Genomic DNA, 144,179 nt, shown 5'->3' with positions numbered 1-144,179 from the left:
AACATCAGGAAGGAGTAAGCATAGCTAGATACAGTCTTGGTTATGAAAGAAAGAATGTAAAAATCTTCAGGTAATGAGAAATGGTTGATTTGAGGAGAGATTTCTCATCAAAGGAGTCCAAGAAATGGCTGGATTGTAAAGTTCATCAAGAAATTTTAGTGAAGCTTAGACCCAAATAAAGCCATTAGAATGCCACCAGTTTTGCTTGCTTGAATTATGGGATGCTATTCAAGTTGGGTTTATGGAACCAAACTTGCTGGAGTTTGGTTCATTAAATATTTTTGTGATACTGCAGAATCTTGTGGTAAAGCTTTAACAGGGTTATTTATATGAAAATTTATAACTGAAGCAGATGGAAAAAAAAAAAAAAAAGAAAAAAGGAAACCACAACAGTTTTGGTAGGCAAGGGTTTACCTATTTCTATACATATTTGCCAAGAACTAATAACTGGTATCAGAGTCAGTCACAAACACATCTGGGGCAGTAACCAGTTTGGCCCCAGAACTTAAGAAGATACAAACATGGATTCCTTACATTTTAAAACATTTTAACTACTTTGAGTATAAATGTTCAACCTGCCCTAGAAACTGTTGCCAACAAATAATAAAACTTTTATTTAACACTCATCCAACACAACTGGGCAACGAACAGCCGCTGTGCCCGCACTCTGATTCTGCGGCAAAGTGCTGCCACGTATGTGCAAATTCTTTTAATGACGTCTGAAAGGCACGTTTTCCTACTTTGAGATGATAAATACAAACATGCATTTACTGCGTTAGGCGGTTATTGAATACTGTTCTGCAACAGCATCACTGGCGGTCAGAGTTAAAGCTCTTTGAGAGGCTTAAGTGGGCGCTTCCATATGTTAGCAGCTTTTGATATTCTTTTTAAGCTTACCCTCATTTTATAAGGCTTTGCTTTAAGATGATTGAAGATTTCCTTAAGTTGCTTGCTATTAATTTTGCAAGAAACACTCTCAGATTTCCCTCCATCCTAGTGTGGTTTGTAAGTTTACAGTCTGCCTTATTATAAAATTAATTGTAGGTATACTTGCTTTGGAATTTTTTACCGCAAACTTAATACTAGCCCAAATTTCACACTGTGTCAATTTATTGTAACACTTGATCTTCCTACGTGCCTATTTGTATGTCTCTACAATGCTGTTTTGCCTTGCTTTGCAGACATTTTTTTTCCATTAAAAACACTGGCATTTCAAAACTGTACTTGATATTTTATATATATTTATGTAATACTGTACTCTATCATTAAATCAGGAGAGACAAGTGGTAACTGAATTATATTCATTGACAAGATTAATTTCAGAAAGACAAATATCTGTGCAATAACAGGAGATTAGAGCGAGTAAACTAGTTATACACTGAAAAAATTCCAATCCAGGTGATTCATTGCTGCTAATTTCAGCGCTACAACAAGTGCATCTATTTCAGTTACTGTCGGAGAGCCCTCACAAATGCACGCATAAACCCAAGAGGGAGAAATGCAAAACCCATCAAAGTTTGGAACGCAGAGATACACATTATCGACTATGAGATTGCCAGGTACCACAAGGTCAATGCTGGAGATTGGGGAACTCAGGTTTTGAAACACAGGGTTGTTGTTTTCCTAATTTCTTTGGACACCTCGGTGTTATTTAGTAGCTCTGTGTTGGGCAGGAGCAGCCTCTGCAGTAACCTCCAGACAAGATGACATCAGTGCAACACTGCAAGGACTAGAAGACCGTGTGAGCTCTATTTGTGTTTCTGTCAGCATTTAATTGAATTGTCTGTGAGGAATTGCTGGGCCTGGAGCAATTACTATCAAGAGCAGAACTATTAGTTTAAATCTTCCATAACCTCTTTCTTCTATAGAAAACACTTTTTGTAGGTCTGTTACAACTTCCCTTGCTTCCTAGAGTTAATCATGCACCTCAGCACATGCAAGATCGGGTCCTAGGTTGTGGTTGAATAAGCAAAACTTTAATTTTACCTCTCAATATTTACCAGGGTGTTATTTAAATTCCAGAGCCTCTGGTTTTCAGTTTCTAGAGTTAAGTTGATAAAACATCCATGTTTGACAACGCTTCGTGGAAAATGGAGTTTGGTGGCTGTTCATGCCAGAACAAAAGGTCACAAACATAATTTTTCAATGAATTGACTACAGACTTACAGACTCGTTAGAAAGAGACCTGTAGTCTTCTACTTAGCCTCGGTTATGGCCTGGCTGGGGGAAGGGGGAAGCGGGGCTTCTGACTTCACACTGCTAAGTGGCTCTGAAGTGCAATGTTTAACACCTGCTTTTCTCTACATTTGCATATTCAAGGTGCAAACTACTGGCAGCACCAGACCCTAGAAGTGCCTTGAGTTTAAAAAAAAAAAAAAAGGAAAAAAGTAAAAGGGGTGGGGTGGGGTTGGGGGAAGCTTATGTACTCTGTCTTGCAGGTGTGCACTGTTACTAATTTTAGTGTTTGCACATATGAAGGATGTAATAGTATTTAGCCCTCCAAGAAAAAGTGCCTTCCTTTAGCATGATCTTTGAGGTGTATTGCTGAAAATGGCGATGGAATAAAATTGTAGTCCAAGAGTAGGAAGGAATAAATAAGGTATTCAAAGAAAATGGTGACAAAAGAAGTCAAACATCAATCAAGCTTTAAATGCTGATAAAAGAATTTTAACGTACCATCAAAGAAAAACAATTGTGTTATTAAAGAAAAGAGCATCAAAGAAAGAAATGAGATATTAATCCAGAGGAAGAAAGAAACCACCATAGCAAGGTGGGAAAGCCTAGAACAAAAGGTAAGGGATGAGAAGTGTTTCTGTCTTGTTCAAATAGGAGTGTGCATGTAGCATTTGGGAATAACAATATTTTGCTTTGAAATTAGCATTAAAATGAAATCTTAATCACAATAGAAGGAAAATGAAAGCACATGGGGAAGAAGGGGGGGAAGGAGCCTAATCCACACAAAGGAAAACATCAATGACAAATGAAGAGGAAAAACACCGGGAAGAGAGGCTGGGCAGGGTACTAATGAAGGCAGAGCACAATGGGGTGGGTGAGTGTAGAGGAACTGTAGAGATATGTGTATCATATGCTAGAAACATCTATCCCATGGAAAACCAGAAGGCAGAGCAGGAGTTTGGAGGGTAGTGGGTGACCTGGCAAAGGTGCAGAGGAAAATGTGGGTCCCCAGAAACTCAGCAGGGCAGGAGACGGAGCGTTTGGTGCTATGGGAGGTGGTTTGCTGCTGAAAATGTAAAGTAACTTCTACCACCTGTCTGAGATGGCTTCCTTGGGTGGATTTAAATGGCTATTTTAACATGAGGTTAAATGGACTAGTGTCTGTAAAGCGATATGCTTATTTATATCTATATTGTTTATCTGTATTATTTAATATAAATATTTATATTGGTAAAAATAGTTATCTGGTACTTTCAAACTTGCTTATATTGAAGACCTTATCCTTCAATCATTTAATGCCTCCTGAAAACAAAACAACCTTGTTTTGGTGCTTAGGAAGGGTTTCATTCTCGTTTATCTGACACTGAACAGCTACCTACCCCAGTCCCCTGCCACAGACAAGGGTCTGGGCTTGCTTGGAGGTTATGTCCTGGAGGTAGAAGGACTCAGGCTTTTCCTAGGAATTTCCTCCTACTGCAAACAACCTGCTAGCTGAAGCACCTCAGCAGATGTCCGTGAGGATTGTTTTGCCTGGGATGGCTAAATTAAGATAGTTTTGTATAAAACCCAAACGCCTAAAGCACACAGCGGGGGGGGGGGGGGGGGGGGGGGGGCGCGGGGCAGAAATGAGCGGTACCATTTTATAATGTATTCTGGGATCCAGAATGAAAGCTACAGTGGATTTATTTTTTTTCCCCACAGAAACTTAATACCTATACATTTGAATGAACTTTAAACTCTTGGAAGTGCATGTCATGGAATGAACTCAGAGAATACTGGTGCAGGGGATCTTTACACCAGGTACTGTTGCTGATATGTTACAGATTTACTGCTGATGAAAGTCTGCTGTAAGAACCTGAGTAAGAAGCTGCTTTAACGAAGTAAAGCAAGGTGGGGCAGCAGTGCCGTGGGGTGGTTTAGGTGGGATGGGACTGCTGGAGGTCATCCTGCCCAAAGACGGAGCAAATGAGATGAGGGCCTCATCCAGCTGAGGTTAAAGTGTCTCTGAGGATGGAGGTTCCACAGGCTCCCAGGCACCCCCTCCAGCCCTAAAGCACCACTGAAATTTCCCTTGTTGCAACCTGGACCTGTTACCTCCCATCCTAGAAACCTGACCCTTCGAGAAGACCGGCTCTGCCTTCTCTCTGTGCACCTGTTAGGGAGCTGAAAGCAGTAGGATATGATTTTGCCATTTCTTCTTAGAACTGAGTAAACCCACTTCTCGCAGCCTGTCTTTGTACATCATGCTCTTCCCACTTCTCCAAAACAATGCTAATACTAATAAAACTTATTAATGCTAGAATGCAAGTAGGTACTAAACCAAGAAAACAATCAGAAAATTTTTGTTTGTGTTTGGTTTTTTGTTGGTTTGTTGTTTGGTTTGGGGTGTGAGGGTTGTTTTGGTTTTGGTTTGGTTTTGTTTGTTTTTTTAATGTGGCAAGTTTAGACCATGTAGTAAATGCTGCCAGATAGTACAAGAAGAGTGAAAAGGTAGGATTCTACAAGCAACTTGCGTATACCTAAAATATTCTGTTGCTTTATATAGGCTAAAAATGTACAAATGTAGCTTTGTTCTCTGTGGCGTAAACCAACTTTTAATTCCCTTGGTTAAGAAATAAGCTCTCCTTAAATCCATCATTTGTCAACATACCATTTACTCGTACGTTGCGCTGAAGTGTCAGACAGGATAGTGGAATGCCTGATTTTACGATGCCTTTGTAAAAAGGATATGAGAAAGCAGCCTTAGCCAGTCCTGTTTGCTTTGGCTTTCAATACTGCAATGTGTTGTAAGTCTTGTAGCAAAAGACCTGCTTCGTTCTCTGCTTTTGAACACACCCCTCTACCTCTCTGCAAACACATATTCCCAGTCTTGTCCTCATTTCCAGTATAAACTTTTATATAGTTTGCATTTTTCCTCTGTTGATTCAGTAAGCAAAAGCTAGTCCCTACAGGAAAAAAAAAAAAGAAAAAAATCAATCTCAAATCTTTGCAGCTAAGCCCCCTCTGAGAGTAAAAGGAATTTATGGGGGGCTGTAGGGAAGTGGTCACCGACATTACAGCTGTAGGAGTGTTTTGTAGAGTTGGCTTGGCAGCATGTTGCCATGCTGTGCAGAGCCAGGGGGGCTGACCTGCCGCCTTCCCCTGGCTCCCTGGTGCCAGCTGAGCATCCTCTGCTGCGCGGCATGGAACAGTGCACGGGGAAGCCACGGTCCTGCAGCACCCACGGCTTCATACGCACATTCATGTAAAATTTCATTTGCTTTCTTCTTCCTCTTGTCAGTCTGCTGGTTTAGTTTACATGTTCACATGGCTTCTCAGAATATCCTTTAACTGCTCAGCAAAAGAAGCCTAATAAAGCTCTGAACATAAATACAACCGAGTTTTGTAAAATGCAGTAGCCTTTGTAAGCTTGGGTGAAAAAGTTCTGGTTAAGAAAAACACCATTCCTTGTGTTAGTTGTGTTGGCCACTGACTGCAGCAAGAGCCTGGGCTCTCCAGACCTTCACTGTTTGCTCTGGCTCCGACTCTCCCCAGTTTGTGTCACCCCAGTGGGGGTGGGGGGTGCGTTCAGTTACCTGACCAGGCTTATGTGCTGCTGTTGTCCTCTCTTCCACGTGTGCATCTCTCTCTGAAGGATAGTGCTGTCGGGACACGCCATGGATTATGAAGCATGCAAAGCAGAACGAGGGTCTGGGGAATCCTCAGAGCTGATGGGGTGATGGTCACCTGGGCAGGCTGCTGCTTGAGACACGGGTGGAGGTGGTAAGGGAAGGAGCAAGCTGGGACGGCAAGTCGGGAAAAATGAAGGCAGGGAGCAGAGACTGAGCTTCAGCGGAGTGACGAGGGCTGGTGCCGCTTGCCCGTGCCCAGCCAGCCTGCCTTCGTGCCACTGGGCTTCACTGGGCAGCTGGGGCTCTTCCACCTCGCCTGCTCTGCCACCACCAGCACCGCTGGGGCTCCTGGGTGAGTTACAGAGGCTCCAGGCTTTCTTCCCACCTTGGTTCTGGCAGAGCTGGTGCATTTACACTCCTGTTTTGTCTGCGTAAAAGGAAAAAGAGAGGGATTTCATATCTCAATTTTTTCAAACTATTGTGTGTCTCAAGTCAGTCTGCCTCTATTTTTCTTTCTTCTTTCAGTACTAAGATTAAGTAGGGACAAACTTGTCTTGCAAGCTGAAAAATGGATGTCATTATAAAAGGAAAAAGATTGTAAATGTCACAGCTTGCTTTCCTTAGGACTGTACTGGAGGGAGGCTACTTTGTCTGGCAGGAGAATGGTTGGCGCGGAAGGATGGTGGCCTGGGTCAGCCTTTGATTTTTCTGGCTGTGAAGGGATGTGGCACAATTCAGGTCTGACTGTTGTTACCTTCTTTTCATCTCCAACTCCCACCCAAAGGGACCCTAGGTAAAGGAAAGGTTAGTTCAGCCTTCCTGCCCTCCAAGTGCTGAGACCCTTTTACCAGGCTGAGGGCATCCATGTGAATAGATTTTTATTTATTTATTTTTTCCCTCTTGTGACTAGACTGCGACCAGCAGCTCTCATAAACCACCAAAGAGCAGTGATATTTTTTTTTCCTTTTCCCTTGTTTTCTTTCTTTGATCGCCAATGGCATGGATCAGAGTTTGAACTAGCAGGAGTCCCTCTTCCCCTCCTTCCAGACTGTGCAAAAACCTTTATTGTTTTTAAACCTGTGTGACTGCTTATAGGGGGAGAGTATTAGGTGAGCAACAAGTGAGGTGTGGTGTCAGACGAGGAGGAAAGCTGCATCGGAGAGCGTGGAGCTAGTCCCTTAGCCTGGCCGGAGTGACAGGCTGATGAGAGGCGGTTGAGGAGTGCCTGTGTTTGCCACAGATCTGCAGGCACGCTCCTCCGTCCCCCTGATTCCTGCAGGGAACGGCCTGACAGCACGCTCTCTTTCTGGGAGATGGCTATTCCCACTTCAAGGGCCGCAATGAGTATTTTGTATTTTTATATCATGCAGCTTTTGGAACTAGGATGCGAATAATCTACCTGCAGTGCGCGGGAGTGGTATTTATGTGTTGTCACCACAAATGTAGGAGAGGTCACCAGCAAAAGGTGTGTGGGATGTGGGAGCTGTGCAAGAACCAGCCCGTTCCCCGATACTTTCAGGATCGATGTTACAGCTCTCCGCTCCTGCAGAGAGAAGGCAGGATGCAAACAACTGAACAATTAAATCCCTGTAGGTTAAGGGAGTTTCCAGTGACTGTCTCCAACCTCTTCAGGCTAGTTTCAAGGGTGATGCTTGAATTAGGCTCATGTGACCTGAGGAGTCATCTGGTATAAAGCCAGGAAAAGGATTTAATTACTGAGAACAGATAATCTTTGTTCTAATGCCTTTAATGCTATCACTTTCCTTGCAGCTGCTTTACACATAATAACAGCTTAGCTTTCATTACAGATATATATATTTTTAAAAAGGCAGTATCCTCCTGTCACCACATAAGCAGCACTGGTTTCACTCATTTAAAGTCATCGTTTCTCTGTGGCTACAGGGTATCACATCCTATGTCATTCCATATAATAGTCTTCTAGGAACAGATATTTTTCACCTTTATTATTGAGATTACTTCAGTCAGCAAGTGCCCCTGGAACAGAACTGCAAATGATGCATGCAGAAAGTTAGCAACAAGCTGTACTTCTCCCGTTGATATGCTATACTGACCCTTAGGAACAAGGCTTAATACATACCATAACCTTAGGTGTCTTTGCGCGAGTGTGGAGCATCTGAGGAGGAAAGCAGGCAACAGCGTTTCCTTCAGAGAGCTGAAATCATCGAGTGACTCATCCACGTGCAGTGTTAATTGTGGTTTACACCAGGTACTGAGTGCTTTGTCATACTGGTGATGGACAACAGGATGTTTTTCCATTTGGATACTGGGTTTGTTTCATTTCCACTGATACCAGCCAGTGATTGCGTTGCAGCGTCGGCTTTGCTTAAAGCGGGTTTCTGAAGGCCAAACCTCTTCTGAAAATGTGTCAGGAGTTACGATTTATGACGGCATTTCTACACCTGAAAATGTCCAAGGATAGGCACGGCCAAACCATGGGTTCGGTGGTTAACCTTCTGTTGGCTGGTGCGGTGTGGAGGGTAAGCGGTATCGGCGCTAAGGGTGCAGCCAGGCTGTGTCCCACACGACAGGACCCGCTGGCTGCAGTGGGGTGTCACCCTGTGCTCGCGGGTGGCCGAGGGGCTGAGGCTGGTGGCAGAGCCCCCTCGGCTGCGCCACCGGCAGCGCCCTCCGGCCGGGATGCTGCACCCCCGCGCGGGGCTGTCCGTGTCACCCGGCACGGCCAGACAGGGACCTGTCACTGGCCTGTTGCAAAAGCTGAATTTGCTTTGGGAAAAGGCAGCTGCAGCCTCTGCGTGCCAGAAGTGGGGAATCGGAGGCAGAGCGGCGGTACCTGCCGGCGAGGAGGGAGGGCAGGGCTGCCGGGGGCCCGCGGGCCTCCTGACGGTCCCTTTCAGCCGGAACTTCTCAGGTTTTCTTATAACTGGTACCCGCTGCTGTCAGGCTTGGGCATAGTCAACCGCTGGAGTAGAAACAAGGGTGGTTTGTTTTGGGTTTTTTTCCCAATGAAATAATTTACTTTGAATTCTTTAACCTAATGGCATAAACGGTTGCTCCCTTGTCATTCAGAAAGTTCCTTGCCACAGACCTGCTGTGGGACAGCACCGCTGAAGGGCTTGTGCAAGAGGTCCCCAGAAGGTCCCCCAGAAGGTCCCCTGCTGCTCCCATGTCCCTGCACAGGCAGCACAGAGCAAGCCCCACGGGGAACTTGTACCATGAGCTCTCCCAGGATGTAGAGGAGAAAAGTGATCCCCAACTGGTATACCAGAGGAGGAGGAGGTTAATTTTATTTGAAATTCCCTCGGCTAAGAGTTTGATCTCAACAGATAAGTGAGTTGAACCGCCAGAGCAGATGGGTTGATGTTCTACATCCCATGACACAAGGGGTATAATATTTTTCAAGCAACAAAATGAAACAACAGCCCTTTCCCCTGTTTTTGAGTCACTTTTTGCCTCAATGGGGCATACTGCAATGCTTTGGGGGATGCTTACAGACCTCTGGCGCCTTGGGTATTACAACCCATGGGCATCGGCAATGCTATGAATAAAAGATTAATTTAGGACAGGCGCTTGAACTTAGCTTTTCGTCTGTGTCCCAGAAGGAGCACAGCATAGACCAGCACAGCACAGACATGCAGAGGCACACATTTATCTCCTGAATTCCTAACCTAGTAGATCAATAACAAAAGGATTTAGCCTCTTAGCCTCTGGATATGGATGATCAGTATACTGTTCTACTTCTTTTTGTCCGTCTCCCCGCTCCCCCTTGAGATCATATCTTCTTTTTTTTAAAAAAAGACATTTGCCTTTTGACAAGGTGTTCTGCATTCTTCCTGATAACAGCTCCAGGCAAATGTGTCTGTCACACAGAATGAATGGCAATTTTTTTGGCCAGAGGGGGGATCTTATGTGAAATATGATACCAAGATGGTGGCAAAGTGTCAACTCCTCCGTTACTCATTCCATACAAATCTGTTAGTTTGGAACAGGTGTCTTGCGTTTCAGCAGGTTAATCAAGTGAGAAATGGGTATGCCGGCGAGCCTTTACTGTTGTGGGAATTCCATTGGTTAAGCAAGTAATTAAATTATCCACACACAAACTGCCTCACAATGACAATACATTTATGACAGGACACTTTGTTCATCTTGATGAACCAGCCCCCCAACTCTTTTGCGGACTGTGGGCGCACATAGGTTTGGCGTGAGTAATTGTATTGTTTAGAAACTATACTACAGTATCACTGTGTGCAAGAATTATGCAATAACACAGAAAAATGCTTGATGTCCAACTTTTATGTTGCGGAGCAGTGAGGAGGGTGAGTTTAGAGCTGAATCTGGGAGGAATCAACACACTTTCCAAAAGGTGCATGGGGCTGAGGGGTTCAAATGTTCAGAAAGTGGCAATTCGGGTAACAGTGGTTACAACTAAACTGTGTATTTAAACTTTAACAGTGGGATGCAAAATTGTAGCTTCTAAAATCACTAATATTTATACATTTTTTCTAAATATTGACAAAACCCATATCCTCAAGCAGTTATTTGAACATTTAGCTCTTTATGAAAGCATAGTTTGATAGGATCTCAGAATTAAAACTGGCATTCCCTCTAGGTATTTCCAGTCACCCCCCTCTCTTAAAATTACATTTTCCTCTGTGAGAAAGATTCTAGGATGACCCCCCGTCATCCTGGAATTTCAGCAATCTTCCATTAACAAAAGCCTAAAACTTTCCAGAGCAGCTGATCATTGAGTCATCCTAGCTCTGTGCTCTGATAAGAGTCTCAAGCTATTCTTTCATTTCTCTCCCCATTTATCTGACGGCCTCTGTAGATACAAACAACAGAATAAAATAATAATAATAAAAAAAACCAACAACAACAAAACAAACAAAAAAAGTTACATAATGCTGAAAGTTTTCTGGGAGGGACAAGTCACTTCTGGGCAAAGCCTAACCATGGAAAATTCCAGATAGCACAAATTGTTTTCTTTTCCTTTGGAAAATACCAGTGTTTGAAAAGGGGTGTGATAAAGGATACACCAGCTGAAGGCAGGGCAAGCCTTGCTTCGGACACTGGTGCCCCGCAGCCGCCGCAGCAGCAGGGATCCGTGCTGGGCTGAGCTCTCCCAGCGCTCAGGAGAATAACACCAGTGCCCTTAATTTCATGCGGTGACACACTGGAGAGTTGGCTGGGATCTTTTTCCACCTCGGAAGGATTCCCTGGGGCACCAAGGCTGGTGGTGAGATGTGGGACCCCATCACTCAGCCTCCTGCCCTGGCTGCTGGGCTGGCTCGGGGCACCCTGGCCACCCCCAGGAGTGAATTTTAAGCGGGGATCATGCCATGGAAGTTTTCTCCTCATACAGTTCTTTGCCAGGTGCCTCCCATCCAGCAGAAGTGTGGGGAAGCAGGGGAGCCCCAGCTTTTGTTTAACAGCTTGCTTATAAATGCTGGTGCAATGCTTTTATTTCCTGAAGCATATGTTTTCTGCCTGCAGAAGTACAGCAGATGCTGTTTTCCTGTGTGGCTTCAAAGCTTTGCTTTGTGCCAGGAGGGAATGCCGTGCCCCTGCTGAAATCCCCTCTTTTCCCTTACGGGGAGGGGCCGGGAAGCAGCCCCCAGCCCGGGGCGTGGGCAGGGGGAGGTCTGGGTGGGGGAGCTCTCCCTGCCTGGGAAGGGAGGAGGGGGATGGATGCTCCCCAAGCCCATCCTGACCAACGCTTTCATTTTATTCTCACCTGATAACCAAAGAGCAGTGTGTCCTTAGCTTCCTTTGCACCCCAGTCTTTATTCGTGGGTTACTCACGGCGCTTAAGGAATCAGCTCCCCGTCGCTGCTGGCAGAGTGGAGGTGGCAACGGGCACTGGGGCTCAGGTTGTTTCCAGTGGTGCTGCGGTGGCGCGGGTTTTCCAAAGGCACTCAGCTTTATCCTTGGGCAAGGAGTGCAAGGCCATTTCCTTTGTCTCCTGGGAGTTCAGCATGTTTAATGTTTTATATGTCAAGGGTTAGCCTGGACGCTAAACACACCTGGTTATTTTAATGAGATGCTAGATAGGGACCTGATCTTCAGAAGGGTGTAAAATGCGGGTGGGGGGGTGTGGTGGGGGGTGTGTGGAGATGGGACAGACATGACTAATAGAAAAGAAAATACAGTGAAACAGTAGCATGTGGTACATTGAGTATTGAATTTTGCCTGCTGAATGCGTTTGGAGTGCTGTGTTACCAGAGGAACAAATTGGAGGGGGTTCAGAAGGAAGCAGCAAATATTGGGAGTAGAAGGAAAGAACTCAGACAAAATACTAGAATGATTTTAAAATCCAGTGTACCACTGGGTAATGACTAAGGAGCAGCAGTGTTTTAACATAATATTTGAAGTGTGCAAACATCCAGGAATGAAAGAAGCGTTGTTTGATGCACCCAAGCACCATCAAGAGGCATGGGGATGCAAAACTGAAGTGGGGATACATTTAAGCCAAAAGTCAAAGGTTAGAGCTTTTGGGTGCCAGGACACCTGAAGTGTCTTGCAAAGGAACTACTCAAACTCCCTGTTGCTTGTGACTTCTGAAAGTTTGAACAAAATAACTGGCACGTGTCCTGCAGAAACCAACACTGCTCCTGCAGAGAGTGAATGACTTAAACCTTCCTGCATAGTGTGGTATGCTTGACCTTAATTAGCCTTTAACATAACAGAAATTTCTACAGATGAGCTCTTTAAGTGAAAGGTTGCCGTACAAGTTAATTTCTTGACTTTCGGGGTTGGGCTGGAGTCTGGAAAAAAAAAGATCTCTTGGGTAGAAAATTGTTCTACTCTTATGTTAGCCACTGAGCAGCTGTGTGACTGTAGGCACGTAGCCTTTACCTTTCCATCAGGCATTTCCCCAAGAAAGCCAGATACAGCTCGGGCAGGAGCCCTGGTGAGCTCGGGTTTGGGTGGTGAGGGAACCAGAGCCACGTCACATGCACCCAGGCTGTTGGGCGATCCAGCACCGAGGCAGAGGGTTTATTTTGCAGGCACACAGAGACACTGTAGCTCCTTCCCTGTGGCTGAATTAGCCGGTGTGAGGAGCAGTGGCTACGCGTACACTGAGCGGGCGAGAAGCCACGCCGCGGGAACAGGGGAGTCCCGCCGGCTCCTCTCCAATCCAGCCGTGAGCCGACTCAGGTTGCTGTGAAGGTTATCGCTGTTTGCCGCTTACTGCAAGGGACCGGTTAAAGACTGTTCTAGGCTCTTTTGTCCTTATATTTTCTTTCTTCACCATAAGATGAGAGCGGGAGAAACAGATCAGTGAAGAGACACGCTACGAGCGGGAGGGATTGCATTTCTTGTTCTGGCAGTGGAGTTGGTGCATTAACTCCCAATATTTTTATGAAGTGAGGAACCCAGTAGTAGCAGAGTTGTATCGATAAGCCAGGGTTTATTCTATGCTATTATCTTCAGGAGCATCAGTACTCATGAAGTAAGGTGCTTAAATTCTATCAGAGCTTTATTAAATTCCACGTTTAGTTCTAACCTCTCAAATTATTGTCTAGTCTCAAATTTCTCATATTTTGGGACATCAGAGAAGACAGAATACACCACAGATAAGTAGCTCTTTTCTGCTGCTTCTGAGTCCCAGGTTATGCAAGAGTTTGTTCTGCAAGCCTCAGGCTTTGAGCAGCAGAAATAATGAAGTCTCAGCCCAGCTTCCTAAGATTTAGTGTTGGTAGATGGAGTTTTGCCTCCTCCTGATGTGTGCTGTGTGCTCTAGAGACAAGCAGCAGTCAAATGTTCTTTCCGTTAACTTCACAATCTGTAAATGTAACACACAGTTGTTTTGACTAATTTGTAGCATCTATAAGGCCTCTAGATTATGGCAGTGATTTAAGAACATGCCACAGAATTTCAGAGAAGAAAAAAAATCAACATGCCTTCAAGTGGCTTTATTGATCTCCTCTCCTTTCCTCTTTCTCTCCTTATAGAGCTTTCCTATATATTAGGTGTTATGGAATAAATTCTTTGTCTTCTTTGTAACCCAATAATAGGGGAAATTTCCTTTGTCCTTTTTCTAAAGGACTTTTCTAAAGGTCTTGTTAAAGGATTCATGACTCCTTTGATTAAACTAAACAGCAGGGTAACTTGAGTCACTCAGCTGTTACTTCACCTGTAGGCATAATTACCATTAGTAATATAAAAAAAAGAAAAAGTAATACTCTGGAAAGTTCTAAGTGCCTGGATTTCTTCTGCATACCATATGTGTTTATTAATTTCCTAATAAGAATTTAAGAAAGCAGGGAATAATAAAAGGAAATGGCCATTAATACCCCCTATCCATGCGATGTTTCTCTTTCTATTACAGCTCTGTCAGGAGCTCAGCTGCAGCCCTGTTGCTTATGGCTCACATGTTCTTCTTGGGCTTGAGGTGGCTCACAAAATTCAGGTGCTCACTGGAAATTTCAAGACCCTTTTGTCATCTTGGTTTTACTTATGCCCGTCCTTTGCCCTCCATCTCTGCATGAACCCTTTCCTCAGGTTATTCTGGGTAGTTAATCAGTTAATTTAGACTTTTCTGGATCAGGCTATTGCTGAAACTTGCTGAATTTGCAAAGCTTACTTCAATTTGAAGGAAGTTGTACGCTGATGCCCTTTGCAAGGCAAAAAGGGGTGGGGGGGAGGAGGAGAAATTTCTCAGATTCTCTCTTTATCTTTGGAGAGCTTGCTTTGTGCTTGTTCTCTCCAGTGCTTTCACTAAGATATCCCTTTAGGGATACCTAATTCTTCAGGATGAAGTACAACAGAAAGCAAATGTGGGTGTGCAGCATGAGAAGTTTGTAAGATGTTTTAAAGATGACCCATTCTGTACTCACCAGGAACATGAAGCATGTCCCAGGTATTTTCATACCTTCTACATTGCAAAGAAATATCTCATTAAACTTCTTAGCTGTCTGCTTGGTGACTAAGTACCAAGTGACTCTCCTGTCCTGCTCTTGGCAATGAGCCCCTGAGCCTGGTTTAAGGTGCAGTACAGCGGTCTAAAAAAGGACCCACACTGTGCCCAGTTTTGACGATAAAGTTTCATAATTCAGGGCTATCAATCTAACAATTTACATGAGCAGTAAACAAACACCCACACACCTCAAATCATCTCTCGATAGATGCCGAAAACAGACTGCCGTATCACATCATATATCTTCAGCCTGTCGAGGGTCCTGGCTAATCAGTCCTTGAGTCATAGTATAATGTTGGGTGCTAATAAATCTGCCAACTCGGATTTATCTGGGTTTGCGTTAGTCAAAAGTGTTTTAAATAGCATGTTTCTATTTATTGCCAATTAATAGCCTCACCAGCTTGGATGAAGTGCTGGTCTAACCTGGCCACCTGAATAAATCAGATGAACTGTTTGACTAAAGCATCAGGCTTTAGTAATGTGTGGTGTACCAGTATGCATTACAGTTCCTTGAGAACACCTATAAACATCACTGTGATTTCTGGTTTTTGAAAGCAAGGAAAGATTTGCAGAGGTTTTCTTTGTTTCGGTAATTTCAGTATAATGGCAGCAATGCTGTCAAAGGTAATATATTTCCATTGCAAAACTTCCTTTACTCAGCAAGATAGAAAAAAAAAAAAAGTTTAAATCCCAGATTTTTCAGTGGCACTACAAAAAAGTCTCCCCAACCTTACACAACCACCACCTGTCAAGTTGTACAGGACACGTGAACGCTCTGTGGGGCCAGGAACAGTGTCCAAACTGTTTTGATAATCGCTTTAACCAGCAGGTTACGCTCCCCGCTGCCCAGGGGTGCCAGGCTGCCTGTGCCTCACCGCCTGCCTCTCTGGGCTGCTCGCAGCTGCCTGCCTCTCTGGGATGCTCACAACGCAGCGCTGGAGTGTGGGGAAAGGGGCAGGCACAGAAGTCACCAGCCATCTGTCAGGGCTTTCTTGTGTTATCTGATCATGAACAGGTTTGTCTGCAATTTTGAGTAAAGAGTAAGCATTATTAAATAGATGTCTGGCTTAAAGGAATGCTTTGTTATTGCAAATTAAACGCCTAGTTGACATCCCTGGCGACTGGAGTCTTCTCCCTCCCCGTGGGAGAAGGGAATCACAGGCAGTCACAGGCAGCACGCACATCCCTGTCACACCTCTCCTTGGGTGTCCCCACCTGGGAAACCATGCTGGGAGCAAAAAAATGTCTTCAGCCTTTGGACCTAGTAAGGAGCTGCCCTAGCAGCTCACAGTTAAGTAGTATATGGTCAAATATTCATGAAACTTTTCTTTTTTTTTTTTTTTTTTTTCTTTTTCTTATTTTCTTTTTTCCCGCTTCTTCATCTTTTCTTTTTCTTTTTCCTCTTCTTCTTATCTTTTCCTTTTTCCTCCTCCTCTTCTTCTTCTTCTTCTCCTCCCCCCTCTCTCCCCCTTTTGTTTTTCCCTCAGTAAGCAGAAAGGATCAGAACAGTCTGTAGTGGGTGAAATGCACCCAGCACTTCTATCTAACTTCACGTTATGAAGAAAGAGGTTTTTATGAAGGAAGCTGGACACACACACGGGAGGTTAGGGCTGGCGTTAAGAAAGCCCTTTTCTGTAATGCCATGGGAAGAAAAGTGCTGACCTTCAGGGGAGAGGAGCTAGCAGCAGGGGAGGGGAATTATGGATTTGTGAATGACTGCGCAAAATGGAAATACGGGGGTGCAACCTCTCCTTTAAGACTTGCCATTTAGTGGGAGACCTACTCAAAAATTTCCTTTCCTGGTCAGCCTATATTTGTTTAATCTTGATTGCTGGATACTTAAAATCTTCTGGGGGAGCACCGTGCACTGAGGCATCATTGCAGTTTTCTTGGGGGGTGGGGGGTGTGTGGGGGAAGAGCATTGGTATAACCTTGGGTGCAGCTGCAGAGAGCAGCAGCCTGAAGACAGTTGCTCAGGATTTGTATTTTCCACACCAGGAGTATAGAAAGAAGCCATGCAATTGTGGAGGGGCGTGGAAATTCTTAGGAAATGAAGTTAATCTATTTTTCTGGACAAGGAACAACAGCTATATGCAAACAGTTTAGGCTTGCCTAGTCAAAATCTGCTGAGCAGAAAGCAGGAGCTCACGTTGAAATAGTTTTACCTCTGCCTGCCCTTTAATCCTGAGCTGCCATATTTTCCATTAAACTTTCTTCACACTGCTAATGCCATTTCTGCAGTGCCACTTCCAGTTTATGAAAGCCTCCTGTTCTTCCCAAAGTCCCTGCCATTACATGAAGTGGCCCTGGCGTTTAAAGGTCGTGATTTGTTTGGTTTTGTAGCGGTAAATGTTGCATTGTACTTACACTGAAATTTCTGTCAAAGACAATGTAAAGCGTTCATTCACCCCGAACAAACTGCGCTGGAACTAATGCTATTGCAGTAGGTCAGTTTGAATTAGAAGTGACAGGATACTTAGCGTTACAGGAAAAAAAATGCATCTGAGTGTCCCGTTAATCCAGCAGCTGGGGAAAGCTTAGTGAAAATCCTCCGAAGGGCCCTGCCTCGTTTAAGACCAAAGTCAGTTACATGGTCTGGATGAAATGAATGGAAAAACAAGAAAAAGGCAATACAGACTTAGAACATCAGTCCCTCTCAGGCTGAGATTTCACTATGCTTTTTTACTGATTTCATTGAAGTATCACCCAGGTGACATCAGGACTCCATCATGCTAGGGGCTTTCTCACTATATAGTCTCTGAGCTGAAGAACTGTTTGCATTGCTTGCAAATAAATGCAGGTTTCTAACAGGACAGCAGTTAAAGTCTGGTGAAAACAGATTCTCTGCAGAAAAAATATCTTTTCCAAGCTCCTAAAAAATCCTCTTGCTTTTTTTCTTAAAAAAAAACAAGAAAAACTGGAAAAAAGCTTGACCAACTTTCAGCGTAACTGCGTAATCTGCTTAACTGCCTTGCCTGGGACTGATTCTTAGCTAACTTGCAGAAGTACAAAATGGAATAATTTGCTTCACATGAGAAATGCAAACAAGTGGTTTGAAACAAAATCAGTGTTAAACACTAAGTTTCTTGTGGCTTGGATATGATAGAAGAGCAAAACTTCTGAGGCTTCTTTCTCTTTAGGTATTCTCTAAGCAGAAAAAAGCATTCAACGGATGATTTCCCTGAAGCTGTATTGTTTAATTTTAACGTAATATTTAACAGCTGCAAATCTGTGGGTCTGGGACAAAACACCTGTAATTAAAAGCCACTTTTTACTACCGTGCGTCATTTCAGGAAATATTGTCACTGTTGTGAAAACACACAGAAAACATTTCGCTATTGTATGCGTAGCACTGGAATCTAAACCTGAACTGAAAGACCTGCATTGTTTCCTCTGTCTTTATTTACTTGTCTGTAAAATAGGCCAGAAGCCGTCGCTTGCCATGATCATGCTCTATCAGCTCAATAGCAAAACATTTGAAATGGGTTACTCAAAAGTATTGCATGCATGTCCTCGGAATCACTGGGTGTTGAAGTACTATACTTGAAGCACTCATTCCCCTGGAAACCCTTTTTCTTGCTTTCAAATGGGAATATTGTATTCTCCCTAAAGAAATGGATGTAAATGGAGAAATGTATAGAGCTGAAATTACTTTCTTCTTCCCTGCTGATGCATTAAATCCTGACAGTAAAAGCCTGTATTACATGAGCATGAAGAAAGTAGGTACTGTATGAAAGCCCCTAATAGATTCAACTTTAAGGAGAAAAGGAAATACACGTGGTAAGATTTCTTCCAGGGCTATGGATGTTGCTTAAGTGGCGTTGTTCCAGGGACAGCCCTGGAAGGCATTTGTGCTTCAGAAAGTTGCAGGGACAAAGGGATAAATGAACCTTTGCCACGGGCTGTGGCAGGGTAGATGTGTGAAGGGAGATCCTGCAGAGCTGCTGACATGCTGTGTGTGGCTTACCTGGAGTAATTTATGCCTGTGTCCTCAAGCGTGCATTGCTTTTCAATTCTCCTTTTCTGCCAGGTTGACAGTCATTAGTTGCTGACTTAATTCCTCTCCTTGTTTAGCTGTAGAGTGCAGCCTACAGAGGAAAGGGGAGAATCGCTGCCCAACCTATGAGCCACCTTTCCTACTTCACTGTACTCTGCACAGGGGGAAAAAAGGGTGAATCCAGCTGGGCAGCATAACTAGGCATGTCAGAGGTGTGTGGTTACTACCATCCCTCTGTGGGAATGCGGTCCAGCGGCGTTCCTGTGGAGCGGTGGGGTAGGCGCGTTACACTGTATCCAAACAAAGCCTGGGCTCCTATTTCAAAAACACCTTTAAAAAGTCAGTCCGTGTTCTGCTGTCGTTTGTACCTCAGGCCAAGACCGTTGTTTCAAAATCCACAACAGCGCTGGACCAAACTGTTCCTGCATGGGTAATATATACACTGACAGGTATACATATATATATGTATTTAGCCCGCTGCTGAACAGGTAGCACATCAGCAGAAACCGTTCAGTCTGTCAGCCTGCAGCCTACATCAGCCTGCTCACAGGGCTCCAGTGCTTGGTGCTGCTGAGGGCAATTGATGTGTCAGTGGGTGCATGTTCACCAAAATTAAAGGGAGACCATCTATCAAGAGTACGGCCAGGTAGAGAAAAAACAGCTGTGTGAACAGTGGGGGCTTGTTTTTCTTTAAATTCGTGCCTCAAGAATGATGTCCTGTGTAGGTTGGGTGGTATTTAATCACTGAGCTCCACAACCACCTTTCCCTCAGCAGAGGCTCCAGTAAGATCTTCATTATCCAACTCCTTTTCTTACTGTATTGTAGGGGGGTGAGAATCTGAGCTTTATTCTCCTGTGAAATGTGTTAGAATTCAAGTCTCAAAGATTACAGGGCAGGTGGAGAGGGAAGAAGCAAAAGGGATAGATGCACACAGGGGTGCGAGTGTGCAGTCACACGGCTCCGGCTGCCCTGCGGTACCTGGCCAAAATAGATCCAGCTACAAACTCTTCTTTGTTGCCCCACAGTTTCTGTTTGGAAAGGTCCTCAGCAGGAGTGTGTACCAAGTCATATTTTAATTTTCCAAATCAGCAATAAGGTGCGGCAACAGATCAGCGGAAGGTTCCTGGATATGTTTTGCCAGAGGAATAGTCTTCCGTGACCTCAGTGTGCAGCGTCACAGTTATGGGTGTCGGGAAATGCTTCTAGTTGCGTACTGTGTCACTTGGTGTGAGTGAGGAACAGTGAGCGCTTTGCCAGATCCCTCTGTAAAGATGCCTTGGTTCCCTGCCCTCAACTGCTCCCATGTGCACCATTCAACAGCAACCCTTGCTGACTGTCAGATTTAAAAAAAAAAAAAAAAAAAGTATTTTCCCTGCTGCAACACCAGAGCTTCCTGTATCAAACTGAGGAAGTAACTAAATGATTTCAGCATAGGAAGCAATGAAAAAACTATTACTGTTGCTATTATTGTATTCCATTCCAATCCCATTAAAATGCCCATGACAAAAAACCCTCTGGCAATTAATTATGCAGGATTTTGTCAAAAGTAAACATAACTAGTGGGGGGACCTGCCCTCCCCAGTATGACTTTTTTTGGTTTCCTCCCCATCTTTACTATTTTTCGGTTGGAGTACAGTCCAAGAAGGACACGGACCTGTTGGAGGGAGTTCAGAGGAGGCCACAAAGATGCTCAGGGGGCTGGAGCCCCTCTGCTGTGGGGACAGGCTGGGAGAGTTGGGGTTGCTCAGCCTGGAGAGGAGAAGGCTTCGGGGGGACCTCATAGCAGCCTGCCAGTACTTACGTGGGGCTTTTAAGGAAGATGTGGACAGAGTTTTTAAACTAAAAGACAGTAGATTCGTACTAGATAGAAGGAAGAAGTGTTTTTATAATGAGGGTGATGAGTCATGGGACAGACTTCCCGGAGCAGCTGTGGGTGCCCCATCCCTGGCAGTGCCCAAGGCCAGGCTGGACGGGGCTGGGAGCAGCCGGGGCTGGGGGAAGGGGTCCCTGCCCGTGGCAGGGGGTTGGGGCTGGGTGACCTTTAATGTCCTTCCAACCCAAACCATTCTGTGATTCGACCTTAAGTGTTACTTGTCGTAGCAGTAGTGAAAAGGAGAGATGAGAAAGGAAAGGAAAAAAAGAAAAAAAGAAAGGAAAAAGTGTATTTTGAAGTGGACATGTCCCCTTAAGTAATTTGTTTTAAAAAATCTGGAACTTACTGGTTGGTGGGGGGTAGCGGGAGGAAATAAGTTATCTTAAAAGACATTAAAAATTGCACAAGCAACTTCCAGCTTGGCAAGATTTTTGTCATTGTGGAAAAGACTTAAGGATCAAAGTAATTATCTTCGCTATTGCATTTTAGTTCTGTGTAGAAAGCTTTTACGTTGGATATATCCATTTTCTTTGTGTGTAATTACGCTCCTCAGTAGCTCTATCTACAACCAAACCACAGTTTATTTTGAGTGATTTCAGTGTGTACTGAAAAGGAAGAAGTTGTCCTTTTGTGCTTTTATTAAGACTATAGAGATAAGATGTGCCTTATTAGTAGGGTCTGCTAGGCTGAAATAAGTTTAGTCCTCTGTGGTTTTATTTCTTTATTTGTTGAATTCTATTTTTCTGTGTTATCTCTCCTCCTTAATTCTGATAGTCCTGTCTCGCATTGCAGGGGAGACTTGTAGTCCGAGCCGCTGAGTTGGCTGCTGCCTGAACAGTGAATGCTTCTGGTTCGAAAAAGAATGCAAAGCATGTCCAGGCTTTATTGTTCTTTTATTTTTTTAATTTTTGCGGGTGTTAGATTTCTTTATTTTTGGTTCCCCAATGCAATAGTGTAATATTGACACCCTTACCTAAGCATTTATAACTAGGGTTTGATGAAAAGTCATTCATATGAAGAGATAATCTGTGTGGAGGTGGAATGGGCTCTTATCTGAGGCTCTCTATTGCTAGAAAGTCCTGAGTTCACTTTTCCAGGCACACACCACGGGAGCTGTGATTTCATATGGCTGTGGAGATATCAGCATTAGCACCCTGCATTTAGTAAATAAAACTTGGTGGGTGGGATTTGGCCTCGCTTCGCTCCGTCAGTTCAACTGGAGCACAGGGGATTTTGAGGGAAGCAAAGCTTAGCCCAGCAGAAAATGCTTTTGAAAATCTCTGTTTAGCAAGAGTGCTCTGGGAGGGAAATTCTTGATATGAGTTGTATACATTTTTGTGAGAGGCAATCCTAAACATTAGCAGGGTTTGAGCCATATGGAGTAAACTGCTTACCATGTTTATGAGTTATCCATTCCTCTATAATTTTTTTAGTGAATGATCACGCATTTTATCTGACTTTTGTCGTGTTTTCCTGCTTCGCAGAGATGGCTTTACCCCCTGGCAGAAGGGTGTAGGACCAGTTGCTTTAGTGTAAGTGAGGCTATGTTTACGCTAAAAAGCTTGCTGCTACAAATTTTATCAGCGTGCAACAGCTGACTTTGACATGTGCTCCAAAAAAACCCAAATTTTGCGGCTTGAGCTCATCCTTCATGCAGTCCCCTGGCTCATTCCCCAAACTGCCCTCTGGCATTGTATCTCGCAGGACATACTTTTTTTTGTGGTCCACCGAAAAGCACAGAGGAGAGCTGAGGAGGCCATGGGTGGGTGAGGATGGCTTTCCACCATTTCTTTTATTTACCACCTAAAATCCCCAGCAGGCAGCAGCTGCCTCTCCCATGCATGGTCATGGTTCCTGCTCATATCTGATGTCTGCTCGTAGCTAAGCTACACAATTAACCTGGGTCTGGTGTAATTTAAATGACAGCTGCTACGGAGCTAACAGGATCTTTCAGGAAGAGGAAGCAGGCGGTGCAGGTGAGCACCTGCGGGCGGTAGGGGTAATGGAGCCTGGGAGACCTAGCAGCACCCAGGGGGATGGCTGGTGGGAGAGGTTTCCCACTACCCTGTGATATTTTTGCAGTCTCAAAGCCTGGTTTCTTGCTTTTTCTTCCTCTTGTTTTTCAACCGTGAGGTGCCTGTTGTACTGCATGGGCTGTGGTCCAGCCTGGCAGCTGTCTCCGAGAGATGCGTGATGGTGCGGTGACGAGGCAGTGTTGGTGCTCGCTGTGGCCAGCCCTGGAGCAGAACGCCAGGCTTGGTGCGGCCGGTGTCTCTGCTTGCTGTCCAAAGCAGACACCGGAGCCGGCCCCCCTGATGTGAGCGCCGGGGTCCCCTGTCTTCTGCCACCCTGAAGCCAGGGAACACTTGGCATACTGTTGGCAGGCTGAGTTGCCCACGGCTCTCTGAGGCAAGCAGGTTTCCTACTATTGCTTCTTGCTATGTATTGCAGAGAATTTGGTGTGGCAAAGATGATGTGGTGACTAGAAGAAGGAAACAAATGGAAAAAAGCTGTTGGTTTTTAACACAGAGTCACGAAGCTGAAGCTGAGGGAGATACCACTTTATCACCATGTCTTAACATGTGCTTAATTGTTGCTTATTTTTGGTACTTTTCTTGTGTAAATAGATCAAATATTTATAATGTTGTTGATCTTGTCAAAAGGAAGGAAAAAGGTGGTACAAAACATTTACTGGTTCTCATGCATTAATGCTGAACTTTATCACACATTTTCAGTGTGCGCAAAAAGTCTAAAAAAAGAAATAAGCTTAACCCGTTCAGAGCAAGAAAGAGAATCTGTGGATGTGAGAGTTGCCTGTTATCTGTTCTTACACCGCTGGAGAAGTGCAAGCTGCCTGGTGAACCTGGTTTGCTTACATCTAGTCGTGATTATGTTTTCTACCATGCAATGGAGCAGCTAAGGACTGATGGGCATCTCCTGGCAAACGCTGTTGAGACCAGCTAAAAAAGTGATGATGTTAAGAGTGATCAAGAAATGCTGTGCAAGGAGAGAAGACTCTTGTTGCTCACTAGCAATGCAGAATAGACAACAGAAATTCTTCCTGAAATAAGCTGAACTAGTGTTCCCTTTGCCACCTTCTGCCACAGCTTGGTCTGTCTGGAGGTGGAAAATTGGTCTTGAGCTTACAGTTCTGTGTTTTTCAGTGCATGAATACTGAGGACTTTAAAAAACAAAACAAAACAAAAAAACAAGACCTCAGGCTAAAGTCACTAGCAAGTTTTTCAGGGAACACACTTTTATGTCCTTGTGTCACTTATTTTGTGCTTGGGAACCTGGATCACTATTTTACTGATTTATGAAATGTATTCCTGGTGTATTTCTGCTGTTTTGCAGCAGTTGAAACCCCACCAGATGGCTCACACTGTTTCTTGCCACATAGCTAGGACAGTTTTTTTGAAATCAACCAGCTTCTCTCCCTGCTATTTATTTTTTCGACTCTACAAAGGACTGCCATTTTTAAAGAGGATGTGAGAGAGGACGGGCTTATGTGCTGCATGTGGAGACAAGATGTTTTAAGGGTAGGATTTTATCTAAGCGACATCCTATGTCCTCATGGCAGTGCCAACCCCCCCGCCCTCCCCTTCCTATTCCCCAGGGGCTCTTCCATCCCGTTGACACATCCGTAGTGCTACTGAGTGTGCGGAGGAAGGCTCCACCAGAGAGGAGCGACTGCTCCCAAACCGGGGCTGTTTTTGGTGATCTCCAAGGAAGCTGTGTGGATTGTGGTTGTGCTTCGCCAGGGCAGGCTCCCTGGGCTGAGTTCTGGCCACCTTTCTCTCCCTCGTGGCTGCTGGTGTCTGTCCTCTTTGCAACAGCAGAACTGCTGTTCTTGCTGCTTTGGCTGCCCTTAGAGCAGGGCTGAAATGGTCCCCTGCCCCTGCAGGCTGGGGTGACCTTGCACTTGTCCAACAGCACAGAGCTGAAGCGATGCTCTCATCTTCTGTGGACCATTATGTGTCGGGTGATGGCAACGGGCTGCTGCAGCAAAGGCATCTCCATGGGGAAATACGGGTAGATGTCTGCAGTCTGAGTCATGGGACTTTGTGGCTTCGTCGCCATCATGGATACAGATGTTGTAGGTGACTGTTTCTTGAGGGCTGCCGGGACACAGCGCAGCATCTATGCAGGTGATCTTGATGACCATGTGTCTTCTGAGACCTTGTGCTATTCGAGGTAGGAGATGTAATCAGGCTTAAAAGAGAAACAGATTTGCCAGTTTCCTGAAATTTGCCTGGAGGGACCCATACGCCAGTTGTTAAAACCCTGCAGTGTGAATCTGGGCTACAAAAGCAGTTGTCACTATGCTAAGTATGGCCAAGAAGAAAGAGCAATTGCAAGAGCAGCATAATAGCACGTTCTGAAAAAAATGTGAGATGCATTCAGCATAGCTGTTTTTTATTTTATAACAAGAAGACACCATGGGTTGCAGTACCACGCACTTTTAAAATTGTTTTTAAAGTGTAGATATGGTTGTTTTGTCAAGATTCCCTCATACTTCTAGGGTTGCCTGATATGTCTGTGTACCAAAAAGATAAAAATCTGGTTTTACCTGTCCCCACAGAGTTAGCTGCAGGTATGTAAAATAGGTGGTGTTTGCAATGTGACAGCTGATCCTTATTTTTCTTGCCTTCTATAAACATGAAAAATAAGGCTCCACTGGTTTATCAGCGCTAAACATAAATAAATTCCTGATTTTGATATATCTAGAAATCTTTCTTGTGTCAGCCATTTTTCATGAGAAAAACAAATGTGCAGTCCAGGTGTAGTTCTCAAAAAATCAGAATTTATAGTCTGATATATCTAATGTTAACTTGTACAAGTGGGTACTTCCATCTGCAGTAAAAAACTCTGTTTAATGCTTTAGTCAGCTCTTATTTTGAATCTGAAAAATATCTGAAAATAAGAACACAACCTAAATTATGTAAAATTTAACTTTTCAAAGCGCCTAATTTAGGATTTGTATTAAGTTCCTGGATAAAAGGACCCTTCCCATTTACTTTAATAGTGTCTGGAGAAGGACTACATGATGTATGGCTCTTAGGGGATCATTTCCTGTATCAGAGGAATAGTAATAACAAATTCAGCTTAGAGATGTATTCAGATGCTACAGAAGGTCACCAAAAATGTGGTTATTCTTTTTGAAAAGATTTAGACTTGGATGGATGCTGTGGGCTTCCGTTCCGAGAGGCATGCAGAAACATTCTACTTGAGGATCCTCTTTAGTCAATGAATGTTAAAAAGAGAATTCTATATTTAGAAAATGTTACTTACTTTACAAGTGTGAACATTCCACCTTGGGTCCGCTGATGTCCTAAATGGTGGCTGACTTATAAAATGCCATGTTAAGCAACCAAACACCACCTTAACAACTCTGTAATTGTATAGCTGATCGCAATTAATGTACTAATCACTGTTAGGAGATCTAACAGTTCCTCTCCAGGATGTTATCCTGGTTGTTAACACAACCAATACCACAGGTAGCTGTTACAGCTGATAGTAATGAAAGGACATGTAACAATTGTGGAGCGCCGCATGACTTCAGGTTCAGGACAAACGTTTGCCTTTTGAGCTGAAGTGTTGGTTCTTTCAAACTTTGTTTTGTTTCTTACATTAGCTTATTTTCAAAAAGCTTAGCCGTCCCCTATTGTGCCTCCTTCTCCCCTACACCCCCCCATCCTCCAAAGGTGAAGGGTACAGAGGAAAATTAAACCCTGATATGTTAGGGAGGTTTTTTACCCCTTCTCGTTTTCCAGCACAGCTTCTGACCAAGTCATTATTCATGCTTCTCTGGATTGAAACATCTGAATTTCATGGGTGGGTGGGGAGTTTGTCAGACCTTGGACTTGTCCACAACAGCAGAGTGGAGCCTGGCAGATGTGTTTTAACTGAACTCGTGATGAGAGACCCTCACTCTCCGTATCGGCAGGAGCTGGTAACACCCCGTTCCAGCTCCAGCCCCAGCCAGGGAAGGTCTACACAGACAAACAGGAGATGTGCCTGTCCTAGGGAAGCTCGCAGACTTGTCTGGAAAGCTTGGATTGAAGGCAATGGCAGCATTTTATACCTGGATATAGCCAAAAATATGTTAACACCTTTGTACAATTTCCCCCCGCATTTAAGAATGACCGAGAAAGACAACATTTTGTTTGCATGCAGATATTAAAACAAAATCATTATTTTTCTGGTGTTGGACTGGCACATTGGAGTCACTGCTTCCTTCGGTGAGATGTTATCTGATATTGCCATGTGAACAGAAGCATAAAATCCTTTCATGAGATTAAACAGCACATATCTGTAGGTAGCGTTATGTTTATTAGATTCTGCTCAGTTAATACATTTTCTTCTCTCTTTCCTGTTGCTTACTGTGGAGTGGAAAATGTGCTGATTCAACACCCATTCACGTAATGGTTGTTATATTCCCTGATATTATAATTGGCCAAATAATTAAGTTATGCTTGCTACAGAATTACAACAGGGCAAAAATCACCTTAAAATTTAACATTAAGGATGCAGGAAAATAGCTGTGAAATGATGTTCCTTTTTCAGTGACACGTACCTACCTTCTGCAACACCGAGTCCTCCAGAAACGTGTGGTGCTTTGGGGACTCAGCAGCAAGCCGAGGGGAGGGGACAGCCTGGCGATGCCAGGGACTGGGGCAGTGCAGTGGCTCCCCGCAGTGATGCTGGTGGCCAGGGAACACACCACCAGTGAGGCAGAGGCTTCGGAGAAAACTTGCTAAATAACAGGTTCAGTACCTGGACAAAGGGTGGTGGAGAAACAGCAGAAGAGAGGGACTCTGACCTCCTCCTGCCCATGGTTTTCCAGCAGGTCTCAGCTCCTGCCTGCTACTCAGAGAGACTCCTCTAAGTAGGGAGGTCTTCATGAGTTGCCAAGTGTCAAGGACATGGTTAGAGCTCAGTAAATAATAAATGGTCCTTGTAATATTGAGATCATTTGTGGAAGTCTGTGCCTCTGAATGTTTTGTTACACCAGGGATGGAAATGGATTAGCACGAGGATTTAGAGGACCTGTAATGTTTTCTTTTTCTGCAGCCCATGTGAAATCAATGCAGTGATCCCAAGAGAAGTTTGAATTCCCAAAGCTTCAAATATTCAAATATATAAGATATTATTCAAATATATAAGATTTCAGTTTCAAATATTAGGATGCTACTATCCAAAATGTCTCTGAAAATTGTTCTGTAAAAAGAGAGCTAGCAAACTGCCTGATGCCCTTGATACAGGCGTTGTCACAAGATGTCCTGTAGCTCCTTTTAGGACTCTTAGTGCTAATGGCTGAAGGACGTGAAAATTCTGCTTAACCGTGTCATGCTGGTAACAGAGTTCTGGGTAAAGTTTGATTCTGTATCAGATGAATTGCATTGGAGGCTTCTCATGTTTCCTGAATTAGGTTCTTTGTCCTCATTAAATCAGCATCCTGGTTTTTCTCAGGAACACCAGAGATAAAACATGATACTATTTGGAGGTATCAAGAGAGAAAAGGATGGTCTAGGGCATTTATCTGGTGCAAATTTGTGCAGCTAACAGATTTGTGGCTCCCTCTATGTCAGCTTAGCTTCCTGTTTTCCAACAGTTTAAACAGGGGAGGGTGAGCTGGGGGAACACTTTGTTACTTAAACAGGGAACGAAGAGAAGGAAAAGACCCCAGACAGCAGCGTCAGACTTTGGATCAAGCCCAAAAAGTGAAAAAAACCAATAATGATCAAAGACTGGGCAAAATGAGCGCCCTGTTCTGCAGCACGGTGGGTGAGGGACATTGCTTTTTGCTTATCTACACTGCTGACTGGGTGGAAAAGCCCTGGATGGTGTGACATTCAACTCTGTGACTGCATCTGCCGAATACTTTAGGTTAGGCGTGCTACCTAATAATTCACGGTCTTGTATTGCTGTGTTCCCTGAAAATAATTCAAGCCTTGTTGTATTGGGTGTAACAGCTGTAATAATAGAGTCCCTTCAAACAGCTCAATTGAAGATGATGACCGTGATTAAGTGAATGCAATAGAAGAGATGAAGCGACTTACCAAAGACAGTAACATCAGCTAGAGACACCAGGTCTCCTGGCTCTCAGCTGCCAGCACTACTTACCAGGCATCGCGCAGTACATGTCAGTCACGCAGGCAGGCGTAATGGATGGTATAAATTAAGCGCCTGTAAGAAACAAATTTTCATGCTGAATTTGCATAGTGTTGAGGACAAACAATTGACAACAAAATGGAGCATCACAACCCCAGTCTCAGAGACTTTAAAGTTAGAAGAATCAGCTAGATGACTGAGCCTCAGGTGCTGAGCCCAGACTTTCCTCTGTTCACACAGGTAACTCAACACTGAGTTTTAAGTGAGTTTTAACTCATGTTCCATTTTAAACTTTCACCCAGTCACCCCAAAGTTGAGTTTTCCATTTAGATCAAAGCAGAATCTGTGTGATTTCCTAGAAAGACCTCCAGATTTCACCCTCTCCCTTGTGATGCGGGCTTTTCTTAAGAAACGTGACTCATCTGCAAGCGGAGAGCTTCCACGGGGATGGCAAAATGCAGACCCTAGCTAAGTTGCAAGTTAATACCTTGTTCTCTTTGTGCCTTGCAGGAAAATCCTGAGTGTACCGTTATCAGTGTCCTTCTGCCCAAAGGCAACAGATAAGGCTTGTCTATTTCTGGGATTGCTCACCGTCTGAGCAGCAGAGCTATTCCGAGTATTTTGCAGTTGGTCAGGCTGAGTTGCAGGAACCTGGTAGGGAAAGGGAAGTCAGATTTGGAGGAAGATAACCCCAATGCAACAAGCCCTCAGGTAACCTGATGAAACAGTTAAAGAGTCTTGCATCAAGAGTGGTGTTTGAGTGGGGAGACAGCCATGCCAGGTATGGGTCAACCCTTGTATCTGGCTGGTATTGAATCTTCAGGCTCTGGGGATGAAATCCTGACCTCAGTAAAGACAGAGACACTTTTGCCCGACAGTGAAAAATGCCCAAGGCTGCATACTAATTAGTTCAGGCATCGGCCCCCACTGTCCGCATCTTCCTGCAAGACCCATAGCTGAAGACTTTCTGACGCTGTGCTGATGCTGTCACTAAGCGCGCAGAGCCTCCGTGGCCAGCTTACACTGAGAAGTGGCCGAGGTAGTGCCAGGTTAGTAGGAAGAGACAGGGGGCTAGGAAAAGCGCTCCTAGAGAAACCCACCCTGGCTTTCCCCACTCCTCTGCTCGGCGGGGACTCTCGCTCTCCAGAGCAGTACGCCACCAGGCTCCAGCAAAATCCCTCTTGCTTTGCCCCTTTGCCTGAAAAGCCCTGAAAAGTTTCTCTTAGGAACACAACTCATTTATTACCTTTCAAGATTTTTTATTATTCTTCAGTTAAACACAAGTAATAAGTAATCTCTCTACACCAAAGGGAAAAAAGGCACTCCAGCTGCCTGAAAATACTAAGCAAGGAGTAAAAAGAACTGAAAGTGTTTTCTTAAATTGCATTGGTGGCAATGGATCCTTGTGCATACTGTCATGGGTAACATAATGCAAATTGCCAAAGCTGACAAAGCTGCTGTAGAGCCAGAAGCTTTGTGCTTTCAATCCTCAAGTGAAATGGAGATTGATCTGAGCTCCCAGCTTAGTAGTTAAACAGATTTTGCCGATCTATATTTCTTATCAAATCAGAAGAAAAAATGACACATTCCTTTATAATAATGTACAAATGTAAATATATACAAATTTGAAATATAACCAGATTAATTACTCTAAATGGATACATAATACCAAGTAAATACATAAGGAAACAAAATCATTAATTGATTGGACTTCTTATTACAATGAAACTGTTTGCAAGGATTAACAGCTCCTTTCTGAAATACTGAACTCTGACATGATGTTTACATTTCCATCTATTTTTAATGATCATGTAGTTTACTGTTTGAATAAAACAGCACCATTATGTTTTAGCTGTATTAAATACTGCAAACATTGAACACTAAATACAGAATAAATTATCATTTAAAGATAGGTAATATTGGCAAGTGCCTCCAATATGCCACATCACTTTAGTTTTAATATGCCAGGACTTCGCTAGAATGAAATGCCTCTTTTTACAAACTATAAAGTAAAAACGGTGCATAGAAATGTTGGAAAGAAGCATAGGTTGGACACAAATGTCTTCATTTTGTTTCAAAAAGAGGAAGAACATTTATATTTTCTAATACAAATAGAAACATTTGCATGGCTTGGTGTTGTTGCAGGGTATTTTCCACTTGGACTTGAAAAAAAAAATATTATTTAGATCTGCTGTCAGACCAAGCAAGGGAACTATGCAATAATAAATGCAGCATAGACTGGCTGTACTTTGAGAGCTAGGATGGGCTCTGTCGTTTTACTGAAGCATCAGGAGTAAACCACTGGAAAGGTACTGAAAAGCCAGTTTCTTTAACAGCAGCCTGTACGCAGAAATACTCTTCTGGTGTAATAGTGTAAAGGTAGATAGTCCCTTTAATTTTAGAATAACCCAACGCAGCCTAGAAACAATTTTCAGTACGCAACCAAGAGACCTGCATGTTTACAGTAGTCCAGGGACAGACCTTGGTGAAAAACTGTCTAGTTGGCGCTCCTCTGGTGATGGAAGATGTTCTCCCCATGTCTCCTGGCCTTTGTGGTTCCACCCTTCGATTGCTGGTTAGAGGGAACGCTTTGAGGAATGAGTAAGGAAGCCTGGGACTCTGTTCAGTCTCTTCTGAAACTGCCAAGCAGACCTTGACACCAAATATGTCTTTCAAAGAAATGACGTTTAACCAAAAGCTTGATCTGTAATGGGATACTATCTAAATCCTATAATGGAAGTAATTTACCAGATTGGTTTGGAGGCATATTAAGGCAATATAGAAACCATGGTCTGCATCGCTGATAATGTTATCCATGCACTTGCTAGTCCATTAGCAGAGTGATTCATCTGAGAGCTGCAAAAGGGCCAGGCCACTCTCCCAAACATACAAACATCTAGACAAAATAGATCGCAGAAGCAACTAAGCAGCTGTTCCCTTCCCTGCCGTACCTGCTGCAGGTGTACGATGGAACAAATGGCCATTAGAGTTCCTGCTCTTAACAAGAGTGCATGTGCCTCTTTGAAAAATGTCTTTTGAGATGGATGTGTTTTCCTAGCAGATATTACATGTAGCTGTGGTCCCCGAGCTTGCTGTTCAATTAAGGACAGATCTCCTACAGAACATGCAGCTGCAAACTACTGAACTTAACCTGGCACTAGCCAGCGCTAGGGTGGCATGCTCGGGTAGCTTCAGCAGGCAGAGTGGGTTATTTGAGGGAATGTGTTCTCCATCTCACATAGTCACCGAGATCATTTCTCGCTGTCTCTTCCTTGTCCTCCCCACCCAGAGCCAGACCGCAGCTGCAGACATGCCAGCTGCCTTGACAGGGGCTGGGGAACGCTGCAAGCAGGGGGGTGCAATGGACCCCCCAGCCTAGAAGGAGTAAGCAGAGATGGGGCGCAGGGCTGGGGGCTGCGTCACCGCTTTCCCTGCTGGCCCGGCACGCGGGCTGTAAGGTCAGGGTGCAGTTCAGCCGGGTTTCGGGGTTCGGAGCCAGGCAGACGCTGGCTTCCTTCGGTGCCTTGATTACAACCACTTGTGTCACTGCAGCACGAGTTTGTGGGTAATGCAATAAACAGGTTCAGTCTGTTCAAAGGGAGGACTTCTTAAAGCTACAGTCAGAAATAAGAACAGTTCATCAGCCTGAGTATATCATAAAATTCCACTTCAAATACATATAAATAGCAATGCTCCAATAATCCCTGAAGTGCCTGTAATTTATTGAGTCCTCCTGAGTATCACCGTCACTATGGTCAGGTAGAGATAAGTGGATTAGTTCTGGATATGAGCATCTGAACTTACACTTCACTGCTCAAATTCATACCTACTGAATTTGAGTCTATCATCATGTTGTAGGGTTCAGCTATCTAAATTTGCTATGGTTTAGCCTGTCCAAGACATTTTAGGTGAAAAAACAACTCGGGGTGGTGGTGGGGGGTGGTGTACAGATGTTCTTTATGTTTGATAGAGAGGGAGAACCTCCTCTAATCTCCTGGCAATATCATCGCTGCTCATACCTATTTGTTTCCAACTACCAAGAAACGCTGCCTCATTTGGCATGGCCAGGGTGCTGACTCTCACGTTAATTGGTTTTGTTCTGCCTGTCTCTATCTATCTGCATGCCCCCAGTAACTCTGACATTGGTTCCAACAGCGTAGGCAGTTTTACTTTCTGCTTTTCACGGAACAAAACAGGTGACAAGCTGCCTTCATCGGCGTTGCTCTGCAGCAGTGTTAAGTGCAGATGCGCGTTTGACTCTGTTCTGCATTGCTTGACATTTTGTTTTCCACCAACCACTTGGGTGGCTGATAATGAGACTTTTCGTGTTTAATCTTTCCTTTTACTGCTAAAATTTAATATCTACTAAATTCAGGCCTATTGTCAGCTGTTACCACATTGGGGATATGATATCTAGAGAAAATAGATATTCTCAGTCTCAGGTTTTGTGTCAGCATCTCCTTCTAATGCTTTCTGTTAGCCGCAAGAGCTAGGTAAGAGCTTCCATCAAAACAAATAAATCTCTGCCTGGTTTGATCCAGAAGAGTTACTTTGCCACCAGGTAGACCATTTTCGCTTATTTTGGTTTATAACTTTATCTTATTTCTTCTCTTTCTGAATACCAGGCACAGATTTGGCTCTTGCTCTTCACTACAGTGTCTGCAGATTCACGTTCTGCTTCCCATGGAGCCTGCCTTTGATTTAGCATGTTCTTCCTTGCTTTCTCCTTGCCTGTAGTGTGAGATCCTCAGTAACATCAGGGTGTTGCTCACTGGCCTCTGGCTGGGTTAGGTTGCCTTTCTCAACAGCAAAACGCTGAAAGTCGGTTCCAGATACTAAGGTGAAGCTTTGTGTGTTTTGAGTCATACGGTCGTTTAGGCCAGGCCAGCTACAAAGGCAGCCAGTGAGCAGATCTGAGGGGAATGAAATCTGTCGGCTCCCTGGCCCGGCTCTTTGTGTGGAGGTATGAGGTCTGACTACAGTGTGGAGCAGCCCCATGGCAGCTCTCGGAGCCAGCAACGTCAAGGGCAAGATGTCCCCTTGACATGAGCTTTCCACAAGGCAGGTGCCCGCTGGCCACCAAGCCCATATCAGCACCTGGCAGGCACATGGTAGGAGATACCTTGGGCAGAGTCCTCACCAAGCCACCCTCCTCCAGCAGCACCTTGGAGCTCGGCAGGGTGACACAGCAGGCTGGCTGGGGCACATCTGCCCAACGCACCATGAGCACCAGCGAGGTCGCTAGTCACACCAGCAACCTTGCGCTCAGCCCAAGGGTGGTTTTGAGCTCTTCGTTCTCTCCACTTTCTCCTGGCACTTGGTTATTTTCAACCATACCTTGTTCACTTTCATGCGAAGTGCTTCACGTTTCTGCATTATGGTTTCACCGTCAGCCACTTCTGAGTTAATTGGAAATGGTTAAAAACACTCAAGTGCTTCAGATCCTGCTATTGTCAGAAATTAAGGCACTTCCCGGCAGTCTTCCTTTAGGCTGGTCTCCTAAGTCAGCAGGAACCCTCCACTTGTAAATTTCCAGGCTGTTTCAGCTCTGGATAAGTTTTTAAAGGTTGTGTACTGTTTGAAATTGCTTGGAGCAGCAGCTACAGCCTGTCGCATACGTTCCTGAGGAGCCTATAGTTTAGGCAGTTCAGAAGGCTGGCTAGCAGAGCACTGCCTGGTGGTAAGCCAGCCCGCAAGGAGGAGGTTTCTTGAATCTGCAATATTAGTGCCAGTTACTGCTTACCATCTGAGAACAGGCTGAATCCTTTACATCCTCCCATAGTGTCTGCCCTGAAACCCCTACTTCGGTGTCAGATAAATGTTGGGAGCATCCCACATGGTGGGAGCCCTTATGCAATTCTCCAGCTGGTTCTGCTGGGCTTCAGAGGGATTTCCCCCCAATTTAAGCTTCTCATTGAGAGATATGCGCTCATTCAGGGGTTGCAAGCTGTTGTTCCTCAAGTCGGTAAAAGAGGTTTCTGTCCTGAAAAAATGCCTTTGGGTATAAGGCTTCCCAAAGAGATCTAAAGGGAACTTTCACTGCACTTCTACAGAGGCTGAAAATATGGGTTCCACCATGTGCCTGGTGTTGGCTTCTGGAAGGAAAGCTCCATGGTCTTTGTTTCTCACGTGCAAAGATTCCCCCCATCAGCTCTACTGCCAGCGGCTGTGTGTGACCAGCTAACGCAGTCCAAGGCTTCTTCTCATTAGCAAAGCTAATTATGAGCCCAAGGAGGGACATGCCATGGGAAGCAGGGCAGCTGGGGACAAGACAAAGGGTTGGTGGGGCAGGAGAATTGGCAAGCAGCAGGGCTGTGTCCATCTGGTGGTCTCCAGCACCTGGTGCTTCCCTGGTGACAGCCGGGCCTTCTGTTTTAGTTTTCTTAGCTGAGGCATGCTCCATGCGTGGCCCAGGGAGGCAGAGAGAGCCAAAGGGGCAGTATCTTGAAGATACCGTGTCTTCTCTGTAGTCAGGAAGAAGGGAGGTGGTGGAAGGAGGATGGTTTATATGTCTATTCTGGATTTTCCTGGCAGAGGTCACCTCGGAGAGGCAACCACATTGAAAGAGTATTAGAAGAGCAAAATGTCCTTCAGCCATCACGTATGTCCCTCAGTGTGCTTCCACCTGCCCCCATGACATGGGCTTTGCACCTGCCAGAGATCTTGTCTGTCTGAGTAGATGAGGGAGAAGCTGCTTGCCTCTGTCGGGGCGTCCCAGGCACCTGCGGGGCTGCGGGGGGTGAGGCACACACTCGTTCACCTCTATACAGATGGGCACATTCGTTCAGTTCGTGTCAGCACACAGGTCTGTTCTCTTTGAAAGGCAACGACAGTCTTGATAGGTTTCCATTTCTGAGCCTTCTCCAATACCAGGATTTCTACGCAGAAGGTCAAAAAAAATTAATGGAGATTAATGCTGTGTATTTTGCCGTCAAAACAAATAGAGTTACTTTATATTTCTGGGAAATAGATATTCTGATTTATTTTAGCTGTCTGGGCAATGACTTACTGGCTGTTCACAAATGAATGGTTCTCGGCTTGAGGTACTAGTGGGAATATCTCATTACAGTCACAAGTCGGGGAGGGAGTTTACATGCTTAAACGTACTGACATTAACCAGCCCCAGTCCGTATCGGTATTAGAGAAGCACCGCTGGCAGCTGCCTGTGGAGATCCTCTGCTACCAGCAGCCTCCCAGCCACGGTGCCCAGTGCAGCCCTGCAACACTGGGCTGGGAGCTGCTTCTCCCCAGGGCGCTGCCTGGCACGAGCTGCGCAGCCACACGCAGCCCGCAGCTGACATGTGAGAACTCGTTAAACTTATGCTGTGAGATTACTTTTTTTCCCCCCTCCTTCCTCTTAAGAAAAACAAGTTTTGCTACTTTTTTTTTTTTTTTTTTTTTTTTTTTCCTACCGGGTAGTAATGGCAAGATGTCATTTTTATTCAAATGAGTGACAGGTGTAATTGTAGCTGTGGGCCATGGCTTTCTGGGCAGCACTGGTTACCAGAAATAATGCGGCATCATATGTAAGGTTTATGTTTAGCTGCTGACACCTACACCTGTGAAATGTGAACACTATGAGCATGGTGGCATTAGCGCATGGCAGAGTTTTCAGAGTACAGGTATTTCTAAATGTTGCGTGAACCCACTCTAATTTTTAGTTGCTGAGGCACAAATATTTCTCCCCTGTAGATTTCTAATAGATTTCTATATGCGTTGGCTTCTGGAAGCCAAAAGATTGTTCTTGTGCTTAAATAGGAGGGGTTAGATAAACATGAGCTTTCCAAGGCTGAGCTTATTTGCATTTCCAAACTATATTTCAAGTACGGTAACCAACCTAGAGGAATTTTTTATTGTTAGACAGCCAGATGAATGGCCGTGGTGGTGATGACCAGCTACCACCCTGTGGAGAGCTGCTGCACACGTGTGCGTTGGTACGGGTGTTACAGCTTGACCTCCCTTGTGAAATGCAGTTACTTCTTTGAACTTCAGCATTGGAGAGCTTTTGTATCGTTGCTGAATGGGTATGAGCACCGAAGTGGTAAATTCAGCTGTATGCTCTGACCGCAGCTTACTGCAGTTTACAGTACCTATAAAATTCAGTCATTTACTTTTTTGTGTCCTGTAACTTTCGGGATAACTTTGGTAATCAGACTTCTTTTGAAAAAAATGTATGATCTTAGTGGCAGGCAGTATTTCCTCCCCTCTTTTGGAAAACTTCAGTACAGTTGAATGGTTGCTCTTTACCATTTTTCAGAAGAGCAAACAGCCCAGCTACCTGGTTAGGAAGGGCTGTAGGGAATTTTGGCGAAGGGTCAAGCTGAGGAAGATTCTGTATGGTCTAAGGCTATAAATCTCTGCTAACATCAATGCCAGGAACTGTTTCAGGATCAAGCTTCTGATATTGGGGTCTTTCATTTACCGACTAGGAGGCGGCTGTAAAGTGTAGCCTGAGCTCTTCAGAGAGTCTCCATCAGGACCACATGAGCTGCAGGGCAGTGCCGTGTTGAGAGCCTCTGCCGAGTGCAGCACAGCCGCAGCAGCCCAGCACCTTCACAGACCACGCATTTCTGAAAACAGAACACAGGATGTGTGCCTGGGGCTGTGCACGCCTGGTGCCTTCCTGGCAGCCTGGCCACAAAGCATCAGCTCAGCGTGGCCCTGTGCTGGTGCACCCCCAACCCTACTGTCCCCCAGCCTTTACTTTCCAGGGAGTCTCACCTGCATGCCCTTCTTTCTCAGATTTCCCCACTCCTTTCTACGCCAGCCCTCCCTCCCTCCCTCCGCCTGTTCCCCTGAGCCCTCCTCTTCGGCACTGACAGGTCTCCTTGGAGCCCCAAGCTTGCAGCTCGTGCAAGATGCTGTCAACATTCCCACAGAGGTGACTGGTGTCACCACTGCCCCAGCCCTGCTGTGACCTCCTACTCCCGCATGGCTGGAAGCGCAGGGATGGGGAAGTGCCTGGAAGAAGGATGAAATCCAGTGACTGCTGCTCCCTCCCCACCTCCAGGCACGGTTCAGTAACTGAGTGACCTTACAGCAGCAGATCCAGGCTAGGAGGTGGAGCCTGCAAATGGAAAACCCATCTTGACTTAATGTTTTCCAGGACTGACCAGGTGCTGTTCCCTTCTAGCACAGGGGTATGTGAAGTCCTGACCCGGATGAGGTAGAAACCAGCAAAACCATGAAGCATGTCTATCGTCCCCCTGAAACTGAAGTCTTGTGGGAGGGTGGGTGTTGTTTGTTTTTTTTTTTTCTTATTATGTTCCCACAAAAAAAACCAAGCAAAGTGTTTCATAGTTCAGTTTGCAAATGTGACTTCTAATGTGACTCTAAGGCTCAAGTTGTGATTTCTTTGCACTGAAGAGCAACTATTCACTGCAGACAGCTAGATATAATGAAATGTTGATGAAAATAGGCAAAGAGTTTGGAATCTGTCCCACCCCTTGCACGATCAGGCAAACCAGACTTGAGAAATGCAAAACTTAAGGCCAAATTTGTAACTTGCTGTTATTTCCAGCAACAACAGCAGCATTCAGAATAATCTCAAATGCCTTCAGAGGGTCAGTCCAGATAAGCAACCAAAAGTTAATTTGCTATAATCTGAAAAGTTTATCTAAACTTCTTGTGTCTGCATAATTGAGTTTGAAATCTTGCAAGAACAGGCTTGTTCCATATATCATACACCGTATCTTCTGCATGTCTGCAGTTTCCCAAATGTTAATCTCCAATGACCCAGAATAAGTCAACAACATTTGCAGTCATACATAACACTGGCTCTGTTCAAATGTGGCATTCCTGCTATCTTTATAAATGGCATCACCACAGCATAAGTATGGAATGAAGATTTGAGACGCAATAACCTTTTATGCTTCTTGGCTTAAACAATATCTTCTGATGTCCTGCACAGCACATAATACCAGGTTTCAGGTGACTAGTTTTAATCAACTGATCGATGTGATAATCAAAGTTTGGGCTTGAGTCAAATACCAAAGCATCAAATGTTCTATTAGGCTTCCAACTCCCAATTCATATTAACCTTGCCTGTTGTTTTGTAAAGTTTATTTTCTCAAGTTCCCTTTGGAAACACATCATAGTGTTTTGTCTCAGAGCACTTAGCACCAATTCATCTCTTCTAACTCACACGTCAATAAAATTAATCATACCCGCATCTTACAGTGGTACAGCTCTTTTCATGCTAGCGGGTCTCTATCAATGCACGAGTGCTAAACCAAGGGGCTGGGCAGACTTTCTTCTCTGTGCCTCCCATGGGCATCATCCTGGATCTCCCAGTGCAGGTTTGGGGAGTTAGAGACTGAGAGATTTCTCAAAGGGGCAGAGGAGCCTGCCAGTGCCCTGCCCCGAGGCAGCATCCTGTTGCCTGTGCTTCCAAGAGAGCTCCTGGAGGGTGTTTGCCTGCTGATGGGTGCCTGATGGAAGGGGAGCTCCAGAGGCTGGTCAGCAGAGCGGAGAGTTGATTATTTCAGGGGAGGAGAGGGAGGAACCTGGGCTTCAGCCTGCAGAGCCGCTGCCTTGCCTGGCTCGGGCAGGGATGCCCGCTAACGAGCCGTTCTGTAACACCCAGAGCCTGCAGGGCTTCCAGTGCTTCCACCTGCAAGGTGGGAGAGGCATTCTGAGTGCAAGCTGTGTGTGTCTTTGGCTTCTGTGAGACACTCTAGTTTTAAAACCCCTTTTGGCAGCTTCAACAACTTCCTCCTGAACAGTTTATTAGGTGCTGAGAGATGATGGCATTTGTGGAGCTGGTTTTAAAATGTTGACACACAGCAGTATAGGCACCTCTGCTTGTTATTGCCATCCAGCCCTCAACATGGAAAATGTCAGTAGCATCTGCTTGATGGACTTATCTGTCTGTTTGTGTGCCTAAATTAACAACTATCGGATTTAAATGGAATTTAAGTGGTGTGCAAGTAAAACACAGCAAGACCACCAGTATGTGCAGGTATCCTTTTTAGTCTCAGAGGGAATTGCAGCGCTTCTGAGATCAGGGAAAGAGCAACTTGCTGTGCACACCCCACCCACAGCAAGCCCTTAGGGCAGGAGCAGTGTGTCATGCTGTATTCAGGCAACTTCTGGCAGGTACGATGTATTTACTCTGTGCTGGGGTGCCCTTTAGCTACCAGCCCTGGGGGAGGAGTGCCTGACAGCTGTGGCTTGGTGAGGCCCCTTTCTGTCTCCAGGCGTGACTGCCTGCCGCCGGTAGATGACAACATCTTCCCCTTTTTCAAAGCCACTGGCCGTGGCTGCAGTCCTGTATTGCCAGCCTTTCCACCCCACAGTCCATCTCACCAGCCTTTCCACCCTGCAGTCCGTCCTGCATCCTTCTCTCCATCAGCCACAGCCCAGGGCTGCCATCCTCCCCCCGGACCAGCAGCCAGGGTCCGCACTTGTGCTTCAGCTGCCTGCTCAACTTCACTGCCTTGGGAAGTAGTGCAGGAGGAGGATGCTACAAATTTATTCCCACCCTCTTTATGGTAAGAGCTACGAAGAGAAGAAAGACATAGGAAATCACTTTTCTGTGACATGAGAAAGCTCTTTTCTGCTGTTTAGTGCAGGATGTAAACTCAAACAGAAAGGGCATCAGCTGCTACTGATACCCAACAAACCTCCTGATATCGAGTTCCCTCTTAAACGAAACCGACTAAGAGGAACTGACAGCTCTGCTAGCAGCGTGAGGCTGTCTCAGAGGTGTGGGGGGTAGTAGGGGCCCTGAAGTTTGTTACAACAGTAAAAATCACAGAAATTCCTGCCCCACAGGCTGTCCTTTACTCCCCCCGCATGTCCCAGCTTCTGCATCTGCTGAGGCCCAGCTGCTGGTGGTTTTACTGGTGTGTGTGTCTGTTTGACACAGCTCACAGGCAGTGCTGTGCCCGGGGTGCATTGCTGTGGCTCCCACGGATCATCCCCCCAGCAGAGACCCGTGAGGCAGCATGTCCTTGCAGCACCGAGTGATGTGACTTCAGCTTACCCTTTAAATTTTATTTTGAGTGAGAGGCTTTTCCAGGAAGAAAGGAGTTAGATAAATAACCTGAAAATAAAAAGTAAAATATTTTTGCTTGTTTCAACCAAGTACAAGCAGTATTTTTCTCCTCTTGACATTAACTTTTTAATAAAATCACTGAAAAAGCTGAAGTTTGCAGTGACTTTTCAGTTTGCCCAGGGAATGACTAAATAAAATATTCCCTGCACTGGATCTATGAGCTGCTGACTGGCCTGGAAGTTATTTTGCTGTGTAAGAGGGTGAATTTCTTCACAAGAGGCTGTTTTGTAAATCCCTTTAGCACCCAGCTAAGTTGCTCTAGTTCAGCGTGAAGGGTTGGATCGGGGTTTGCCAGCTGAAGCAAGTTAGGAAAGCCTGCATATTTTTTCAAGGATGTGTAAAGGAAGTAGAGGATTACTCCATTGCTTAAGAGCTTCGTTGATGTTACAATACTGAGTGCCTTTTTTTTTCCTCTTTAAGGATGTATAATGCATGGAAAGCCACAAACGAAATACAGTGATAAGAAGGCAGTTTTACAAGGTGGGCTCTCTTACTCCGTCTGCTGAAAAGAGAGCTGAGCAATACTATATACAATATTATAATGGGTATTCCTGTGTTATTTTAAAGAGCTTTAAGGGATGAAAGCAGATCTGCTAGAGAAAGGTATTAGAATTGCCAAATAGGACACACATGCCTTGACTTTGCAGAGAAGCATTTGCCTTTCTGTTTTTGTTAAAGGCATGAAATATTCGACGTGTCTGCCGGCCATAGCATTAGATTTAAGACGCTAATTATCAGCTCTTGATCACACCATCTAGTGCATAGTTCCCAGTTCGCGTAAAGCAAAGGTGAGCTTGCCAGGCAATCGGCACTAGTCCAAGGGCTTAAAAACCTTTCCAGGGGGCTGCATCAGAGGGGGGAGAAGAAGAGTATGTTTTATACAGCGGTTTTCACCCTGGGGACACCATGGTGGCAACCACACTACCCAGGAAAGTAAAGCCTCCAGCTGTTTTTTCAGATAGAGAAAGGACTGCACCATGGCACCGTGCTTGCCATTTTCTGTACTGACTGAAATGTGGCTCAGTGGTGGCATGAAGGGGACAAGGGACCCTTGTGAGACCTTCCCCCCCATCCTGAAGCCAACCGGTGCCCCATGAAAACAGCCAGCAGCGAGAGCTGTGCTTGGCGCGGGGGGAGCCAGTGGCTTCGGCAGCTGCCCAGGGTGGCGGCGGTGCTGAGCACGGGGGCTGTCCGCAGCAGCAGCTCTGCTTTTCAACCTGTCCCCGGCCAAACGCTGCCTCTGCAGTGCTGCTGCATCATGGTTATTGCCCTTGTCCTGTGGGAGCTGCTGCCTGCCTTGCAGGGCCCGCTGTGCTGCTCGGCAGCTGGGGTCAAGGGGGCCACTGCTACCGGATGGCTTCTGCACCCTTGTGCTCGCTCACATGGAGCTATGAACATTCATTTTTCCCAAGGCTGGGTTTGTTTGGTGTTCCCCCCCTTCTTTAATCGTAAATACAAGTTATTTAGATACATTGCTCAGGCACTGTCCCATGATAGATGTAAAATTACTGTAAAGATGGCAAGGGAAAAAAAGGGAGTAGAATAAAGGAGGCAGAATACCAGAAAAAATGGAGCTTAAAATTGCCTGGGAGGTCCTTTAGTTAACGTGTTTGATGCTTTCTGTTACCTCATGGTTAAGAACTGGAAGTTTTGATGGAGTACCTTATAAATTAGATAACAGGTTCATGTGTGACGGAGAGAAATTTAGATCTAAAAATAAGTGACAGACTGAGTAGCTAGGAACTGTTGAGGTATGGGCTGAAAGGACCTCTGGAATGTGATATATAATTGTCTTCTTTCTCCTACATGTTCCAGTCTTTTTCCCATAGACGCCTGCATGTTTAAATGATAAATTGTAAATTATGCTTCATTCCATAGCTCAGCCTTATTTTTTTTTTCTCATTCAGCAGAAGCAGTAAAAATATTGATAAAAAATGCTGGTTAGCTTGCTGCTATAAAAAGGATCTGCAGGTTCCTTGATTTCGGGAACGGGACCATTTTCTGGTTCTATTTACAACAAAATGAAAAATTCTTTTTTGTGATGTTCAAATTATAGTTTGGAACAGTCTTTCATCATGTTTCCTTTTTCCTCTTTTGCCTTTGAGATCTGACCTCTTTATGAAATATCAAGTAAAGGGATCTCAGTGTAGCTGCATCGTGCGAGGTACTCCCATCACCTTACGAAAAAGGATCGAACTAGGACTGACTAAAGATGCTTTAACTTATAAAATAGAAATGTGTAGGGAAAAAATAAACGTGATACTTAGAGATTAAAAAAAATAATAATTCACTTCCACCATTACTTCTTTCTGCACGGTATTCTAGCTGTTGTTTCATCTGCTGATTACAGCAGTTAGGAATTTTAAAGTAAATACAGAGATTTTAAGGACAAACCTGTCAATCTCAAAGAGCTGGAAGCCTGGAACCTGACTCCAAGAATACTGGTATTTGCTTTAAAATGCAGAAATTTATGGCCAGGCTTTTTACACCAACATCCTCACTGTGCCATAAGAAAAATCTTTTATGGAGGAAATATTTCCAGAAAAATGGTATACAGAGTCTGTGACATTTCAGACGGTAACTGCCCCTTGAGGTAAATTGGATTGATCAGATCAGTGAGGTAACCACAACTTTCTAAATACCATATTTTTATCAAGGTCCAGTTACAGCTCTGATTCACTCTTGTTCCCGAGGAAAGTTTTGCTTAAGTCCGTTTTCATCATCTGACAACAAATCAAAGTACATGACTGACATTTCCAGAACAGAAGTGGAATGAACCAGTTCCAGGTACTGATGGAAGAGGCAGATTAAACAGAAATGGACAAATCATTAGTAATGCAGAGAAGCCTGAGACTCCCAGGGTATACAAACATGTTTACCTCATGGCATTAGCATCCTGACCTGGGGGGGGAAAAAATATCTTTCCCTGGGACTTAGGATTGCATAAGTATGAAAATTATTTGGACCTTTGAGGGGCATGCACTGGTGTAGGTAGGAATAACAGAAGTGACATCTGTGGTGCTACCTGAACAGAAAATTGGCATGAGAACTGTGGTGTAGCATCCTGGGGGTATGTCCGTACCGCTACATAAAGTTGTGTTGGGAGGGCGAGCCTGTGCTCTCACTGTCCCCGCTAGTTTGCGAGCCAGCTCAGCCCCTGGCTCCCCTTCCAACTATTCCAAATATTTGTTTCGAAGACAAACCTGCCACAGAAAGGGCAACTCTCTGGCCCTGGGGGCCAAGATCGGTTCTTGGCTGGCTTTTATTTTGTTGTATCAACATGACCCGATTGACCAGTGCGCTCAGTTATGTGCCCTTATTTATCCCTGGCTGAATAAGCGCTGGAATTCCTACTTGGCTTTAGGCACGGGGTTCAGTCCTCTGGCAGCATTTTGCATGCAAGGTAAAAATGTGTTCAAGTAACCTGGAGTCTATATGTTAAATGTATGTTTGAGGTGCTACTGAGGTTGTGATTGTCTTTCAGTGAAGGCTGAAGCTGGGAGTCTTAGGCACACTTAAAGCAAAGCAGCTGTTACTTTGCTAAATGGGGCTCATTGTTTACACTTGCCTCTGAAGTATTTAATGTTGACTGGTGAAAATGATACGGCAATATATGGACCCCGGGTTTGCTTTGGGAGAAAATTCCTTGGCTGCTAAGGAAACTGTCCTGCTGCCTGGCAGTTAAGGAGCAGTGTTTGGGGCTGGGGGCTACCTGCGCCCAGGGGATGGTTGTCAGGGGATGCGCCGATCTCCGGCTGTGCCGTGGCATTCCCTCAGCTGCTTCCCGGCTACCTTTTGGGACACCTGGGAGCGAATCCTCATGAAAGCCACGTATAAGACAGAGGATACCCGGGACCGGCAGCTCCTCTTACATTAAGGAACAAGAGGCTGTGGAAGAGAGAGAAAACTCACAAAGTCAAAAAGAATATTCAGGTTCTGCTCAGCTTGCCTCATTAAAAATATTTCGTCTGGTTTCCAATTAAAGTTGTGTTTAGAATCACTGTGTTAGATTGTTTTTTTAAGCTTAAAAATAGTCCTGTATGTGTGCAGTTATTTACACTATTCTATACATTTTTCTTAAGTCCTGAAGAGACTGCAAGCCCACTATATGGTGAATGTCTTTGAGACTTTAAAGAGGGTGTCCATTTTTCAAAAATGCTGAAACATAGCAAAATATGATGTGTGCATAAATCATAAGTAACATGTTTTTGAGCAGTGGAATAATGTAACTGGTGAAGGGTCAGAATAAATTATTCTCCCTTTTCCCTGTAAGCAGGTTATTTTTTTACATTTTGGAGGGTTGTGCTTAGCTTTTTTTTTTTTTTTTTTTTTTTTTTTTTTTTTGTCCAAATGCCAAATATGCCAAATATATTAACAACTGACAAATAATTTGGTAACATTATAAATTATTATTTTGCTACCCTTGCATTCACACATATGAAATACTGATATCCTTGGAGAAGACAGAAGTCCTCTAAAATGTTGGAGAAAATTTTCGTTGATACATGTATTTTTAAAAGTATGTTGGTTTATATTTCAGGTGGAACAAAGTATGTTGGTTTATATTTCAGGTGGAACATTATTAAAAATCTACCCCTATCGCAGAAGCAATGGCAAAAGTTGGAATGTTTTGGATTCGAGGAAATTGTACTAAATTCACTGTTTGACCAATTGGGTGGATCAAAGATTAAAGACTTGCAACAATAGCTGTCAGTATAGCTGTGCTGCCATGCAGCAGCAGACATTAAGCATTAATGGAGCTTATAAAATAAAAATTAGAGGTGCCAAGATGTTAAAAATATAAATTAAGATGTTATTTTAAGATACTTTCTGCATTCTGTTAATGTCCAAAATAATGAATTAGCAGCCAGTTTAATGACAAGGACATATAGTGGTTTGTAATAAAAACTCCGCTAGAATGTGCTCAGCTGGGCCACCGATACTTAATAAGGCTCCTGGTGCTCAAGTGTTATTGCAGCGTTTCTGGAAGACAGCGAGTGAAACACATCCCGGGCAGAGCTGGCAGGGGCAGGGGCTTTAGCACACCCAAACAACGTTATTATTTTGGCCCTTACCAGAGTCTTTTCTGAGGAATGACTGCTTCCCGGAGGACAGTCGGGCTGATACAGGCTCCTTTCCATAGCAGCATGGGGACCACCCAGAGCAGAGACTGCACCAGCGCCCCAAATCCCTTCTCGTGGGGGTCCCCAGACCTGCACTGCAGCAGCGAGGAGCAATCACGGCACCCGAGCTACAGGGTGCCTGGCCAGCAAGGTGAAGGGTGCCAGGCCAGCACGCATCCCAGCAACAGGGTGGGGGGCAGTGGGGGCTCCAGCAGCAGGCAGCTGCCTGCATAACCACCTGAGGTCCTAGACAGACAGGTTGGCAGACCCCCCTGGCCACCCCAGCCCCCGCTCTGGGGTGCAATGCTAGCCACAGAGACAGAACGTGACTGCACTGGTAACAGCTCGCAGTCAACAAAAAAAAAAGTCTAGAAATTGCCTATCTCACTTCTACAGCAGCCTCATGGCAGAAGCTACGTCCTGGGTTGTTGGTTCTGGTTGGGGTGGGGGGTTGTGCTGGTTTCACTCCCTGGCACGAGTGCAGCCAGTGCGCTGGGTGCCGTGGCTGCTGCACTGCTGGTGCACTGGGTGCCGTGGCTGCTGCACTGCCGGTGCGCTGGGTGCCGTGGCTGCTGCACTGCCGGTGCACTGGGTGCCGTGGCTGCTGCACTGCTGGTGCACTGGGTGCCGTGGCTGCTGCACTGCCGGTGCACTGGGTGCCGTGGCTGCTGCACTGCCGGTGCACTGGGTGCCATGGCTGCTGCGCTGCCGGTGCGCTGGGTGCCGTGGCTGCTGCACTGCCGGTGCACTGGGTGCCGTGGCTGCTGCACTGCCGGTGCACTGGGTGCCATGGCTGCTGCGCTGCCGGTGCGCTGGGTGCCGTGGCTGCTGCACAGCTGGCATAGACAGGTGGAGAAGCCAGGCTGCAGATTTTAATCTCGCTTCCAAGAGGCCTATGCAAGAAAGAGTGTGGAAATACCCAAGGCAGTAAGCTTGCAATGAAACACCAGGCAGGATGACTCCTTGGCCAAATTTTGAAGGTATCATAGAGGAAAATGGTGTCAAAAAGCTACTGTTGCACTGTGTCCTGACGTATGCCATGCTGCATGCACTTAGATCATTCAGTAAAAAGAAATCATTTACATCAATACTCTCAACAGTTACCTGCTGATTTTCTCTTTTTAAAATAATTTGAGGGACATATTTGAAGCCTTGAGCCTCTGTAGCCAGCTAACAAAACAAAACATAAACAGAGATTTAGCTTTCCATCAATAAAAGGAGATAATTAAAGGATTCAGTGAAACCTGAATCGCCTTTCGTGCTGATAGGACAGTAACCTTGAAACTCAAGTGCACAATAAGATCTGTTCTGCATGAAGCTCTGCAGCACGGGAAAGGGGAGGACAGAGCGAGCCCCGGCGTGGGGGTGACTGCCTCCATGCAGCTGAGTGCTGTAAAAACTCGTCAGGTGCCTCCGACAGGCAAACGTTTACAGTTTTATAACCTCAATATTTGCAAGATTTAAGGCATTTCCTGTCTTAAGTATTGGGAAGTACAAGTAAATATTGCCTGTTCTGAGGTTAACTGCTCTACTTAGTTGAGGTAAAACTAGCAGGCTCTTCATGGGCAGAATAGATACGCAGGCAAACCGCAAAAATCCCAAAGCTGCTGTCACATTTTTAATTCATTAGGAGGAAGTCAGACCTATTCCCAGAGCTACTTTTAATATTGGGCCTTTTTTGGACCAAAGGGGGTTTTGCTCAGAGGTAGAAAACCTGCGCCTGGCAATGAGGTTCTGGGTGAATGTTCCGACAGTCAGAACAAAACTTGTTCAACTAAACCTTCCCTTTGCAGTTAAGGGGGAAGCTGGGGTTCTTCTGTCCTTCCCCCCCCCCGCCGCCCCTTTCTTATTTGTCTTGTTTTGTTTTGTTTTGTTTCAAAAACCAGGCTGAACATCCCCATCCTACTTCTAATGCAGATTTCGTAGCTATCTGTGAATCTGTGTTTTCCAGCTCCGGCTGGCAGCCCAGACAGCCTGCTGGAAAGCAGAGAGGGTGTGAAAATGGGTGGGCTTAGAGCAGTGTCTGGAGTACATCTCTGCAATTGCTCCATTGAAGCCAGCAGAACTTTATTGATTTAAGGCTAGATTTGGCTCGTGATTGAATTTTGTGTGTCTTTAGAGCCAACATGTGCATGGCATATGAAGCAAAACAGAGTACAGTTACTGCTTTTCCTCTCAATCTATTTCTTGTTCTCCCAGCATCAAGAGGTAACACAAAGCACGAACAGAAGTGCCCGCACACCCATGCACACTTGCACACACAAAACCTTTTCTTACGAGATATTCATTGTAGTTTTGTAGACTCAGGAGGTGTAGACTCAGATAAAGCTTCAGAGAAGCATCCTAAGGTTTAGATGTTTATCTTAAGCAGGCTTGAACTCGGAATTCCCTGTGGCTCTGGGAAAGCTCTCCCCCCAGGGAAGGCTGTTTAGGGGGCAGCATCCATGCGGGGAGCTGACTCCCAGCTCAGAGCTGTGGCTGTGCAGCATCCTTTACTTCGGGGCAGAAAGCTTGCCATATGGCTGCTTTGTTTCCAGTAGCTATAATGCAATTGAATCAATTGCCCTCACATGATATGGGTGTACTAAATGAACATACATCATTTATTTCTGGGTTTTGAGGCTTGTAAGGAGTGGAGGGCAAGGCTCCTGAGGATAAATCAGTCTAGTTTGTCTTCAAGAAAAATGGGTTGAAATCTGACCTGTGGTGTAGGCACAAATCAATTCAGTGCTTCTGACAGTCCCACGTGGATACTTCCCTCATTTGGAAATTATCCTCTGATGAAGGTTGCTGTCAGTCTTTACACAGCTAGGCTACTAAAAGCAGATATCTTCTGAAGTGAAAGTAATTGGTAAATAACATCCAAAATTCAAATACAGCTAACCGAAGATATGGAAATGGAGAGCAGTAATTTTCACGATACTGTGAGAACGTAAATCATGAGGTGGGAGAAGGGGGAAGAGGAGGGGACCCTGCCAAAGGCTGGCTTCACAAGATGCAGAGACCTCCAGCAGCGGAGAATTGCCATAGGGCGGTGGGATTTGCTTGTCTCCACCTTCCCCCTTGCAGCAGGAGCTGGGCAAGGTCACTGTCTACACCTGCTGTGCCCTGGTTTTCCCAGTCGTCTGCTGCTTCAGCTCAGCACCTCTCACGTAGGTAACTGGGGTTTGGGGGTTTTTCTCTGCTCCACACCAACCTTGTACCAAGAGCTGGGGCTAAAATCATTGCTCCTGATCAGTCTGGCTGGCATCGGTGCTGCTGGCTGCTTTGTGTCTGCTTCAAGCTATGCAAATCTTTCCCAGCAAAACCAAAGTGGACTTAGCTTCGCTGCTTTGTCTTTCGTTATAGAGCCAAAATTTAGACCTACGAAAAAACAAGGCCAAATCCCAAGAAAAGATGGGACAGCTTTTGGAGGGTGAAGAAATGAACTGTCTAAAAGTGTCTTATCTAAGCTAACCACCTGGGCCTCTGGCATTAGGCAGCAGGGGATGAGTTCCTTCCTGCAGGTGCGTTTTTATTGGAGGGGACATGTCTTCTGGCGGTGCCCATCTCTTTCATTTACAATCAATCCTGGATAACTGGCTTCACAGAGCGCCAACTAACCAGCTGGGTTAGTTGCCTATGTCCTGTGGTTGCTGATAAAGAAGTTATTCTTTGAAGTCAAAGCCTGGCTTCGTGGGATTTTTGTTCTAAATTGAAGTAAGAATTCTGGACTTGGACTTCGATATCTCCCCTTCTCCTTCACGAGTATTTTGGGGACTCCAAATTTGGAGTGCACCGTTTTAGAGCTGGACACTGTTTATCAGCAGTTCGTCACCTTGTCAGAGAGTTTGGAAAGTGTTTTTCAGACCTTTCAGCTATTTTTGTGTCTGTGCGAGATTGTTTCCTGCAGTCTGTCTCCTGGAGCAGAAATTGAAAATCTGGCCCTTTGGAGCTATTACTGAGTCCATCCTTTCTTTTAATTTATTGAGGTGCTTGCTTGCCCGTATGATATCTTGTAAAAACCCATTTTATTTTTCTCAGCTCTTTTATGCACCTCTGTGTTTAAACACACTTCTTTCATTTCTCGCCTTCAGACCTTTGGGTTTTGTCGCTCCGCAGCAGCATGGGCAAATATCAGTGTGGCACAGGAGTCCTTACAGGGAGAAAGTTGAAGGTCATTGCGGAGAGGAGACAGCATTTCTGGAGAGAAAATGCAAGCATGTGGGCATCCTCTGGCTTTGAGCACAGGTGATACTGTAAAGCTACAGCAAAGACAGAAGCGGGGGAAGGCAGAGCCAGCCCCTCTGCAAATTGGTGGAGGCTGTTCAGGACCCCAGGCCAAGCTGATACTGGCAGCTCAGCCCCTTCGTTGTGCCTTCTTGCTGTTTCTATGCCTACGTACCATTCCTGACTCCTAGTTCTCTGGTTTAGGCTCCACTAAATTGATTTGGTTTTTCTTTTTCTGCTCCTGGAAACTTAATTATTTGCCGCCTAATACGCTCTTAGTGCAATCCCAGTACAGACACGCTGGGTCAGAGTGGAATTACACAGATGCATGACATAAAACCAATATCGAAAAATTTCCATTCTAACTAGTTTTGGACAGGAAAATGTGGATTTAAGGAAATGGAAAAGAAGTCCAGTGCCAACTCATGGCAGTAAATAGTGCATTATTACTAAAAATTGCACCCCACAACATTTTGTGATTTGGTACAGAGAGATGTCATTTTGCTGGAACAAAAGGCAGCATTTTGCTTTGAGATGCCCTCTCCTTCCCTCTGCTGTGCTGGTTTGTGACCAGAGTAGCCCAGGCACCAAACCCATCCCCGTTCTCACATCAAGTGTTGTTGCTCAGTCACTTATTTGAAGCTGCACTCTAGTTTGTCTTCTCTCATTTGTTCCCTACCTGTCGGTAAGGCATAGAACAGCTGCTTTCCCATGATCAGGCAAATAACATTTCTCCAAAATCAGGAGTACGTGTCTTCAAAAGCCTTTTCTGGTCCGGGATCCACGATGTGTAACGGGGGTTGACTGCTGACTCACAATGTGGAGTTTGCTCAGAAGGGTAAAATAAAAAGATGGATTAGTTGCTTTTTTGGGGGATCTGAGTGTTAATTGACTCCCTAATAAAATCATCTAGTTAAACTCTCTGCTCGGTGGTATAGCACTGCAGTGAAGGAATTTTTGAAGGCACCCTGCTAAGTTGATTATGCTTCTAGATAATTAATTGAAATGAGGAAAATAACACATTAAAAAAAAAAAAAAAAAAAGAGGAAATCACAGATTTTCAGCTGTTCTTCATGCATAAAGTGACAAAGATTAATTCACCTGATAGGAAAGTAACCTACCGAACAAAGTGTTTCTTTGTCTCAAGCAACAGGTTTGGCAGCTTCTTCCTTTGGAAAGCCTCACATGTCTAAAGCTGCAAAGAGGAATTTTAAAACCCTGAAAATACCTTGAACACATATGGCATGGGTTTATGTACAATTTTGTGGGTTTATATACATTTTAGATGGCTTTATAGATGTTTTAAAATCTTTGGAAGGTTAGCTTTAAAAAAACCAAAAATGGTTCCCATTCTCTGCTGTTCATTTCTTGTTACTCACATTTGGCTCTTGCCTTCTGTACAGCAGTCCTTGACATGTATCATCCCAGGATGATTTACCTTTCTGTGTTATTGTTTTCTAAGTGTTTGTATTTATCCCATGGGTAATCCCGTGCTGGAAACTCTTGCCTATACTTGGTTATATGCTAATATTGATTTTGTTTCTTTTTCTTCTGGTCTTGGTTACAAATTACGCCTTTACTTTTGCTTGGAATATTTTAGGGTGATTGATTACTGAATTAATTGAGTGCACCCACAAGCTAAGGCTTGATTTAATCCCCTTAGTGACAGAGACTTCTGAGCACACACGCTCAAGTTCCAGCACCCTCTGGAAAGAAGGGTGGTCGATGTTTTTCCTGGGTGTTGGAGCTGTGCCCTGGGTACCCCCCTTGGGCTCAGGTACCCGTTCTCCCAGAGGCATCGAGTGAAACCCCAGTTTCTGCCGTGTTAGTGGGTTTCTGTGGCTGTTGGAGGAGTGAGCTGTTTGTCTGCAGCCCCTTGAAGGCGCGAGATCTATAATTTGCTGGCTCTTCAGAGACTATGACTCTGTGCGGGGCTTTGTTTTCTTTGTAAAGAAGAGGGGAGGGAGGCAGGTTTGATAAGAGGCGCTCACGTGTATGTAAAACAGTGGCTTGGGATCAGTAGGAAAAAATGTGGATCCTATTATAGCTAAATTATAGCTCTGAAGTCCCTTCCCCGAAGACAACGGAGCTTGCTTTTGTGCAGATGAACTCACTGTGAGCCTGACATTGCAAACAGTGCGCTTGGAAGTGTTTTGTCTGCTTCCAACCTTCGCTGTGCGGTGGGTAACAAATAGATTAAGCGTGTGCTGCAGCAGATGTGATTACATATGTGGTGATACACAAATGTCTCTGAACCTGAGTTTTCAGGTAGCCTGAGCTGCGATGGCCGGGATTATCTGGTGCGTCCATTTCCGCAGCTTCTGCCCTGTCAGGCAAGGTGTGGAAAGGGGAAGACCAAAACAGCACAGCTTGCTGGGACTTGTTGCTGATACCCCTTTCATTCTTGAGGTTCAAAAAACTCTTAGAAACCTCATGTCGTGTGCATTCCCCTTCAAGCTTTTTGGTCGTTGTAACCACACAGTACTGAACCTTCAGTTATGAGTACCATAATTACCTCCATCTCCTCCTGCTGCTGCAAATGAGCAGAGAGGAAAAGTTCATTAATCAATTATCTGAATTTTTGGAAAGAACCAGAGCAATGATAGTCTCCTGTTTCCTGGAGACATGAAATATGCCTCCTTCCTTCGGAAGCGGATGCAGCCCCAGCTGAAACAGGGAGCCGGGGGGGTGGGGGGGGTGGGGGGGGGGGGGTGGGGTGTTGGAAAGGAGGGGGAGAGTGGCGGGTGCACACACTTGACCTGGCAGCTTGCAAAATGCTGGCGCAGCGAGAGGTCTGGATCTACCCCTACCTGAAAAAATAGTTATCTCGCAAAATATCTGGTCTGTGGATATATGGATGAGAGGGAAGGAGGTTAGGAAATAAAACATCTCTGAAGAGCTTTTGTCTTGTTTCACATGATGACCTGCCTTCAGGACTGGTTATAAAACCTGCTTTACCTGTCAAACCCTCTTGAGCTTTGTGGCTTGGGAAGTTAAGCCTGTATTACTGGTTCTGTGTGCACTTCACACAACTGTTTCCCAGACTTTCCTCTCCTCCCAGCTACTCCCTCCATCCTTTTGTCTCAGTGTCCTGCTCCCACCTTTCCTTTGATGGCCACCCTTGTGTTCCAGCCTGGTGAACACAGCCACCACCTTCCTGTAATGTCCTAGCTGGCTCTTGGGACCCCCACAGCATCCCAAGGATGTGGGAAGAAGTTAGCAAAATTACAGCTGAAAATGCAAGCAAGCAATGTCATTGAAGCTAACAAGAACAAGGATATTTATTTAGCTCCCTTTAAGAAGCACTTACTAATGCACTTCAGTGGGATTTCTACGTGTGGAGTAACTTTTAAGGCCACAGTGCAGCACACACTGTTACTAGAGGCAGTGACAAGTATATTTATCAATGGTAGCAGCAAGAAACCAAATTAAAATACAGTCATTACTACTTAGTCTCAGTTTTAATGCAGCAAACCATTAAGCACGTGCTTAAGCCCCATAGGGCTTCAGCCAGTGCTAAGAATAGGCACATTTAAGTGATTTGTTGAGTTGATGGCTATAACAGGTACCTGATGGCTCTGCAGATACCACACTCTGGTATTTTGTCTCTCATTATGTTTCTGTACAGTCCAAATCCCTTTTATATTACAATAAAAAAAAAGTGATTAGGCTACACAGAAAGTTAGAAAGAAGCTGCAGGAAAATTCTCTTTTTTCATCAAATCACTTTTTTATTGTTATTGAAATAGGAAGAAATACAGTGCACTATAACCTGGCAAAATGTGTGCCTGGACTCTTTACATGGACTAGGGAACAAACTTCAACTCTGTCTTATTTTCATAAGTTTTTAATCCCCCTCCTTTAATTTCTCTTATGTTCATAGAACAATATGAGAGAATGAAAGTAATTTAAGTGATATAAATATGCACAGCCATTAACTGGAAGACTTTGTAGGAATGGGGGTAAAATATCAGCCTTATACTTCAAAGTGTACAGTAGTCAATTCAGATAGGGTTTGGGTTATATTTTTTTTTTTTAAATTCCTGAAATCTTTTATTCTCTCTGTATCAAAGAGTTCACTACATCTTCACTACTTAATTATCTGCACTATAAAAAGAAATCCCCTTAAACAGTTAAGAAAATATTTAAACAGTGCATTTTGTTTTTTTTTTTTTTTTAATGTGTGTGAAAAAAGTGAAACATGATGTACGATGTATAAGCTAATCTTCTACTGATGTACACATGGAGGTCCAAATAAGAGTAAGAGAGATGTGCTTTCTTGGCAACTTTTGCATTCAGTGTTTAGGCCATCACTTTATGGATGGTTTGGGAATGCAGACAGATTTAGCTACAGGAATTTATTTGCAGAGTCACAGCCTTAACCCAATGGTGGCTACATTTCTTTACTTTTACAGAAAAAGATAGGCTTGTTAGACCTAAACATGGAGACCACCTTCTAGTGCTGGAAGTTGTAAACAGAAGCGTTTGAAGTTGGCAAGGGTGGGATCCTTACCCAAAGCCTGTGGTGAGACAAAGGAGCTCTTTGAGTTCAGATACTCCTGGAGGAAGAGGAGCTGTTTGCATTGAGTCTGAACTGAATGGGAGTGGAACAGGAAAGTGGAACTTGATTTTTTTCATGTGAAATCTCTTGTCAGTAATGTCTTGCCTTAGGGAGAATGTGATAGAAATGTATTTTTGGAGGTATCTTAGTCCTGGTTTTTAAGGTATTTAACATCTTTAACTTAGACTTGCTAAGGGTCTGAGATGATTGAAATGTGGGACTTCTGAGAAGCTTCCCAAGCTACACTTGGATTGTTCAGGCAGCTTTACTTGTCCCCTTCAGAAGTGAGTGACCTTTCCTTATTGTGGATCTCCTCATCATCAGGGGAGTGTTCTGCTGCTCACCTGCTGTGTAACCAGTTCTGTATTACCTGACACCCCCTCTCCTTAGCACACACCTCTTCTACGTAAAATGGCACAGTGCAGGAGTGGGTTCAGGGGGCTGCACACCGGCTCTGTTTGCTCCTTCCAGATTTTCAGTACATAGGTTTGATAGAGGATCCCACATGGGCTTGGAGTCGCCATGGTCAGGGATTTAAAAGTGCTTGCTGTGCAAGTCACAGGACCTCAGCAGAACAGGCACTTACAGGGAAAAAAAAATAGTTTGGAAGTATATTGAAACTTTGTGAAATTTCATCTAGGAAGGTGGACAGTGAGAGAGCACAGGGGTTTTAACATAAACCAGGGGGTTCTAAAGATCCAGAATATCCTCTGAATAAAACCTGCCTGTACTTTTGTGATTTGACTTCTGTGCTTTCCTAGTTCTGCATAAATCAGGCATAGGGTTACCTGGGGAAGAGAAGAGGAAGTGGTAAAAAGGCTTGAACAGTGAGAGCTTCAGGCACCTTATTTACCCCTTGTCTCCTGCTACAGCACCTGTGCATGTATGGGGAGAGGCTTCTTGCTGCTGCTGCTCGATCCCAGGTGTGGGCAGACACAAGCAGTGCAGTGGCACAGCAGCCCAGCAAGGTCTTGGTCCCCCTCTTGCAGCCCCGCATCCCCCGCCGTGGTCTGTGATGTGAGCAGAGCAGAGGCTAGTGAAGGAAAGGGCTTTCCCTATTGCCATCCAAGCCAAGCTGCACCCACTCCTGGGAACAACCAGTGCCCAAACAGCATTAAAGTTCAATAATACATTATGGAGCCATACAAGAGTTTCTGCTGAAACACCCTCCCCTGAAGCACCGCACAAGCTATTCGTGTTCTTGAAGACCTGGCACTCGCCAGGCATTGCTGGGATGTCTGGTGATTCCCTGGCACAGAGTGCATGTGTTACCCTGTGTGGGGTAGCACAGCCCCCTTCTTTGCCCTATAGACTAACCCCTGGGGTGAGGGGGCAGCTTTACTGACACCACCAGTTCTTGCCCTGGGTTTTCATTTTGGGATCTGGAATACTCCAGGCAGATTTAAATCACAGGAGGCCTGACACATCTTTTGCTACCCAGAAGGATGAGGTGCAGCCTGGTGAGTCCTCCTGGATGATGTGCTCCCCCTCCCTGCCTCCAGCAGCGTGTGCTGCGTGGTGTGACCCCATGCTAATACCCTCTCCGGAGGGGTGGCAGGAGAGGCAGGGTGATGCCAGGCAAAGCTGGTGCAGAGGGAAGCCACAGCTGGAGGAGTGCTTTGGCATGGCGCTGGCAGTGAGCGTCTTGCTGGCCTGGAGACACAGGAGAGCGGAAAGGGCAGGGGACTGGTGGGGAGGGAGCAGAGAGGTATGTGTCGTGTGGCAAGGAAGAGACTTGACAGATCTGTGCTGGCATTTTGTGTTTATGAGTCATATTGTGACTGATGAGCTCCACAATAAAATCCCTATTGGCTGCAGAAATGACCCTTTTTTGTTAAGAGGAGAAAGTACAAACAGAAGAGGGAGGGAGAAATCATATTTCTTAGCTCTTCGTCTGAGCGGTGTCTTTGGTACACACATGAATGCAACAGCTCTCCATCACTCAGCGCCGTGCTGGCTCGCTGTGCCGCAGAGTGAAGGTGACCAGCGTGGGAAGCACCACTCGGCATCCAGAGCCTCGGGGGTTCTCTCCTGGCCATTTTGTGTGTACAGCCAGAGAGGAGAGGGGAGGTGGGGTTAGGGGTGAGCTTAGTCACATTTCCAGCAAGCTGCAAGGACCTCAGCTGGTCTCTACCACTTGTATCATGATGGGCTTTAAACTGGGGAATTACTTTGGGATCCTGCATCTCATGACCAGCAGCAACAGTTCCCTGCTCACAAGGGCATTTGTGAGAGAAATTGAATTTGTGTGTGTGCAATCAAGTGTCAGAGGGGGAGGTGTTGCTGCCATGCTGGAGGAGCCATCCTAATCTATCATCATACGGTGCCATCCTAACCAGCTGATAGACACCCAAACGCAGGGGTGGTTTTGAGGATGAGGTAGCTGGGATTTGGGAGAGCATCCCAAAGTGACGGTGCAAGCACAGTGGTCCCTGTTCCTCTGAGCAGTTTATCTGTTTCCAAGTCACCACCCCAGAGGCAATAACCCCTTCCCCTGACTCCAGGGCACAGCCAAGTTACACCAGTGCCTCTGGTCTGCCGTCGGAAGGGAAAGAGTTGTGTCAACACAGAAAATGCTATTTCCTGACAGGTTGTTAGAGACAAAGGAGACACAGGCAGGAACGAGAGTAAAAATAGAAGTTCTCGAGTAAAAAATGGGAGAAAAGAGATAAGATTGATTGTTTAAGTCACAAAAGACAGAAAAATGAAGGGAAAAGAAAAAAGACTATTAAATCGAATATGCCTGCCCTTTAGAATAGCATTGATAAAGGCTGGGCATGTGCAGTGTAAAGGTTGAGACATATCTAGCCGAGGGTCGCATCTGATGAAATGATAAATTATGGTTAGAGAATAAAATAGACCATTTGAATGATGTGGCCATCATTTCTAGAGTGTTGGGTATCAGGAGGCTGGAGGGAACACATATCACTAGATGCATGAAGCAGGTGGCTGAAGACCACAGAGCTATGAAAAAAACGAAAAACAAAACCACAAAAAAAGCACACCTGTTTATTGCTTTGCTTGCTTCCCTATCCGCTCCTGCCTTCTGTAGGGAAATCAAATGAAAAACTTAGTAACGTAGCATACATTCTGTGTTCCCCATTACAACTGACAATATGAGAAACAGTACCTTAATGATGTCTTAGATTTTTAATGAAGATGCTTGTTAGGCTTCACAGTACAAATGCAAAAACGATTTAGAGATGTTTGTTCTCCAAACACAGCCAGATCAGGCCAGGGCAGAGAAGGGTGAGCATGATTGAAAGACACAAAACCAGTGAGAAAATCCTGGTTAGTGACTGAACTAATCAAGAAAAAGATGGTTATGTTGAATGAGTGGACTCCTCTTTATAGATATATTAATATTGCAAATGGTGGCAGCCAGCGTGGTGGCCCAGCCTCTTGGTGGGTGCTTCTCTTTTCTATCAGCTGCAGAATCAAATATAGTCATAAGGAAACAGACACGTGCACTCTCATCTCCAGAGTGCATTGCACCCGGCTAACTGGAGCCCACAAAAGATAGCTAGACGGTTCCCTCATTCTGTTGCAGTTCCTTAATTCTCCTGGCTATTTTGCCTGCCGCTGTTCAACTTCCTGCTCTCAACATGCCTGCTCTCTGAATCATATAGAACTTTTTTTTGGATTGCATTTTTTTACTGAAATGTTTTTTCTGAGTCCCACTCTGTGCAATTGCCTCTTTACCCTTACCCTATCAAATAAGGAGAGAAATGCAAACCCCAGAGTATAATTTACAAAGACATACCGTTGAATCCTTCATCAGACTCTTCTGCTTGAAGCCTATAATTGTATTCTGTGGAAAGCCAAACTGAATTTGCTCACTCCAGAGAGCATTGTGTTGTAAAAAATTGAATCAGATTCCTGCACTTGATAATGGGACTAGCTTTCTTTACCTGATGTAGAAGTGACTTGTATTATGTAATATATGTAGTTACTATAAAATTATGTATTTGTAATATGGGATATCATAGCCTTCAAAGAGACACTTTCATTGCAGCTTTTCCAGGGTCTCTCAAGTGTTTTGGAGAAGGTGGTCAGCACAAAAGTCTTTTACCCGGCGTCCCAGCATCACTGAAGGAAACAGACTGCAATTAAATGGAAATACATGTCCCCCCCCTTGTAATCTCTGAGAGCATTGGGGTGGTGTTGAGGACTTGGCACCTTGCTTGTTTTTACAGCCTCGTAAGGGAAAGCCTGGTGCATGTGAAAAGCACACAACCTACCTAGTGAGTTAGACTTGCCTCTTACATCCAGGTACACAAATGATCGCCTATGTGGCAACATTTGTGAGCATGTCAGCCTCTGTGAAATGGTACTGGTGGTTGCTCACCTTCATGCATCTCTGAGAAGGATGGGAAAATCCTCTGTCCTCTCTGAGTTTGGCATTATTGATAAAAGCAGTGACTCTGCTCTCCTGCCTAAGGGGTTCCTCCCTAAGGCCCTCTGCAGTAGATGACGTGATTCACGTCTCGGTGTCCAACCAGCACTTCACCGAAGGTGCTATAGCTCAACATTCCACAGGGACACCCTTCTGCAGTGAAGGATTTAGGGTTTGCTACCATTCGTACCTGTTTGGGTTCCAAGAAGCAGAAGTGTCTACATGTGCAAACCCATGCTAGTGTGCATGTTTGTGCATGTGTGTGTGTGAGAGAGCTGGTGATGCACGCACCTTCCTTGGAGTACTCTAGGGATTTTCTACACGATGTTCTGAAGTGGCTGTGAACTTTCACATTTCAGAGCTGGGATTTGCATGGTGAGCAGTGGGATTTACCTATTAGTGCTCTGGGTGTTCCTTTTTCATCACATGGCAGACTCTTAGTTTTATTTTCTTCCTGCTGACTTCCGAATAGCAGGGCTTATAGCCAGAAATTCCTGAAAGCTGACTTGGGTCTTCCTGAACTAGCCCAAAAAATCTAATGTATTGGCTGAGTTCACAACTAAGTTATACTCTCCTGCTGCCTTTGGGGCCTAGGAGCTGCCTTCCCAGCACAGGATATTTCTCCTAGCAGTCTTCTTACTTGGTTGTAGGTCTGACTGATTTGGTGTGATGGGGATTTGTTGCAGGAAAAAACATAGCATCCTGGGTTTTATGAAGTTGGGCCAATTTCACTGAAAATACCTCCCAAAGGAAATTACTCGCTTCTTCCTGTCTGCTGTGAGTCGTTCACCTCCAGGAACACATTGTTCCCAATTTTGGAAATGTCTGCGTCTTTCAAGTGACTTCACACTATTGGAAGTAGCAACTCCTCTTACCTCACTCTGCTTCTAGGACTTACCCTGTGAAGTTCCTGGCGGCTCCCTGCCCTTGTGTCGTTGCCGCCCCATCGCAGGGGAGTTCTCAGCCTCTGTCTCATCCTGCTTTGCATTAGCATGTGTTCCCAGTGTGAACCGGGTTTATGGCTCAGGGAAATAGTGCAAGTCCTTTAGAGAAAAGAGGAACCTACTCAAGTCATGCTGCCAAAGCTCACAGACTTTTTTTCTATATGAAGAGAAAATAAAATGTAACCCAAACCACCCTGCAGAAACCACAAGCCAGTCACAGAACTGCAGAATGGATGGGGTCAGAAGGGACCTCTGGAGACCACCCAGTCCAACCCCTGCTAGAGCAGGGTCTCCCAGAGCAGGTTGCACGGGATCACATCCAGGTGGGTTGAATGTCTCCAGAGAAGGAGACCCCACAGCCTCCCTGGGCAGCCTGTCCCAGGGCTCCGTCACCCTCAAGGTAAAGAAGTTCTTCCTCATATTCAGAAGGAACCCCCTGTGCTGCAGTGTGTGCCCATCGCCCCGTGTCCTGTCCCTGGGCACCGCAGACAGGAGCCCGGCCCCGTCCTCTTGGCACCCACCCTTAAGGTGTCTGTAGACACTGGTAAGGTCCCCTCTCAGCCTTCTCCTCTCCAGGCCGAGCAGCCCCAGCTCCCTCAGCCTGTCCCCGTCAGGGAGACGCTCCAGCCCCTCGTCATCTTCACAGCCTCTGCTGGACCCTCCCCAGTAGTTCCCTGTCTCCCCTGAACTGGGGAGCCCAGCACTGGGCCCAGCACCCCAGACGTGCCCTCCCCAGGGCAGAGCAGAGGGGCAGGGTCCCCTCCCTTGCCCTGCCGGCCACGCTCCTCCTCGTGCCCCCCAGGGTCCCACGGGCCCCTCGGCCCCCAGGACACACTGCTGGCCCGCGGGCAGCTGGCACCCCCCGGCACCCCTTGGGCCACCGGCCGCTCCCCCCAGCCTGTGCCACCAGCCCCCGTGCTGGGGGCCCCGTCCCCTCCCCCAGGCCAGCGGTGGATCGGCCGAGCAGGAGGGACCCAGCAGTGCCCCTGGGAACCCCGCGAGCTCCAGCCCCCAGCCAGGCCCTGCGCCGCTGGTGGCAGCCCCTGAGCTCTGCCTGCAGCCAGGCCCCAGCCCCCCGCGCTGTCCCCTCGCCTCGCCCAGCCCCCGCGCTCACCGTCAGCATGGGACGCTCTGCAGGAACCTCCTGGGCTGTGTGTGCCTGGCGGTGCTGGCTTTCCAGCAGACATCAGGGGGGTTGAAGTCTGCCCCAAGAACCAGGGCCCGTGATGATGAGGCTACTTCCAGCTCTGTAGAAGGTCTCATTGACTTGCTCTTCCATCAGGTGGCCTGTAGCAAACACCCACAACAGAGTCCCCCATGTTGGCCTGCCCCTTAATCCTCACCCACAACCTCAACTCTCAGAACTGCATGAGAAAGAGAACTACCATTTCAGAGAATGGAGTAACACCCTGACTAATGTTTGCAGCTTCGTTCAGCAGGGGAGGGAAGTGTTACTTGTAGTTCAATCAGAAGTGATAATTGGGAAATATACGTTACACTTTCAGCCCTTTCGTGATGGAAAGCTTGGGACTGAATTACATCTCCTGATGATACTAGCAAGGCACCAAGGAGCTCCCTTTATATAAACATGCTCTGAGGTTAGCCTGCTTTGGTTATTTCATCCTTGAACTTTTTTACTGCTTTCAATACTGGAGATACCTTTTCCTTCTCAAATCTCTGTCCTCCTTCAGCCTTTTCCCAGCATATGCCCATCATCTCCACTCTGCCTCATCTCCTGTGGCAGTCCTCACCTCTTGCTTCCCGTTGGTATTGCAACAGCCCTTCTCTCACATCCACTTCGTGTTATCCCCGCATCAGTACATCTCAGATCTCTATGGCAATGCATTTCAAATTACCTTCCCGTCTCTGCCTGCTTCCCTAGTGTCTGCCTTTCCAGATACCATTGCCACTCACTTAAATTCATTGTGGCAAAAACCATGTTCCTTATTCATATTCCCCTTTCCATGCTCCCCAGATTCATTACCTTGATTTTCCCCTCTTTAACTCTGCACCTTCAGGCCACTGCTAAATCCTGATCCTCATTCCTTTACAACAAAAAATTGGGTTTTAACTCCCCAGTTCCCAAACCCACTGTATCACCTGGTGTTGCTTAGGGGGAAGTTTTTGTTTAAGCAATGTTTCTTGCTAGAAATGTAGAATAGAAGTGTTTGGGTTTGGCTTTTGTGGGATCCCAGAATGAATCTTTAGTCTACTAGTTAGGGGAAAATATTAATAAAATAAAATAAATTTCTTCACTTGAATACAAAGTAAATTTAATCCAGTATTAGGCAGGGAACCCCACCATGTAATTTTAGACTAATGATTTATAACATAGGATGTTATAATAGGTATGGCCCCATTCCTGATATTAGCTGCGCCACAGATGGATGCACCGTAAGAAAGAATGGGGAAGTTGCCATTTCTCATTCAGACTAGCTGGGCTTCAGCTGTGCCCTGAGGCCCTGGTTCTTACTCCAGCAGATGTGTAGGTCACTGCCAAATAGCTCTGGGTTTGGTTGCTAGTTGCATTGTGCCATATGTCAGCTGCTGTGCCTGCGCAAAAGCTGATGCAAGCTTTTGCTCTTTCTTAATGCCTCTGAGGTAGCTCTCCCCTTCTGTGAACTGCATTTGGTTACAGTTTCACTGTTGAGCTTTGCAAAACTGAGCTGTAAAGAAAAAAAAAAAAAAAAAAAGAGGAAGAAGAAGGTGGTAGCTGAGTCAAATGGGAAGTAGTGAACAGCAAGCAAAATGGCACTGCCTCCTGGCATGTGCTCATGCAGATGAAGGTCTTTGAGGCTGCTGTAGGAAGAGGAGTGAAATTAAGGTCTAGGGACTGTTAAGGGCTGGCAGCACAGCATGCCTGTGGATGGCCACTGAGCCCCTGAGGGAGATGTGCCTCTGAGCAAACACCTCCGCTCCCTACTTTTTAGTTCTATTGTCTGGTTTGGGGATGGGGATGGAGGCAGAATATGAGACAGGGTTTGCTGGTGAACGGGTGAAGAGTGGGAACGGTGATGTACTTGGCTCTGAAAGGGACTTGGGCATTGCTGGGGCTGGGCGGTGTGAGGAAGGGGGGAAAGCGGCAGCACAGAGTTACTGCTTGGGAAGGGCTGGCTTACGGAAGGCAAGCCTCACTGCTGCCGATGCCTTAGCTGTGCATTGCTGCAGACTTTGGGAGACACAAGAACAAAATCTGTTCTAATGCTCTGCCTGTCGTCTTCACAAGCCATTTGCATTTCCCTTCGGAGGACCTTTTGGGTCTATTTTCCTACACTGCCAAAATCAGGTTTTATTCCTGTCGTGACATTTCTTTTGAATTCTTCAAATCCCAGTGAGAAGCTTAGCAGCAGCTGGGAGATCACAATGGTCCTACAGCCCACTGATGCACAAGCAGCGAGCCATGTGGCTGTGTGCCCTGCAGCCCGAAGGAGCCACCTCCTCTTCCCACTTACGCAGTTCTGGATGGATATCCCACCTTCACACACCGCACCAGCTCTCTCTCTCACAGCGACAACTGTTCAGCATACTGTTTTTTTCTTGCAGCCCAAAATATGTCCTCCACCTCCTGCAGATGTCCTCTTGAGTGGAGCTACAAGTCCTCATCCATTAATGCAGATTTATTAACTGTATTCATCTACAGTTTTCAAAAGCCTGATGGTAAACTCACTTTCCCTCCCTCCTGCCCACACAGCTAGGTGCTCCTAGAAAGGGAAAAATTTAGATTGGCAACTGCTTACTGAGATGCTTCCTGTTATTTTGCTTATCTTCCTGTAAGCATGTTCAGAGCAAATGTTTAGTACGCTGTAGATAATGTAGTTACCGATAATGGATCCTTGCTGCTAGGGGACGTGCAGTGATTTACCTTCATCAAATTAAATCAGAACAGGTGTTGCCAGCTCACTTCTGAATCAGAAGGTGAGCAGGTGCCACTAAGTTGCATCTGGCAGTGGGAGCAAACAAATCTATGCCAGAGAATTGTTGAATGAGATGATTTTTAATTTGGTGCACAACCTAAGCAATTAGAAGCAGCTTTCCAAAGGCTCTTCTGCACACCCCTCTTGTACCTATTTAAGAAACAGTGACAGAGGTACTGTCCCGGTTTTGGCTGGGATGGAGTTAATTGTCTTCTTAGTAGCCGAAAGCAAGAGACTGTTACGGCAGAGTGATGTTGCAGCTGTGGCTGGGCAGCGCCCACCCCAAGTCAGGGACCCTTGGGCTGCCCAGGCTCTGCTGGGAGCGGGGGCACACGGAGCCGGGAGGGAGCAGAGCCAGCACAGCTGCCCCGCACCAGCCGAAGGGCTGGTCCATACCAGGGCACCTCGTGCCCAGTATATAACCTGGGGGGAGCTGGGCGGGGGCTGCCGATGGCTGCTGGGGGGCTGGCTGGGCATCGGTCAGCGGGGGGTGAGCCCTTGTGTTGTGCATAATTTTTCCCCCCTTGAGTTTTATTTCTCTCTGTCCCACTTCTCTTCATTACAATTATTATTGTTGTTATTACTGTTTACTTTATTTCAATTATTAAACTGTTCTTATGTCAACCCACGGGTTTTACCTTTTCCTGATTCTCCTCCGCATCCCGCCAGGTGAGCGAGCGGCTGCGTGTGATTCAGCTGCTGGCTGGGTGAAACCATCGCAGGGACGCTGTGAGGAATCGGCATTTGGGTTACAGAGCGTTGTGAATATTGCCTCTGACACGGCAGCATGCCCTTTGTCTGTGACAGGGAGCCGTGCATGCAGGCATGCTCCACAGTGAGTTTCTCCTTTGGGGAAGGCTGGGAAGGGGAGGCCGCCAGGGCAGGGGAGGGGGACATTTATGATGTGCCACAGCAATTCCCCAGCCCGGCGGCCGTGGGGCCGCTTCTGTGTTGCAAACCTCCTCCCACCTGAAGGAATCCGCACTGCAGAAATGGAGGGGGGTTCTTACGAACACCCCGATACTGCATCGTGGTTTATGTGTGGGGCCCTGCTGGTTTGGGGGCTAGATGTGAAATGAGAGCCATGTTTCTTCCCCAGAGGAATACCTCCGGCCACCCCTCTGGTAACAATCCGAGTGTTTGTATCTGACCCTCCACGTTTGGCTAAAAGCAATGTTTTGAAAAGCACAGATTAAGTCCTCTCCATACTGCATGTAAAAACATTTTTGACTAAGTCATTTTCAACCAAACAGTGCTCAGCCAGGGCAGTAAATCACACAAACAATGTTAATCACTTTTCGGTCATGTTTAATGGCCTTAAATTGCCTTAGAAATTGCTTCACCTAATTTTATTTCACTGAGGCTCTACGAGGGGTCCAGCTGCAAATAACCGCTCTTGGAATCAAGGCTGAATTACTGCAAATACCTTGGTAAAGGTAAGAAGGCAGATCCTCAGATCATATAAATTGGTGCAGCCCTGCTGATGTCTGTGATGTTATGGTGATTGATACCAGCAGGGCCATAATACACTAAAGTAAATGGTCTGCAGTTTTAAATGCCTGCTGCTAATGGGTCCCATGGTAAATCAGCGGCTGACTTGTTAGTTTCTCTTTAAAATGGACTCAGAAGGTACCTTAATGGCAAACACCCACCCCCCCTCACCCCCCGCTTAGCAGAGGGGTGGCCAACACAGGTAGCATCGTAGCCGATATAGTCCATGTTTGCATTTAGACGTAGGGCCTGATTTGCCACCGTAGCAGGTGTGTGTGCTGGTACACGATGGGTCTGAGAGAAAGCCTGACCCCTAGACCAGCCCAGCTGCAGCTCTGGTTGACCCGAGGTGAGAATACGACTTTCTGTGATTGGGATCTTTACCTGTCCATCCCTGAGGTACTGAGAATTAAAGCCTGCAAGTAACTTCATTTCTACCTTTCAGCCATCTCAGAGTGAGCCTACAAACAGGCGGCCTTGATACCCTTCCAGTGCAACTGGAGCGAGGGAAAGAGCTACTGAACCTGGATAGCAAGGAGCTTCCTCACCCTGTCAGGGTTTTCAGGAATTCCAGTATTTTTCCTGTGTCCCACCAGGGAGGAAAGGTCCTTTTAAAACTTGGATGAAAAACTCCAAAATAAAATCAAGATGGGGCCAAACTAAATATTTTACTTTAATAATGTTCTAAGAGTATATTTTGCTTGTGACCTTTCTAAGCGCTTGCCTCTTTTTAGTACAAAAGGAGCGTGGGGTTTTTGCTTGTTTCCTTCGATTAGACAATAAAACTTTTCACTTTAAAAAAATGTCAAAACAGCAGTTCTTAATCATTCAAAGGTTCTTTTGATTTTTTTTTTTTAAGCTGAGAGATTTGTTGAAAACAAACCTTTGCCATCAATCAATTCCAGTTTTGACAGATGACTGCTTTTTTTTTTTCCTTGTGGGTGGAGGGAGAAGAAAAGTTTAGTCCGAAAATTCCTGACCACTTTGAGCAATTTTTACATTCTTTTTGAAAACCTGCTGCCTTACATAGGTCTCAGCCCAGTTAAATAACACAGCACTGGGCAATGGAGGTGCAGGAAGTGGTTTGTTGTATTTTTTTTTTGAAGCTCATTTTTAAATTAATACTTTAATCATTTTCTTTTTTTTATCAGTGACCAACATGATTTATAAAGCCTCTAAGTGATTTATATTCTGTTTGCATGATTTAGTGTCCTGAGTGAATGCAGTTTGGCTGAAAATGGCTTAATGAAAAATGGTTTCTTTATAGCATAGATGGAGCTTAATCCATGTTTTCAAAAATCATTCTGATTAAAGCCTTATAAGGATCAGACCAAGGCACTGTCTGTTGCCAAGGTATCTGCTAGAGATGTGGTTCCCAGGGACAAACCTAAAGGCTTTACGTCATGAAAGAAGAGAGTTACTTTCTGAAATACGGTGGTGATGAGACAACTTTATGGATTTTCAGCTCAGAAAGCAACACAGCAAGGCTTTAAAGGAAAAGCAGGGAAATAAAACCAACCTGATTAAAAAATTAAGAAAAAAACCCAGAGAAAACCAGCTCAGCTGATAGGTTATGCCAAGTAAGATCACTGCCTTTATATTAGTTGTACAAAATCTATATATACGGCCCCGAGGAGAGGATGCCCAAAGGTCATGCACAGAGAAAGGTGTCCTGCCCACAGCTTCTGGGCAGCTGTCCTCGCATCGCTCCTCAAAAGGTTCAAATACTCTTGGGTAAGGTTTTAAAGAAATGAGCTGCACAGAAGATGACTTTGTCGGGGTGGTGATTAGAGATCACATTTTGTTTAAAAGTGCCTCATCTTCATTTAAGTGTTTGTTTACAACACTTCTCTGCTCAATGCCACAAATATTGAAGGGTTCCTTGCAGGCATTTGGGTTCCAGGAAGTGGAATGAAGTTAGAGGATCTATTGTTTTTCCTTCGGCTGGAGGCTGTTCTACAGCGCAGGCTTTGCAGGCCCACAATATACCCTACACTCAACAAAGTTTTACTTTTTTTTTGTGGTGATAGAGGCCACAGTTTGAGGAAAACCAAGCAATTACAGTTCTTCAGTTGTGTCCACTGACAGCACGTTTGTTACAGGGGCTTCAGCACAACGCGGCACCTGATGCTGGCACAGTTTTGTGATCGTCACCCATGAGCAGTGTTCCCTACCTGATGGTTTTGCTTTTTGCACACCAACTTGATAACGCAAGTAGGTTTTTGGTTTTGGTTTTGTGGTGGTGGGTTATTATTATTCTTGTTTTCAGGTCAGACACCCACACATGAGTGTTATAAGCTTGCACCTGATTTTGATATGGCCAATAAAAACTGCAACTCCACTGATCTCAGGTAAACCACTTATCTGCATATAGCATGACGTGAAAGTAGCAGAAATCTGCTCTTAAGGGATGCTGCAGAACAGGCTGTGTCAGGAAGCAAAGCTTCTGGAACCTGGCTCTCCGGAGCACAGGAGCAATATTCCCTGCTCGCAGGGGCTGTCCTGCTGTGCAGCTTTGGCAGAGGCTTTGCAAGCACAGTGGCTCTTCTAACATCACAGCCAAAATATTCTCTTTTTACTGGGCTTTCCTGGAGAGAAATGCAAGACCCTTCTCTCTTCCCACACCAGTGGTGAGCCTCTGGGTCCACTGGGTACATTAACATGGGCATGTTAATCTGTGCATGCCTTTAGCACTGGTCTGGCCTGTACACGTGCATAAGCCAAAAAAGCCCCATGTTTCCAGATGTTTAGCAAACACTTGTGGGTGTCCAGAAACCACAGAAAAATGGCCTAAGACCCCTGGCTGCTTTAGCTCAGAATTTTCAGCTGGATAAAGATGTGCCTGGGGAAATGTGGGAGGATGGCACTTTGTACTACCTCACCCTTACACCCTCCATGCCCCCCCTCAGACTTGCCAGAGTTACACCACTTGTAACCAGGGTGTAACCATGTGCCCAAAGACACCCAAATAGCAAAACATAGGTGAACCTGCCCAAACCCTACTCGTCCCTCTGCAGACAAAACATGATGCTTTTGAGGTACCTGTTGGGCATCAGCTGCACTCTAACCCATTTACCTCAAATTCCGACTTCAGCTTCAGGTGTTGGAGGGCATTCTTCCCTCCTCCACACACAGGTTTCAGCTTCTGCAGCGGTTCGAAGAAGGAGCTGCACCATGGCTGCAGAGGGGTAAACATCTGCCCATCGAACCTGCTGCTTTTCCAGCCAGCACCTTTCTCACCCAGCTGTAAATCAGAGTGGTTCTGTCGAAGAAGAGTAATGTGCAGCAGGTAACAGGAACAGACCAAGACTTCATGATTATTATTTTTTTCGCAGCTTTATACCTTACTTTGTCACTTGCATCCCTGCAAAGTGATTCAGAGTGGAGCTCGCAGAAACAGTGTTAAGTATGTGCATTTAATGTGGTGGTGGTGCGCATGATTACTCCGGGTGCAAGCAGTAAAGAGAGGCTGGGGCCTGATTTACAGTGTTTTCTATTGTTTTTACACTGCCTTATCCTTCAGCAGCTGTGCTTGGGTGACTCTTGGTGACTCATGAAGGGAAACTCGAAGTCAGGCGGCAGAATTACATGGGTAGGTTTGATATCTGAGGGGTGTTGTGTGGTCAGGGGATGAGGAGAACAGGCAGGCACGCGGGTGAACTTTCCACAGGTAACCAGAATAAGCAACAAATAGGAGGGGTTAAGTGCCACAGAGGGCATTGTCTCCTAAATGGCTAGTGAAAAAATGACTAAACAATAAGAAAAAAAATTAAAGGGGTTTTATCTTGGCATGCAATTCAAACAAATCCCTTAAGTTGCATGTTTGCTGATCTCTAAGCGTATGTTTAGATGCTCCACTTAGTAAGGATGAACATACTTGTCTCAGTGCTGAGGAGAGGCTTAGATGATGAAGCAAATGGTGAGGTTATTTTCCCTGAGGCAGAAGAACTTTGATTCACTTTTCACCTTCTTTTTCAACAGCCTGTTTATTTTCATTGAGCACTGGCTTGAATTCTTGTGTTTTGGCAATAACAGGCTGTACCGCCCCTCGTTCCTCGGGTTGTTCTCCCCCACCACTGCCACCTCTGAAGTGAAGTCTGTTTTTTGTACTTGCTGTCTTTGGGAGTGGAGGAGTTGCTGACAGAGGTAGCTGCTGATGGTTACTGAATGTGTCTGCTTGGTTGAAAGTAAAGAAGCATACAACAAATGTTAAAGGGGACAAAATGGATTATTTGTTATTCCTGGGGGGATTCTGCACGTAAAGCTATGCCCCAGAAACCTATCTGGAATGTTAAATGAAAGCCAAAGGCCCCCCACAAGTGTTTTACCAGAGAAAAGCTCCTCACAGTGAGGGCCTTTGAAAATTAGAACGGAAAAATAATATTCTACAAAAGAAAAATTCTCCTAAGAAAACAGAAAGCAAGGAAATGAAAAGCACAATGGGGACTGGCCACAGTACTTACGTTGTGAAGGATCTATCAAGCAAAATGCTGTTAATACAAAACCCTGACATTTTTCACTGTACAAATACACATGCACACACGTTATTTGGAGTGGCCTTAGGTTTGCCTCAAGATCATCAACTGAGTCTTTAAATTCAGGCAGGGGTGCTCGCACTGCCGTGCACCATCCTAATGGCCTTCCAGAAAACTGCTGCCTGTGTAGGTGCGTAGGTGCTTTCTATCTCCCTTTCATTCTCCCCCAAAACTGTAAGGAAATCTAAGAAAACATTAGGGAGAAGAACGTGTACCAGTCAAGATTCGGCAAAATTATATTATGGTGTTTATTTTCATCTGCTTTTGAGGTTACCCTGTCTGTCTCCTCCTCCTCCCAGCTGATCCACATGATCCTACGCAGCAGAGCACTGTGTTTAGCAAAGAGTCTTCTTGCTGTGTTGATTTAAACACCAGCAAGGTTCTGCCCCATTAAATTCAGTGAGGATTCATCAGTAAGATACAAAGGACATGGCTATTTCCTTGACGGCCCAGGGGATCAGCATGACATAAACACAAAGCTGTGGAGTGATAGACCTGAAAAGTTATTCTAAAAGTATACATAGCATTAATGACAGTTGTACTGACTTATTGTTTGCTGATATGCATACTGTGTGTATGAGAAGAGGCACCATCCTTGTGTTTGCTCACTCATAAGCCTCCACGCTGAGATTGTTGATGAGTTTACCAATTGTTGCCAGTCCAGGTGTTGCGGCAGTGACCAGACATCTGGATGGGCCATGACAATCTCCAAGTAATGCAGCTTGTCCCAGTATCCTGAAGGAAGTCTTTGAACACAGTCTTGTACTGGGTTCTTCTGGGCACAGACCCTTGCTTAATTTTTTCTCTCGAGCTGCCATGAAAAGCATTTATGCATTTTCAGAGGGCGGCACGGAATGACAGAAGGCATGTAAAACCCCTGTCCCAGCCTCAGTGTCGGATCCCACGACTGGGAGGTAAAGGGCAGAAAGGGCATTCTTCCTCTTATATGACCTGGTGCCTTCCATCCATCCCTTAAAAAAAAATATTAAAAAATTCTGCTAAACTACACTGAGCTCTGTTCCATTAAAAATATCTATACTGTGTGTTTGACTTTTAATTGAGAGAAAATGAAAAGGTCCATGAGAGGGCTATGTATCGACTGCCAATGACTGACTGCAAAACGGGTGTCACGTCTGCAGACAGGCAAATCTTTTCAGGCAGAAGTGAAATTCGCTCACTAGATGCACCATAAGGATGATGACAGTGGATCTGGACACATGCCTACCAATAAGTGAACTGACACCATCGATCCATTTGGTAAGAGTCATGAACAAGCCTTCAAATTGCAGGGACATCAGTTACAATGCCTGCTCTCCATTTGCAACCATCCGATGGCTTGCCTGGTTCACTATAATTTGTAATGCAACACATTCTTGTGTAGTTATGAACTCAGCACCTCAGTCAAAAATAAACGTGTGTGTATGTGTGTATGTAAGTGTGTGTGTGGTGTGTGCTAATACCTGTAAAGCAATGCTTTATAGGTGAGACCGATTCCTCGGATTTGCAAATTAATGCGGGCATTCTGGATAGAAAGACAGATTCTCTGCCCTCTTCACCACAGTTATTTCTAAAAGCCTAAACCAGAATATGTGCCATGTGGAGGACATGATACCCCAGAACCATAATAACTCTTTTTATATGAAATGAAGTGTATTTCAAACTTCTTCTGTGCATCAGCTCAAATCTGTCCTAGAATGTGGCATACTGAACAGTAGAGAGCCTTCAGTAGTATAAAATTGTGGTATCTACCCAACACAAGTTTTTAATCCATTTTTTAGTGTTTGGAACTGAGTTGTTTATGCACATTTTTTGTTCATGAATTAAACCTGGCATGTCTTCATCTGCAGGACTCCAAAATTGATAGGAGTTTTTTAATGAAATAGGTAAGTATTTGGACAGTAGATACCCTAGGAAATGTTAGAGTGCTTAAAGAAAAGTTGTTGGTTATTCAGTGAAATGAATCAATACCCTGCCAAATCTGTAATGAATCAACACCTCAGCATGAGGTTAGGAGTATCCATATTCTATAAACCCCGCGGTGCGTTGTCTTTTGGAGTAGGCATAAAACCCATGAATAAGCTGACTATTAGTCATTAAAGAACCCCAGGGAACTTTAAGCATAGAGATCTTGTAACAGATGGTCTGGGCAAAATTCTAACTCATGTCTGATATTCATCTGCTGGTGTAAATCAGCGTTGCTGCCTTGGCTTTGGTAGTGCAGTAGAGCTTTGCATCAAAAGGTTCCCTGGCTCTGCTTGCCAAAATGGTCCTTTGTTCTTTTAATTGGATATGCTATTGCTCTTCCCTTCCCCTACAGCCAACGGAAAGCACCTTCCAGTGCCTGCATTTGCAGCTGATGGGAACCAAGGAGTGAATCTTCTGAAGGTCTCCTTATTACCTGTGGTCAAGTTATCTTCCTAATTTTCTGCGTGCTGTGAGGACTTCCACAGGAAAAAGTGATACAAATACAAAGGCTTAATCACCTGACCTTAAAGCCAGCTTTTTTTCTCTACATACCAGTAGGGAAATAGAGGGCTGAAGGTGAATGTCAAGTTCCACTAAACCACATTCTTAGCGTTTTAATACTCACTCATCCTGGTGTGTATAATTCAGCAAATTGCAGAGCAGTGCATAGTCAGGCTTCAAGTCTCACCTAATGCTACTGAAAAATTCAGTAGCACTCATAAGACACTACCTAACTGCTAGTTACTGCACCAGAGTATCTGAGATGGACAATTAATTACAAGGTCATAATTATAGTATCTCAGATAGTATTGCTGATAGCTCAGCTTGGCTTTTCACTAGTTGGTGCTTTTCTGATGTGGTGATACCCAAGCAAACCACTGTGAAGATAAAGCAACGTGCATGTAATTTGGTGCTAAACCATCACCTAACATTGAAAGTGCAGCCTTCTGAAGCTTCGGCATAGTGTGGTGTCATCTGGTGTTTTGTGCCATTGCAGAAGTTCCTAGAGCATCATTCCAACACTTCCCAAGAGAATAAGTTTAGAGGCATTACCTGCAGCCTAGCTTAGACCTGCTTCAGTGCCCCGAGAGAGCTGACCCTTTCACCAGCACTAGCTAGAGGGGAGCAGCTGCAGTGCATGCCTCCCTGAGCAGGACCTGTGTTACGTACGTGACGTGTGCTCCTTTGGTGGCTGGGACCAGCACACCGTCTCACATGAGGGCTGCCTTCAAATGAGCAGAAAGATTGCCAGCAAGGCAACCAGAAACGGAGAAATGATGGTTCCTAGAAATGGAAAATCCACACAAGCAAGTCCTGGACTGGAATAGCAAAGCAAAACCGTACTCTGGTGGGGCATCACACTGTTTTCTCCAGGAAAATGCTTGGCAGCAGAAGGAAGGGAGGGTACTACCTACCTCTGCTTTATCATATTATTTTTATAGCTAATTATTATAAAATGCTGTGCATCACAAAACCTGCATCAGTGGCATAGAAGTTGTTCATACCATTTCTTCTTTTCACGCACGGCACTGTTCTGTGAGGACCAGTGGATGTTCCAGAGGCGAGATGGAGTTCACCTAAGAAGACTCAATGTTAAATAACTTTCACAGTATTATTATTTTTATTACTGTAGTGCAGGGAAGCTGTAGTAATAGAACAGATCCCCACTGTGTTAGGGACCTTACAAACAGACTACAAAAAGACAGTGTTTTCCCCAAAGAGTTTAAAACTAATTAGCCTTCTGCATTCCGGACATGGTCTCTGTACCTACAGCAAAGAAAAATCTTGTTTGCTTATTTATTTTGCCTGATTCAATTTGGAATAGACAGCTCAGTTTATTTTTCCATTAAAAAGATGATGCCAAACTGAGTGCTAACATACATGAACTACAACCCCTCTGTTTTTAATAGGGGAGGAAGGAGGTAAATACTTGTGATTAATTTGGCTCATCCTGGTTGAAAAACAATACAGATTTGTCTTAACTGGCCATAAGTAGAGTGAATACTTCAAACACAAGCAAGCTACCTCTCAAGCTGTGGGTGATATATTATCTAGAATATGGTATGAAAAATTAGCCAACACATTTACCATACCCTCTAGGAAGCCCTGTGATTAAATTTAACATAGCTGACCTTGTTGTCCTAAGTCTAATGAGCCAGAATGGATAGAAATGTCCTTGATCCAGCTGGTGTTTTTTAGTGTCAGACTCTAGTCTTATATAATTTATCCACCTTAACCCCACCAGTGGTGCAATCGCTTAATGCACTGGCCTGTCACCTTTCAAATGGGATTTTTGGTCTGCTTGGTGTAAAGTGAAATTAGACTCAGCTGCTTGCAGAGGCAATGATACGGGGCTTCAGCCTGAGAAAGCAAAGTCTGGGGTTTGCTCTGAGACTTGTACTGATACAAAGGCGAGGGCTACCCGCTACCTCATACAGTGAATTTCGTTTCAGAAGTGGAGGGAAACACCTTGAGGACAGCTTCTGCAGGAGCTGCTTGTCGCAGCACACACGAGCTCACTTGCACTGGGATCGTTCTGTTCTGTGACTGCTCTTTTAGCTACGGTATCCAGTTTCTACATATTTGTGCATGACAACCTAAGTATTACACATCATGTATCCAGTACATGCTGCCTAAAACAAGCAGAAGCAAAGGAAAGAATTCTCAAACAAAAGGATTACGAAATGCATTTTTGCTGCCCTAGTTACATTTAAAGGCTAGAGCCGTAGTCCCCACTCTGTTAAATCTGCCTTTACAGCCAGGAAACAGGCATACAATTTTTGTAGCAAAATTTTAAGCTCTTTCTGGCATATCAGATTTTTCACCATTAAAGAGATTCCCCTCTTTTCTGTGTAGATAGATCCTTTCCCAGAGGTGCAGAAGACAGCCAGCTTTGCCCGGCCAGAACTGGCCAAGAACCCGTAGGCTGCAATTAGCATGGCTTCACTCCGGCTCTTGCCTATTTAACACTGGCTGACGTTTGCTCTAGGAGAGAATGAGACAACCTTCAAAGTGCCTCTCCTTGTGCAAACAGCTGAGACAAACTGTTTGATTAAGAGCTTGTATCGAACACAGGGACCTGCTTAAGCTCCGATTTGGAAAGCCAGTTGGGCATGAGGCTGAGAGGCGACAGCTCCCATGGATCGCAGGCATGTCTGTGCAGGCTGTTCCACTAACATCTCAGCAGCTCTTCCCATTCCCGCTGTCCACCTGCAGCCGTGCACTCACGGGAGCAGCCCAGGGCAGAGCTCTGCAGCCCAGCAGAGATGCCCAGCCTTCCCTCTGGGCAGTCGGGACATGGGCAGGGCTGCCATAGCTGCCACCCCAGCCACCAGCCAGCATCCCATGCTGCCACCTCCTTGACCTTAGAGGCCAACCGGCAGCAATGCAGGCTGGACTGAGCTGGTACGGTGGAGGGTATTTTTTCTAACAGAAAAAAATCACACCTGTTTTTTTACAGCCCAGAGGAAGCTGATAGAGTGAGGCACAGCACTACCACAGCCATTGATGCAATTACTTCTGCATCCTGCCCTTAAGACCAGCAGAAACCTTTAATGCAGCCCTCAGTTTCTTTCTTCTTTCTTGCCTCTCACACGCTGACTTGGTAGGATGTGTCCTGAGGAAGGTGAGATAATCTTCCACAAGGCTTGACCCAGGACCTTTTCCATTAGCTAGTGCAAAAATTATGAGGATTTTTTTTTGCTGTCCTAGAGCAGGAGCGATGATGTGCCTGAGTTGTTTACACTGAAGCACATTTTAAATGCCTTCTGAAGCTGGGGACATTCATATTTAAAGCTGAAGCTATGCATTGAATCATAGCAGCCGTTATAAGTTGTATGGTGGGGTTTTGTTTAAGCTGTAAGCTGTCCCCTGGGCACTTTGTGCATCTGAGATGAGTCGAAAGGGAGGGTTTGACAAACTTTTCAGCAGGGAAAATCAAAGCAGTAAGTTAGCTGGCTACTAGAAATAAGTATTGTTTCTGAGCATACCTGCGTGCTGGAGCACTTCACAAAGCATATGAGACACCCACACATCCTTCTTGCTGTTCCACATTTTTGGAGTCATGACTGACTCAATATTAAACTCAGGTTCTTCCTAATTCTCACATTGTCTATAATTAAGGACACAGGTTTACAAAGCACAAAATTATTTCAGGTTTCTAGAGTAGTATACTATTCCTGTAAAATGTCCGGTTGATTCAGAAGAGCTTACACTTAAATATTTCCATGCCTTCCTGCCTACTGCTGATCATCTGATTATATGTGTGTGCATGTGTGTATATTTATATATATATATATATATATATATAAATGCACATATAAGTGGTTGGTTTTTTTAAAAATCTTTCTTCCCAACTATTTGGAAACATTCCCTTAGATTTCTATGGAGGCAGTATGATTTCCCAGGCCAGTGCCTAGGAGCATTTCTCCATAAAGGAGTGGGATGCCTGATAATCAAGAAATTTAAAAAAACCCACACACAGCAGAAGCCACAGGGAACTGCCCTTGCCTGTTGCTTCAGCACGGAGCTGGTACCTGCCCCTGGAGGGTCCCTGTGCACTTGGTCTTTGCTGGTGCAGTGTAAGATCTCCAGCCAAACAGGTAAATCATGGACCATGGGGGGTCTTCCCTCAACGGGGTACAGTGTACTGTTTGAAAGCAAAGCAAGGCAGGGGTGGGAACCTTCAGAAACCTGAACGGCAAGAGAAGTCTCTGAAAAAACACAAAGGCGGTGCACAGTGAAGTTGGTGGTCGATGACCTAAGGTGAAATCCTCATTGATGGAGGTACAGCTGTCAGTTCACTTGAGCCAGAATTGTGTGTTCTGCATGTGATGGTCTTCATGGAGTGAACTTCAGGCATTTGCAGAACAATATTTTAAGGTTGTATAGATGTCTGATTTGATTTTGAGATGTTTAAATGGCTCTACAGGGCTCTGACCTGCAGTCTTGTAATCGCCGATATTTAATCGTTGACTTAGTGACCACACAATCGAACTTCTGCAGCAGAAAAGAGAGGAGACTCCCAGTCCTGCTGCCCACGTTGCTGCCTGCTCTTCATGGAGTCAAACCAGCAACTTCTAGAGCTGGATTGCTGCGCCTGCACGTTGTGTACTGAAGTTATTGCAGGAGCTGGTTTGTTCAGACCCTTGCACAAGGTGTCATGTGGGTATAAATGGAGGAATTAGGTCTGCCTATTTTTTGGGACTGGAAAACAACTTGAACAGTCTAAGAAAGCTTTAGTTTACAAGCAGTCTCAGGTTCTGCTAGCTTAATTTTTCTATTATTTATTTTTGTATGGGGATGGGAATCCAAGAGTGGCTTTTTGTTCTTTTTATTCTTCTGGTGTTTCCTTGGCTTGTCCATTTTGCTTTTTGGTAGCCAGCCACAGTAGCACACACCTCCCCAGCAGTTTTTCTTGAGCTTGGGTTTTGGATAAAGCATGAAGCCCCAGGTCCAGTGTAACACTAGATCGTGTATGTCCTCTTCAGTGAGTGCCTTTTCTGTTTGAAGTTTAAGTTTAAGAAGCTGTTCTTACACTCCCAAGTTAGACTCTAAAATATTTAAGCAGGAGCATAAACCCCTCAAAGCACTGCAGGAGGGCTTCCATTCTCATCCAGAAAGGTGAAGGACCTGACCAAACCTCCCTAATTTTGGAAAGAGCGCCTTTGACTTCATCCAGGTCCAGATCAGAGACAAATTAAGGGGTATTTTTCTTGCCAGGCAGCATTTCAGTGGTGATACTGTAACTGTCAGGCTGAGAGAGATGGTGGAGGGAGGGCACTGAAAGTAAATGTCAAAGGGATAAAATATGGGTAGGAGTAATCTAATTTTCCTTCTTTGTTGGGTCAGTTCATTTCATCTCGAAACTGAATGCAAGCTCAGCTCCCAGATCTTTGCGAAATCATCCAGACATAATGTAATTTGAGAAAATAAGTGGTCCACATTTTCTTGATGTGACAACATATGGATATTAGCATTTTTTCATTTCTCCAATCAATATACGTAAAACATGCAGAAGGAAAACAAGTCATGCAATAGGACTTAGATTATTTTTTAATACTGTCAAGATCTTATCAGTCAGCAAATGAGATAAAAAAAGGGTAAGTCAGTTTGAAATTGCATTGGATGGCAGTGAAACAGACTTTCTCCTCCTCTCTATTTGTGTCAGCTTCTGGATTTCTTTTGTGTAGGACTTCTGACTTTTTAGTAGGCACTGGGAATGGAAAGAGAGAAGGACTCTGCATTGCTCCTCTGCAATCCCATTGCAAGAGCTACTCTTTTAATTTCCCAGAGGTTACCAGCATACTAACATCTTTTTTTATTTTAATTTGAATTATGAAGAGTAGGAGCAAAGGGATCTTGTTCAAAGAGCAAAGAGCCTTTTTTTGTTGTTGTTGAAAAGGAAATTCTTCACAATTAAGAATGTCTAATTAAAAAGTCTTTATGTTTTTTGTAGGGGGGTTTGGTTGTGGATTTTTTTTCTTTCTTTTTATTAGCTCACTTCATACATCAGTTTCTCTGACGTGGCCAAAAAGGACAAAATTTACTGTGTAATTGGATTGCAAAATATGAAAAAAGGTAACGGTCTGTATTAAGTTATTATTTTGCTGAGTTTCCAAGTCTTTGTCCACCTAAAATGGTTCAAGAGTGGCAAAAGAATTAAGGGAATATAATTTGACTTTGCTGTAAAGAAAATATTAGAACACTCCTGCCCTCCAGCAAACAGTACAAATAACAGAGGCAAAAAATGCTAAGATACAATTAAGGAGATACAATACATGTATCTCAAACTTGTAGTTAGGGCTGACTTAAACAGAATTTAATATACCAGACACATCACATTGCAAGTGAATTCTCATTTTGCCAAAACGCTAACAGATGTTTAATCAATAAGATGGACCATAAAGGGCAGCACAATTAGTAGGTCTGAGAAATGTTCTTGTGTGATGTTAGAAAGCTGTAATTATGGACCAGATCTCATAAGTGTTTTGCACAGATGACACATAATACCAATATTCTAGCTTATAGGAAAGGCTGCATGGCACTTTTAATACGATTACAGGCACAAAGAGCCAACCACCCTGATCTTACAGAACGCAATTAAACAAATACCAAAACTGTCACTGAATTAAAAAGAAAGGGGGGGGGGGGGGGGGGGGGGGAATAAAAAGGGCAAAAAACCAGCTCCTTGGACCCAGTTTTCTGGTTGTTTTTTTTTAACATTTTTACTCAGATGGACACAGACAACAACCCCACCTCCCCAGTGTGCTTCCCCTCATACTTTAGGACAAAAGGCTCAGAACGGCACCATCCTCCTCCTCACCTGGCAGGTGACGTACAGCTGGTACGAGCAGTGATCCTGCCAACATGGGATGCGGCAGGAGGCCCCAGCAAGAAAGGGAGTAGCCAGAGCAGATGGGAGCATCCTGACGGTGCTCTGATTTAGCTGGAGGAGACAAGACCTCTATGCCTTGGGGCTAACATGTTTTTATATTACACGCCATGATGGCTGGGCTCCCCACTGATGAGCAGCACCTCACAGTCCCTATATGACCTGTTATGTAGCTCCTACGGTGGGAAGGAGAGGTGCCCTGCACTGGGAGCAGCATGGAAAGGAGGACTATGGAAAAAGCAGTGATTTTTTGACAGCGTGAACCTGCTGTCAAATGGATAGCAACCTGGGAAATCACTGGGTTCATGGCTGTGATGTGAAATTTGGTACCCAATCTTCCCCTCAGAGCTCTCTGCTTTTGACTGAATACGACTGAAGAGTGGGGGCAGTTCAAAAAAACATTATCCTTCTGAAATAAAATGAAAGTCCTAGTTGAGCATCCTGCTCTTGAGTTTCTCTGGCAGAGAGAAGCCATTGCTTAGACAAGTGTTTTCCACCACATGCAGAAACACAACCCGCCTAAATTACCAGGATTTCAAAAATGGTGCCTTTGTGCATGAATTTGAGCTTCCATATTTAATGATTTGAATAGATCAGTGCAGCGATGTTCAGCAATGTGGAATTGCTATACTTAACCTGTAATTACAGCTCTTTACTGAAACTCATAGCTGGGCTGAAGCCCTTCAAATCTTAGATTAATCAGACTCAGCACAGCACCCCTGCCCATAAATTCCAGAAAGGGAGATTTATTTCAATATAGTGAATCATGCAGGTTTTGGCAACGGTCTGAAGAGTATATTTTGTCCATGGGGAAGTGAAGGAAGAAATATGGTTGGATGGATTATGTAGAGGGAAGAAATATCCCCTTCAAAGGCATGTTCTACAACTTAATTAATAAATAGTCAACCGATTGGCTGGTGCAGTGATAGGCTTCATTGTAGCTAATGAAGCTTCATCAATGTATGCCAGCTGAGAATCTGACCAATAATTTTTCATGTAAGATTTATAAATAGTACAGAGGAAATACATTGTCAGAAAATATGAACAGTAGCCCTATTAATGCATACTTTTAATTTAGTTATTCTCAAAGAGCATACATCTCATTGCCACAGGCCTGAAGTAGCGCAGGCCATTTAATCTGGTGATGGATCTTCTAGGTGCATCCCATAATGAGTGTCCCGTTAAGTGCAGTCATAGGCTAATCCATGCATATACATGAGGGGTTTCAATGGTCGGCAGGGCCGAGGCAGCCCCAGTGATGACAGCATTTGAAGCTGCCGTCGGTTCACTCTGGATGGCAGCCTTCTCCCAGCCAGCTGGGACACCCACCACTGCCTGGGAAGAGGACCTCCATCCTCACCACCTGTCAGCGTGCACCTCAAAGAGAGAGGAATTTGGTCCTCAAGTGGGTGTCTCAGCTTCTTAGCGTAAGCCAATAGCTGACGAAGAACAGGTGTGGAGGAGGACTAGAAGGATAACAGGATAATAAGGATAACAGGGAATAAGGTGTCTGTCTTGGGAGAGGAGACTGGGAAAAGCTTGGCGTGTTTAGCCTAACAACAAGAAAGCTGAGATGGGCTCTGATTGCTATCTATAACCTGGGGAGGATAAACACCAGGGAGGCAGGAGAGCAATTTAAGCCAAAGGACAATGTTGGCACAGGAACAAATGAGTCTAAACAGGCAATGAATAAATTTTGGCTGTGTAGGAGAGGAAGGTTTCTGAGCACCTGAGGAGGGAGGCTCTGGAGCAGAGGGGACTAGTGGGAGCTTAACTCCTTCTGAGGCAGCATAGTGACCTGGCACAGGGGCACATGGCAGCCCTGAGCTGGACTTGGTAACCCAGGGGTCACCTCCCATCCTGTCTACCCAGAGTCACGCCTCGTGCGCTTCTCCGGGTAGCACGTTCTCTTTCATTGGGAATGTCGGCAGCCTTCAGGTGTTGGGCACACCTGCCTTCGGTAGGAGCTGTGCTATTTTTCATAGAATCTGCATAACTCAGAAATTCAACTTACCCTGTGTATAAATATATATAATTTTAAATAGGATGCCATTTTAAATAGTATCAATTTTCATTAAATTGAAGTAAAAAAGCAGTAAAAGAGTCAGAAGTTTGAAAAACTGATAAAGAAGAATTTAATGTAATTCTCATACTGATTTATTTTCATAAAAGCCTTTTTGGAAGCACTCAGACTGACTGTAAAAAACATTTTTGGATTACTTTTGATTGTTTGTTTCATGACCTTGTATTTTTTTCTTTCCAGTCAGTACATAAAAAATAATCTAATTTAATGTAACTCATGACAACAGACTTAAATTCAATTTTTCTGAATGGGAGCTCCTTGTAATATTTGAGATGACATATACTACTTGGGCAAAATAGCTGGGTTTTTTTAACGTGTTTTGTTTCTTTGATAGTCTTTGCTGGTGATACCTACAAGTGTCTAACTGTCTGCATGTATACATATATGCATACGTACATATGTTAAATTGCTATCTACATAGATATTTTTTTTAATGTGTTAATTTTTCCTGAACTCTTTCAAGCAGAGACAAATTTAGTCTCATCTGTGCTTTATTAAGTTTTTATCTCAGCTATAGTTACCAAAAATCAGATTTCAGTGCTTAAACTCATCGAGTTCCAGTTTTATCGAGTACTTCTCAGTTTAGGACATTTCCCTGGTAGGATGCGGGCACAGGTTCAGCCCCTCCCTGCTGAGGGCACCTTAACTCCCCAGCACCTCTTTTCCTGGTGATGTGTCCTAACACTCAGGTTTGTCATCTGTGCAAGAGGCTGGGGATGGAGAGCTGTTCTCCGCCCTTCCTGTCGGTGTTAGTCCCTTTGGGATAAGCAGTTGGGTCCCTTATATTTTAGCATCCTGACAGGCAGCTACATAATGATTTGTGTTCCCTCGCCAAATATTTCAGTGTGGTATTCCAAGGGGAGCACTCTGAGCAGACGAGCCTGAGGGAGGCGTGCTGCAGCATGCACTACTCACCCACCGGCTGAGAAAGTCACTCCAGAGGTAAGAAACCTTGGGTCAAATCGTTGCTCTGAATCTTTAAAGTACAAAATAATAATAATAGTAACAATAACAACAACAACAATAATAATAATAATGATGATGATGATGATGACGACAATGACCTATTTTAATCTGTTTCCTATTTCCACCTGTTATAAATGGGTTCTTTATTATCATTTAGTCAAACCAGTATTTATTCCCCAACTCGACTGCCAAACCGAACAAAACATTTCATGCCAATGCGTGATGGGTTCCCATACATTCTTTCATGGTTCTCTGTACATTTGTGTCCAGTCAATTGCCGAAGCGCAGGAACTCTATACCATTTCATACATCACAAGTCTTGGGACGTGCAGGCGTTACACAATTCTTACAGTAGAAAGATATTTGAGCTAGCTTTAGTTATCTTGGGTACTGAAGCAGAATAGCCACATTAGCATGATACAAAAGTAGAGTAAATTAGCCCTGGAAATGTTGCACCCATTACTGTCACTACCAATTACAATAATTAATGTTATTCATCTCTAGGCAGCAGATTAAAACTGAACTAACCCATTAGTAACTGAATGTCATTGTGACTGGAGTGTTGTTGGATTGCCTGCGTGAAGGTGGTGATTTCATTTCAGTTCCTATTGGCAAATGGCCATGTTCCTTAAATGAATAATAAATGAATACACAACAAGCAAAATCTTGGCTCCCTGGAGCTCTCCATTAACTGCAGTGGTGCAGGACGCAAACACATCTGTGTCAATTATTGAAAACTTTATCATGATACCAGATCTTTCTGGTTTTGAATGCAGAAAGGAGTGGAGGGTTGAACGGATCATGGAGACTGAGGTGCATTATTTCTCCTTTGAAAAATCCCTCCAGAATGAGGGTGTTCACACACCCATTTTTAAGTTTCTTAGTAGCTGGATGCATGTCTGCTCTGCTGCCACTTGTTTGTACTTTTTTGTGTTTGTTTATTAAATGATTAGTTACAATAAATACACAACATAAAGAACTAGTCTGGAACAGAAATCACCCCTCAGTCACAACACATGTATTACTATAATTAGATTATTTTATGCATTTCTGTATAAGCACACACTAATCAGTTCTACAACACGGTTCCAAAAAATAAAATCAAGTTCAAGTTTTAGAGACCCTTTAGTGGCAATTTGCTGGGCAGCGCTAGCGAAGAAAACCTCAGCCGTATTAAATTCTATAAATAGCTACTGCAATTAGACAATAGTTAAGTCTCTTTAGCTTATTTACTTCATCTGCCTGTAGGGTGTTTTCCAGAACTGACCTTTTTCATCCTTATACTCTTAGTTCCTGTTTAACATATCTGCAGGCGAGCTGACAGGCTTTGAGCCCCTCAATGTGGTCGCTTCTTGCTTGCCCGTTAGTGAATGAGAAACAAGCAGGGACCAGTGAACCCTTCAAGGAAGAAAAGATGACTCATGCAATTTATTAAAGATAACTATGAACAGGCTCTGCATGAAGTGTGCATCTCTACATCAGTTCCTAGGCTATTTGCCAGTCATGGATTGGGATTTTAATTCCTCGAGGACTGGATTTTTCATTGTGGTTTCATTGTTTCGTTTTTTTAACATGACTATTTCTACACAACGTAGTTTCTGGCCTAGAAATGCACCAGAATTTTAACCCTACCGTCGAATTGACAACACGTAGCTGTTAGTTTGCAGAATGTTAAATAAATATTTCTTTCTTGTGTGTGTTGCTAGACAGTGTAGCCAAGATGAAGAATTAACCTTGTGGTCCTGGCAGAGGAGTGCTGAAGGTGAATGAGTGCCCTCTGTGAGCTATGTACGGCACAGTTATCATCACCTGGATGAATATGGAGCAGAAATTACTTCCTTTGCATCACACTTGGGTGCCTGGCATGCCAGTCCTCCAGAAGATAAACTCACATGGAAGAAAGTCTACTTTTCATTTGCTTTCCAGCCATGGCACCCGATTGCTGCATGTTTGTCCTCTTTTTTGACCTCCTCAGCATATAGTCATGTCCTGTTAGACTCTTAGGCTGTCACATAAACTGAGCAAGACATATTCAGGTGTGGAATTTGAGGGAAAATCAATAACACACTGATTAGTGCACATGCCTCTCAAATGCCCAAACTTTCAGGCTGAAGTCCATGAGCTCTCAGAGACAGGATAAAGGTGTAAATAATTATTAGACTCCAACTCCAAGCTGCTCCGAAGTTTATCTCTGCATTTTGCAGTAAAATAATATGGTATTAATAGAGACACAGCCTTCTAATTGCATTATATACATTATGTTACATTTGAGTCTTGGTAAAGCAAATTAATCAGCCATGTCTAAAAATAATGACCGTGGCTCTTTAAGCTAACTGTGCATCTCAGTCATCTAAAATGTAACTCCTACGTGGTCTGCAGTATTGCCTGTGCTCATAGACAAGCAAGATGTTCATGCTGCAATATTTAGACTCTGTAATGCTTTCAATATGTGAGGTGCTAATCTGCTAAGATGCTCCTGATAATCATTTTTTCTATGCTTTATTTGTTCTTATTAAATTACTGAAACCCCTGGGCTGGGACTTTTGAATATTTGCCTCTGTCCTACATAATTCCCTTTAGCTCCAGGAACTGACCCATGGGATGAAGCTTTAGATCAGAGTTTTGGATACTGAGGAAGATTTATCTGTGTCAGCCCAGGTGAGCACCAGAGGTCTGTCTAGGGGGCGAGATGAGAGGCAAGGGCTCTTCAGGGTGCACAGGTTTCCAGTGGCAGGAAACATTATGGTGACAGAGCTACACACATCTCTGTTCCCCACCAGATTAAGACGGCTTTAAACTCTTTTTGGGACCTCCTTTGAGGAGACTGCCAGAATGTAAATGGCTTGTCTCCCACGTGGCCTGCATTCATCATCTCTGCACAGGTCCTGCGAGCCTGCACAGCTCCAGCTGGTAGCCGGTGGCTTGGGCTGTGCCAATAAGAATATATTAGTTTTCTGCAAGGTAGATTAGAGCAGAAGGGTATTACTTTTTCTCCCGGTATTGCAGGGAAAGGACATGTTTCACAGCCTGTGCCAACTGGAGGAGAACTCTCCTGAGACTGCCCTCTATAAAGGAGCTTATTTACTCTCCAGCAAAAAAGTTACCCAGCAGTCAGACTCCTGACTCACTTGCCGTGCTCTTAGTCCTGCCTGTTCGGTGCTGCCAGGTCAGTAAGCTGCAGAGAAAACCGACCGCAGAGGCATGGGTACCATGGGTACCACAGGGCACGGCTCACTGAAGCTCTGTCAATGACAGAGAAAAGTTTTCCGTTCTTAACGCAGCAGTAAATCCCGTATTGTGCAAACTGCATTTAACAGCGGAATGGCACCCCACCTCTTCAGCACGGGGCGGTGGCATGACCTAGTGGGTAGGGGAGCTCTTGGTAATCCTTTCTGCTGTTTTCTTCCCTGCAGACACCAAAATGCAGCTGAATTCACAAAGTCCTTGTTGGGATTTTCTTTTTCAGTTGCCTCTTTTGACAAGACACAGCTGGCAGTTTTATTCAGCATCCATCAGTACACCAGTTGCAATGCCTTGCTGCAATCTTTTTGTATCCATTGTTGCCCTGTTTTCTGTTGTGCTGGCTGTAAATGAATCGATTTGTGCAATTAGCACTGGAGCTGTAAAGTGCCTAATAACAGGGAAAACAGGAGCCTGTGTGCTGAGGAAACTAGATGCACAAAATGACGCTACCAGATTGAGGGGTGTCATCTCGTACAGCGTCTCATGAACAGAAATGGAATATACTTATTGCAGTTCCAAAGTGGTTGGAGGCATCATAACGGTAAAGCTCTTGACCAGCAGATTCGATAAGTATCTGAGAGGTACCACTGATGAGAAGTTTAATGCAGGCTTCTGTGGTGTGCCATTCGTCTTCACTGTAAAGTATGTGCTTGAGAATCCGCAGAATTGGTGTTTGAAGTAGTCGTTGGCTAATACAGAACCTTACATAATGCTAAGACTGTCCAAGGACATTTTTACCCAAATGAATGGGAATTGTTCGGTCTGTCTTCAAATGAAAAATGACGATCTGGGCACTTCACTGGCACAACAGGAACGGCACGGGAGGGCACGCAGGGAGAGTGCAATTCGATGGCTACGGGGCTTGCATTTGAATCCTGTGATAGCTGGGGCATAAAAGGAGGCACATGCTAGACACAAGCCGCACATGAGTGCAACTAATAGCGTGTTGCAGAGACCCAAGCTTTCCAAAATACATGCAGAAAGTGCAGGGCCGCAGGTCAGAGTGACTGGTCTCAGCTATATCGTGTGGTCCAGCTTGGCAAGGCCTCTTTTCTAGCCCACGTGGGTTTATTTTGTGAACAGCAGACATCGTGCTGGGAAGGTGTTCTGGCTGGGCGGTCCTGGAGCCCCCATCAGGAACCTTCTGCTAAAATGCTGTCCTGACCTTTAGAAAGGGTCTCGGACCGATGTGCCCATGCGTGGCTGGATGCATTTAGGATCCAGCACCGGTATCCACTAAATAAGATTTCTCATGGTTTTCCACGGACTTCAGCAGAACTGCTTGTGTGTAAATGTTACTCAGCTGTATGTAGAGTGTCAGAACCTCAGACATGATGGACAAGTTAATTATAAATAGGTCAAAATGTGATGAAGCTCAAGTTGCAGTTGTGAAGTTTGTGTTGGTTCTTAAATATTCAGGCTGCTGTCATACGTGGACTGATTGCTCTAAGGTTACGAAGCAAGTCTCTAATATTTATGACATGTCTTGTTCACTTCTTCTTCCTGGCACTGTCTTAAACTGATGGAGACAAGGTGATGGATCTTTTTTTCCAAGCACCTATAACCCTTGTATCTTAATGTTTGCTCAGTGTAAATGTGGAAGGCAAGGATTTGAGGATATACACTTTAGAGCTGTAAAGTCTAGAAGAAATCAGCTCTTACTTTGTAGTAGGGATGCACATACTCGATCCCATGCAAATACTCACTCACTGTGTAAGTAATTCCACATTCTATACCAGAGGACCTTTCCAGTTTTGCTTTGTTCCACTTTTCCTCTTTGTCCTACTCTCATCACACAAAATTCTTTTAACTACAGATAATAACGGGTGTATGGGAGGTAGAATCCTAGACTGAGTTATTTGTATGTCAAGTAGCCATTGTCTTTCAGCTTTGAAGAAGAGAAACAACCTCATGCCTTTAGCTTTGCACTAACACACAGCTGACACAGGCTGCTCCTTCCATCACCACCGGGTTAAAAGACGTTCTGATATTTATGAATGCACAAAGTCACACGTCTCATTTATCTCCAGACCTGAGGCCCCATTATCATGTCAGCTCATTTGCTCAACCTGAAATCCTTATGGAGAGAAATTAAAAAAAAAAAAAAAAAGTGTAACAGAACAAATATCCCTTAATCAATTGCCCTCTGACATCTCTCACTCAGAGGTTGGGGCTTGCAAAATGAATTAGTGTAATAAGCTCAATATGTACAGCAGATGGCACGGACATTATAATAAAAGTAGATGAAATAAAACCTCAAATAATTTGTAATGATTTATAACTATTGATCCCACTAAAGCATTTCTGTTCCTTCAGAGAGAGGAGTAAAGAAGGAAGCATTAGCTAGGTGCTTCAATATATGTTGTATACTTTTTTCCCCTATGTACTGAGTTGAAAAAAGCATTGCACATAGAAAATCTCTAAGCATTCAGGTAAAAAGCTTTTTATATAAAAGTTTAAATAAATTTGCTATCTATTCCAAGGAGTTTAAATAGGATTTTGAAGTGATATTTTAAACAAAACTGCTTTATGAAGTGATTTTTTTGGGGAAAACTACATATCTAAATCTCTCAGCTTTATGGGGCATATCCATCTGCATCAGTCACATTGCATTATGTTGTTTCACAAAATGTCATAACATCTTATAGGACATATTTTTTTCTGAAAACCACTTTTACTTAAATGGTAGGGTATGCTGTTCACAAGAAAAGCAAGAGTAGCTGGCAAGGTATGACAATGTAGAGCTGAAGGGAAAAGAGAAAAACCAAAGACGAGAAACTTAATTTGACTGTCCCTTAGAAATAATACATTCTGAAGAAAGCGGTGGGGGAAATCTGAAGAACAGTATACCTGCACGTGTATTAGCAGATGATAAAAAACGTCTAAACCTTGATTTGGGGAAGCTCAATCTCAGATCCCAGCTCAGAAAATATTTTTTTTTCTAATGAAGGCTGCACATATGTCATTGTGATTGCTACAGTGAGGAGTTTCATTTCCAAAGCTGAGAAGATGGAAGAAATAACATCTATTAAAAGTTTAAGTGTAACTGAGTTATCTGCTGGTTACGTGCTTCCCAGTTCAGGGAATTATTTGCACAGCTTAACACCATCTTTAGGCTAGCATTTGTTTAATATAACTGACCTCGAAACTACTTCAGCACACAGTGAAAGCTGCACACTAAATTTAAGCTCTCATGTAGACTTAAAGCCTTGTTAAATTATTTAACCTATTCGTGTAGCTAAGAATTAATTTAGGTGAAAAGAACTTGCATACCCCTGTTAATTTACAAAGCTTAACAATATCTCCTATACAGCAAACGGGTGAGTTAAAGAGGGGGGTTTTATTCACCCAAACACCACTGATTTACGCAAACAGCTGTAAATCTTCCCCTTGCTGAGAGAAGGGAAACATTCAGACCACTTGGGCAGGTCCCGCGGGTATAAACATGGGCACTGATTACTGGGGATGAAGGTTACAAGGCTGTGTGCTTAGCTGCACCGTGTAGGACACCACGAGGTGGGGGCTGAATAGTGCCAAAATTAGTATTACTGGGTTTATTGACAGCTACATCAGCTATGTTACGCACTTTCCACAAGTATCTGAAGTTCCTGATTGGAGAGGAGCGTCTCATTCTGCTCGGTGCTGTGCCACCCTTTCGAGGGTCGGCTGCTGGAGACAGCCCTTGGCTGGAGTCAGGTTTGCACTCCCAGATACAACTAAAGTCTGTTCAGAGGAAGGGAGCACCTTCCTTAGGAAATGTTGGTGCTGTTTCTATTTTCCTTGGTTAAAAATGGTCCCACGTTTTTTTGGGGTTTGTTTTGTTTTGGTTTGTTTGTTTGTTTTTGGTTTGTTTGGGTTTTTTTATCATTTTCAGTCAAAGTTTGGTTTGAAGTTGTTACAGAATCATTCTGCTTTTTGTGGATAAAGATGCTGTAACTGAGAACTAATGGCATTTTTTCTGACTTGAAACTCCAGTGAGAAACCTTTCCTGAAACCTCTCCCTACCCGAACTAATCGGAAAAGGCATGTGGCAGGCTGTCATTACAACACAGGAGAGGAAAATTAATAACTAAAGGAGGCTGCAGCACAGGAAGGCTGAGGCTTTGCTGCGTTCACCTCCTGGCATGCTATTTTTGCCTTGCTGCATGCTGCAAGCCTCGCATCCTTCTGCCAGGTGAGCAAAGGTCCCGCAGACACGGGGGCAAGAACGGCAGCGAATCCTACTGCCACCATTGCCCTGCAGCAGGGACTGGGCAGGCTGGGCAGCGCGGGGGAAGGACCCTGGGGCTGGGCACCACGTGGGCAGGGGGCTGTTGGTGGGCCGGTCCCTGCCCCGGGCACACAGAAAGCAGCCGTCCGCACCAACCGGCGCCGTGACGGGTGGCTGCATCTGCGCCTCCAGAGCGCGTACAAGGCAGACACAGCTACATTTTTGTCATTGGGGTGGTTTGTCAGGTGGCCTCCAGGTCTCTATGGGGAAATGTGCAGAACTGTTCACAGTACTCTGCTAGACAGGCTGGCAGGCATTTTCTGTCTTTATTGGCGTTTAATTTTGTGGAGCTGTATGCACCACAGCTTTCACACCCAAACACCCAATCCCTTCAGCTAACAAAAGTTTGGTAATAAATTAAAAGTCACCCCTTTTGTTGTCAGTGGTGTGACACCTCACGATGACCATCATGTTTCCTGCTCTGATATAAAGACCCCTCTCCCCCTTGCAGTGTCCCGTGCCCACACCAACTCTTTGCTTTTCTGGGGGGTGCCGTGAGGCAGCCATAGACCCACCGTGGCGGGTGGAATCCTGCAGCAGTGCCAGGTGTGGTGGGATGTGCCATGATCTGCCAGCACCAGGCACCCACACGGCTCACATCAGGCTGACCTGTTCCCCCACAAGGGACCCAAGGAACAAGTGCCCGTGACATGACTCTGTGCCAAGGACACTCACCCCAGCACCAGCCCACCACGGGCACACAGGCTGTGGCAGGCGAGCAGGGGAGAGGCAGGCAGTGGGCGCTGCTCTCACAGCCAGCCTGGTCCGTGGCCATGCCCAGCCCACAAGGAACCATGAGCTCTGGCTGCCCCTTGCCAGAGTCGGCATCTGGCACGAAGCTGGCTTTATACGTAGTGCAGTCAAAACAACAAGAACTGGGTTTTGTCCAACCAAAGCTTCCTTTTCATTAGCATTTCAAGTACGAATATTACTGAGCAATGACTATATGTCGTTTCGGAAGGTTCATTTGGAAACAGATGGATGGGAGGAAACTGTCTCAAACTGTATTGGACCAGCAAGCATGGTTCCACAGTAAGGAGGTTAGCCATGGATTTGAAGCGCCTATTTGAGTTGAGACCTGCTACTGTATTTTAGGCTACCTCTGTCTTCTGACCCAGGCCTGCCTTCCATGCTTGAACCTGGATTTTGCAAGTGGCTTTTGTTGCAAGACCTTTGCATTCTCTGTTTTCTTGATGCATCCCCAAGCAAGTAGCCGTGTACCTGCTGTCTGCTTCCTCACGGTATAATTGCTAACCTGTGTCACAGCTGGTTCTGTAAGGTTTGCAGCGTGAACTGGCTGTGCTGCTGAAAAGGCTTTGTTTTCCAACACAGTTCTTTCCATTTAAAAGTCATGATGTGAATATAAGGGAAAAGCATAACCTTATCTTCCTTTTTTTAAAAAAAATAAAAAAATTAAAAAATCAAAGCAACACATACAAACTTCTGCCCTCAACCCAACAAAACAAAAATGGCTACAGATGAACCTTTAGGAATGAAGAATTCAGCGCACATTCTGAACAAAACACGTTTTTCATTTTTTACGAACATTTTACCTTTTCCTTTCTTTTATCAAACATTTTTACTACCTTTCCTTCCACATATTTACCCTTCTGTTTAAAGGGTTTCTTGTAAGCAGCTTTTAAAAATTAATGTATTAGAGAGAAGCAAAGAAAACAAAACACCCCCACCCCAACATAGCCACATTTAGACTGTAGGAGGGTGATTTTATGAAAATCCTTGGGACATTGCTCACAAGAGAAGCAGTGGCTTCAAGGCTGATAATCTCTGTGCAGCATGATAAAAGCAAAATAGCGTTGGTTGAGTGCCGGGAGTGCTCCAGCTGCATCCTCCTGCCCTGTCCGAACCCTCAGCACACCCACGTTGACACAAGGTGTTTTTACAATAGCACAAAAGGTGGTCACTGAGATAATTCCTACTTTTCCAGAAAAAGAGAAAAACTCCACTCCTGTAGCTTCAGGAAATGAGAATTTTTTTTCTTTGCTTTGGGATTCTTAAATGCTAGGAGTGGCAGAAGACACTGGCAGTTTTGAATGACTGAAAATGAGCCACTGAAAGAGACAAAAAGAAATAAGATAAAGAGTGGACATCGGCTCGCTCTTGGGCATCAGTTAGCTTCCAACAAGCTTTCATGGCTGTTGCTACAGCCTTATTTTTCAGACCTCCCCCCTCCCACTGTGTTAATTAGGCGGGAAGTGACCTGCCTGCTTATTTTCTGGCTCCATACTTAGCACTGGGCGGCAGGCTGCAGAGCTCGGGTGTGCGCTGTGCTGGGGACCAGAGCCGTGCACTGTGCGACTGACAACTGCAACATCTCTGAAGTGCACACCAAGTTCCAGATTTGTGTTTGCTTTGGGTAGATGATCACATTTTCTCTCCAGCAAGCTTTTCTTTCCTTTCTCCACAGCGTGATCATCAGGCATCACGCTGAAGTGGCACATATATTATTCTAATTAACTCCCTTAAATTTAAGGAGGAATGCCTCTGTAACTGCATGGGGCTCAATAGAAATTCCCCATGAACTCCACACATTTCACTCCCATCAATATTTGCAAGCGACGAGCAGCTCGCATACGTGCTAACTGTCTGCAGAGCAGCTCTGCACTGTTTCTTGGAGTGAGTTTTTTTCCCCCCTGTCCCTCTTTCTCTTGCAGTCTGTGGCCTTTGTCTCCCACACTTTTTCCATTGATGAATGTTACTGGGGAGCCCTGAGTACAGACTCTGGGCATTGCTACCGGTGCTACATCTAAAAGAAAGTGTCTGGGATGCTGGATCGGTGAGTTAGCACCACTTACATCCTCTGCCCCTCTGCATGAAGTGTTTTTTCTGTCCAGCCTGTGCTCATCATCCACGTTTCAGGAGTCGCCTGTGTTTGCCTTTGAAGTATCTCTGTGGCTGCAGTAAATGTGCAGGCTCCCTGCGGTGAGAGAAATGTGGAGCCGGGCGGTGGGAGCTGTGGGCAGCTGATGCAGACGCAGGATGAGGTGCGCTGATGATCTGTGTGAGCTGGTAGAAGAAACGAGTTAAAAACAGAGCAGGATGTAACCCTTGATTTGGAGTAATACTGCATCTGCCCCAGCTCTGAACACAACTGTTTCTTCCTTTTCCTCTTTAACAAAATCCTGCAGAGATCCCCTTGGAGAGCACAGTGGGCTAGGAAGAAGTAAAACTTCAGCTGGAAACCAATTGCTTTCCAGTTTATGAGCTTTCCAGCTCCTTCCAAGATCAACGTGGTAAAACAATACAGCTGCATACCTGCAGACAACATAATGGCAGAGCAAATTGCTCTCACGGAAAAAACGCTGTGCTGCTGTACCTCGGAAGACACTTCCAAAATTCCGTGGGAGAGCTGTGTGGATTGCTTTGACATAGACAGGAAAAGCATTTCTCTGCACATAAAGTGAAATGACAGCTTTTAAGCTATGAAAGCAGGTAGAAGTTGTATGCATAAGTTTCACGAGGCTTCCAAATCAAGTAACAAGCCTGAAACTGGAGGATCCAGTAGATGTAGTTGGGACAGGAGCTGAACCTAATGCAGGATTCCTCTCCCTCGTCCGTGCCAAGTTACATTTCACCTCCACATAGCCTGAAGCTTTAGCGTTTCTCAGGAGAAAATGTGCAAGCAAATTAAATCCTGGGAGGACGCTGAAACGTATTTCTTTATTTTTCTTTGAAAATATTAACTATTCCCTGACCAAGTTATGTGAAAGAATGAGTGCTGAGCTATGCATAGATGTTCATAGCACCATGTATGTCCGCAGTGTGCTCCTTTGGCTACATCAGAAAGTGTTCTCAAAAGAATTAGTTCCTGTTCCTGGCTCTTTCCTGGCATTGTGTGTCATCTTGCAGAGGGCACTGGAGACTGTGATCTCATCAGAGGTTAAATCCTCGGAGATGCTTGTAGTGTGACTGGGTCAGAGCCACCCTGATCTCCTGTTACATCCCAGTGAAGCAGTAATCTAGGTAACAGCAGGCAGGTCTCTGACAACACCATGCTGAGCTGTATGCTGCTGCTACCGTGCACAACCACGTGTGCTGCACACGGGCACGTGTGATGCTTCAGCTTTCCAACCTCCAGATTCTGAAGCACAGCAAAGTTGGTGACTACACTGAAGCTCTGTTGAAGGCCAACAGAGAAGATCTCTGAGGAATACCAACCTGGCATTAAACACGAACCATCCGTTGTGTTAACTCGCTTTAACTGCACATTGACAAGGTATCATTTGCCTTTCCCCCCCAGTTAGAGGGTGCCATGTGCAGCGCACCCCACCAGCCAGCAATCAGGGAGAGCTACCCTGAGACTTCAAACTGACAGCGAAGGTTGCAAGCCATCCTTATTAGCATGCAGCCTACTAAAAGAAGTGTAATGTAAGTAAGGCTTTGCATTAAGAAGGGAAAGAGTCTGTGTCCCAGAATACTGATTGCTGTGAACAGGAATGCTACAGCGGACAGCATTAGGTGGGAGAATGCTTTTGAAAGCAGAGTATAAAGAGGGTTTGGCTGTTTCAGGTCAAGCATTTGATTTTAAGGAACTCCTAATTGATTGGTAGCCTAAACCTGGAGTGAGCATCCTTCCACTTTTCACAATGAGGGCCTTGGGAACTGCATTTTCTCTTCAGGACTAGTGCTTCAGTAATCAGACACGATCTTGAGCTACTATGTTCATACCTCAAGCTGGACTTGCCTTGTGAAATCACGTCAGGATTTTGGGTTGTCTCACAGGAATTTTGTGGGACAGGGGCAAAACCCAGGCAAACAACTGCCTGCCAAGCAAGCACCAGGTTCGGAGCTCAGCCTGAGCTCCAGAAGCTAGCAGCTTCGAGGGCTTAGGCTCAGCTTCTCTGATCCCCAAGGGGGTACGGCTGTGTTACTCCCAGCTAATGCACAGCTTTCTGATGAGAAGTCCAGCAAAAAAGCAGCCACCACCTCCAACCCAAGCATTGTAGTCAGTAAATATAATGGCATACAAATTGTTTCCCCCTCCCTCCCACTATGTCCTTGCATCTGTCAGAGCTGATGCCTTGTCTCAGGTAATGCTGGAGCTCCCCAGTGCCACCGGATCCCAAGGGAACCGAGGCGAAGGGGAGAGCAGTGGAAGGAAACGTGCCACATGTTCTCCCACCCTGCTAAGCTCTCAGGCTTTCCTAGAGACGCCGGGAGTGTCTGTTGCTTGCTTTGAGACATGATAGACACTATGGTTCACACGGTTCAGGTTTGAGTCTCAAAATGTATGTGTGAATGAGGTATCGGGTTTGAGGTATCGGGTTTGGGGGAGTTGTGATACTAAATTACCTTCTGTATTGTACCTAGCCTTAAGGTTACTCAGGCAACCTAGATATCAATATGCATATAAACAACTGGGTATTGAATCTTTTACCGTTTTCCACAAAGCATTTTCATGCTGTACTTTGTTATGTAAGTGATCTGCTGGTACCATCAATCAGTATTTGCCTCGCATACATAACCCTATTACTAGAAATAAAGTCTTGTAATTATTACCTAGATGCATAGGTACTTGTACTGCTTTCCCGTTGTGATGGGGGTTTTAACTGGCATGTTTGGTTTCTAGCGATATACTCCTTTAGCGGAGGATTTTCGGGGCTGCCTTTGGTTGTATTGCGTAGGGAAAGCTTTTATAGGAAATTTTTGTGTTACACAAAGAGAGCCTGCAGGTCTTGCTCAGATCTTGTTCTCCATCACCTTTGTTAGCAGTGATGCTGAAATGGAAAGGTACGGTCCTTAAAGAGGCTCAGCCCTACGCTTTTACAGGGAAAAAGTTGCACATATTGTATGTGGTTCTTCACAGGCCTCCTACAGTTGCCTGTTAAAGCTTTTTTACATGTTGCTTTCCCTCGGAACTCACAAAAAAGGTGACAGTTGTTGATTTTTGAAGATATCTGGCTTGACTCTGTCTTGCAAGTGTCCTGGTCTGGGGTCCGGGTGAAATTGGCTGTGTTTTCTAGTTTCATACAGGTTTTTTCTTTCTCTGCAGTGAGCAAGTGTAACGAAAGCGTAATAAAAGGAAGTGCCTATGTAATATTAGATGCAAGATGCAACTGCAGATGTAGCAGATTAGAAAGCAGCACCTCTGGCTGTGATCAGAGACGGGATCTGTGTTTCATTCGGCCCTGCAAGAGGTGGCAGAACGAAACACCCCAGTGCCAGGCTGGGAGGGCTGCCTACCTGTGCTGGAGGTCCTGTGCCCCAGGGCAAACACCAGGGATAGCAGTGACACCTCGCAGTGTTGTGTAAATATTTATCTTGAGTACATTACTGACGTTTTTGTCCCCGCCAGAATTCAATGAGAAAAGATTTATAACATTTATAAATTTTAATAAATTTATAAAATCTATAAAAATAATCACTGAACCCTGCTTGTGCACATTTACAAATCTCTCTGGGCACCTATTTTGAGCAAAATATGGTAAGGTAGAGAAACCTCATCCCAGCTCATTTTCAAGACTGTTTAATTTTATGCATATGAGCAGTCCCACCGAGTTCAGTGAAACTACAGAATTCTTTAAATGAAGCACCGAGATGAAGCCGTTAGAAACTAAGACCCAGAAACCTGTGGAATCTGACCTGTGAGATTTTGACCTTTGGTTATCAAACTTTTCTTTCCCTGTTAACCAAAACACCTAAATCATTCTGGTATTGAGATATATTTTGAGAGAGGAGTGGTAACAAATCATGGTCATAGATTGCTAAATGCATAGATAGCTTCTCCACCCCTTCATCTCAGTGCACAGATGAGAAACAAAGCCGTACCAGCATAAAGTGGCTGCTTTGTTTGTTCAGTCTGCCACACAATGACTTTTAAGGAGCACAGTCTGAAGGCTGTAAGCCACCATTAGTGCAGATACCTGATAAGCGATTTTGGAGGTCACGGGTTTTGGCAATCTAATACTATCTTGGAGGAGACTGATTTTTCAGAAGGCCGGTAGCTTCCTAACATTTTTCAGAACTGGGGCTCTGTCAGTAGGGATTTTAGGGAGTCTGACTGGACTTGCCCCTGGAGACTAGAGCCACAAATTGGAACAGATAACACACATCTACAGACGGGACATTCTGCAGCTGTATTTATCTTCAGGGACTTCCTAGATATTGCCTTCTTAACATTCTCTTGGTGCTAGCAGTTTTAAGACACTTTTTATCTTGATTAAACCACTTGAATAAGGGAATTGGCATTTATAAATGTGCCAGGAAGGATCAAAAAGAGTCTCCGTGCTTTCATGCCCCTCACCTCATTTTTTTCAGTTTTAAGTTTAGTAGGGATCGGGTACTCAGGTTTTGGTCACAGCTGTTCAGTGCACTGTCATGAAAGAAAGAGATGGAAAAGAAGAGCAAGGGGCTGGTGGCAGGGGCTGGTGGGTACAACAGGGATGTCTTCTTGCCTGATGGGAGTGATGAGCCCGCAGAATTGTTCAGCCTGTGGCCTCACCACATATGTGTGGTTTCTGACAGAAGAAACCTGATTACCAACCACAAGAGCTTTGCAGTTGGTTCGTGGTGTCACACACCCCAGACAGGTGCTGCAGGGGGACTCAGGGGTTTGTGTCACACACCCCAGACGGGTGCTGCAGGGGGACTCAGAGGTCTGAGTCTAGAGCAGAGGCCACTCAGGAACACCCAGTAGAGCTGATGCTTAAGACCTGTACAACTGGTCACAACCTATCATTACCAATGCTGTGTGCTGTGTAACTTTTTCATCAACCTTTTGCTAGCAGTGACAGAGGGGAATTGCTGCCCATTGGGTTTTGTACACTCCCTCTGGCAGTCATTTGTACCTGAGAAAGAGAAACAAACCCACCCGGGGAGTATCTGGGCAGCTGTTCAGTGCTGTGCCTCCAGGGCCTGGGAGGTACCTCCCTGAAGCTGAGCCTCCTTGTGTCTTTAGATGCTCAGAATATGTAGCCCTATGCGTAAAGATCAGTATTTGTAGCTGATCAGTTTTCCTAGAACTAGTCAAATTAGTAGCCTCCGTTAATTACCCAGGCAGGACATGACCCAATTTCTTGTAATTTCTATCTCATACTCCACTAGCATAAGATGTATTTGAAAATAACTTACACAAAGACATATCAGTCCTTGATTAGTGATTTTGATTAGTCAACGCTTACTAATATTTTTGAGACAGTGCAGGCACCTAAATCACATCCTGCTATTTCTGCCTCCTTATTGGTTAATTAAAAAATGCATATGGAAGCCTAGTAAAGAACACCTAAAAATACATAAAACCTTGTGGGTTTGATCTAAGTTTTCAAACTAATCAGCACAACTAAATACATTTCAAATGTTTTACAAACATTTCCATAAAAAAAAAAAAGAAAAATTAAAACTCTAAATTCTTGTGATTAGAGCAGCTCAAAGTTTATGAATTCCTAATGCTGCAGAAAGTTCTGACATAGCGAAAGGTTTGTTCTTATTTTGGAATGAAAATTAGAATACTTATAAATACTTTATAAAAAGATAAATACCTCATCTTGGAATTATTAAATATGAAACTAAATAATCATCTGTTCTTTACTTGTGTTGTTACCTTGGCCATCCTGAAAGATTAGTCTGGAAAGCCCCTGGCATAAAGTAAGGAGGCTTAGTGACCTGGAAAGCTGAGATACGGGTGAAGTTTTCCAGCCTTCCAGAATTCCTTCCCCAAAGCCAAGAAGCGAGTTCCTGAAAGCTTTGGCTGGACCGGGATGACTGGGCACAGCCCGCCGAGAGCTGGCTTTCAAACCACCCCTCAGCGCGGTGAAACTGAGCTGCTGCTGCACACACTTCGCTTTCAAGGAACAACATTTTTTCCCTTTAAAGAAAAACTGTTGTGTTGCAAAATCCCTGATGGGCTCAACTGATGAGTGATGTTGATCCACAAATAACTGTGGAGTTATCGCTTCATGTCGACTTGCATAAATATTGACTGTCTGTGTAATGAAAAGTTGTAGTTTTTAATATGCCTTTGTAATGAAATTTGATTGATTTCTCTGTGTTCTCCAGAATTCCTGCTGCACATTTCAAACTGCATTCTGCAGAAGCATCATATTTCCTCGAATAAAAGAGGTTGCCCTTTGCAAAAGCGGCATTTTTACTTCTTGAGATAAGGTGAATGACTGTGCTGTTTAATTATTTAAGAAGTGAAAGCTAATGGACTTCCTATAATGTGGGTTCTTATAATTTCCTAGAGCATCCTTCTCTGTATATACCTGTGTGTGGTTCCTCTCTGTCCTCGTAAATCAAGTCTCGTGACCAATTGCAGGAACACCTGGGGAACAGAAATTTCTTTGTACCAGGATATCATTCACTTCAATTTAAAAAAAAAAAAAAAAGAAAGAAAGAAAGAAAGAAAGAAAGAAGTGCAGCCATATAATCAGGGTCTTTTTCCTGTTGCAGTAAGCTTCACTAAAGAGCTCACATCTTTGACTGTTGCCCTTTATATTTTCATCTCTATTTCTTGGAATTGTTTTGCTTAAATGGAATAAAGCATGTTTAACTTTGTAGTACAAAATACAGCTGAAATCATTGACACTTCAATCAGTCTTTATTGTGTTGAAATCGCAGTAGGATATCCCTTACTTAGACTGTAGTGACACTAAAGCAGAACTGATTTCAGTGTAAGAAGGGATGGCAATTGTATGCAAATATATAAATCTCAGTGCAAACAAAGGGAAACATAGAAACAGATTTGCTGTTGGAAGAGTTTGTTTTAATTTCCAAATGTAATAAAATAGAGGAGGTGAAAGGAAACAAAGGAAAAAGCAAGATTAACTAATCAAGTTGCCTCCTGGCTGAAGTTTTCCAAGTCGTGCTGTTCAGAGGCAGAGAGCCTTGAGATCGGTTACCTGAAAAGAGTGAATGCTGCAACAGAGCTTCTGTTGAGAAGAGCTTTCTCAAAACATTTAGAAAACATATTTAATCCTGAATGTTCCTGATCCAAATGTTGCAAAATTGAGCACAGATCTATGATGTGAAAGCAGTACGCTGGCTTCCATCCACAAATGAATTTAATGTCCAAACAAATCACAACATTGTCTAAAGTGCCTGTTACAAAAGTAAGTAGCAGATGATGCTAAAGCACTCCACAAATGTATATGATCAAATAATTTCAGAGAAGGCCTGCAAGCATTTGTACCTCAGAAAACGCCAAATTAGCAGAACAGTAGAAAAATAAACAGTGGAAGTAGAAAGGAAAATGTGAATGTAGTCACAGTCCAAAAATGGCAAAATTCAAATAGTAGAAACAGGTGGAGATAGCTCAACAAGGAGCTCAGTGGATTACTCACGGATTACTTTTAAATCTGCGTTCAAATCCTAGTTTTAACTGCAACTGAAATAAGCCTGATGACCTGAAATTTGTCTGCAGTGGGAAGTAATCCAAGTGCTGAAGACCTCAAGAGTGAGAAGAGGTTCGCTGTGCTCCGAGGTGACTTACAGCAGGCAGGGTCCGAACCCGTGCGCAGGCCCACACCTTCCATCCGCCCTCTGGCACCAACTTACCTCAGCAGGCGCACAACCCTGGCTGTTCTAGGTTTACTTATAGCACATTTGTGGGGAAAAGAAATGTAAGATCTGAAAAAAACCCCAACATTTTCACATAGCCTGGTTGCTAGTACAGAGTCTGTGAGGATCATAAAAGTTCAGATTTACAGAGGTGGTCCGAGGTGTGGTAATTACATGCGAATCTGCGTATCAAAACGGCCTGTGTCAGCGGTGCACTGCGCAGATGCGTCCCCATGCGTATCCATAGACGCGTCGTCTCCAGACTTCTAGTGCCGCTGTTGATTAAAAGCACCTTAATATTAAAAGCTCCTCGGCTACAAAATGAGCACACATCCAACCCGCTGCATTGCGCTGCTGTCTGTGGCCAGGCAGCGACCATGCGTGGGAGGACGAGTCGGTGTGATGAGATGCATCTCAGTCCACGGGGCCGTTCCCATCTGAACCATATTGGCATCCTCATTGCTCAGATGCTTACAGCTTGTTCCAAGGAACAATATATCTCTTCCAGTTCTATGTATTTCCATTTCACCATGCCCATTCCATCAGGATGAGCCTCACCCCCTCCCAGGGAGATGCCATAATTTTCTGGATGGTATATCTTGACCCATCCAAGTGGCAGAGCTGCTGCAAGTGCTGTAGCACATCAGCTGCGAAGGACACAGGACAGCTGGTGGGGTGGCATTGGCTTGGTGCCCCTTGCTGTGCATGCCCTGCGCACACTCCTGGCCCCTTGGAGCATCTCTGAGCTGGAGCCACGCACGGCAGCAGCGCACGGCACTGGGGGCACAGAGCAGGGCTCCGTTATGCTGGGTGTTGTGCAAATACGGAGCAAAAAAGACAGTGGCTAAGGAAAGGAGGTGCAGAGGGGCAGTGACAGCGGACTGGGTAATGCTAACAGACTTTTTAGTCCCTCCAGCAAGCCACTGAGGGCCTACAAGTTGTATTTCACAAGTTACCCTTTCTGCGTTAAGCCTTCTTAGTCTAAGTTAGACCAGAATGGGAAGTCAAGGGAAGGCAAATGAAAGGACAAGGTCATCACTCAAAGTGAGGGTGTTGGCTGAGGTAACCCAGGGTGAGATCCATCAGGACCTGTCCTGTGTGCTGCAGGAGCTGTGTGTACCTGCAAAAAGAGAACTGGACAAGTAAGTGTGACGGTCCCTGAGCATTGTGCCCACTCCAACAGCCTTCAGCCCAGGGGCTTTCCTGACCCTGACGCTGTTTGCCTGGGGAACTCTCAGTACATCTACTGTCCAGTAGCTTATCTCATCCGTGCGCTTGGAACCACATCAACTTGTGCACTCCCAGACTTGTTGGCATCCTTAGGAGTGTGGCTTTTAGTATGTTTTACTCTCAGCTGCTTCCCTTGGTTTGCCTTCTCCTGACACCCTGCTGTGCCCGAGCCCAGGTTCCGGGCTGTAACGGGTGAGGCATAATTAAACAGAAAGCTCGCCTGTTCTGACAAGGAGCAGTGGAACTACTGAACTCTTCTTAACAGCTCTAAGAGGGCAAGAGGTACAAGATCAGGTAACCTCAGCTTAATTGGGCTTAATATTTGATAGAGTCTGTCCAGAACAGTATAATAAACTGGGAACATCTGCTTTTCATGTCATTATTAGTGTGGGTTTTTATATGTGACTAGCTCATAAAAAGAAAATTCTCCTCCAAGGTGCTGTTCATTCCGCATGGAGCTCACACTCGTACCAGCTTTCCTACCCCCAGGTACAACCACAGCCTGAGTCCTTTGCAACTTAATGCTGGGTGCCTGAGCAGGATTTATTTCTAAGTCCTCACCCAAATGTCAGTGTTTCCTAGCATGTTAAAGCTTATAAAATTTCAGTGTGGCGAGGCTTTTCTGTTGTTTGTAAACATTATGCAAGATACATTGTTCTTTTCCATCTTTGTGCTGCATATTATTTTTTACTTAATACGCTTCATTTAACCGATTCAATCATTATATTGTTATTTCCTGTAAAGCTGTTTTCCCCCCGTACTTTGCTTCTCTGCCTGTTTTCTTGAACTCTTTAGGTTCCCGAATCATGCCAGGGGTCAATATTTTGGCTCCGTCTCATCAGCAAGTTTTATCTGCAGCATTCAGTCCGAGCTAAAGGTCTGGCCTCCCTTATAAGCTCTCACTCCAAACGGCTGTGTAAGTGCCTAGAAAAATAAATAAATAAATAAACAAATGATAATCCTGGGGGATTCCATGTTTTTAGAATAAAGGTGGTTCTTCATACAACTATTTGTAGCTGCCATTCCCAGCCCTCCCATTTCACGGAGGCAGACTTGCTGTTGCCTTCTCCGAAGGTTTCATACCTGCCCCCCAGCCTCTCCCTGCCCAGTGAATGCATCCCCTGTACCTCCCTGGTGATCTCCACACGCTATCAGCGCATGCGCAAGCAAAAATAAGCAAGCTGTGTGTCAAAAGGGACTCATGGTTGTACGTCAATTTTATTTGGTTGCTTGGTCCCCTGTTCTTTGAGAGGAAAGGGAGTCAGCATTACCCTAGCTAGGAATGTGAGGTTGAAAGAGCCCTTGCTTTTCACAGAGACGTAGCTATTCCTGTACAAGTTCATGGCTTTCTTACTGCCCTAGAAGTGCTCTGGTACCACGGCCTCCTTCTGACCATGCCCCTTGTTCCGTATCTGCATACTTTAAGCCTCTCGGCATGCGTCATGTGTGAATTACCCATCTTGCAGCAGAAGTTCACGGAAGAGACAGTGCTATGTTAGCAAAACTTGGCTCCTCATCCCCTCTTGCGAGAGATGCTGCTCACTAAATCCGACGCCGTATCCCTTTCAAGGCGGCATGCGTACCAGGCAGGGAAAGCCAACCCCTTCCCTGGGAGAAATTTTAGACCTTGTTGAAGAGGAGTTAATGGAAGACGGAGCTAGACGATTCTTATAAATCAGTAAGAACCACAAGATGAAAAACTGAAGTCACATTCAAGTTATCTGTTGCAAGGGGGGAAAGGATGAGTCAACATTGACAATGTATTCATCTTAATGAGGACAAATATTTATACCAAACAAAATTAACATATCAGAAAAAGCAAGAGAGGCTTATAATTAACAAAAGGCAAGGGAATTGGCATAACACTGATAAATTCTTCATTAATAAAATAACTGTTTTAAAATGTCAAAATGAGTATATTTTATTCATAAATTGTGTAGAATTTAGCACACTAATTAAAGACATAGGCTCCATAGCTATTTACATGGCAATTAAATCCACAATGCCAGTGACCCAGCCAAATTAATGTTGGCCCCAACTTAAAAGTAGACTGTATAAATAAATAATTCACACCATCACTAGAGTCTTTGCTTAAGCAAACAGTTCAGTGTAGAAAATTCTGGGAATTATGAATGACTTTGATGTGCATTAGAAAAAAACATAACAAAATAAAATGCAAAATACAACACTCAAATGTTTTATTAAAGGCTCAGATTCCAAGCTAAGTTATATCAACAGTGGTGGGAAGAACATGAGTATAGCAGTGGGTAACAGCCCAGCCGTCTTTTTAAAGCAATTAAATCTGCTTTAGAGATTCTCAGGCAGCAGGCCTGCTCTTACAGCCCCATATGGGAGTCCTCCAGCTCACCCAGGAAGAATCTTTAGTTTTGACTGGGCCACCTACCCACACAAGGGTTAGCAGGTTCATGGCTTACTCTGATTCTTGTTCCTGGGAAGAAAGGGGAAAATCACAAGGAGTATTCAAAGAAAAAAGAGCAGCATTGAGAGAGAGCAGAATAGCGGCATTTAGAAATGTCCATGTGATGGTGTGTGTTCATGTGGTGGTGTGGGGAACTCCCCTCTTTCTAGGAATTCAAAATTTGACTGTCAGCAAGGAACAGCAACGTGTCAAGTAGCTATATAAATGTGGCTTGATCACAGCTTCCTTGAAAATAAAACCCTACCAGTCGATAACCATGCTGGCAATGTTCCTGAAGTATCAGCCATTTGTTTCTAGGGTTGGGTGCAAAGTAGGGCACTGCTTCATCCTTGGTCGGGTGGAAAAAGATGTGGACGGTGTGAGTTGGTGTCCCGATGGCTCCTGCATCCAAGGCGGAGCTGCTGTGTGCTGATGCACTGCATCTACCGACGCTTCATGAGAAACTCAGGCAGAACCACCAGCAGATAAAACAGGCAGCAACAGAAATGCCAGGGGAGACTGACTAACCAAGGGAAATGTCTAAACAGAAATGCTCTGCCAAGCAACAGCCCCAGAGCCAGGTCAGGATGAATTCAAGGTGAAATAGGAAAGGAGGGGCCCGGAAGAGTTCTTGTGTCATACCCTTCCCATTACCACAGCCCATCTTCCTCCTTCCTGGTGCCTGATGCAAACCGTTCCCCACAGGTCCCTCAGGAACCCTGCTGCAAAAAGGGGAGAAAAGGAGAAGCATAAAGCTGAGTTAAAAATGCAGTTCAATATGTGTTGTGATTCACTTATACCAAAGTCACTAACTTCTGTAAGTATTAGGGGTAAACATACGGTCAATGTAAAGCCTGCAAACCATTCTGAGAACATCTCAAACCTCAAAACAGGTCCCGAATGGAAATTTAGGCATCATGCAGATTATCTGCACAGAGATGAATTTCAGCACCACAATTATTCACTACCTGATTTAAACGTTAGACAAACTGGACTAGAAAGTATCAATGAAGCACCTATAATCTTCACAAGTCAAAACAGCTGCAGAAGACCATGAAGCAGCCCCAGTTTGCTTTAATCATGACAGTGTCTTTTTTTCCAGTGATGTCCCACCTGAGGCACAGAATGTTGTTATTCGTGCCACACAGAACAGACCCTGAAATCTTATGTCTCAGGGTTACTGGAATGTAGCTTTTTAATTTTTTTTGCAATTGTTCATAGGACCTAACAGTGCAAAATGCTTCTGCAGTAATGGTTCACCTAAAAGACTGGATATAAACCTAGGTCCTTCAGTTCCAGGGAGATATTGGTAGGTTGGAAGACATTCAGAGAAAAGTAACAGATGTGTTTAAGGCACTGGAGGGACAGATTTATGAAAGGAAATTACCAGAAATAAATATGAACATTATGTTGTAGCTTTGACCAACCCAGAATGAAATGGGAGGCTGATGTGACAACAACATATGGGTTTTCTGAAAGGTGCAAGTTCCATTTATGGAAAGGAATTTGTATGCAGGTCATCCAAGGGCTAGTGCAGTGGGATGTAAAATTGTGGGTGGAAGAATCAGGGAAAAAAGAAATCCAAATGATTCGTTAGCAGAGTTGCATCCCATAAGAAGTGACTGAAATATTTTAAACAAGCTTTGGCAGTACACTGGGGGCTATACCATAAGGGAAAGGTCCTACATAATCAGGAAAGGAGAGTTAATAATGTTTGCTCTCTCTAATTTCAGTGATTTAGCACCCTGGCTTCATCCTTTCCTGTTGTTGCAACCATCCTTCTTTTCTTTTGCTTTTTCAGGTCTTTGATGTTAAAAAATCCAGCTTTTGGAGTCATCTGCAACAAGAAAAATAGTCTTGTCTTTTTTCTTTTTTCATCACATACCACTCCATTAATAGTTACCACAATTTTATACAGCATTCAGCAAACAGCTTCACAGCTTCTACACATAAATGACCGTCTGTGTGCCAGTTATCTGCCACACCAGTCCCTTAACCATGAGGAGTTACACCACGTTCGGGGGGGTGCATGCAGCCGGATCCCTCTCTCCCCACCCAGGCTTCCTTTTGTGAGTTCGGCGAGCTGAACTTAGCTCAGCTTCTAGGTCTGCATCAGCGGAACACCGAGCCCGCTTGGTTTCGGTGCACAGCAGCCTTCAGGACCAGCACTCCAAGCCATACTTCAGTACAGAAAGGCATGTCACTAAATCATAACATATCAAGTCCAATTTATTCCATAATAAGCTCTTTCCAACACAGCTCTGCTGATTTTGTCTCAATCTTTCTTGGATTTCAATATTTTATCTCCATGATTGAAAGATCTGATTTTTTGGACACAACTTCCAGAATAAGAAGGTGATCCTGATATTGGCTCCTTCTCTGCTTTCAACCCATTGCCGCATGCAATTTTCCTTGGAATATACTTTTCCAGTAATGGATTCAAGCAAACATTTCAGCCAAGGTCAGAATTTTGGGCTGAGCAAGGTAACAGATTTGTTTATGTGTGATTCCAAAAAAGCTCTTACAAAGACTGCAGTTTCTGGTGAGTATTAGCAAAGCCAGTTGCGACCTGGTCTTGCAAGCTCACCCAGATCCTATGGCTTTGTCTGGAGTTCTCGGCACTTGAGGGAACCTTTCACCTCACAGTCCCAGTTAAAAAGAGGATTCAGTTCTTGAATGGAAATTTTGAGTGCTTAAACCATCTGCAACGATTTCAAACTCAGTTCTTTATAGAAACATTATAAAAGCACTTTAGAGAAGACATTAATATTATTGTCTCTGTAGCCCCTCAAGAAATCCTTGTCCTGGAGGGGAGATCAGTGGTGTTTATCTCCTCCATCACAGGTATTGTCTAACCTGTCCTTAAAGGCCTCCAACAAAAGTCATGGCTGGGAAATCTATTCTGTCACTTCAGTACTCTCAGTTTTAGCAGGTTTTGTAATTACAGCTAACCTAACTCTTTCTGGTCATACCATAAGCCTGTTGCTGCTTGTCTGCCTTACTGTGGGCTTTGGCGATGCCTCTGCTTTCTGCTGCAATCAGAACTTATTCAATCTGCTGCCAGAGATTGTGGTTTTCGGTATTTCTTCATGAACTCTGCTGGATTCTTTTCTATTGATCCCTACATTTATTGCGGTGTTCTGCTCAGAACTGGTCAGATGTTCAGATATTCGGCTGAAGCTTTATGGAGTTCTGAATAGAGGTCAAAGTCTTTTTCACTTATTCCTGTTTATACCTTCTGATAGAGCATTTCCCTTTTCCAAAACAGCATGAAATTGCCAGCTTTTGTTGAGCTTGTGATTCAGTAAGATCCCTAGATCTGCTCTGTAGAAATGCTACCCGTACAGATATTTTTGAGCCTGACTTTATTCATGTTGATGGTTCCTGTCTATGTACCTTCCATCTGTCCCTGCTGAATTACAGTCTCTTTTTATTGCCCCAGTTCTATGACCCATCCAGATCATTCCAGATTCATCCTCTCTTCTGACCCACTTGCAGGTCTGCTTAGTCAGGTCTTCATCTCCAAATTTTAATGTGTTCTCTCTTTTTCCACCATTGAGGTCATTAATGAACATAAAAAAAATATCACCGGATCATGGACAAACACTTGTACACCTCCAGAATCACCAGGTAACTTGCCCGTGGAACCCTCATGTCTGCTCCCTGAACACACCTTTCCAACCAGCTTTATGACCCCCCTGTAAGTGTTGCACCCATTCTACACTCCCCTCGTTTGCTCATGTGGTCTTACTGTGACACACCACAAAAAAAAAACCAGACCAACCCCCCCCACACACCTCAATCACCAAAAAAACCCCAAAACCCAAAACCACAAAAATTTGTTAAAATGAAGTTATATGAAGTGTATACTTTTCCCTAACCACAAAGGGAAACTCTGCTGTCATCTTGACATGAATGAGTTGTTTGATATGGTTTGCCTCTAAGAAATCCTCGCTGGCTGTTGGCTTGTCTTCTTGTTTTCTTCCATGTATTTACAGCTAGGTTGCTGGCTTCTTCCTTCCAGTAATTTGCCTTCCTCCCCTTTTTATAATGATAGGCACTTTGTTTGCCCTTCTCCTGTCATTTACATATGTTGTTTCCTGTGAATCATTCCTTCCTGCAATCTCTTTTGTGAGTTCCTTTTATGTGCTTTTTGTCAGATGTTGTAATCTGTCACATCTAGGCAAGCAGAGACATTGTATGGCTTTGAGCGTGTTCTGTGTTGAATCAATTTCTGTATGATTTTGAATAAGTAACCTTAATGGAGAAGGCGTCACAAAGCTGATTTGCCAGGATCATTCTGATTTTCCTGATATTTTTATACACTGGCTGAAACAGCATTTAAAAATAATGGTCTTTTAAACCACAAGCATAGTACTTCCAGATTATGCTGAAGCACAACTAAGAATCTACTAGAATTCTGGTGTACCTTGGTTCTTTCAGTGTCTGAAAGGATTGTTTCCAGGAGAATGCAGAAGCTGTGTTAAAGAAAACTTCCTGCAATATTTTTCTTCAAATAGTTCTGTAATTTCAAGGGAGGGGGGGGGGGGAAATTTAGAACACCAGTTATTTGTAATAAAGCACTGCTCTTTGGACTACGGAAGTTGTCATTTTGCCCCCAATGTTACTTTTATAGTTTCAAAAGTTGTGCTTGGCCACTTTCCAAATATTTATAGCCCTTGTATAATGTTTCTTTATAAGTGTTCCCGAGCAAATAGCCAGTCTTGCAAACCCTTGCACATGTGCTGAACTCCGCTGTGCAGGCTGGTGCAGCATGGGAGCATTAGCGACAGCAGAGCCCCAGCATGAGAAGGCTACAACTTAAATCCCACTGGCAGACCAAAGCACCTGCTAGAAGTTTCACGGACATACTTGGATATCTGTGCAGGACTGGGATCTTTGCAAGGCGAGGAGGAAGGGCAGTAGTGCAAGGCAGTGTGGAAGACGTCTAGGATGAAGCTGGCAGGCTGGACAGAGTGACTCAGCAAATTAGTCCCTGTGGTCCCTAGTTACGTTTCTTTTCTGTTTTTTTGTGGTGTACAGTAAGTTGGTGCTCTCTTGGCTTCATGAGGCACTCGGGAAACAGCACACACTCCAGTTCTGATAAACTGCTGAGGATTCAGGAAGTGACATTCGGGATAGTCAGATCCGTGAAACTGAGATGAAGAATAAGTCAATTAAATGTGTTTTTATTTCATACACAACTGTAACATTTCAAAATTGGTACGTGTTCAGCAGTCTTGGTAGCTGTGAAATAGGAGAAGAAATGGTGATAATCTGCTTCCTGCTGCTCTGGGGAGGGTTCAGGGAGGGCAGCGAGCCACCTCAGCCCACGGGCTTGGGAAGTGGGGCTGGGTGCCTGGGCTCCTGCAAGTCTTGGTGGTGAAGCCCCTTCAGCACTGAAGCATCAGGTCCATGGTGCCAACCGTGACCCCACCGTCTGAGGGGATCGATCCGAGCTTTGCTGGCACTGCGCAGCTCACCACCTTGGTAGCCTTACTGCGGCTGGGGGCTGCACTCATGTCCATCGGTCCATGCAGTTGATCGCCTTCCTCAAACAGCTGCTGTCCTCTCCTGGGAGGTAGTGCAGCTCGGCCCAAGTGCTGTGTGAAGCATGAATCACAGCGTCATTTAGGTTGGAAAAGACCTTTGAGATCACCAAGTCCAACAGTTCACCCAGCACTGCCAACTCCACCACCAAACCATGTCCCTGAGCTCTGCATCTGCATGTTTTTTGAACATCTCCAGGGATGGTGATGCCACCACCTGCCTGGGCAGCCTGGGCCAATGCGTGACCACCCTTTTGATGAAGAAATTTTTCCCAATATCCAATCTAAACCTGCCCTGACACAACTTGAGGCTGTTTCTTCTCATCCTGTTGCCTCTTTACGTGGGAGAAGAGACCGACCCCTCCCTCGCTACCACCCGCTGTCAGGCGGCTGTAGGGAGCCATCAGGTCCCCCCTGAGCCCCCTCCTCTCCATGCTGAGCACCCCCAGCCGTGTGCCCCAGCCCCTTCCCCAGCCCCCTGCCCGGCTCTGGACACGCTCCAGCCCCCCTACGTCCCTCTGGGCCTGAGGGGCCCGAAACTGAACCCAGGGCTCGAGGTGCGGCCCCACCAGCGCCGAGCACAGGGGCACGGGCACTGCCCTGGCCCTGCTGGCCACACCGTTTCGGATCCGAGCCGGTGGAAGACAGAACAGTGAAGGGTGGACACCTCATCCTGCTTTGGTCAGTGGGTGTCTAAGCCACTGTGCATAACCCATGGGTTTACTTCAGGGGTCCCCAGCTCAGTGGAAAGCGAGACTTCAGCATTCCAGCTTTGGACCTCACTTTTCTGCTCCTTTACATGCCCACACCTTCTCCTGTATTTCCACCTATAATTACATGAGACCTACATACCTCCTTCTCTGCTGCAACTCATGCCCATGCCTCCTACCCTATAACTTTGTGTCTTCTCCTGTTGCTATCCTCCCTCCCTCCCTCCCTGCAGCCTTCCTCCTGGCCTCCTCTTCACCGGCTGCCTTCACTGCAGGCTGAGCAGTGGAGCAGGGATCCCCAGCTAGCTAAGCTGGGTGGGAGAGCCTCCCAGTCAGCCCGAGATGTGCCTTCCCTTGACTACCTGTCAGCCTGTGAGACATGCTGCCACTCAGCTGCTAGCACACCATCTCCAGACCAGATGTTGTGCAGGTCTGGTTTAATTTGGTCTGAGCTGTGGTGCAAGCTTTATTTTTGTGTCTGTTTTTCAAGTGCTTCCTCATCTTGCTCTGTGATTTTTATATTTCAGTTTGTATTTTAACCCCTAATCTACTGGTGACTGTTCTGCATGTACACTGAAGGCTGGTGCAAACACCATGTCCCGTCTATCAGAGGATGTGCATGCTGCTGCTTTCCTTCCTCCTAGTCTAATGCCAGTATATAACGAATTTACAACCTTTGCTTTCAGACAGGTGTGTCGAAGCAAAGGCAATTCCTCTAAATTTTCAAAGGCACCTTAGTAACGGGGAAGACTAAGCCTCCCTTAGATACCCAAGGGACTTGAGAGAATTCAGGTGAGTAAAAGGAGTTAGCCGCTTAAGACCAAAAACTTTCAAAACGTGTAAATAACTTAAGCCTAGACTGAAAAAAAAAAAAAAGTCTTGGGTATTTAAAACTCATATGCAGCATCACCTACAAAAGTTCCAGTAGATATTTTTAATCTCACTAGGCATTCACTTTTAGGTATCAACCTTCATTTTTAAACACTTTAGTTGTAAATGATCCCAGGATACTTTTGAAAATATTTTCCTTATACATTTTTCTGCCCAGTGTTTGAGGCATGACAACTTTTTCCCCCAGTGTGTGGCCTCCACAGATGTTTAAAATTTCTTTTAGTGGTAGAAGACTGACAAGTTTGATAACAGCAGGTTCTAACCTAATTATTAAATGTTAACCTCTTGAGGTTAAATAATCTCTTCTGATGTCATTAAAAATGCCCCAGGAGCCCTGATGTACCATCTGCACATTTGCAACAGACGTTTAAAGAGAAAAATGGTGCAGCTCTTCCCTCTCCAGCCACCCTCTGCAGAGCAGTCACTCAGGCAAGCAGTCTCTGTGCCATTAACTCATTTCTTCTTCTTCCTCTCCTGCCAGTACCCCTGCCAGACCTGCTCCCCAAACCATCTGCGCTTCACAGGGCTCTGAAGGTAGGAGAGTGCGGGAGGGCATCCCGTGAAAAAAAGTAAAGCAACCCCCATTCACCAACACTTACTACAGAAAATCAGGGCCATTTTCAATGCTTCTGCCGACAGTCCTGTACTGAGTTGTGCTGCATCCCTGAGCAGTTGATCCCCACTCAGATTTTGGAAGCGCTGCTCCCCGCGATGCCAAGAGGCATTACAGCTGCTTGGCCTTGACTGCTGAGCCCTTTGTGACTGCTGAGCCATTTATTTATGCGCCGATGTTCGGGTTGGTGTGTCTCACTCGGATATGAACAATTTAGCCTATTACTCACACCCCCCACACCCCCCAGATGATATGTATATAGGCTGACATTTAATGGTACATTCACCCAGAAGAACAGATGAAATGTCTGAAGCAGTTAAAGGAAGAGGTATTTTCATTTCTAATAGCAGTCAGGATATTGGGAACGGATGACGCATCCATCAGCTAAGTCAAACTTCTGGATTTTCCTGATGCAGTGCAGACTTCTATTATAGCCTTATTGATAGCATTCAGTAATCTCTCAATGTGTTCAGTAATCTCTCAATGAAGTGCACCATATACAGTAATTGATGTGTGACCTTTCTTTAGGGAGAAAATGAACAAAAGCTGGCTGTGCTGGGCTGCACACTGAGGGTTGTGGCATAGCTCCGCTATCTCTAATTTCCCCGGTGCATGCAGAGGGAATGCCTGCCATTGCTCAGCAGGAAGGTCTTGTGGCTAAGGTGTCCTTTTGGTGAAGGTGAGAAGTATCAGAGTTTAAAAAATTCACTTTCTCCCTTACGTAAGCACCCCTTAATGGACTTGTGTCCTGCTGTGGCACTTGGGTCTTCTCTGGGTTGCTTTCCCACCGCGCAGTGGCCTCACTGCCCTCCTCCTCCTATCCCATCAGCAGGACCAAGGCGACGCAGGAAGGGTGCATTTCCCTGTGTCTCCCTGCATGGCTGAGTGCACAATGCTATCGGACGGGATTTTGTGAGCATTTTGCGACTGGCCACTTTATTCTCATTCACCTTGCTTCTGTACTAAGCGTGTGAAGCACGCATCGCCTACTTCTGAATTGGCAGGGCCTATATCAGCCTTGACATGCTGCAAAGATTGGCTTGAATTCCTTCACTGGGATTTTCTCCTTGTTGCTATTTTTGTCGGGGATGGCTCTTGCCTGGTTTTCACTCAGGGTGTTGTAAACTTCAGACATCATAGCTGAGATGAGGACTGTAACAAAAACATGCTTCTCGACCAAATGTTCATAAGATTGGAAGTCAGCGCAAAAAGTACTGCAGAAGTGTTGTTTGGCTGTCTGACAGAGAAACTGATCATTTTTTACTGTTGCAGCAAAATTACCATATAAGGTTACTTTAAAGTTGGGTACTAAGCTAACTTTCTATTTAAATAACAAGGAGATAGGCAGACTAAACCTAGGGGGTGGAGGCACCGCACCAAGACTGTAATAGCAAGTTTTATGATGTTTATTTTTTGCTTTTGAAACAGGAATCAAGTATCCTTTTCTTTTTTTTATTTTTTTTGGTTTGTGTAGGGGTGATGGTGGGTTTTTTTAGAGAAAGGCAAGAAAATACTTCATTCTAAAGTACCTGGGGCCAGGATCAACTCCTGTTCACGGGCACAGACACACCATTCCTCTTGTCTTCAACAGGAGCTGCTCATGCATCTGAAGATAGCCCCTAGGCTCTACAAGTCTGATAACTTCCCAGCCAAGGAGTGAATGTTTCTCTCCTCTCTGTTTTTATCATTCACTGACTATCCTCCAGACACATCCTTTGATAATCTGCAAGCCTTGAGAGAAAGCATCCCTCTCCCCGAGCCCCTGCTCATGTGTGTAAAAGGGAGATACATTTATGACTCTTCTATGTAGCAGATTTTTATGAAGACATTTGTTGCCTACAGCTTTATTTGTGCGCTCTCCCAGCCTACCCGGGAAGCCCAGCGGCGCGGGGTGCACGGCTGTGGTTTGGCTCCGCTGGGGGTCCGTGCGTGGGGGTCAGCACACTGCACAGCAGGGTCCATGCTCAGTTCTGTCACTCCTCCATTTCTAGGTGACCTTTTTTCCTCCCCCCTTGACCTTGTAGCTCTCTGTGACCTAATCGCTGAATGATCATTACAGAATTTTTGGTAAGGCATTGCCAATAGGGCATTTATCTCAGCCGGCAGCTTTAAGGCTTCTTTGATGTCAAGGGTCCCTCCACCAGTGCCAGCTGGGTGACATGAAGGGTGCGATCAGCTTAGAGATGGAAGGCCATCTCTGTCACCCCAACACCTTTGATCAAACCATAAAACCTCAGAATTACCTGGCATTTACATGGCACTGGAGTTTTGTCTCCAGCCACAGGTAAAATTACAGCTCTTTGGACAGGGCTGTCGAGTTTGTCACCTACCCTACAGCTGAGCCCTGGTAGATTTACACATGGGCTGTAATGTAGGAACTGCTCTTTAAACTCTCAGCATGGTAAGTCCTTCACTAAAGGCTACAAAGGCCTATCCTCCTTGAATATGGGGGAGGAAAGAAGTGATCTTCATGATTAAGAGTTCAAGGGCTGTGAATCATGAATGAAATCGCAGCTAAATCTTAGGAGGCAGTAAGACTTGAGGTGCACCTTAGCTTTTCCTTATTGTCTTTTTTAGGTTTCCTCCTCAATCTTCTGTGCATGGCAGACCCTGTTCTGAGGTGTGGAATTCTTCCTGTGCACATCCAAGGTCCCTAGTTTGGACAGCATATAACCCATAGGCGCTGGAGGTGGTTAACAACATGGGTGCTGCGTTGCTCTCAACACAAGGTGTTGATTGTCTCATCAAATACCATATACCCACGTGTCTACCATGAGTATGCACAAGTCTGTACTGCTGTGGGACTGAAGATGTAGACTAGTTTTCCAATCCTACTGTGTTAATGCACATTTCAGTACGCTTCAGTAACTCCAAAAGCTTGCCATCATTTACTAGCTGGGGGAACTTTTCTGCTTTCCTTGCTATCCACATGACAGTAAAATAAATAGTCCATTGGAAGTACGCAAAGGAAATTTTAGACTTAAAAGATAGAATGCAGGGTTTTTTCTTTAAGACGACATTTGAATTTTGTCTTAAGAGATGTGAGGTTTTGCCAATTTCTTGTTCATATTCATAACATACATAACCTGAGTAATACATGGAAAATGTAAGCGTTCATGTAGCTAGAAACTGCAAGCAGAGAGTCATAGGTGAGAGTATGAGTAAGGATCCCAGCAGAGTGTTTCCGTGCTGTTTAAACTCTGGCATTAAGTTACTTCTTGTGGAAGATGCTGCAAACTGAAGTTTTCCGTTTTTCTGAAGAAACAGACACAACACAGTCAGTGACAAAATAAACCTCCCACAGATTTTTCTTTCAGGCTGCCTTCACCAGCTGTAAAAAAAACCTAAATAGACATGGAGCTGAGAGTCTCGAGGCCCTCTCCTACCATTGCTGACAGCAGTGTCAGTTGTGATTCTGGGCTCAAAGAGCTGGAGAACACATTTCTTGTACTTGGACTTAACATCTACCATAAACACCTACCAATGGCCCATCTACTGCAGAATCTAGAACGAGAGCCCAATCATGCCTAAAGTGTGTTCAGTAAACATACTTTTTTTTGCAGTGAAAGTTTTCTCAATGATGATTACAGATCTGCCTCAGACATAAAGGTCTATAGAGTGAGCACTGGAAAGACTCCATTCCAAATATTCTTATATTTGTTTCAAAGCAACAGGCATTCTTTTCTGGTGTCCAGTAGCAGCCAGCATCAGAGTCTACACTGGAAGTTACCACGCTTATAAAAATAGATAAATACACATCTCTTGCCTTCAAGGGAAAGTTCTTTCTAACCCCAGCAAGCAGGCAGTTGCTCAGGGCCCAAACCAGGAACAAGGATTTTCTTTAGAAAGTCATCCCATGAGTAATATGACAGTGGATATTTTTATTATTCTTAGATATGACTAATTCCTTTCCATATCCTACTTTGCCTCCATTTTGCTGTGGTCAGCAAATATACAAATTTTGCCTTTTATCAGTCTGACAGTTATTACCTTTTTTATTTCCTTGGGTATCTCCTCGGTCTTCTATTACAAGAAAGAGAAAAAAAAAAAAAAAAAGAAGCAGCTCTGACCTTTGTAGAATCGTTCCGTATTTTGTAGGCTGTAGGCTCCTACCTGCATGGCTGCAAGGGCTAACAAATGCCCGTTTAAAAATGTTTATTTTTCGTTGTTGTAAAGGCAAATATCAGCTGTACTTAATGTGGATATTACATGGAACAGCGATCCCAGTGGAAGACAGGTGTCAACTGAAAGTAGCTCAATGCTTTTCTTGCTCAATATTAATTTATTTGAATGCTGCCTAGCAGAGCATTATCAGTGCCATTGATCTGAACAAGGTCTATTTAGCTTGCACTTCATTTCTGAAGGCATAGGAAAGGGTTGTCCCTTTAACAGGTTACCATCCAGCCACACATTTCATGCATTGTCAGCGTGTCTTGATCTGCAAGTACTTTTTTGAAAGACACACCCTCAGCTGTTCCATTTGTCCCATATCTGAAGTATGACACTCTTAGAAAAAATACACAATTACTTCAAAAATATTAGGGGATCCCTAGCTGGAATGGATGATAAAAAAGATTCTGCAATGGTAATATATCCCTTCATACTGGCATGGACTGATCCTTTTAAAAGCAAACTATTTTTCTTCCATGTTCAGGTTTTAAATTTCTCTCAGCTTTCTTGAGAACCATTTACTCATCTGTCTCTCACCAAAAAAATCATACGCTCGGTGCCTACCAATGTCAATGACTTTTAGAAGGAGTCATCTTGTGAGTGCCTTGAAATATTCACTAGACAGCTCAAGCTATTTTCAAAATGTAAGTATCTGTCTGTGAACTGTTACCAGAGGCAGATGGGACACAAATCAAAATTCATATGAATCTTACTATATAAAAAAAAAATAATAGTCTCTATGTAGGCCTATAACAAAAGAGCGCATTTGTATGACTTGGGTAATAGATCAGGGGAGTTATCACTGCACAGGAAGTGCTCATCAAACTAAATATTTTTAAATGATTAAAAGAAACCCATTTTACTCTCCTAAGGGAAAAGTTATGTGCTTAGGCACCAATGACATTGATTTATGCATAATTGGATGCAAAATAGCAAAATAACATTGAACTTTCAAATGGGAAGAGGTATCTTAAGAACAGACTGCAGGTTTCTTGGACATTTTCACAGATTAGCAATAGACTGGGCCCTTACATTTAATCGAGAGCAACATCTTCAAATCCGATCAAAGGATGCGAGCTACTGCCCCAAGGTCCTGGGATCCGGCAGCATGGCACACAGCCTGCTCCCATTGATCCAAAGATGTTGGCACTTCCAGAGGATAATTATTGCATCTGTTTGAGACTCCTGCCACAGGGTGGAAGGAGGCAGCTGCCTTTTTCGTGAACTCGTGGATGCTGAAAAGTTACAGGGGATGTCTGAGGGGCTGCGCTTCTGGTTCATGATGTAGGGGTAGATAGCGGATCAACCAAAATGTGGGTAGAGGCTGAGGGCTGGGAGATCTCAGTTTTACTGGACAAAGAGAAGATTAGAGAAGGAGAGGGTGGGACTGGGACCCCGCACAGTGGGAAGTGGGAATGGCTTAGGGCTGTTGGTCTGGGAAGCCAGGAGAGCTTGTGTTGATGAAGGAGAGCTGTTCATGATGCCCTGCTGAAAACAGAATTACCCTCTGGGGAAATCTAAGCTGTGTTTAGGGGTGTATTTATTGTGTTTAGGTGGATATGGGTGGCCCAGAGCCATCAAGAGCTGCACTAAATGTTGAACTGAGAGCACCCAATCCAGGCATCCCCACCCCCAGATCCCCTAGATCCCCTCTACTTCACTCTACAGGAGAAGTACAATAGGATGGGCAGGTGTGGTGCTGTGGGCAAGGCACTGCATCGCTAAGAGTACAGAGCTTGCAGTCTTCAGTCAGATGAGGACAACCTCAGGAATGATGCTGTAGATCAGCAGAGACAAAACTGGTGTCCTGCTCTCAGTTAGATAAGAACCATTCTACCATGCTTTCATAAAGCCAACCAACCACCTGAGAAGATGTGAATATGAGGTGACAGTGTCTTGGGTACTGGGATAAGGGTACTGGGTGATAGTGGATGGTATCCAGTGTGTAAAGCAAAAAAACCTGTCACTTTATTCAGTTAGAAAGGCATTTTCTTCTTGTTTAAAACTTGACAGAGAATGCTAAGAATGCTCAATGAATTATTCTCTTCACTTTCCCCTCAAAGCTTGCATTATCTAACTTCAGAGCTTTTTTCACTTCCTTTTTAGACCATACATGCTCAGTGCACATCTTTTGAAAGCAAAAGCATCTGGACAGTGCTATAAAAGCAGTCCTTGCCAGTGCAGCACAAGAAAGCAACTCGACTTCTGAGCTGTTGCATCACAGTTGATGGATTTTTGCTGCAGTGGTAAGATAACCATTTTCATCCCTTTGCCATTGAAATTGTTAGTAGCTCGTACCACCAAACTCTACCCAACTGTGCAGCATAAGTGAACAGCTATACAATGAGCTGGCAAAAAAGACATTTTTACTCACATTGAAAGTTTGGAATGAACAAAAATGTATAAAGCATCAGAAACAGTTAAATTTCCCTACCTTTTGGGCCTCGGTGGTCCAAGCCTGACCTAGTGGGTGTGTCAAAGCTGAGACACATGACGACCTCCTCACCTCCTACCCATACCGTGTGTCTCAGCCGTACCCTGCCTGCAGGTGTGTGGGCACCAGTTTGGTGTGTGCCACACGTCTCATAACTTCTGGTTTCCTGTGGAGAGGAGCGTTGCTGTGTGGACAGTCAGAGAGCTGTGATGCACATGTCTCCCCATCTGGATGCCCAGCGAAGCCAGACTGTCAGAGTGCTGCCAAGCTCGCTGACCCTGACTCTCAGGCAGCGTCATATGTCCTATGGGTACAGGGGCTGCACTTGCAAATGTCAGCTGTGATTCACTGTTGCCCTGCAGAGCCAATGCAGCCACTGGCATCAAGTGAGAAATTGTCATTAACTCATCTGTAACTCGGAGATGAGACATCAGCTGGGATGAGTGGCCATCAGGCTAGGCATTCTCCAGATGCATAAGGAAACCTTTCCCACATGGGCGCTGAGTACATGGCAGGACTTTTCATGTGGCACAGGAAGGTAGATAACTACTTAAGACTTGTGACTCCAGAGGTGGGACATCTGTTTAAGGTCACGTCTAACCTCAGCTAAAAGGCAGCTTCATCCGGATGCCTGATCGTTATAGCTGGTGTCAAAAGTGACTGGTTTGGATGACAGCTTTGCTATTTCCTAGCTAGCTGGTTGGTTCAACCTAACCCAAAGGTGAAACTCAGCTCAAGTCAGCCTTAAGAATTTGGAACCTAACTTCCACAGAAAAATCCCTAGAAGATGATATCTGCTGACTTTCCTCCTCATCTTTACCTTGATTACAGTGGCCTTTGATTAAGGCCCTGAGTGAATTTTATGCTAACACTGACTGCATGCTGAGTAAACACTTGTACAGCAGAAGGTTAAAGAGCTGATAACTGGAAAAGCTGAAGCTCTTGGTTTTGTCTGAATCAAAAGAAATACCAGCTTCCCCAGACAGCACTGCTGGACTTCAGCTCCGGCTCTGGAGAGTCTGGCTACAGACCACACAGACCCTCCCCAGGCTGAACTGTACTCACCTATCCACCTACAATAAGATGGGGGGGGTGGGGGGGGTGGGGGGTGGGCGGCTCATGCTGTTTTCCTTAAGTGGATCAGTGCTGGCTGTGCCTCTGCCTGCCTACGGGACCTTGCTGTGGTGGCACATGCCAGGTAGCTTTCAAACTGGCTAATTTTGGTGCCATGAGTAGTAGCCTCAGCTGACATGAGCATCCTTAGCATCCTCGCCTGGCTTTGGCAGCCCATGTTCAGCCCATGGTGCAAAACCTTTCACATTATCAGCCAGCCCAGGTTAAAGCTGCACAAAAGTTAATGTTACTGCCAGTGGCAGTGCAGGTCTGTCCCAAGGTTTCCGAACATATGCTGCCCTGTATTCTTTGTGCTTGTTTCTTGGCAGTATTTCGCCGTAAAAGTGCAGTGATTCCCCCCTCCCTTTTTATATAATCTTTTCTTCGGTCATGTTAATCTCCAAAGGCTCTAAGTCTAAAGAGCAGCCTCATTGATTTATCAGCTAGATCAAGACAGAGGGGAAAAGAAAAAGCTGGAAACAAATGTAGAGTAGATTGAACAGCTATGCAAAGGATGCATATATAGTTAACATTAAAATGCAAAGAGCAAGTTACTGGCATAATGTCAGCATCACCGATGGTACAGCTAGAAAGGTTAAAAATAAATAAAGCCTTCCCAGGTAGAGTCTGCTTCACTTGGGTCTCGTGTGAGCTATGAAACTTGCCTTGTCCAGAGCTCAAAAAACTTCAGCCATGCTCAAGACCATCACAACGCACAACAGTACTATTCAGCCTGCAGGAGGGACTTGGTATCCCCAAAAGCCTTTCCTGCTCCTCTGATTATTTAGGGCCTGCCAGCCGCTTGCTTAAGCATTGGTGACTTTAGGATGGATAACCAGAGATGGGCTCTTTGTCTGGGGAGACAGGGAGAGAGCAGGAGGGATTTGCCTGCATACAGCATTCCTAACTTGTTTTCCACCATCTCGGCGTTTGGGTGATATGGTATTTATAGACACTGCTTCAACCAAAGGGAATGATAAAAGGAAAATAAAAACATAATTCATGAATCAGAGCTAGCCTACAACCTGCCTGCACGAGCATATGTGAAGAGCTGTGGCTGAGGGAGTGCAGATCAACTCCTCCAGCGAAATGGCTGTACCTACGGCTCGTGGTTGGAAAGCAAAGGACAGATCAGAGTTCCCCTAAATGGAAATGATAAATGGCTTATTATGCCTCAATATAAGGACTGTTCAGGCCCACACTCACCTAGCCATCAGTCTTTTCCAGCAGAAGAAAAATAATATTTTTTTTTTCTTGGCTTTGAAAGGGACAATTGCACCAGATTTCATCACAGCCCTTCTGTGGCGGCTTGCTTTGAAGCTGAGCAGATAAACACCCTCTGCAGGGACCCTGTCTAAACTCTTTACACACATTTGTTCGAAATGAAAATGTGAGCTGGCAGCAAGCCAGACTTCCCCCCCCCCCCCCCCCCCCCCCCCGCTTGCTTTCTGACCCCCGAGAGATGCCACGGCTGTGCGCACGCTGCACGTGGGCTTTTCCTCCCAGAATTTCGATCATCACAGGAGCTGGGCTACTGCTGGAGAGAGACACTAGCCTTCAGCTAATCACAGGGTGGTTTTACATTTTATGGCTACTATATTAAACCAAAATTTACCTTTCCTTTCCTAATTGCATGGCACGGTAAGCTGGTACGTTCTAGGGGGTGTGTGCATCGCCTTCAGAGGCAATTTGCCCAGCTTCTGTTTGCTGTCGTTTGCTTCACGTGTAGCAGAGCCAGGCATAAATTCCTGCCGCAGGCCCGCTCAATTAATGTAGAAGGGTCACGGAGCAGGCAGGAGGAGGAAAAGTAGGCCATCAATAAAAATAATAAAAATTTGGTGGAACTTCTGATACCCTCTGCAAATCAGTGACATTGTTCTTCTGGCTGTCAGACGAAAATGTGTTACCGTTTACAAGATAAGCTTAGAGAACAGCTAAAAATCAAACAGGAATTTCTTAACTATCTCCTCATCAGCTAAGACCATCACCGACACCATTGTTACCAGCATATCTAGCAAGCTGGCTGCATGCAAAAAGCGCTTGATTTATTTCACAAGCTTCCAGATAAAGCCGGTGACCATTTGGGTTGCCGTTAGCCTGAAACATGCTACAGAGGCTTGGGGAGCACTCAGGAAGCAGAAACTCAGGGAACTATGTGTGAAATGTAATGCCGGTACCATTTGCCTCATACTGAACACATGTGTCACCGGCAGAGGAAATGAGTAAGCTATAGATCAGGAATATCCCCTGGACCTGGGAGACAAGTTGTAGATGATTTTTCATTGAGCTAACCCCATAATCTAGACAAGCTTGCAGAATGTGTAAACACTACTCTCCTTATCCTGGCAATGCCGCCCACATTTTTTTCCTCGCTTCATGTTTATTATTGTGCTTAATTGGCCAAAATGATTGACATGTTTCTGCTTCAACACAAATTCTCCTGGGTCGAGGGTTGAGGCTTAGCAAGGGGATTAGAAATAGGCCTTACTTGATGTTAATGGATTCCTGTCTAGTACAAAGCAAGCAAAGATGGAAACAATAATACGACATTTTTTTCAATGGAGTCATTCATGTTTTTTCTCCTCAGTCCCCCAAAATTAAATGCGTTCTTTATAGTTCCATTTTCTGTGTGGCATTGAATCACGAGCATTAATGTTTGCTGTCATGCAGTTTATAATCAGTCGATCCATTATTTAGCGGAAGGCTTATTTCTTTTTCCTCCGATCATACCTAGGAAACCATTTTTACATTAAATTTTCACTTTCTGAAGATGCAACCGACACGATCACGTGGAGCACAAAGCAGATGGGGTTGTCACCTGTGAAGAGATTGAGAACAAGTTTTATTTCCCTCCAGGAATCCTCTGTCTGTATGCCACTATCATGAAAATGTCCATTTTCTGGCTCAAAGCTTCAGCCAGAGGAGCCTGCTGCCAAGTGCCTGCCTGCCTGTTTTGGACGCTTGCTTTCTGTCTTAGAGCCACACATTCCTGGAGACGGGACAGAGAGTTCATGTGTTGGGATTGTCTAGGTGTGGCTGACAACACCAACACTCAGGTAGTTCTTCATGGCCATCGTTTCTCCTTAGCAATTAGAGGTGTGCCACGCACTCCATTCTTAACCCCCAGCATCACTACGTGGTGTAGTTGCAGCACTAAGCACACAGATGGCAAAAATTATCCTTGAGCTGAGGGCAGGTGACCTACCTGGCTCCATGGGGCTTGAAGTGTGGAACTTCAAGCAGCCGAAGGTGTCTGTATCTGCTACAGTCATCAGTACAACTGCCCTGGTAATGCTTGTTTCCTTCACCCCCTACAAGTGCATACAGGGGTGTGTGTGCGGAGATGAAGGTCTGCTGTTTAAAAAGCTGCCACAAACCTGAGATCTCGCAATGGCTGCAAGCCACGTGCTTTTCCGTGACTTTGTGAATCCTCTTTTTGCATTTGAAATTCCAGTGAAATTCGCTGTGGCTGTCTTGGGTCTGCACACATCGTGCGCCAAGCAGCAAGTTGCTCAGGAAAGTTTGCATTTATTTCTCTTTAATGATATACCACGCTTTCTTAGCACTGAAATTTTAAAACACCCAGAAAGGAGTTTGAAGCCTTTGGACCTTGTTTTTCTCCTGAGGTCCAGAGTGGCAAAATCAGCTGCACGTCAGGGCTCTGCCCCCTCTCTTGGTCCCTCTTCCTCTGGCTGTTGCGGAGCTCTCATGCTATAATCAGAGCCTCCGGCTACCTTGCCCTGCAGTCCAGACACCCAGCTATGGATAAGAGCTTTGACCTTTGTATTGAGAGCTTGAGGTGGCTATACAGTAATAATAGCTCTTTAGGGAAGGTAAACTATGGCTAGGCTGACCCCTGTCCCCGCTGCATGGGTGAGCTGCAGCCTGAGAGCTCCGTGACATGAGCATCATCCCTCCTAAAGGAGGAAGATTTCACTGGAGAAATCCAGAGCATCCTTTCCCTTGCCATCATTATCATCTCTGCTGATTTTTTCCCATGTTATCAGGAAAATTGGTCACGGAGCCTACGTTACTGAAACAGAATATTATGGCAGACAGACATTTAATCTGACTCAGGATGGCATATATTTGCACTCTCTTCTTGTTTAAACTGTGCTGTGTCGTTTGTGATGAATAGCTCTAATGACCCATTTTCAGATCTGTAGATCAACTGCACTGCTGGGTTTTGGTGTCCCAGAAAGGTAGGGTAAGGATTATTGAGGCTTTAGAGAGTTAAAGAGGAGATTAAGTATAACCCACGTGAAATGCATAGTGAAGAAAGCAGAAACAAAACAATGGAAAAACCTTGAAGAAAACTTATTGAGAAAAGAGTTTGGATTTTATTTTATTTTATTTTGTGACTCAGGAGGGCTTAAAAGGAATACACCTTAGGATTACAAGTTTTACTTCTCATTGGCAGCAAGACCAGAAACTCTCTGAGAAACTCCTGTGGCCTGAACTGTGCAAAATGCACCAACAAATGTTACTAAAAAGCCTCACAGCACTTGATCAATTTAAAATTTGTTTCTTGTGACTGAGCTTTTGTGTCACTTGATATGTCATACCTGACATGTATTTCCTTTTGCTGTGATCTGTATATTAAGGTTGAAGTTGCAAGCAGAGCGAATAGAGGTAGAAATAAATGTGAGCAGCCAGCAGTCCTAATCTTTGAAATGACCCTCCCAAGATCTGTAAGTGAAAACATATGTAGATTTTCTAAAAATGTAAATAAATCTTTTGCAATTGTTCTAGAATTCTTACCCTTCTTGTTCATCGTTGCTTCTAGCCAAGAAACTGTCTACATTCTTAGTCTAAACATATCCCCCTTGTCTTTTAATTTTTCATAATTAAACACACTTTCCATAGTGTGTAATCCAACTGGGGCAGGTCTAGATGATTGCCTTCCCATGTTGTTATAAACTGAGGCCCTCACTGCAGCAAGAGGGAAGAAATCTCTGAGTGTGCACAAGTAAAACATGAAACAAAACAACACCCAAAACAGATTTCAACATCTCCACGGTTTGTCTGCACCTTCTCTGACTCCAGGGCACTTCCCTGAAACAGCAAACAAGCGCGGGCAGGTCTGGTGCAGCAGCCTAACACATGCCTGGAGGAGGTGCATGGCTTGGGGGCGATGCGCAGCCCTGCTGCCCTTGGCGCGAGGCTCTCTGCATTTTCAGAGATGTGGAAGTGCTTCCAGAACATCCCAAAATGAAACTGTGGTTCTTCCCGTGTGAAGTCAGCAATGATGCAGCTTTCATCTGCATTTGACTGGCAGCCCGCATCTGTCAGAACTTCGTAACAGTCTGGGATGGGGATGTCCAAATTACCGAGGCATTTCTCGGAACTCAGGAACAGCTGAACAACGATCCTCCCAGGTTGAGGTTAAGGGAGAACAGGATGAGAAATGTTCATTTGTCTGCCATAAAGAACTGGCTTTGCTCATTTGACCACAATTTGAATCTGAATGGGGTTCTGGTTAAGGTTTGGAAAAGTTGTGCAGCAGAGACTCTTAAAAACCTAGTTACCAATGGTAGCTACTATTTGCAGTTAAATAACTCCGGTGTTTGTAACATTCAAGGAATTTCCTGTAGTAGGCACAGACAAGTACAAATGATACTGAAAACCCTGAGACAGCTGTATCTGTTTATCTTAGGTAAAACTGAGAAGCTTTCAAAGGCTTTTGCTCTTTGTGCCTCTTTACTTCTGGTCACCTAAACACAGAAGTACCAAAATAGAGATTGGCACCCAAAACAAAGAGGTTTGTGGCGTTTCAGGTTTGACTGATCAGTTCTGCCATAATTTTTTTCACAGAAATTTCAGAAGTGTCACTAGTTCAAAAAGGACCTTTACCTTGGGTCTGTTTATCTGCAGTTGAACAGACTCTCTGTATTGCTTTTAGCCCCCTTCCTAGTTAGGTCTCTCATTTTAAACTTAATTTCTTTGCTGACGTAGAGGATGCAGTGGCACACTGCAAGTGGAGAGGTCTGGGGCCCATGCCCAAGTAATTATTCATTTCAGATGCTCCTTCCTCAAAATCACCAGCTGTACAATTTGTAGGTTCACAGTTCCCACCAGTCGATGCTCAGCAGCTAGAGGCTGCTAAGAAAATGAACAGTTTGCTTCAAGGGACATGACACGAGGAACCAGAAGCTCTTCTTGCGAGAGATGTACAAGGGACAGATTCAAACCTAGCCAAAGCCTGCTTCTTCAACTCTTTCACTTAGGACAACCACTACAGCAAGTCTTCACATTTATTTGCTGTGTGCTTTGGAAGCACCTGCTAACCCCTGCTACTTGACTGAAGAACCCTACAACCAATGTCACAGTCACTGAAGCACCTAGGTGCAGGTCATGTAAACTTAGACTACCATCCTTTTGAGATTATTCTATTATTCACTTCATGTATCTCTTTAGCATCTTGCTCTGTCTCATGACATTTTCTTACTTTGATTCCTGGGTTTACACCTGCAGTTTTAACAGAGATTAATTTTCCTGCTGCCATTTCTCAGATATTTGTCCTGTCCCACCCTAACTTCACTATGATTTAGCCTTTCTGTTGCTCTGCTTCCATGGAAGTTACACAGTATATAGTCACACAGCATGTTTTTAATATTTACCAGGCATGTCTTCAAAGCGAAGGAATTAACCTTCTAAATTTTAGATTATTTATATTCTTGCTTGATTCTCATATGTCTTTTATGGTTTCCTTAGGAAACAGAAAAAGCATCCACAGTGAACAGTTGGGTCCATTTGGTACTGTGGATAAACATCTGGTATAATCAGAGATTAAATGATGCAGTATTTTAAGTTGGGGAAAAAAACAACTTTTGAACTAGAAAATGTACCATCCATCATGATGTCTATGCACAACTGCAGACACTATGCTAGCCCTGTTAGCAACGCTAACATTCAGCAAGGTAGAGGTCATCTCTATCTCACACTTCTCAGACTTAAGACCATATTTGAGATATAGCTTATATTTGATGTCCCTGTTTGCATTGCGCTTTCAAAATTTCCAGTGCAAACACAAGCTACAATAAGCACCTTTTTCTACAGGCAGCTCCCCTTTTTATCCGAACATGCTGCTAAGAAACCAAACAGCCACTCCTTGCCCCGTGAAAGGGGAAAAGGCTGCAGCAGCAGCCTATGGGCGTGTGAGAGCAAACAGGAATGACTCACCCACGGGTGCGGGTGTGCTGTGGCCAGGGGACATAATCCCACTTTGACACCAGGTGATGGATTTGAGAGAGCAGGCTTTTGTAGATCTCCAGGTCATTTTACAAACAAGCAGGGCGGCTTCCACCCCTGCCTGTGTAAGCTAAGCATCCACAGAAGTGCGCTGAAAACCAGGGGCTTTTGCTTAGATCCCAGCACTGTTCTGGTTTCCTGACTATTAAACCGAGCACAGCCTCCACTGCAGGAAGTCGAAAATTGTCAATTTTTAATGACTTTGTCATTCTGCAACTCGAAGTCCCTAAACCACTGAATGACAGCAAAGGGAAGTGAATGCCAGAGGAAGGAATGCTTTGTTGTGCTCTCCCTCTCATGGCTTGTGATTAAGCTGGTCTAACATCAAGGACATGATGCAGGGCAGGACCCAGTATGCCATTCCTACAAACCCCTAATCAAAACTACACGAATCAGGTGATTTGTGCAGCTACAACAGTCCTTTTGGTCACTGTAACTCTAGTCCAACCAGTGTAAGAAGAAAGAGAGTGAAAAATCAGGTTCACTGATCAATATTTAACTTGGTTTGCTGATCCAAAAAGACAATAAGGAATAACATAGGTAATGAAAGGGTGGAGAGCAAACAGAAACTTGGAACAAAAGGACATGAATAAAATATTTTCCAGTCCATCTTTCTTGCTGCAGGTGTTGGGTGTTCCTGGTTTTCATTCTGATGGGCAAACAGAAATGTCACCGCTTCCAGCTCCACAGTTCCCTCATGCTGTTTGCAGTGTCCTGGTCCCACGAACGCTGAGCTGCTCAGAACAAAAGCTCATGGCTCTTTCAGTGCACCGTTGGAGGAGACCACAGGTGGCTCCTCAGGGGAAAGCAGTATCATGGGACCATTCTCATAGACACAATGTTCAGGCCAGTACTGAAGAACACTTAAAGTCAGAGCCTGAGATCAATGTTTGAGATACTGGCTGATGAAATTGATGGACGGTGCTTGCTCTCCAGCCCAGGAGGAAATGTGGAAAGATGAGTGAAAAATCAGAGAAATGCAACAGAAAGTTATAAAGGGGGAGGGAGGGGGGGAACCCAAACTAAACAACCCACCCATCCAACCAACAAAAAAACTGAACAAGGGCTCTGAAATCTTAAAAGCCCCAAATGTGATCTTATTAAAAATGCAAACTATGATGTGATTTTCTTTAGAAGAGAAACTAAGGAAAATCTCAAACACTTTCAAAAATTTCTTTCATTTCAAAAAAATGACCCATAAATTCCAAAAGAAAATGACATGAATTTTCCCTCCTTTTTGTCCCATTTGTTAGACAAAGCTTTTTTTGTCGTATCATTACCTAAATATTATCTTTTCAAGCCCAACTTAATGGATTAACCTTGTTGCTCAGATAGCAAAGTTTAACTCCAAGATAAGCCCCACAAGCGGATTTGTGTGAAAAATAACTTTTCTAGCACCAGAGCCTGCCCCAGCTCTAACTTAGTCATGGAGAGTCCATCCCAGCTGTCCTGGAGGCCATACTGGCATGGTGCCTGGCTGTAACTCGCGTGTTTCTGAGCAGTGGCCAAAGGAGTCTGTCAGAAAGCAAAACACATGGAAGCCTTTTCCTTCTGAACTGTGGGACCTGAACACTGAAGCAAGAGGTCCAGTAGACACCAACATGGCACAGCTTCAAAGCAGTAAAAGAAATAAAAGTGTCCCTCATCATACCTGAGAACCACTGTGGTAGCAATAACGTGGAGAAAGAGCATCAGGAACTTTGCAGCCATGCAGCAATTCACTGGTATCAACCTGGTTTGTACACTCAAAAGGCCAGGCTGCTGAAATGAAGGGGACGATGTGCGACTGTGAGCTAATTTGTGTCTTGATTATGCTAGGAACAGGGGTTAATGTTCACATGGTGAACTGCAATGGTTTTGCCTAGATCTGTTGTGAGTTCTGGGTGAGCGGCAACACGAAGCTGTAGCACAAGCCACAGTAAAATAGGATGGACATTGAAGAAATGACTCTCAGAAAGACCAGCACAGTGGGAACGTACCGGTATGGTGGGGTGTGAGTTGCATTTTTCAGCATGTGAAGGATTGCTGACTGTCCTTGTTCATAAGAGAACCAGTGTTCTCTTATGTCATGACACAGCAGCCTACAGATGCTGGTCTTGGAGAACCAGCGTTTAGTGGCCTATGCTCTGGTTGCAGATGCTCTGGTTAAGATGCTGTCTGTTTAAAATTGCTAAGTTTTGGAATGGGGAGAAGGAACAAGGACCTGCAGTTCTGCCCAACTCCAGCATTCAGAAACCCTGAATAACACCCTCCCTTCCTCGCACCCTCTCCTTTCCCCAATCAATCACAGCACTGACTTAACACCATGAAAGCAGACAATTTCATTTTACAGTCTTTTTATATGTGTTCTGGTGCTGAAGCATTTAGGACTTTCATTTCCAGGCACTGTGGGCGAGAAACATACTCCTTTAAAAATAAAGTGAGATTTTCAGGCAGTAATCTCTATGTGGCAGCTATGGTTTTCAGAAAAAAAAAATGTTCCGACTATAACTGCAAAGCCTGTGACTGCTCATAGACTCCCTGTCTGCACTGGGCCTTATGCAACAGAGCCCCAGTCTTGCTGAGACCCCAAGACATTCCTGAATATGATAAAGATATGGTAAAATGGTTTTCTGTCCAGTTCGAGATAATCCTGCATGAGCACAGCTACCTAGCTAAAGAAATCTGTCTTTTTAAAAACAAGAATAAGCAGTGACTCTCCTGTACACTAGTTGTCAACTGGCATCTTTCCAGGCTCTCTAACCTCACTGGTTAACAACAGAGCAATAAATGGGAGATATTTAAGATTTTAATTTCTGCTAAAACCTAAGCATGTGGGAGATAGTCCTATTTTTTCTGTGATATATTCCTTTTATGTGAGAAAGTAAGATCCAGTTAGTGCTGGAATCTTTGCAAGATGAGTGTTCACTGGTGAGCAATTCATATTTGCAATATCTGCATGATATAAAAATACCATTAAAAACACACCTCCTTAAAAAGAGCAATTGCCAAATGCTGTCTTCCACATTGCCTTTGGGCCCAGCCACTTTATTTAGTTTTTGTAAATGTTATTTAGCATTTGGCCTGTGCTGCTGCCACAATTCCATTTTGCTGTCACGGTCTCTTCAGGTGATGCTAGGCTGAGCCGTCCCATCGCAGCCACTGTGGTGAAGGTGTACCACGGGCTGCTTTGCCAGCGAGAGCAGAGCAAAGGGCTCGATGCAGACTAAGGATTATCCCCAGTACAGGAAGCCAAGCGAAAACTCCTGAAAGAAACATTTCCTGATGCCATCTGCAAAGCAATGGTAGCACAAAGTTTTCCTTACCCTACGCAGGGGGGGGAAACAAATCCTTGTTATGTAAACAGGAAGGCCTAGAACCCCCTCTGGTCTAAACAGCACTTTATTTTTTCCACTCTGAGCAGGTAAGCCAGTATTTAAAGCTCCATACAGATACCAGAGGCTACTTTTGGTCAGGGTGCTAACAGCAGCAGCATCTAGCTGCGTGAAGCAGAAAGGCAGTGGGCAGAGAAATACTGACTGTTTCTTCTGCTTTCAGACTACCGCTTATAAGATGTTCAGATATGGTCAAAGTTTTTCATCATCCAAATCTTTGCTAATGAGGGCTGGAAACTAGTGGCCCCTGGCTTGCTTTCATGCACATGTGATATGCCTCCCAGTGACAGTCAGGGAAAGGGCCAGTGGGGGGAAGAAAAAATGACTGAGTCTTTTTTTATATGTCTATTTGAAACAAAATTAGAAGTGATGTGCACTACACATCAGCATTGTTTCTCTGGAAGATGTGGCTGGACTGGTGAGGATAATGTGTGTGTGTGTGTGTGTGTGTGTGTGTGTGTGTGTGTGGTTTTGCATGAGGCAGAGAGAACAGTGTTATTGGGTCATGGATGTTGGGGTTGAGTGGGAGGTGCTGACCATTAGTGGGTTAGTGGCCTATGTTCAGCATCTTTTCCTTGATCAGGCCCTTTTTGAGAGAAAAAGACAATAGGGGAAGGGAAGGAACAGGTTCACATGGGAGAGGTCCCTTTGACATCTTCCTCCATGTTTAAGTTTGCTTTCCTTTTTTTTTTTTTTTTTATTCTGAATGGGGCTGAAAGCTAAAAGGTTAGAGAAAAAAGCAAACTATAGCCAAAACAAAGGTTTTCATAGAATCACTGAACCACAGAAAGGTTGAGGTTGGAAGGGGCCTCTGAAGGTCATCTGGTCCTGCCCCTGCTCCAGCAGGGCCACCTACAGCTGGTGGCCCAGGTCCATGGCCAGGTGGCTTTTCAGTACCTCCAGGGATGGAGACTCCACCACCTCTCTGGGCAACCTGTGCCAGGGCTCGGTCACCCTCACAGGAAAAAGTGTTTCCTGATGTTCGGAGGGAACCTCCTGTGCTTTGCTTTGTGCCCATCCCCTCTGGTGCTGTCACTGGGCACCACTGAGAAGACTCTGGCTCTGTCCTCTTTGCTCCCTCCCTCCAGGCATTTGTACACATTGATGGGATCCCCTGAGCCTTCTCTTCTCTGGGCTGAACAGTCTGAGCCTGTACTCATACAAGACGCTCTTAATCATCTTTGTGGCCCTTTGTTGGACTGTCTCAAGCGTGTCCATTTCTCTCTTGTGCTGGGGAGCCCAGAACTGGACACAGGACTCCAGATTTGGCCTCACCAGTGTTGACTAGAGGGGAAGGATCATCTCATTGGCAACACCCTCCCTGGTGCAGCCCGGGCTACCATTAGCCTTCTCTGCTGCAAGGGCACTGCTGGCTCACCTTCAGCTTGGTGTCCCCCAGGGCACCCTTTCTGCAAAGCTGGAAAGAAGTTTCTATTCCAGAAATGTCAGCTACTGCTCAAAAGAGGGAGTCGTGTGGGCATGAATCTTTGCAAAATAAAGGCTGAAGCACTATTCTTTGCAAAGGGGCCTATAAGTGTTTTTCTTTCGTACTTGACCCTGCTTTACTGTCATCCCAGACAAGCCTGCTGTTTTTCTTCCTTGCATTATTGCTGGTATGGAGTCACAAATGGTCCTGAGTTCCACCAGTCAGGAATACGAATATATAGCCCACAACACAATGAAGAGGGCAGGGGTCTTGGGGGACTGAAAGCTCTCCTCTGACCTTCCTCTGGAAAAACTCGAGCCTCACCGAACTGCTCCAGGCAGCACAGTGGGCTGAGAAAGCCTTCAGCAGACATCAGGTCACATAGCGGGGTCCTGGCAGGTCTTGGTGCTGCACCTTGTCGTGTTCTCACTCCTCCCTCTAAGGCTGACACTGCTCCCTCCACTTGCCTCTCAGGGGTTAGGAGCAGGACCATGCCCTGAACTCCTCAGCATGAAGGAGCTGTGCTGAGCTGCGCTCAGTGCTGTGCCCCAACCGGGCAGCCACGGCACAGCGTTGTGCAGGCTCCTCTTGGCCACGCCAAGCCCACCTTAACAGGAAAGGCAACAATTCATAGCTGGGGTGATGAAAATCTTCACTGTTGAGATTTAGGAGTGGAATTCATCTAGCATTGTGACTGGTTGGACACCTAGGAAAGGCCAGGCTGAGGTCGTCTGTTTCATATGCAGATATTGGGAAATACCGGTGAGAGGGCAATGCTGTGAGCATCTCTGGGATGTAGTTTCAGTTAGTGCATGTGCTGTGGTTATCAGCCACACAGCTATTTAGGTCCCAGGGAGAAGGCAGGAATACAAAGGCCTTGCAGGTACACGCAGGCTTGCACACGTATACACGTTCATATATGTCCTTTGCAGTTCTGTGTTTTGTCTCCCCAGTACATCCATCCACACAGAACACTCCGTGCAATTGCTACACGAGCTCTCGGGGTTTGGCGTTCAGCTGTTGATGCTCAGACTCTTGCCTGGTTTTCTTTAGAACTACTGAACTGATAAAGACAGGCTGAAAGGTCCAGCTGCCACTTCCAAGAGTGCATGCGTGCGGGCCTGTGTGTGGTATTTTATGGCCAGCAATTTTCTGCAGCGTCTCTTGTTTACTTTTGTGATGGGCGCTGGGCCAGGAAGACTGTCTGCCTCCAACCTAAATGAGCTTATAACTTTATGAAACATTTTCCACTGATGTTTTGGGGATGAGGGAAGTGGACGGTCTGCCTATGCAACTCCAGAGACCTCCAGAGAAGCAAGGACTTGGCCAGCCCTGACTGCCTGCATATACTACCTCGTGTGCCAGATATATAGGATTGATTATTGGGGTTTTTTTACTGCATTAAAGCAATGTGACAAACTTACCAGGACAATATTAAGAACGTTTTGTGTTCCTTTGAAAGGGGGAAAGATTGAGTATGACTTGGTTTCTCAGGTTTCCTCTTGTTGCCTGAAGAGCCTGAAGCAACCCTGTGGCCTGTTGCACCAATTCCCCAAATGCAGGTTACAATTTATGATGCTGTCCACAGGCCCTGGCAGCAGGGCTAGGAGGCTACATCAGTAAATTAAACAATGGCCTGTTCCCCACCAGGCAAACTGATGAACAGAGAGAAGGGCACAGAAGACTAAAAGTGCATAGGAATCTTGCTGTCCATCCTTTGCTGGTTCCCCCACCACAGGTGGGTCCCCTGCACAGCAATTTCATTTTAACAAGGAATGCAGCTCAGCTTGACTCTACACCTACCTCATTCACAATTATTTTAGCATCTCCGGAACGAATTCCTTTATCTTCTCATACAATAAATATATATATATATATATAAAGACATTTAAGAGGATGTTAAAGGCCGGATTGAAGTTTAAAAAGTAGGGAAATTTGAAGATAATGAGACCAGCTTGTCCTTATTTCACCCAGAGCTCCAGAAGACTGTATATATCATTTATGGTATCAACTATTGCTGGGTAATGTGCTGCAATAAAAAAGAACACAAGATGCATTGGGTAGTGGCAATGGATTGATTTAATCAAAAAGTCTGAGCATTTACTCTGAATTGCATTCCCTTTGGCAATTTACAGAGAGAGCACAGGGCCTCCAGCCAGCTTCCCTCTCTGTGCAGTGTGTACGTAGTTGTGGCTGTCTCTTGTGTATCGTGTCTTTTAAACGTCAGATGTCTGCCTACCTGTCTGCTCAGGACTGCCAAACCCAAGCACTCCAAAACAATTTGTGGACTCTTTTTGGCTCACTCACTTCCCAGAAAGACAACAAGACATTAGGTTAAAGATTGCAAGAGTTTTTAAATCATATTTTTAATCTGCCTTCTGTCTCCGGCCAAGAGGGCTGCACCTGTGTCATTGTTTTAGGCTGTTCTCTGAGACCTGAAGCACTTGTAACTTGCTTTGAGTAAGAGGGAAAGTGAGCTGCATTTCCCACTCAAGTTGCTTGCTTCTCACAGCTGGAGCCTAAGTAAGTTGTGCCGTGTGCTCCCATATCTGCAGGGCTGAAGGGAGCCCTGAGACGGAGGATTTCATGGAAGAAGCAAGAGCAATGTATCTATACAGACAACTTCTTCTCTCCTTGCCCCCTATGGAGCTTTCAGTTTTGTTCTTTTATCTAAAAATAAAATAATAATAAAAAAGAAATAAAAAAATCAGGCATATAAAGCATATGTCCTGCTTTTTTGTGTTGAAAGCTTAACAGCAGGCAGAATTATTAGTGCCTGCAAAAAACAATGTGACCACACAAAGAGCTCTCATGTGCTTGATGTGGAAAAGGCCTTTGTGGATTTGAATGGGGCGTGGGGAGGGGAGTGAGAGGAAAAGGAAGGTTCAGGTGCAAATGACTGTCACGCTGTTACATTTCCAGCCTTTTAAAAACAAGACATTCTTCTTTCACTTTATAAGCTCGAAAGAGACAGACCGCTAATATAATGGCACTTTTTAACTTAGGGAGTGAAAAATAGGATCATATTTGATCAAAAGTCACATTTTCAAATCCTTAGCATATTTCTACTAAATTGGAAGCAAGAAGGGAAGCTAACGTCTGATTTGGGTTGACAGGTTTGCAGCCAATGCTATTTCCCTTCCTGCTACTACTTTCCAAAGTATTTTTGTCCCTGAGAGTCTTTCTATAGAAGTGTGCTGGCAAGGGCAGAACCCAGAAGAAGGAATTTGGCTGTTTGCAGAAAAGGATCATTCTCATTAGAAGATGTCAGCTGCTGGCTGGCTGCTGAGATTTACAAGAGCTGGTTCCAAAACTCAAATGCTAAGTAACTCCTTCTCTCCCCTCCATGGTACTTTCAAGTGGAGCAAAGAAAGTTAAGAATTAAAATGGAAGAAGAAAGCTCCTCCAGTATCGATTTGTGAATAGAGTTGAAAGCATGAGCATAAACAGACAAGTATGTGTTGCCCTGGCTGGTAGCATCAGAGAGAACATTCATTAAACAATATCCTCTTTCATAATGATAGTCACCAGTCATTACAGACGAGTGCTGCTCCTAGGACTGCATCCTACAAAAAATCTCTGTCTGCTTGTGATCATGCGGACTGTACAAGTCTGGTGCTTTGCCCAGGACTACTCATTCTACAAACTTACATGGCTCTTTAGTCATTGAAGGAACAGGATATGGATCATTACATGGAATGATAATAACAAAGAAATCATTCCAATGGGATGTGGGACCAGAGCCCCAGTGATACTCGGGATTTATCCCCAAAATGTCTGCTGTTTTTTCTCTCTGGAACCCAAATTATTTTTGAGAACCAGATCCGAATGGCTAAGTGCCACTGGTGCTGCGTTATAGATATATGCATTGCGGTGTGTCTGTCAGGCTTTCAGTGAGACTGCAGATCTCTGCCTGGGAATGAGCCAGCTACTATATTCCAGACTTATGTCCTTTGGGGTTTTCCTGGCTCAGAGGCACACACAGTGCATCCTGGGGCTATTTCTGAAATGATTGCTTGTAATTTCCCTTCCTTCCGGGTCCTGTAACTGGACTGATGCTAGTAAGGTGCCTGGCTTTTCAGGAAGGTACTTCAGAAGAAATAGTCTAGCAAGATTTTTAAAATGTGTTTTTAATTATTTTCTTTTTTATTACCCCACCACCATGACCCCAGTGAAGCTGGAGTTTACTGTATGGCAAGAGGATTTTGTCCTGACTTGGGAACAGGTTTATTACTTGTCAGGTAAAACACAAAGACTGAATTTTTATGCAGGTCTTCTCAAATGCCAGATCCCCCACCATACACACACACAGACTCATAAACAAGATCATTTTCTGTTCTGCACAGACCATAACCATGTGTGCCTGCATCTTAAGTCAGACATTTTGCCTGGCTGATCTGCCTCTCCTTCTACTTACAAAGCCCAATGCCTCAAGCACAATTCAGTGGACAGCCCCAAAGGCATACAGATTCCCTTTCTGTTCGCCTTTCCAGATGATTTCTGGTAACTTTTGGAAATACACAAAAAACCTCACCTGCCTCACTTGTAACTACTTATATAGTATATTCAGTCACCTCTGCACTCAAGTGAGAAAAATATAAACAAGCCCAAAAGCTGTGGGGTTGTCTGGCCTGGGCTCCCCAGCACTCTGTTATGGTATTTTTGTGTGTGACTCCGCGCCCGTGGGCCACAAGCGGTATTTTCCTCAAAAACCTTGTAACCATCATGCAGAACTGTCATGCTTCCCAATGTCTGATGATGATGCTTTGAGGGCCAAGTCACTATGGTGGTGAAGATCCAGCTGCTGGAGATCCCCAGTGAGGCTCTGTGTGAAGCTGCCTAGATCCCAGTGGTACCAAGGGCTGAGGTTTAGCTCAGTGGCAATGCCGTGCCCTGCCACCCTCCCCTCCTCTTCCTAAACATGCCGGCTGCAGAAGGGGAATTCTAATCTCATGGGCATCAGCAGAGAAGGACTACTTTGTGCAAGAAACTAAAGCACAGCCAGAAATGCTCATCTGGGAGCCCCTGCTTCACCACTTCGGTTCCGGGTCTCTTGAATGAGGGAACTGACTAAGCCGTGAGATGCTAACTGTGTCAACTACAAACGCAATTCCTACAGGTAAGAGGCACAAGAGGCGTAGAGCACACCTTGGTGAGCCAAGACAGGAGGAGCTCCAGAAGATGTTGCTGGTTGCTCAGGAACCCAGATTTCCAACACAGGATGGAAATGGTTCAAGCCCGTAGCCCTGAGTACCTGGGCAAGGTAGCGATGGTGCCCTTGGGAGCCCCTGATGACTCCATCCCTCTCACTGCCAGGTGTATAGATTAAGCAGCATCCACTACTGGGAATCCTACAGCTTCATAATATAACGAGGTCAGGACCAGGGCTGCATTTGAACTGTTAAAGCATTTAAAATGGGTAACCTTTTCCTCCTTCCATTGCTCCCCGTCTGCCTCTGACCCAGCATACAATGTACTAAAAACCTTTGCAAATTTTGGCTCTAGTTGCCCAAGCTGCAACAGGGGAATAGTCCTTTATCTCACAGGGTTGCTCTGAGGACCCAAAAGATTGTGAGGCGTTCAGATAAGAGCGTAATGGCAAGATAAATAGCTGGGAATAAACACGAGCGCTGCCAAGCCCTCGCTATGTGGTGGAAGCACACAGCTCCCGAGGTCCCCATTGCTCTGTGTGCTGCCTTGAGAAGGATCAAATGCTAATTCTGCCACTAAACATTGCCTTGAAATGGTAGGGGGAGGAGGGAATGTCTGTTTTGGGAAAGAAAGGAAACTTTTTGCTGCTGGAGAGCTTGAAAAATGACAGCTGGATGATACTGCCAAGGTGTCTGGGATGTTTCAGCTGAGCAGAGATGGATTAGTCGTCAGGGTTTGATGAGCCAGCCAAAAGCGTGTGACATATTTCTGAACTATATGATAAAAATTGTATACTTTACACATTTTTTCAATGTATATTACTGCTTTGGGGTAGGGGAGAGGGGGCTTTGGAAAACTACTGTAAAAATTCATCTGTGATGATTAACTATCGGTCCAGTCAAGGACGCTGCGATGTGAAATTTCTGCCATACAACACCGCTTGTATTTGGGTTAAACTTAGAGGTGCAGCAAAATCTTTCACGCTGCTTTTCCACCAGCGGGGAAATTAATATCTCTGTAACACAGATGTCAATAATAACAATGTTATAAATAAGTTTACAGTTGAGTCCTTCCAAATTTGCAGCAGCATTTGTCCCTTAAAGGGTGTGACAATGGATATGGATCCAAACCTGATCTATTATAGCACAGGGAATCTGTAGTCTTTAGTTTAGCTCCTTTTATAACTGCAGTTTTTAACTTACATCACCAGATGTGTGTAATCACTTAGGGCTGCTGTAAAATCAGTCTCTGGGAAAAGAATCTATTAATATGACTGTAATTTTTTTACAAGATATGGAAGCAAAATTATGCTTATAAGGTTCTGTTCTTTGATTAATCTCAGTGCTAACCTGTTAAATTTAACTTTTTTGTTTATGTTAATAGTTTGATTCTGTTTGCTTGAGGCAAGGCTCAAACACTAGATTTGGCCATTTTATTCACTTGGATGGTGCTAATATGATTGAGGTCATGATTTGGTTTCCTCACACTCGGCTCACTAGCCCTACTCAATGATTAATCTGCTGTACTTTGTCTTGAAAAGCTAACAAAATGAATTCCTTTACAGTGAGTTTGGTAAGAAGGTTGCATATTTTCAGTCCTCCATAAAAGTTTTGTAATTAAACCAGGGGGTCTTAATGGTAGAAGACTGGGAAGTCCAAGGTTTGAACTTCTTTTATTATCTAAAGTTTTTCTCGATAATACCTGAAGTTGTTACACATATAGCCCTGCTCCAAAGCATTTTCCTGGAGAACTTGGAGGGATTTCAAAGGTACTTAGAGTGGAAGGGGATAAGATATTACCAAGGGCTATTAAAAATACCCAGACATGATTATCTGAAGAGCTTCACTTGCACTGAAGCGAGATTCTCAGTATGGCTATACTTCAAGAGCAGTCATTCACTCACAAGATAAACACTACTGTACACATGTTTTCCCACTTTGCCAGGAAAAGCTCGACATAAAGGCACGACGAAGTCTAAAATGCTCCATGGTGTTATTGCTGAGCCTGTAGGAAACAATAAAATACTGTCAGAACACAAGTGCCAAGACTTCTGCATTTGGCTGCTTCTTCACAACACTGCCCTAGAACCACAAGAGCCCTGCAAATTGCCCCACCTTAAGAATCACAAATGCCGTTTCCACTTTCTTTTTGACTTTCTCCTACTTTGCTGTAAAGTTTTCAGGAATCTGCATTTCATTATAGCATCCCTATGAGCTTGGCATTAAAATACACAGACTTTCGAACTGTTGCACTACACTTAAACCAGACGATATCTCTGCTATAGATCTGAGGAATGTAAGCAGCATGTTTTACATATTAAAGCTCACTCCAGAGTTTAATATATAGCATAAAGGCCAAAAACATTGCTTTCCTTTTCAGATCAGAAAAGATAACACAAAACTTATAAAGAATTCATGAAACTCTAAATATAGAACTAGATCTCAGCTAGTCTCAATGTTGCTTCCTGTGCAATGGAAGTGCATTTTGCCCTTATATGTGTCCAGTGTCGAGATACAGCATTCAAGAGCCAACGACGAAATGCCAGGCACTGGGAAAGCATGGCAGCGTTTCACGAAGGCGTTAGCTTGGCTGCTAATGGCAGCTTTACTGTTGGCTTTGACCAATATAAAAATAAAGTAGATCTCCGTGGAATATTGCAGTCAAGCATTCAGAATCTGGCGCACTTAGGGACCATTTTAATAAAATGACGACAATAATGAACTGTAGTTTGACACAGTGAAGGCAATAAACTCAATGAAGTCTGAAGCAAGCTTCCAGAAATGAGGCAGCCAAAGCAAAATACGTTGACTAACTGTTACATGGCCAAAGCAAAGGAAACGACCCAGGCAGTAGACTCCGCTGCACTCAGCAATGGGAATAATCCAAGATAGAAGCGATTCTCTCATTCAAATGCCAGTGAACAGACCCAGGTATCTGCTGCCAATCAGAGCAAAACAGAAGCAAATGCAAATCTGTAAACGAAAAGTACAGGGAAAGAATATAGAGAAGGAAAGCCGCATGGGAACAGCTGCACGGTCTGCAGAAAGAATCCAAGCCCAGGCTTCCAAGGGCTATTTCTTTTTCCCTGGGTTCCCCAGGCTGGCCTATAGACTTGTGGTCAGTGGTGCAGTGTAATGAAAACCTGAGAGGCAGAATAACAGCAGAAGGTGAGAGTGGCAAAACACGTGAGCCATCAAGGTGCTGCCCAAATAACCAACACCAGTTTTGACACTACCTGTGGCATAGGAAAATACACCTCCTACACCTGCAGAAAAGTGTGACTTTTTCTTTCTGAAACAAGTTAACTTTCCAGATAGCAAGTCCACATAAAAAATGAGGATCTCAAATTTGCAGATGGCTGGTTATAGGGGAAAAAAGGGACTGTGTGGTGCATCACCATCCTCAGCTAGCCAGCTCAGCGTCATCACCCTGACAGACCTTGTCACTTTAATGCAATAACTGGAAACAGAGACAGAAATTGGGGGACTGGACACTGCACATGGTATTCTGGCAGCTAAATGGATCTGTTGTCCTTGGGAAGCCTCAGAGCCAGATTATTTTTTATATCATTTTGTGGCGACAGGGCAGTGGCTGGATCTTGGCAAACAGAAAAGGACAAAATTGTACATTTCATTTAAATATCACTCTTTGCAGGGAATGCTGGTGTGCAGCAGAACTGAAGAGATACCAAAATGAATGTACCAAGCTCTGTTCTTAACAGGGGGTTCATTTAGTTCTCTTTTCCTCAACAAGGCCCAGCTCTGCTCTTTGAGTTACTGCAATGTTCCTTTCTTGCTTTTTTCTGTTCTTTCAAGGCATCCTCTCCCATGTGAGAACTCCCTGCCTGCAAATTGTCACAGTCATCTGATGGCAACAGCCTCTTTTTCTGAAAACGCTTCTGTATCTGAATAACTTTATATATGTTAATGTCCAATGGCAACAGAACCAAAAACAGCTTAGCCAGGCCTGCAAATGGGTTAGCAAATCCAAGCACAATGGCAAGCACATTAAAAAAATGATGAAGCAACCACAAATCTTTAGAAAAATCTGAACAGGACAAGGGAGGTAACTGAAAGGGGCTTACACATTTCAGCAAATACCTCATGCAGGTTGTCTGGGAGGGTTGGGTATCTACATAGATATCTATCTACATAGAAATTGATATTTGCTTCTTACAAAGAATGCCTCTGAGACCTGCTGAGCATAAGGAAAGAACTACTTCATGCACCTGAGAAGATCTGCATCTTATTTCCCCTTTGCATGGGACCCCCTCATCCTGATGAAAGAGTTATTTGGGAGGCCCAGTGAGCAAAAGCTGCTCGGAAGCATCATGCTGCTGTGACTCAAAACAAGGCAGGATGAATCCTTCCCTCCTAGTTCCATGCCCTTGTTTCAACAAAGAAGGAAATACAGTCTTGAGTTAAGATGTTGCACATTTCCATTCGGAAAGGGAAGTTTGACAGCAGAAGAGATGCCAGCAGGGGAGTTCAAAGGAGCCAGGCTCCAAGATTAAAGAGCCTACGTTCAGCCATGCATAATGCAGTGTCTTCCTATAGCAGCCTGCTGCTTCTGAGCCATCAGTAAACATCAGTGTAGGACCAAGGCATGAGCTGGGCAGTACAACAGCTATCTAGTATAGCAGCAGCAGGTAAACTCTGTTGTCTGTAACCAAGAAATTAAATAGATTTGTTCATGTTAGGACTGGAAACTAAAGGTGCTATTCAAGAACAAAACCCAACTTGACACACAGATCTCTCAGCAGCAGGCATGACATAAATGGAGCACAGAAGCAGCATCACCTGCTGACCGACTCCCCCATCAGCTACCTGCCCCTCCATACCCCAAGAGTTATCTGTGCTCTTCTACCGCACGCCGTGACCTGGCAGAGATGAGGTTAAACACCAGCTTGAAGTAGACACACACACACAGAGCAACAAGAGCCTCTCAGATTAGTAAGACTCTGTGGATGAATGATGATGATGAGCCTAATTGGCAGCAGGAACCCGATTTCCTGCAAGCAGGGGATGTAAGTGAGCAACAGGGAAGGCATTCAGGTCCTGGAGCCGTAAGCTGTCCTGGATCAGGCGAAGGCTATTCTTGGTATAGACTTCAGGATTAGGCAGAGATTATATCCTACTTTCATCCACATCCATCGCTAGACTGGATTTGGCTGTTAGCAACAATTGAAGGTGGCTTGAGAGTTGTAGGTTGAAATACTGCGCTGCTTGTTTAAGGAGAAACAACTGAAGCTGATATTTATTACCTGCATTCTTTAGCAGACCTCAAAACAAGTGGTTTCATTCTTATCTCTACACAGTGACACTAAGGAGCAGGATATGAGTTCAATTTCATGCTTCATATTTTTTTTAGCAGAAAATATTTTCAAAAGGTCACTCAGGTATTTTGACACTTATTTTTCTTGAGGTAGCCCATAACAGAGAGATCTTTCCTATTTTTGCATATTTTGTCAATGTTATTTATTATTTTAACGATAAAGATGTATTTTGGCAATGCTGACTACAAGGCTTTGTTTAAAATAGATTTCATTGGCTTGCGGTTCATTTCTGTACTCAATTATGGAGGTGATAGAGAACATTTTGGCAGCTCTTTACACTGAGACAACATTAAGAGCAATCAAGATGTGTTTGCAGTCTTTTCAGTCACATGAAAAATTTCATCTTCTTCTAATCCCCTTCCTAAAAATAAGAAGCTTTTTGACAGGAATCAGCTCTTTTCATGAATATATAAACTAGCCAAACCCCCTGTTTTCTGTCATTAAATAAAAGTGACAGAAAACTTTGGAGCAGACCTAAGCCTTTCCTCGGTCTGCAGTTTCCTTCTTACCCTTCGGGCTGCCCTGCCAGCCCGCTGTTTCCCGGGAAGCACGTGTGTTTGGGCGGCACGCTCCCTGCCCAGGGCACGTGGTTTCTCTTCTCGTGAGCTGCGGTCATGGGTGCGATGGGTCACCGGTGCCGGCGCGCAAGGCACTGTGTGGGACCACAGCCACATGTGTGGGACCACAGCCATGGGGCAGCCGCCCTGGGACCACGCGACCTTGGCGAGCAGTGGTACGAAGCTCAGCAGAAAGCTCATCGCCACTGTCATCGCTTTTGGACAAACTGCTTTTGATTTCTTTGGTCCTCCTTCACCGGGTCCTCTTTCCTTAGGTTATATGCAAAACAGCTGAGCCCCTTCACCTCCCTTCGTACTGTTTTTCAGGAATAGATGCAGGTGGCATGCTCAGCTTCTCGTGCTCCTGTCAGGCCATTGCATTCCTGTCAAGCTGTTCCTTTGCATTCCTGCTCACTAGTCGTTCATCAGCACTGACCTCTGCACTGCTGAAGTCAGCCAACGCCTCATTTGCTTTCATGTGAAGTACCTCCTGGGTGGAGGGTATTGCAGGTGGCAGGTGAGTGAACTGCTGCTAGTCAGTCGGTGAGCTCCAGCTGCCAGTCTGCCAGGGATGCCCCCTCCCCCAGCTCAGCTGGCCAGGGTCTGGGCTGTGCACGTGAGAAAACGCGTGGTAGGTTTGTGGGCAGTATCGTCTTGGGTGGAAAGAAAGTGGGTTTCCTACACCGACTGTGAAGACCTCCTTCAGCGCTGTGTATCTGGATCTCACCACTGTGTCTTTGAGATCCCCAGACTAAGCTGTTCTGCGTTTGGCCCTCAGGTCTTTTCACTCTCTTCTCTTTTCCTTGTGTTTCTTTTTTATGCATGCTTTAGAATGTAACTGTACGCTGTACAAAATGCGGTCATTCCAACCTGACTGAATACATCAGCAGTTGGAGGGTTTGAGTTTTTCCTGTCTTATTTTTTACTTCAGTGAGGTCTGAGTTTCATGGCTTTTTTATAATTTTTTGCCAGATGGAATAGCCTGGTGGTTTGTAGCCTTAGGACAGACGTTGCGGAATATCTGCCGTATTCACAAGGCCTCTAATATCTGTATTTTTAAATAACCACCTAGACCTCATTGGGAGCCTAAAAATGCCTTGAGACAAAGATTTCAATAAAGCTGTGTCTCAAACAAGTTCGCACGGTGCTCTTAAAATGATTGGGGTATTTCATTAATATATCATTTGTCTGGGATTGCAACTTGCTTTCTGGAGCTGAGCTGATTGAATTTCCCATTGCAGTAGACTGGGAAAGTGCATATAGTCAGCTCTGCTGAAAGAAAACTGAATTTCCAGCTGATAAGGGACAACGCACCAACTTGATTTGTAGCAGCCAGCTCAGAATAGGTTGTCTTTCTCTGATACTGCTTCTGTCTTTGTATTTTCTTCTTTCATTTTAGTCAGCACTGTCCCTGCAGCTTGTGAGCAGTGTCCTCTGGAGGGGTGTTTCCTGTGGAATTCAGAATATGCAGCATTTATTTGACCTCTGCCTCCTGTTGCACACAGTCATGCCTTACATTTCTAGTCAGGCTTTCTTTATGGCTAATAACTTCAAATATTAGAGAAAATGATTCTTCCTTTCTGCCAGCTGGTCTTGCTTTATGCAAAGATGTTTGTGATGCCC

General features: G+C 44.7%; 2 long non-coding RNA genes across 2 annotated transcripts; one reads left to right on the top strand and one right to left on the bottom strand.

The window, feature by feature from the left end:
* Nucleotides 1-52,762: 52,762 nt before the first annotated feature.
* LOC308059107 lies at nucleotides 52,763-84,143 on the top strand. The gene is made up of 3 exons (XR_013926135.1): nucleotides 52,763-63,618; nucleotides 64,545-82,284; nucleotides 84,015-84,143. It is a non-coding gene; the product is annotated as an uncharacterized lncRNA (long non-coding RNA).
* LOC308059109 lies at nucleotides 77,151-119,432 on the bottom strand. The gene is made up of 2 exons (XR_013926137.1): nucleotides 111,732-119,432; nucleotides 77,151-109,585 (listed from the first exon to the last, which is right to left on the bottom strand). It is a non-coding gene; the product is annotated as an uncharacterized lncRNA (long non-coding RNA).
* Nucleotides 119,433-144,179: the final 24,747 nt, after the last annotated feature.

This window comes from Falco punctatus (genome assembly GCF_963210335.1).
Source record: "Falco punctatus genome assembly, chromosome: 2".
NCBI classification, from domain to species: domain Eukaryota; kingdom Metazoa; phylum Chordata; class Aves; order Falconiformes; family Falconidae; genus Falco; species Falco punctatus.
Note: the sequence above shows the minus strand (reverse complement) of the source record. Positions and strands in the feature narration are given on the sequence as shown.